General features: G+C 42.9%; 1 pseudogene; it reads right to left on the minus strand.

Moving 5' to 3' along the window:
- Positions 1-48,555: 48,555 nt before the first annotated feature.
- On the minus strand, positions 48,556-48,672 carry LOC131818994 (U6 spliceosomal RNA; annotated as a pseudogene).
- Between the last annotated feature and the right edge of the window lie 95,507 nt (positions 48,673-144,179).

The raw sequence follows: 144,179 nt of genomic DNA on the forward strand, positions 1-144,179 counted from the left end.
AGCAGGCACAGCCACAATTCTGCAGTAGCGTGCGTCGCCTAGGATGGTCCTCAATGCACACTACCATTTCCCAGTGTAGGCATTGCTTGGCCTTTTACTCTGGCACTCAGGCGAACTCGGCGACTAGGCCACTGCTTTCCCCACAGGAAAGGAGAGGTGACAGGATCCCTGCACACCGGCCGTACACCGAATAGGGAGCTTGGGGGACTGTCCCCACTCCTTCCCTTTAAACACCGTGCCTCCTCCTAGCTTCCACATCCTGGAGGAAGTCGGCATTGACTCCCCGTTATTTCAGGGAGCTGTTTCGGCGAGTTCAGCGTAGGCGCCTGGTAGCTACAGCATGCCTGCCCCAGGGCCAGGTGGCCAAGGAGCTTCTGTCTCGTTGCCCAACAGGCTCAGGACAGGCATGCTTTCTACCCAGACTCCTTCCTCAGAGTGGAGCACGCGCCTCTGCCCTAGTCGACCCTCATGTCTCCTTAGCAGCCAGGCTTCCATCTCTCCGCACAGGGAGCGGGTGACACTTGTCTTGCCACCGGCCTGCTGTTCGTGCCACGGCAGGCTATCCTGCTTCCCGAGAGTTTCCCGACCCCAAGGACAACGGCTCCTTCTCTTTTCCGGGGGCGGCGTGCTGCGCCTTCCCCACACTTGGCTTCTATCTCAGGCAGAGGGGATGTTAGGGCAAAGGGTATTTCGCTCCATGCGGGTATCTTCCACCGAGATGTGGAGACTAGCTCAGGCAAGCAGCAGCAGCATGCCCAAACCCAACTCTGATTTCCCATGGAATGCTGTGCTGTCCCAGGTGAGATACCCATGCAATGAGGCTTTCGCTGTATGCGGGTTTCTCCACCCGCGAGACTTGGCTCAGGCAAGCAGCAGCAGCCCGCAGAACATTTCTCAGCGAATGGTGTGCTTTCGCAGAGACTTTGGCTTTTAGCGAACAGCACTTCACTGCTGCAACCTCAGCAAGGCTTCAGTCGCGTCAGGGAAGAAGAGCTGCGGGAGAGCTTGTGCCTCTTTGGCCTTGCTTTCCCGGGCTCCATGTTCGCGTCCTGGGTTCACCGTCACGGGCCGAACTAAGCAGACACAGATACAACCCTATAGTGGCGTGCGTAGCCTAGGATGGCATTCTATGCACACTACCATCTCCCAGTGTAGGCATCGCTTGGCCTTTTACTCCGGCGCACAGGTGGACTCGCGGACTAGGCCAGTGCTTTCCCCACAGGAAAGGAGAGGTGACAGGATCCCTGCACACCGCCCATACACTGAATAGGAACTATGAGGGACTGTCCCCACTCCTCCCCTTAAACCCCGTCCCTCCTCCAAGCTTCCACATCCTACAGGAAGAAGGCATCTGACTCCCCGTTATTTCAGGAGCTGTTTCTGCGAGTTCAGGGTAGGCGCCTGGTGGCGAGCACATATCTGAACAACGGACAGGTGGCCAAGGAACTGCTATCTCTTTGGACCCAGAGGCTCAGGACAGGCATGCTTTCTGCCAAGACTCCTTCCTAAGAGAGGAGCACGCGCCCTGCCCACCTCATGCCCTCCTGTCTCCTTAGCAGCCAGGCTTCCGTCTCTCTGAACTGGGAGCCGGTGACACTAGTATTGCCACCTGTCGCTGTTCCTGTCAGGGCGGGCTCTCCTGCTTCGCAACCGTTTCCAGACCAGAAGGCCAACGGCTCCTGCTCTTCTCCATGTTCCACAGACATACTCCTGGGGAGTGCAGTGAAAGACGTGTCCCTTTCCTTAAGGCTCTTTCCACAGGCGCAACCGCGCTTCTCTCTCTGGCAGAGGGGATGCCCTGGCTAAGAGGATTTCGCTCCATATGGGTTTGTTACACCGTGCTGTGGGGACCAGCTCAGCCAAACAGGAGCTACCCACAGACCCAACTCTGATTTCCCAAAGAATGCTGTGCTTTCCCAGAGGGGATGCCCGAGCAAAGAAGCTTTCGCTCTATGCGGTTTTCTCCCATCCTGCGAGGAATACAAGGTAAGGCAAGCAGCCACAGCAGCCCACAGAACCGACTCTGATTTCCCAGCGACTCCTATGCTTTCGCATAGGTTTTCAGCTTGGCACAAACCGCACGTCACTGCTGCTTCCTCAGCAAGGCGTTGGTCATTCTCTCTGTCGCGTCAGGGAAAAAGAGCTGTGGGAGAGCTGGTGCCTCTTGGGCCTTGCTATCCCGGGCTCCATGTTCGGGTACTGGGTTCACCCTGCCAGGCTGAACGAAGCAGGCACAGCCTCAATTCTGCAGTAGCTTGCGTAGCCTAGGATGGCCCGCAATGCACACTACCATCTCCCAGTGTAGGCATCGCTTGGACTTTTACTCCGGCGCTCAGGCGGACTCGCGGACTAGGCCAGTGCTTTCCCCACAGGAAAGGAGAGGTGACAGGATCCTGCACATTGGCCGTACACTGAATAGGGAGCTTTGGGGGACTGTCCCCACTCCTTCCCCTTAAAACCCGCGCCACCTCCAACTTCCACATCCTGGAGGAAGTCGGCATCTGACTCCCCGTTATTTCGGGGAGCTGTTTCTGCGAGTTTAGGTTAGGCGCCTGGTGGCTAGAGCATGTATGCCCCAGGAACATGTGGCCAAGGAGCTGCTGTCTCCTTGGCCAACAGGCGGAGGAAAGGCATGCTTTCAACCCAGACTCCTTTCTTAGAGTGGAGTATTCCACTGCCATACTCATCCACTCCTGTCTACTTAGCAGCCAGGCTTCCGTCCTGTGCACTGGGAGCGGGTGACACTTGTATTACCACCAGCCGCTGTGCCTCTAAGGGACGGCTCTCCTGCTTCGCAACCGTTTCCAGACCAGAAGGCCAACGGCTCCTGCTCTTCTCCCCGGGCATCGTGCTGCACTTTCCACAGATATGCTCCTGGGGAGTGTAGTGTAAAACGTGTCCCTTTCCTCAAGGCTCTTTCCACAGGCGCAAGCGCGCTTCTCTCTCAGGCAGAGGGGATGCCCAGGCATAGAGGATTTCGCTCAATGCGGGTTTATTACACAGCTCAGGCAACAGGAGAATCCCTCCGACCCGACTCTGATTTCCCAAAGAATGCTGTGCTATCCCAGAGGGGATGCCAGGGCAAAGAGGCTTTCGCTCTATGCGGGATTCTCCCATCCTGCTACGAATACTAGGCTAAGGCAAGCAACAAAAGCAGCCACAGAACGGACTGATTTCCCAGCGACTGCAAAGTTTCACAGATGTTTACAGCTTGGCACGAACCGCACTTCACTGCTACTTCCTCAGATAGGCTTTGGGTGTTCACTCCGTCGCGGCAGGGATGAAGAGCCGCAGGAGAGCTGGTCTCTTGCGACTTGCTATCCCGGGCTCCATGTTCGCGTCCTGGGTTCACCCTGCCAGGCCCAATTAAGCAGACACATCCACAACGCTGCAGTAGCGTGCGTAGCCTAGGATGGCACTCTATGCACACTACCATCTCCCAGTGTAGGCATCGCTTGGACTTTTACTCTGGCGCTCAGGCGTACTCGCAGACTAGGCCAAGGCTTTCCCCACAGGAAAGGATAGGTGACAGGATCCCTGCACATGGCCCGTGCACTGAATAGGGTGCTTTGGGGGAGTGTCCCTACTCCTTCCCCTTAAACCCCGTGCCTCCTCCCAGCTTCCACATCCTGGAGGAAGAAGGCATCTGACTCCCATTATTTCAGGGAGCTGTTTCTGTGAGTTCAGCGTAGGCGCCTGGTGGCTAGAGCATGTCTACCCCAGGGACAGGTCGCCCAGGAACTGCTGTCTCCTTGCGCCCAGAGGCCCAGGACAGGCATGCTTTCTACCCATCCTCGTTCATAAGAGAGGAGCACGTGCCCTTAGCAGCCAGGGTCCGTCTCCTTAGCAGCCAGGCTTCCGTCTCTCTGCTCTGGGAGCCGGTGAAACTTGTATTGCCAACGGCCGCTGTGCCTTCCAGGCAGGCTCTCCTGCTTCTCAACCCTTTCCAGACCAGGAGGCCAACGGCTCCTGCTCTTCTCCCTGGGCAGCGTGCTGCACCTTCCACAGACATGCTCCTGGGGAGTGCAGTGAAAGACGCGTCTCTTTCCTTAAGGCTCTTTCCACAGGCACAAGCGCAATTCTCTCTCAGGCAGAGCGGATGCCCAGGCAAAGAGGATATCGCTACATTCGGGTTTGTTACACCGTGCTGTGGAGACCAGCACAGCGAAACAGGAGTGTCCCACAGACCCGACTCTGATTTCCCAAAGAATGCTGTGCTTTCCCAGAGGGGATGCCCGAGCAAAGAAGCTTTAGCTCTATGCGGGTTTCTCCCATCCTGCTACGAATACTAGGCTAAGGCAAGCAGCCACAGCAGCCCACAGAACCGACTCTGATTTCCCAGCGACTCCTATGCTTTCGCAGAGGTATACAGCTTGGCACGAACCGCACGTCACTGCTGCTTCTTCTGCAAGGCTTTGGTCATTCTGTCTGTCGTGGCAGGGAAGAAGAGCTGTGGGAGAGCTGGTGCCTCTTGGGCCTTGCTTTCCCGGGCTCCATGTTCGGGTCCTGGGTTCACCCTGCCAGGCTGAACGAAGCAGGCACAGCCACAATTCTGCAGTAGCGTGCGTAGCCTAGGATGGCCCGCAATGCACACTACCATCTCCCAGTGTAGGCATCGCTTGGACTTTTACTCCGGCGCTCAGGCGGACTCGCGGACTAGGCCAGTGCTTTCCCCACAGGAAAGGAGAGGTGACAGGATCCCTGCACACGGCCCGTACACTGTATAGGGAGCTATGAGGGACTGTCCCCACTCCTTCCCCTTAAACCCCGTCCTTCCTCCATGCTTCCACATCCTGGAGGAAGACGGCATCTTACTCCCCGTTATTTGAGGAGCTGTTTCTGCGAGTTCAGGGTAGGCGCCTGGTGGCTAGCACATATCTGAACAACGGACAGGTGGCCAAAGAACTGATATCTTTTGGACCCAGAGGCTCAGGACAGGCATGCTTTCTGCCAAGACTCCTTCCTAAGAGAGGAGCACGCGCCCTGCCCACCTCATGCCCTCCTGTCTCCTTAGCAGCCAGGCTTCCGTCTCTCTGAACTGGGAGCCGGTGACACTAGTATTGCCACCTGTCGCTGTTCCTGTCAGGGCGGGCTCTCCTGCTTCGCAACCGTTTCCAGACCAGAAGGCCAACGGCTCCTGCTCTTCTCCATGTTCCACAGACATACTCCTGTGGTGTGCAGTGAAAGACGTGTCCCTTTCCTTAAGGCTCTTTCCACAGGCGCAACCGCGCTTCTCTCTTTGGCAGAGGGGATGCCCTGGCTAAGAGGATTTCGCTCCATATGGGTTTGTTACACCGTGCGGTGGGGACCAGCTCAGCCAAACAGGAGCTACCCACAGACCCGACTCTGATTTCCCAAAGAATGCTGTGCTTTCCCAGAGGGGATGCCCGAGCAAAGAAGCTTTCGCTCTATGCGGTTTTCTCCCATCCTGCGAGGAATACAAGGTAAGGCAAGCAGCCACAGCAGCCCACAGAACCGACTCTGATTTCCCAGCGACTGCTATGCTTTCGCATAGGTTTTCAGCTTGGCACAAACCGCACTTCACTGCTGCTTCCTCAGCAAGGCATTGGTCATTCTGTCGCGTCAGGGAAAAAGAGCTGTGGGAGAGCTGGTGCCTCTTGGGCCTTGCTTTCCCGGGCTCCATGTTCGGGTCCTGGGTTCACCATGCCAGACAGAACTAAGCAGACACAGCCACAATTCTAAGTTGCGTGCATAGCCTAGGATGGCACTCAATGCACACTACCATCTCCCAGTGTAGGCATCGCTTGGCCTTTTACGCTGGCGCTCAGGCGGACTCGCGGACTAGCCCAGTGCTTTCCCCACAGGAAAGGAGAGGTGACAGGATCCCTGCACACGGCCCGTACACTGTATAGGGAGCTATGAGGGACTGTCCCCACTCCTTCCCCTTAAACCCCGTCCTTCCTCCATGCTTCCACATCCTGGGGAAGACGGCATCTTACTCCCCGTTATTTCAGGAGCTGTTTCTGCGAGTTCAGGGTAGGCGCCTGGTGGCTAGCACATATCTGAACAACGGACAGGTGGCCAAGGAACTGCTATCTCTTTGGACCCAGAGGCTCAGGACAGGCATGCTTTCTGCCAAGACTCCTTCCTAAGAGAGGAGCACGCGCCCTGCCCACCTCATGCCCTCCTGTCTCCTTAGCAGCCAGGCTTCCGTCTCTCTGAACTGGGAGCCGGTGACACTAGTATTGCCACCTGTCGCTGTTCCTGTCAGGGCGGGCTCTCCTGCTTCGCAACCGTTTCCAGACCAGAAGGCCAACGGCTCCTGCTCTTCTCCATGTTCCACAGACATACTCCTGGGGAGTGCAGTGAAAGACGTGTCCCTTTCCTTAAGGCTCTTTCCACAGGCGCAACCGCGCTTCTCTCTCTGGCAGAGGGGATGCCCTGGCTAAGAGGATTTCGCTCCATATGGGTTTGTTACACCGTGCTGTGGGGACCAGCTCAGCCAAACAGGAGCTACCCACAGACCCGACTCTGATTTCCCAAAGAATGCTGTGCTTTCCCAGAGGGGATGCCCGAGCAAAGAAGCTTTCGCTCTATGCGGTTTTCTCCCATCCTGCGAGGAATACAAGGTAAGGCAAGCAGCCACAGCAGCCCACAGAACCGATTCTGATTTCCCAGAGACTGTTGTGCTTTCGCATAGGTTTTCAGCTTGGCACAAACCGCACTTCACTGCTGCTTCCTCAGCAAGGCTTTGGTCATTCTCTCTGTCGCGTCAGGGAAAAAGAGCTGTGGGAGAGCTGGTGCCTCTTGGGCCTTGCTTTCCCGGGCTCCATGTTCGGGTCCTGGGTTCACCCTGCCAGACAGAACTAAGCAGACACAGCCACAATTCTAAGTTGCGTGCGTAGCCTAGGATGGCACTCTATGCACACTACCATCTCCCAGTGTAGGCATCGCTTGGCGTTTTACTCTGGCGCCAAGGCTGATTCTAAGACTTGGCCAGTGCTTTCCCCACAGGAAAGGAGAGGTGACAGGATCCTACACATCGGCCGTACACTGAATAGGGAGCTTTGGGGGACTGTCCCCACTCCTTCCCCTTAAAACCCGCGCCACCTCCAACTTCCACATCCTGGAGGAAGTCGGCATCTGACTCCCCGTTATTTCGGGGAGCTGTTTCTGCGAGTTTAGGTTAGGCGCCTGGTGGCTAGAGCATGTATGCCCCAGGGACATGTGGCCAAGGAGCTGCTGTCTCCTTGGCCAACAGGCGGAGGAAAGGCATGCTTTCAACCCAGACTCCTTTCTTAGAGTGGAGTATTCCACTGCCATACTCATCCACTCCTGTCTACTTAGCAGCCAGGCTTCCGTCCTGTGCACTGGGAGCGGGTGACACTTGTATTACCACCAGCCGCTGTGCCTCTAAGGGACGGCTCTCCTGCTTTGCAACCTTTTCCAGACCAGAAGGCCATCGGCTCCTGCTCTTCTCCCCGGGCATCGTGCTGCACTTTCCACAGATATGCTCCTGGGGAGTGTAGTGTAAAACGTGTCCCTTTCCTCAAGGCTCTTTCCACAGGCGCAAGCGCGCTTCTCTCTCAGGCAGAGGGGATGCCCAGGCATAGAGGATTTCGCTCAATGCGGGTTTATTACACAGCTCAGGCAACAGGAGAATCCCTCCGACCCGACTCTGATTTCCCAAAGAATGCTGTGCTATCCCAGAGGGGATGCCAGGGCAAAGAGGCTTTCGCTCTATGCGGGATTCTCCCATCCTGCTACGAATACTAGGCTAAGGCAAGCAACAAAAGCAGCCACAGAACGGACTGATTTCCCAGCGACTGCAAAGTTTCACAGATGTTTACAGCTTGGCACGAACCGCACTTCACTGCTACTTCCTCAGATAGGCTTTGGGTGTTCACTCCGTCGCGGCAGGGATGAAGAGCCGCAGGAGAGCTGGTCTCTTGCGACTTGCTATCCCGGGCTCCATGTTCGCGTCCTGGGTTCACCCTGCCAGGCCCAATTAAGCAGACACATCCACAACGCTGCAGTAGCGTGCGTTGCCTAGGATGGCACTCTATGCACACTACCATCTCCCAGTGTAGGCATCGCTTGGACTTTTACTCTGGCGCTCAGGCGTACTCGCAGACTAGGCCAAGGCTTTCCCCACAGGAAAGGATAGGTGACAGGATCCCTGCACATGGCCCGTGCACTGAATAGGGTGCTTTGGGGGAGTGTCCCTACTCCTTCCCCTTAAACCCCGTGCCTCCTCCCAGCTTCCACATCCTGGAGGAAGAAGGCATCTGACTCCCATTATTTCAGGGAGCTGTTTCTGTGAGTTCAGCGTAGGCGCCTGGTGGCTAGAGCATGTCTACCCCAGGGACAGGTCGCCCAGGAACTGCTGTCTCCTTGCGCCCAGAGGCCCAGGACAGGCATGCTTTCTACCCATCCTCGTTCATAAGAGAGGAGCACGTGCCCATAGCAGCCAGGGTCCGTCTCCTTAGCAGCCAGGCTTCCGTCTCTCTGCTCTGGGAGCCGGTGAAACTTGTATTGCCAACGGCCGCTGTGCCTTCCAGGCAGGCTCTCCTGCTTCTCAACCCTTTCCAGACCAGGAGGCCAACGGCTCCTGCTCTTCTCCCTGGGCAGCGTGCTGCACCTTCCACAGACATGCTCCTGGGGAGTGCAGTGAAAGACGCGTCTCTTTCCTTAAGGCTCTTTCCACAGGCACAAGCGCAATTCTCTCTCAGGCAGAGCGGATGCCCAGGCAAAGAGGATATCGCTACATTCGGGTTTGTTACACCGTGCTGTGGAGACCAGCACAGCGAAACAGGAGTGTCCCACAGACCCGACTCTGATTTCCCAAAGAATGCTGTGCTTTCCCAGAGGGGATGCCCGAGCAAAGAAGCTTTAGCTCTATGCGGGTTTCTCCCATCCTGCTACGAATACTAGGCTAAGGCAAGCTGCCACAGCAGCCCACAGAACCGACTCTGATTTCCCAGCGACTCCTATGCTTTCGCAGAGGTATACAGCTTGGCACGAACCGCACGTCACTGCTGCTTCTTCTGCAAGGCTTTGGTCATTCTGTCTGTCGTGGCAGGGAAGAAGAGCTGTGGGAGAGCTGGTGCCTCTTGGGCCTTGCTTTCCCGGGCTCCATGTTCGGGTCCTGGGTTCACCCTGCCAGGCTGAACGAAGCAGGCACAGCCACAATTCTGCAGTAGCGTGCGTAGCCTAGGATGGCCCGCAATGCACACTACCATCTCCCAGTGTAGGCATCGCTTGGACTTTTACTCCGGCGCTCAGGCGGACTCGCGGACTAGGCCAGTGCTTTCCCCACAGGAAAGGAGAGGTGACAGGATCCCTGCACACGGCCCGTACACTGTATAGGGAGCTATGAGGGACTGTCCCCACTCCTTCCCCTTAAACCCCGTCCTTCCTCCATGCTTCCACATCCTGGAGGAAGACGGCATCTTACTCCCCGTTATTTGAGGAGCTGTTTCTGCGAGTTCAGGGTAGGCGCCTGGTGGCTAGCACATATCTGAACAACGGACAGGTGGCCAAAGAACTGATATCTTTTGGACCCAGAGGCTCAGGACAGGCATGCTTTCTGCCAAGACTCCTTCCTAAGAGAGGAGCACGCGCCCTGCCCACCTCATGCCCTCCTGTCTCCTTAGCAGCCAGGCTTCCGTCTCTCTGAACTGGGAGCCGGTGACACTAGTATTGCCACCTGTCGCTGTTCCTGTCAGGGCGGGCTCTCCTGCTTCGCAACCGTTTCCAGACCAGAAGGCCAACGGCTCCTGCTCTTCTCCATGTTCCACAGACATACTCCTGTGGTGTGCAGTGAAAGACGTGTCCCTTTCCTTAAGGCTCTTTCCACAGGCGCAACCGCGCTTCTCTCTTTGGCAGAGGGGATGCCCTGGCTAAGAGGATTTCGCTCCATATGGGTTTGTTACACCGTGCTGTGGGGACCAGCTCAGCCAAACAGGAGCTACCCACAGACCCGACTCTGATTTCCCAAAGAATGCTGTGCTTTCCCAGAGGGGATGCCCGAGCAAAGAAGCTTTCGCTCTATGCGGTTTTCTCCCATCCTGCGAGGAATACAAGGTAAGGCAAGCAGCCACAGCAGCCCACAGAACCGACTCTGATTTCCCAGCGACTGCTATGCTTTCACATAGGTTTTCAGCTTGGCACAAACCGCACTTCACTGCTGCTTCCTCAGCAAGGCATTGGTCATTCTGTCGCGTCAGGGAAAAAGAGCTGTGGGAGAGCTGGTGCCTCTTGGGCCTTGCTTTCCCGGGCTCCATGTTCGGGTCCTGGGTTCACCATGCCAGACAGAACTAAGCAGACACAGCCACAATTCTAAGTTGCGTGCATAGCCTAGGATGGCACTCAATGCACACTACCATCTCCCAGTGTAGGCATCGCTTGGCCTTTTACGCTGGCGCTCAGGCGGACTCGCGGACTAGCCCAGTGCTTTCCCCACAGGAAAGGAGAGGTGACAGGATCCCTGCACACGGCCCGTACACTGTATAGGGAGCTATGAGGGACTGTCCCCACTCCTTCCCCTTAAACCCCGTCCTTCCTCCATGCTTCCACATCCTGGGGAAGACGGCATCTTACTCCCCGTTATTTCAGGAGCTGTTTCTGCGAGTTCAGGGTAGGCGCCTGGTGGCTAGCACATATCTGAACAACGGACAGGTGGCCAAGGAACTGCTATCTCTTTGGACCCAGAGGCTCAGGACAGGCATGCTTTCTGCCAAGACTCCTTCCTAAGAGAGGAGCACGCGCCCTGCCCACCTCATGCCCTCCTGTCTCCTTAGCAGCCAGGCTTCCGTCTCTCTGAACTGGGAGCCGGTGACACTAGTATTGCCACCTGTCGCTGTTCCTGTCAGGGCGGGCTCTCCTGCTTCGCAACCGTTTCCAGACCAGAAGGCCAACGGCTCCTGCTCTTCTCCATGTTCCACAGACATACTCCTGGGGAGTGCAGTGAAAGACGTGTCCCTTTCCTTAAGGCTCTTTCCACAGGCGCAACCGCGCTTCTCTCTCTGGCAGAGGGGATGCCCTGGCTAAGAGGATTTCGCTCCATATGGGTTTGTTACACCGTGCTGTGGGGACCAGCTCAGCCAAACAGGAGCTACCCACAGACCCGACTCTGATTTCCCAAAGAATGCTGTGCTTTCCCAGAGGGGATGCCCGAGCAAAGAAGCTTTCGCTCTATGCGGTTTTCTCCCATCCTGCGAGGAATACAAGGTAAGGCAAGCAGCCACAGCAGCCCACAGAACCGATTCTGATTTCCCAGAGACTGTTGTGCTTTCGCATAGGTTTTCAGCTTGGCACAAACCGCACTTCACTGCTGCTTCCTCAGCAAGGCTTTGGTCATTCTCTCTGTCGCGTCAGGGAAAAAGAGCTGTGGGAGAGCTGGTGCCTCTTGGGCCTTGCTTTCCCGGGCTCCATGTTCGCGTCCTGGGTTCACCCTGCCAGACAGAACTAAGCAGACACAGCCACAATTCTAAGTTGCGTGCGTAGCCTAGGATGGCACTCTATGCACACTACCATCTCCCAGTGTAGGCATCGCTTGGCGTTTTACTCTGGCGCCAAGGCTGATTCTAAGACTTGGCCAGTGCTTTCCCCACAGGAAAGGAGAGGTGACAGGATCCTACACATCGGCCGTACACTGAATAGGGAGCTTTGGGGGACTGTCCCCACTCCTTCCCCTTAAAACCCGCGCCACCTCCAACTTCCACATCCTGGAGGAAGTCGGCATCTGACTCCCCGTTATTTCGGGGAGCTGTTTCTGCGAGTTTAGGTTAGGCGCCTGGTGGCTAGAGCATGTATGCCCCAGGGACATGTGGCCAAGGAGCTGCTGTCTCCTTGGCCAACAGGCGGAGGAAAGGCATGCTTTCAACCCAGACTCCTTTCTTAGAGTGGAGTATTCCACTGCCATACTCATCCACTCCTGTCTACTTAGCAGCCAGGCTTCCGTCCTGTGCACTGGGAGCGGGTGACACTTGTATTACCACCAGCCGCTGTGCCTCTAAGGGACGGCTCTCCTGCTTTGCAACCTTTTCCAGACCAGAAGGCCATCGGCTCCTGCTCTTCTCCCCGGGCATCGTGCTGCACTTTCCACAGATATGCTCCTGGGGAGTGTAGTGTAAAACGTGTCCCTTTCCTCAAGGCTCTTTCCACAGGCGCAAGCGCGCTTCTCTCTCAGGCAGAGGGGATGCCCAGGCATAGAGGATTTCGCTCAATGCGGGTTTATTACACAGCTCAGGCAACAGGAGAATCCCTCCGACCCGACTCTGATTTCCCAAAGAATGCTGTGCTATCCCAGAGGGGATGCCAGGGCAAAGAGGCTTTCGCTCTATGCGGGATTCTCCCATCCTGCTACGAATACTAGGCTAAGGCAAGCAACAAAAGCAGCCACAGAACGGACTGATTTCCCAGCGACTGCAAAGTTTCACAGATGTTTACAGCTTGGCACGAACCGCACTTCACTGCTACTTCCTCAGATAGGCTTTGGGTGTTCACTCCGTCGCGGCAGGGATGAAGAGCCGCAGGAGAGCTGGTCTCTTGCGACTTGCTATCCCGGGCTCCATGTTCGCGTCCTGGGTTCACCCTGCCAGGCCCAATTAAGCAGACACATCCACAACGCTGCAGAAGCGTGCGTAGCCTAGGATGGCACTCTAGGCACACTACCATCTCCCAGTGTAGGCATCGCTTGGACTTTTACTCTGGCGCTCAGGCGTACTCGCAGACTAGGCCAAGGCTTTCCCCACAGGAAAGGATAGGTGACAGGATCCCTGCACATGGCCCGTGCACTGAATAGGGTGCTTTGGGGGAGTGTCCCTACTCCTTCCCCTTAAACCCCGTGCCTCCTCCCAGCTTCCACATCCTGGAGGAAGAAGGCATCTGACTCCCATTATTTCAGGGAGCTGTTTCTGTGAGTTCAGCGTAGGCGCCTGGTGGCTAGAGCATGTCTACCCCAGGGACAGGTCGCCCAGGAACTGCTGTCTCCTTGCGCCCAGAGGCCCAGGACAGGCATGCTTTCTACCCATCCTCGTTCATAAGAGAGGAGCACGTGCCCATAGCAGCCAGGGTCCGTCTCCTTAGCAGCCAGGCTTCCGTCTCTCTGCTCTGGGAGCCGGTGAAACTTGTATTGCCAACGGCCGCTGTGCCTTCCAGGCAGGCTGTCCTGCTTCTCAACCCTTTCCAGACCAGGAGGCCAACGGCTCCTGCTCTTCTCCCTGGGCAGCGTGCTGCACCTTCCACAGACATGCTCCTGGGGAGTGCAGTGAAAGACGCGTCTCTTTCCTTAAGGCTCTTTCCACAGGCACAAGCGCAATTCTCTCTCAGGCAGAGCGGATGCCCAGGCAAAGAGGATATCGCTACATTCGGGTTTGTTACACCGTGCTGTGGAGACCAGCACAGCGAAACAGGAGTGTCCCACAGACCCGACTCTGATTTCCCAAAGAATGCTGTGCTTTCCCAGAGGGGATGCCCGAGCAAAGAAGCTTTAGCTCTATGCGGGTTTCTCCCATCCTGCTACGAATACTAGGCTAAGGCAAGCTGCCACAGCAGCCCACAGAACCGACTCTGATTTCCCAGCGACTCCTATGCTTTCGCAGAGGTATACAGCTTGGCACGAACCGCACGTCACTGCTGCTTCTTCTGCAAGGCTTTGGTCATTCTGTCTGTCGTGGCAGGGAAGAAGAGCTGTGGGAGAGCTGGTGCCTCTTGGGCCTTGCTTTCCCGGGCTCCATGTTCGGGTCCTGGGTTCACCCTGCCAGGCTGAACGAAGCAGGCACAGCCACAATTCTGCAGTAGCGTGCGTAGCCTAGGATGGCCCGCAATGCACACTACCATCTCCCAGTGTAGGCATCGCTTGGACTTTTACTCCGGCGCTCAGGCGGACTCGCGGACTAGGCCAGTGCTTTCCCCACAGGAAAGGAGAGGTGACAGGATCCCTGCACACGGCCCGTACACTGTATAGGGAGCTATGAGGGACTGTCCCCACTCCTTCCCCTTAAACCCCGTCCTTCCTCCATGCTTCCACATCCTGGAGGAAGACGGCATCTTACTCCCCGTTATTTGAGGAGCTGTTTCTGCGAGTTCAGGGTAGGCGCCTGGTGGCTAGCACATATCTGAACAACGGACAGGTGGCCAAAGAACTGATATCTTTTGGACCCAGAGGCTCAGGACAGGCATGCTTTCTGCCAAGACTCCTTCCTAAGAGAGGAGCACGCGCCCTGCCCACCTCATGCCCTCCTGTCTCCTTAGCAGCCAGGCTTCCGTCTCTCTGAACTGGGAGCCGGTGACACTAGTATTGCCACCTGTCGCTGTTCCTGTCAGGGCGGGCTCTCCTGCTTCGCAACCGTTTCCAGACCAGAAGGCCAACGGCTCCTGCTCTTCTCCATGTTCCACAGACATACTCCTGTGGTGTGCAGTGAAAGACGTGTCCCTTTCCTTAAGGCTCTTTCCACAGGCGCAACCGCGCTTCTCTCTTTGGCAGAGGGGATGCCCTGGCTAAGAGGATTTCGCTCCATATGGGTTTGTTACACCGTGCGGTGGGGACCAGCTCAGCCAAACAGGAGCTACCCACAGACCCGACTCTGATTTCCCAAAGAATGCTGTGCTTTCCCAGAGGGGATGCCCGAGCAAAGAAGCTTTCGCTCTATGCGGTTTTCTCCCATCCTGCGAGGAATACAAGGTAAGGCAAGCAGCCACAGCAGCCCACAGAACCGACTCTGATTTCCCAGCGACTGCTATGCTTTCGCATAGGTTTTCAGCTTGGCACAAACCGCACTTCACTGCTGCTTCCTCAGCAAGGCATTGGTCATTCTGTCGCGTCAGGGAAAAAGAGCTGTGGGAGAGCTGGTGCCTCTTGGGCCTTGCTTTCCCGGGCTCCATGTTCGGGTCCTGGGTTCACCATGCCAGACAGAACTAAGCAGACACAGCCACAATTCTAAGTTGCGTGCATAGCCTAGGATGGCACTCAATGCACACTACCATCTCCCAGTGTAGGCATCGCTTGGCCTTTTACGCTGGCGCTCAGGCGGACTCGCGGACTAGCCCAGTGCTTTCCCCACAGGAAAGGAGAGGTGACAGGATCCCTGCACACGGCCCGTACACTGTATAGGGAGCTATGAGGGACTGTCCCCACTCCTTCCCCTTAAACCCCGTCCTTCCTCCATGCTTCCACATCCTGGGGAAGACGGCATCTTACTCCCCGTTATTTCAGGAGCTGTTTCTGCGAGTTCAGGGTAGGCGCCTGGTGGCTAGCACATATCTGAACAACGAACAGGTGACCAAGGAACTGCTATCTCTTTGGACCCAGAGGCTCAGGACAGGCATGCTTTCTGCCAAGACTCCTTCCTAAGAGAGGAGCACGCGCCCTGCCCACCTCATGCCCTCCTGTCTCCTTAGCAGCCAGGCTTCCGTCTCTCTGAACTGGGAGCCGGTGACACTAGTATTGCCACCTGTCGCTGTTCCTGTCAGGGCGGGCTCTCCTGCTTCGCAACCGTTTCCAGACCAGAAGGCCAACGGCTCCTGCTCTTCTCCATGTTCCACAGACATACTCCTGGGGAGTGCAGTGAAAGACGTGTCCCTTTCCTTAAGGCTCTTTCCACAGGCGCAACCGCGCTTCTCTCTCTGGCAGAGGGGATGCCCTGGCTAAGAGGATTTCGCTCCATATGGGTTTGTTACACCGTGCTGTGGGGACCAGCTCAGCCAAACAGGAGCTACCTACAGACCCGACTCTGATTTCCCAAAGAATGCTGTGCTTTCCCAGAGGGGATGCCCGAGCAAAGAAGCTTTCGCTCTATGCGGTTTTCTCCCATCCTGCGAGGAATACAAGGTAAGGCAAGCAGCCACAGCAGCCCACAGAACCGATTCTGATTTCCCAGAGACTGTTGTGCTTTCGCATAGGTTTTCAGCTTGGCACAAACCGCACTTCACTGCTGCTTCCTCAGCAAGGCTTTGGTCATTCTCTCTGTCGCGTCAGGGAAAAAGAGCTGTGGGAGAGCTGGTGCCTCTTGGGCCTTGCTTTCCCGGGCTCCATGTTCGGGTCCTGGGTTCACCCTGCCAGACAGAACTAAGCAGACACAGCCACAATTCTAAGTTGCGTGCGTAGCCTAGGATGGCACTCTATGCACACTACCATCTCCCAGTGTAGGCATCGCTTGGCGTTTTACTCTGGCGCCAAGGCTGATTCTAAGACTTGGCCAGTGCTTTCCCCACAGGAAAGGAGAGGTGACAGGATCCTACACATCGGCCGTACACTTAATAGGGAGTTTGGGGGACTGTCCCCACTCCTTCCCCTTAAAACCCGCGCCACCTCTAACTTCCACATCCTGGAGGAAGTCGGCATCTGACTCCCCGTTATTTCGGGGAGCTGTTTCTGCGAGTTTAGGTTAGGCGCCTGGTGGCTAGAGCATGTATGCCCCAGGGACATGTGGCCAAGGAGCTGCTGTCTCCTTGGCCAACAGGCGGAGGAAAGGCATGCTTTCAACCCAGACTCCTTTCTTAGAGTGGAGTATTCCACTGCCATACTCATCCACTCCTGTCTACTTAGCAGCCAGGCTTCCGTCCTGTGCACTGGGAGCGGGTGACACTTGTATTACCACCAGCCGCTGTGCCTCTAAGGGACGGCTCTCCTGCTTTGCAACCTTTTCCAGACCTGAAGGCCATCGGCTCCTGCTCTTCTCCCCGGGCATCGTGCTGCACTTTCCACAGATATGCTCCTGGGGAGTGTAGTGTAAAACGTGTCCCTTTCCTCAAGGCTCTTTCCACAGGCGCAAGCGCGCTTCTCTCTCAGGCAGAGGGGATGCCCAGGCATAGAGGATTTCGCTCAATGCGGGTTTATTACACAGCTCAGGCAACAGGAGAATCCCTCCGACCCGACTCTGATTTTCCAAAGAATGCTGTGCTATCCCAGAGGGGATGCCAGGGCAAAGAGGCTTTCGCTCTATGCGGGATTCTCCCATCCTGCTACGAATACTAGGCTAAGGCAAGCAACAAAAGCAGCCACAGAACGGACTGATTTCCCAGCGACTGCAAAGTTTCACAGATGTTTACAGCTTGGCACGAACCGCACTTCACTGCTACTTCCTCAGATAGGCTTTGGGTGTTCACTCCGTCGCGGCAGGGATGAAGAGCCGCAGGAGAGCTGGTCTCTTGCGACTTGCTATCCCGGGCTCCATGTTCGCGTCCTGGGTTCACCCTGCCAGGCCCAATTAAGCAGACACATCCACAACGCTGCAGTAGCGTGCGTAGCCTAGGATGGCACTCTATGCACACTACCATCTCCCAGTGTAGGCATCGCTTGGACTTTTACTCTGGCGCTCAGGCGTACTCGCAGACTAGGCCAAGGCTTTCCCCACAGGAAAGGATAGGTGACAGGATCCCTGCACATGGCCCGTGCACTGAATAGGGTGCTTTGGGGGAGTGTCCCTACTCCTTCCCCTTAAACCCCGTGCCTCCTCCCAGCTTCCACATCCTGGAGGAAGAAGGCATCTGACTCCCATTATTTCAGGGAGCTGTTTCTGTGAGTTCAGCGTAGGCGCCTGGTGGCTAGAGCATGTCTACCCCAGGGACAGGTCGCCCAGGAACTGCTGTCTCCTTGCGCCCAGAGGCCCAGGACAGGCATGCTTTCTACCCATCCTCGTTCATAAGAGAGGAGCACGTGCCCTTAGCAGCCAGGGTCCGTCTCCTTAGCAGCCAGGCTTCCGTCTCTCTGCTCTGGGAGCCGGTGAAACTTGTATTGCCAACGGCCGCTGTGCCTTCCAGGCAGGCTGTCCTGCTTCTCAACCCTTTCCAGACCAGGAGGCCAACGGCTCCTGCTCTTCTCCCTGGGCAGCGTGCTGCACCTTCCACAGACATGCTCCTGGGGAGTGCAGTGAAAGACGCGTCTCTTTCCTTAAGGCTCTTTCCACAGGCACAAGCGCAATTCTCTCTCAGGCAGAGCGGATGCCCAGGCAAAGAGGATATCGCTACATTCGGGTTTGTTACACCGTGCTGTGGAGACCAGCACAGCGAAACAGGAGTGTCCCACAGACCCGACTCTGATTTCCCAAAGAATGCTGTGCTTTCCCAGAGGGGATGCCCGAGCAAAGAAGCTTTAGCTCTATGCGGGTTTCTCCCATCCTGCTACGAATACTAGGCTAAGGCAAGCAGCCACAGCAGCCCACAGAACCGACTCTGATTTCCCAGCGACTCCTATGCTTTCGCAGAGGTATACAGCTTGGCACGAACCGCACGTCACTGCTGCTTCTTCTGCAAGGCTTTGGTCATTCTGTCTGTCGTGGCAGGGAAGAAGAGCTGTGGGAGAGCTGGTGCCTCTTGGGCCTTGCTTTCCCGGGCTCCATGTTCGGGTCCTGGGTTCACCCTGCCAGGCTGAACGAAGCAGGCACAGCCACAATTCTGCAGTAGCGTGCGTAGCCTAGGATGGCCCGCAATGCACACTACCATCTCCCAGTGTAGGCATCGCTTGGACTTTTACTCCGGCGCTCAGGCGGACTCGCGGACTAGGCCAGTGCTTTCCCCACAGGAAAGGAGAGGTGACAGGATCCCTGCACACGGCCCGTACACTGTATAGGGAGCTATGAGGGACTGTCCCCACTCCTTCCCCTTAAACCCCGTCCTTCCTCCATGCTTCCACATCCTGGAGGAAGACGGCATCTTACTCCCCGTTATTTGAGGAGCTGTTTCTGCGAGTTCAGGGTAGGCGCCTGGTGGCTAGCACATATCTGAACAACGGACAGGTGGCCAAAGAACTGATATCTTTTGGACCCAGAGGCTCAGGACAGGCATGCTTTCTGCCAAGACTCCTTCCTAAGAGAGGAGCACGCGCCCTGCCCACCTCATGCCCTCCTGTCTCCTTAGCAGCCAGGCTTCCGTCTCTCTGAACTGGGAGCCGGTGACACTAGTATTGCCACCTGTCGCTGTTCCTGTCAGGGCGGGCTCTCCTGCTTCGCAACCGTTTCCAGACCAGAAGGCCAACGGCTCCTGCTCTTCTCCATGTTCCACAGACATACTCCTGTGGTGTGCAGTGAAAGACGTGTCCCTTTCCTTAAGGCTCTTTCCACAGGCGCAACCGCGCTTCTCTCTTTGGCAGAGGGGATGCCCTGGCTAAGAGGATTTCGCTCCATATGGGTTTGTTACACCGTGCGGTGGGGACCAGCTCAGCCAAACAGGAGCTACCCACAGACCCGACTCTGATTTCCCAAAGAATGCTGTGCTTTCCCAGAGGGGATGCCCGAGCAAAGAAGCTTTCGCTCTATGCGGTTTTCTCCCATCCTGCGAGGAATACAAGGTAAGGCAAGCAGCCACAGCAGCCCACAGAACCGACTCTGATTTCCCAGCGACTGCTATGCTTTCGCATAGGTTTTCAGCTTGGCACAAACCGCACTTCACTGCTGCTTCCTCAGCAAGGCATTGGTCATTCTGTCGCGTCAGGGAAAAAGAGCTGTGGGAGAGCTGGTGCCTCTTGGGCCTTGCTTTCCCGGGCTCCATGTTCGGGTCCTGGGTTCACCATGCCAGACAGAACTACGCAGACACAGCCACAATTCTAAGTTGCGTGCATAGCCTAGGATGGCACTCAATGCACACTACCATCTCCCAGTGTAGGCATCGCTTGGCCTTTTACGCTGGCGCTCAGGCGGACTCGCGGACTAGCCCAGTGCTTTCCCCACAGGAAAGGAGAGGTGACAGGATCCCTGCACACGGCCCGTACACTGTATAGGGAGCTATGAGGGACTGTCCCCACTCCTTCCCCTTAAACCCCGTCCTTCCTCCATGCTTCCACATCCTGGGGAAGACGGCATCTTACTCCCCGTTATTTCAGGAGCTGTTTCTGCGAGTTCAGGGTAGGCGCCTGGTGGCTAGCACATATCTGAACAACGGACAGGTGGCCAAGGAACTGCTATCTCTTTGGACCCAGAGGCTCAGGACAGGCATGCTTTCTGCCAAGACTCCTTCCTAAGAGAGGAGCACGCGCCCTGCCCACCTCATGCCCTCCTGTCTCCTTAGCAGCCAGGCTTCCGTCTCTCTGAACTGGGAGCCGGTGACACTAGTATTGCCACCTGTCGCTGTTCCTGTCAGGGCGGGCTCTCCTGCTTCGCAACCGTTTCCAGACCAGAAGGCCAACGGCTCCTGCTCTTCTCCATGTTCCACAGACATACTCCTGGGGAGTGCAGTGAAAGACGTGTCCCTTTCCTTAAGGCTCTTTCCACAGGCGCAACCGCGCTTCTCTCTCTGGCAGAGGGGATGCCCTGGCTAAGAGGATTTCGCTCCATATGGGTTTGTTACACCGTGCGGTGGGGACCAGCTCAGCCAAACAGGAGCTACCCACAGACCCGACTCTGATTTCCCAAAGAATGCTGTGCTTTCCCAGAGGGGATGCCCGAGCAAAGAAGCTTTCGCTCTATGCGGTTTTCTCCCATCCTGCGAGGAATACAAGGTAAGGCAAGCAGCCACAGCAGCCCACAGAACCGATTCTGATTTCCCAGAGACTGTTGTGCTTTCGCATAGGTTTTCAGCTTGGCACAAACCGCTCTTCACTGCTGCTTCCTCAGCAAGGCTTTGGTCATTCTCTCTGTCGCGTCAGGGAAAAAGAGCTGTGGGAGAGCTGGTACCTCTTGGGCCTTGCTTTCCCGGGCTCCATGTTCGGGTCCTGGGTTCACCCTGCCAGACAGAACTAAGCAGACACAGCCACAATTCTAAGTTGCGTGCGTAGCCTAGGATGGCACTCTATGCACACTACCATCTCCCAGTGTAGGCATCGCTTGGCGTTTTACTCTGGCGCCAAGGCTGATTCTAAGACTTGGCCAGTGCTTTCCCCACAGGAAAGGAGAGGTGACAGGATCCGGCACATCGGCCGTACACTGAATAGGGAGCTTTGGGGGACTGTCCCCACTCCTTCCCCTTAAAACCCGCGCCACCTCCAACTTCCACATCCTGGAGGAAGTCGGCATCTGACTCCCCGTTATTTCGGGGAGCTGTTTCTGCGAGTTTAGGTTAGGCGCCTGGTGGCTAGAGCATGTATGCCCCAGGGACATGTGGCCAAGGAGCTGCTGTCTCCTTGGCCAACAGGCGGAGGAAAGGCATGCTTTCAACCCAGACTCCTTTCTTAGAGTGGAGTATTCCACTGCCATACTCATCCACTCCTGTCTACTTAGCAGCCAGGCTTCCGTCCTGTGCACTGGGAGCGGGTGACACTTGTATTACCACCAGCCGCTGTGCCTCTAAGGGACGGCTCTCCTGCTTTGCAACCTTTTCCAGACCAGAAGGCCATCGGCTCCTGCTCTTCTCCCCGGGCATCGTGCTGCACTTTCCACAGATATGCTCCTGGGGAGTGTAGTGTAAAACGTGTCCCTTTCCTTAAGGCTCTTTCCACAGGCGCAAGCGCGCTTCTCTCTCAGGCAGAGGGGATGCCCAGGCATAGAGGATTTCGCTCAATGCGGGTTTATTACACAGCTCAGGCAACAGGAGAATCCCTCCGACCCGACTCTGATTTCCCAAAGAATGCTGTGCTATCCCAGAGGGGATGCCAGGGCAAAGAGGCTTTCGCTCTATGCGGGATTCTCCCATCCTGCTACGAATACTAGGCTAAGGCAAGCAACAAAAGCAGCCACAGAACGGACTGATTTCCCAGCGACTGCAAAGTTTCACAGATGTTTACAGCTTGGCACGAACCGCACTTCACTGCTACTTCCTCAGATAGGCTTTGGGTGTTCACTCCGTCGCGGCAGGGATGAAGAGCCGCAGGAGAGCTGGTCTCTTGCGACTTGCTATCCCGGGCTCCATGTTCGCGTCCTGGGTTCACCCTGCCAGGCCCAATTAAGCAGACACATCCACAACGCTGCAGTAGCGTGCGTAGCCTAGGATGGCACTCTATGCACACTACCATCTCCCAGTGTAGGCATCGCTTGGACTTTTACTCTGGCGCTCAGGCGTACTCGCAGACTAGGCCAAGGCTTTCCCCACAGGAAAGGATAGGTGACAGGATCCCTGCACATGGCCCGTGCACTGAATAGGGTGCTTTGGGGGAGTGTCCCTACTCCTTCCCCTTAAACCCCGTGCCTCCTCCCAGCTTCCACATCCTGGAGGAAGAAGGCATCTGACTCCCATTATTTCAGGGAGCTGTTTCTGTGAGTTCAGCGTAGGCGCCTGGTGGCTAGAGCATGTCTACCCCAGGGACAGGTCGCCCAGGAACTGCTGTCTCCTTGCGCCCAGAGGCCCAGGACAGGCATGCTTTCTACCCATCCTCGTTCATAAGAGAGGAGCACGTGCCCTTAGCAGCCAGGGTCCGTCTCCTTAGCAGCCAGGCTTCCGTCTCTCTGCTCTGGGAGCCGGTGAAACTTGTATTGCCAACGGCCGCTGTGCCTTCCAGGCAGGCTCTCCTGCTTCTCAACCCTTTCCAGACCAGGAGGCCAACGGCTCCTGCTCTTCTCCCTGGGCAGCGTGCTGCACCTTCCACAGACATGCTCCTGGGGAGTGCAGTGAAAGACGCGTCTCTTTCCTTAAGGCTCTTTCCACAGGCACAAGCGCAATTCTCTCTCAGGCAGAGCGGATGCCCAGGCAAAGAGGATATCGCTACATTCGGGTTTGTTACACCGTGCTGTGGAGACCAGCACAGCGAAACAGGAGTGTCCCACAGACCCGACTCTGATTTCCCAAAGAATGCTGTGCTTTCCCAGAGGGGATGCCCGAGCAAAGAAGCTTTAGCTCTATGCGGGTTTCTCCCATCCTTCTACGAATACTAGGCTAAGGCAAGCTGCCACAGCAGCCCACAGAACCGACTCTGATTTCCCAGTGACTCCTATGCTTTCGCAGAGGTTTACAGCTTGGCACGAACCGCACGTCACTGCTGCTTCTTCGGCAAGGCTTTGGTCATTCTGTCTGTCGTGGCAGGGAAGAAGAGCTGTGGGAGAGCTGGTGCCTCTTGGGCCTTGCTTTCCCGGGCTCCATGTTCGGGTCCTGGGTTCATCCTGCCAGGCTGAACTAAGCAGGCACAGCCACAATTATGCAGCAGCGTGCGTCGCCTAGGATGGTCCTCAATGCACACTACCATTTCCCAGTGTAGGCATTGCTTGGCCTTTTACTCTGGCACTCAGGCGAACTCGGCGACTAGGCCACTGCTTTCCCCACAGGAAAGGAGAGGTGACAGGATCCCTGCACACCGGCCGTACACCGAATAGGGAGCTTGGGGGACTGTCCCCACTCCTTCCCTTTAAACACCGTGCCTCCTCCTAGCTTCCACATCCTGGAGGAAGTCGGCATTGACTCCCCGTTATTTCAGGGAGCTGTTTCGGCGAGTTCAGCGTAGGCGCCTGGTAGCTACAGCATGCCTGCCCCAGGGCCAGGTGGCCAAGTAGCTGTCTCGTTGCCCAACAGGCTCAGGACAGGCATGCTTTCTACCCAGACTCCTTCCTCAGAGTGGAGCACGCGCCTCTGCCCTAGTCGACCCTCATGTCTCCTTAGCAGCCAGGCTTCCATCTCTCCGCACAGGAGGCGGGTGACACTTGTCTTGCCACCGGCCTGCTGTTCGTGCCACGGCAGGCTATCCTGCTTCCCGAGAGTTTCCCGACCCCAAGGACAACGGCTCCTTCTCTTTTCCGGGGGCGGCGTGCTGCACCTTCCCCACACTTGGCTTCTATCTCAGGCAGAGGGGATGTTAGGGCAAAGGGTATTTCGCTCCATGCGGGTATCTTCCACCGAGATGTGGAGACTAGCTCAGGCAAGCAGCAGCAGCATCCCCAAACCCAACTCTGATTTCCCATGGAATGCTGTGCTGTCCCAGGTGAGATACCCAGGCAATGAGGCTTTCGCTGTATGCGGGTTTCTCCACCCGCGAGACTTGGCTCAGGCAAGCAGCAGCAGCCCGCAGAACATTTCTCAGCGAATGATGTGCTTTCGCAGAGACTTTGGCTTTTAGCGAACAGCACTTCACTGCAGCAACCTCAGCAAGGTTTCAGTCGCGTCAGGGAAGAAGAGCTGCGGGAGAGCTTGTGCCTCTTTGGCCTTGCTTTCCCGGGCTCCATGTTCGCGTCCTGGGTTCACCCTCACGAGCCGAACTAAGCAGACACAGATACAACCCTATAGTGGCGTGCGTAGCCTAGGATGGCATTCTATGCACACTACCCTCTCCCAGTGTAGGCATCGCTTGGCCTTTTACTCCGGCGCACAGGTGGACTCGCGGACTAGGCCAGTGCTTTCCCCACAGGAAAGGAGAGGTGACAGGATCCCTGCACACCGCCCATACACTGAATAGGAACTATGAGGGACTGTCCCCACTCCTCCCCTTAAACCCCGTCCCTCCTCCAAGCTTCCACATCCTGCAGGAAGAAGGCATCTGACTCCCCGTTATTTCAGGAGCTGTTTCTGCGAGTTCAGGGTAGGCGCCTGGTGGCGAGCACATATCTGAACAACGGACAGGTGGCCAAGGAACTGCTATCTCTTTGGACCCAGAGGCTCAGGACAGGCATGCTTTCTGCCAAGACTCCTTCCTAAGAGAGGAGCACGCGCCCTGCCCACCTCATGCCCTCCTGTCTCCTTAGCAGCCAGGCTTCCGTCTCACTGAACTTGGGAGCCGGTGACACTAGTATTGCCACCTGTCGCTGTTCCTGTCAGGGCGGGCTCTCCTGCTTCGCAACCGTTTCCAGACCAGAGGGCAACAGCTCCTGCTCTTCTCCATGTTCCTCAGACATACTCCTGCGGAGCACAGTGAGAGACGTGTCCCTTTCCTTAAGGCTCTTTCCACAGGCGCAAAGGCACTTCTCTCTCTGGCAGAGGGGATGCCTAGTCAAAGAGGTTTTTGCTCCATATGGGTTTGTTACACCGTGGTGTGGAGACCAGCTCAGCCAAACAGGAGCATCCCACAGACCCGACTCTGATTTCCCAAAGAATGCTGTGCTTTCCCAGAGGGGATGCCCGAGCAAAGAGGCTTTAGCTCTATGCGGGTTTCTCCCATCCTGCTACGAATACTAGGCTAAGGCAAGTTGCCACAGCAGCCCACAGAACCGACTCTGATTTCCCAGCGACTCCTCTGCTTTCGCAGAGGTTTACAGCTTGGCACGAACCGCACGTCACTGCTGCTTCTTCGGCAAGGCTTTGGTCATTCTGTCTGTCGTGGCAGGGAAGAAGAGCTGTGGGAGAGCTGGTGACTCTTGGGCCTTGCTTTCCCAGGCTCCATGTTCGGGTCCTGGGTTCACCATGCCAGACAGAACTAAGCAGACACAGCCACAATTCTAAGTTGCGTGCATAGCCTAGGATGGCACTCAATGCACACTACCATCTCCCAGTGTAGGCATCGCTTGGCCTTTTACGCTGGCGCTCAGGCGGACTCGCGGACTAGCCCAGTGCTTTCCCCACAGGAAAGGAGAGGTGACAGGATCCCTGCACACCGGCCGTACACTGAATAGGGAGCTTTGGGGGACTGTCCCCGCTCCATCCCCTTAAACCCCGTGACTCCTCCAAGCTTCCACATCCTGGAGGAAGTCGGCATCTGACTCCCCGTTATTTCGGGGAGCTGTTTCTGCGAGTTCAGCGTAGGCGCCTGGTGGCTTGAGCATGTCTGCCCCAGGGACAGGTTGCCAAGGAGCTGCTGTCTCTTTGGCCAACAGGCTGAGGAAAGGCATGCTTTCAACCCAGACTCCTTTCTTAGAGTGGAGTATTCCACTGCCAAACTCATCCAATCCTGTCTACTTAGCAGCCAGGCTTCCGTCCTGTGCACTGGGAGCGGGTGACACTTGTATTACCACCAGCCGCTGTGCCTCTAAGGGACGGCTCTCCTGCTTCGCAACCGTTTCCAGACCAGAAGGCCAACGGCTCCTGCTCTTCTCCCCGGGCATCGTGCTGCACTTTCCACAGATATGCTCCTGGGGAGTGTAGTGTAAAACGTGTCCCTTTCCTTAAGGCTCTTTCCACAGGCGCAAGCGCGCTTCTCTCTCAGGCAGAGGGGATGCCCAGGCATAGAGGATTTCGCTCAATGCGGGTTTATTACACAGCTCAGGCAACAGGAGAATCCCTCCGACCCGACTCTGATTTCCCAAAGAATGCTGTGCTATCCCAGAGGGGATGCCAGGGCAAAGAGGCTTTCGCTCTATGCGGGATTCTCCCATCCTGCTACGAATACTAGGCTAAGGCAAGCAACAAAAGCAGCCACAGAACGGACTGATTTCCCAGCGACTGCAAAGTTTCACAGATGTTTACAGCTTGGCACGAACCGCACTTCACTGCTACTTCCTCAGATAGGCTTTGGGTGTTCACTCCGTCGCGGCAGGGATGAAGAGCCGCAGGAGAGCTGGTCTCTTGCGACTTGCTATCCCGGGCTCCATGTTCGCGTCCTGGGTTCACCCTGCCAGGCCCAATTAAGCAGACACATCCACAACGCTGCAGTAGCGTGCGTAGCCTAGGATGGCACTCTATGCACACTACCATCTCCCAGTGTAGGCATCGCTTGGACTTTTACTCTGGCGCTCAGGCGTACTCGCAGACTAGGCCAAGGCTTTCCCCACAGGAAAGGATAGGTGACAGGATCCCTGCACATGGCCCGTGCACTGAATAGGGTGCTTTGGGGGAGTGTCCCTACTCCTTCCCCTTAAACCCCGTGCCTCCTCCCAGCTTCCACATCCTGGAGGAAGAAGGCATCTGACTCCCATTATTTCAGGGAGCTGTTTCTGTGAGTTCAGCGTAGGCGCCTGGTGGCTAGAGCATGTCTACCCCAGGGACAGGTCGCCCAGGAACTGCTGTCTCCTTGCGCCCAGAGGCCCAGGACAGGCATGCTTTCTACCCATCCTCGTTCATAAGAGAGGAGCACGTGCCCTTAGCAGCCAGGGTCCGTCTCCTTAGCAGCCAGGCTTCCGTCTCTCTGCTCTGGGAGCCGGTGAAACTTGTATTGCCAACGGCCGCTGTGCCTTCCAGGCAGGCTCTCCTGCTTCTCAACCCTTTCCAGACCAGGAGGCCAACGGCTCCTGCTCTTCTCCCTGGGCAGCGTGCTGCACCTTCCACAGACATGCTCCTGGGGAGTGCAGTGAAAGACGCGTCTCTTTCCTTAAGGCTCTTTCCACAGGCACAAGCGCAATTCTCTCTCAGGCAGAGCGGATGCCCAGGCAAAGAGGATATCGCTACATTCGGGTTTGTTACACCGTGCTGTGGAGACCAGCACAGCGAAACAGGAGTGTCCCACAGACCCGACTCTGATTTCCCAAAGAATGCTGTGCTTTCCCAGAGGGGATGCCCGAGCAAAGAAGCTTTAGCTCTATGCGGGTTTCTCCCATCCTGCTACGAATACTAGGCTAAGGCAAGCTGCCACAGCAGCCCACAGAACCGACTCTGATTTCCCAGCGACTCCTATGCTTTCGCAGAGGTTTACAGCTTGGCACGAACCGCACGTCACTGCTGCTTCTTCTGCAAGGCTTTGGTCATTCTGTCTGTCGTGGCAGGGAAGAAGAGCTGTGGGAGAGCTGGTGCCTCTTGGGCCTTGCTTTCCCGGGCTCCATGTTCGGGTCCTGGGTTCACCCTGCCAGGCTGAACGAAGCAGGCACAGCCACAATTCTGCAGTAGCGTGCGTAGCCTAGGATGGCCCGCAATGCACACTACCATCTCCCAGTGTAGGCATCGCTTGGACTTTTACTCCGGCACTCAGGCGGACTCGCGGACTAGGCCAGTGCTTTCCCCACAGGAAAGGAGAGGTGACAGGATCCCTGCACACGGCCCGTACACTGTATAGGGAGCTATGAGGGACTGTCCCCACTCCTTCCCCTTAAACCCCGTCCTTCCTCCATGCTTCCACATCCTGGAGGAAGATGGCATCTTACTCCCCGTTATTTGAGGAGCTGTTTCTGCGAGTTCAGGGTAGGCGCCTGGTGGCTAGCACATATCTGAACAACGGACAGGTGGCCAAGGAACTGCTATCTCTTTGGACCCAGAGGCTCAGGACAGGCATGCTTTCTGCCAAGACTCCTTCCTAAGGGAGGAGCACGCGCCCTACCCACCTCAAGCCCTCCTGTCTCCTTAGCAGCCAGGCTTCCGTCTCACTGAACTTGGGAGCCGGTGACACTAGTATTGCCACCTGTCGCTGTTCCTGTCAGGGCGGGCTCTCCTGCTTCGCAACCGTTTCCAGACCAGAAGGCCAACAGCTCCTGCTCTTCTCCATGTTCCTCAGACATACTCCTGGGGAGCGCAGTGAGAAACGTGTCCCTTTCCTTAAGGCTCTTTCCACAGGCGCAAAGGCGCTTCTCTCTCTGGCAGAGGGGATGCCTAGTCAAAGAGGATTTTGCTCCATATGGGTTTGTTACACCGTGCTGTGGAGACCAGCTCAGCCAAACAGGAGCATCCCACAGACCCGACTCTGATTTCCCAAAGAATGCTGTGCTTTCCCAGAGGGGATGCCCGAGCAAAGAAGCTTTAGCTCTATGCGGGTTTCTCCCATCCTGCTATGAATACTAAGCTAAGGCAAGCTGCCACAGCAGCCCACAGAACCGACTCTGATTTCCCTGCGACTCCTATGCTTTCGCAGAGGTTTACAGCTTGGCACGAACCGCACGTCACTGCTGCTTCTTCGGCAAGGCTTTGGTCATTCTGTCTGTCGTGGCAGGGAAGAAGAGCTGTGGGAGAGCTGGTGCCTCTTGGACCTTGCTTTCCCGGGCTCCATGTTCGGGTCCTGGGTTCATCCTGCCAGGCTGAACGAAGCAGGCACACCCACAATTCTGCAGTAGCGTGCGTCGCCTAGGATGGTCCTCAATGCACACTACCATTTCCCAGTGTAGGCATTGCTTGGCCTTTTACTCTGGCACTCAGGCGAACTCGGCGACTAGGCCACTGCTTTCCCCACAGGAAAGGAGAGGTGACAGGATCCCTGCACACCGGCCGTACACCGAATAGGGAGCTTGGGGGACTGTCCCCACTCCTTCCCTTTAAACACCGTGCCTCCTCCTAGCTTCCACATCCTGGAGGAAGTCGGCATTGACTCCCCGTTATTTCAGGGAGCTGTGTCGGCGAGTTCAGCGTAGGCGCCTGGTAGCTACAGCATGCCTGCCCCAGGGCCAGGTGGCCAAGGAGCTTCTGTCTCGTTGCCCAACAGGCTCAGGACAGGCATGCTTTCTACCCAGACTCCTTCCTCAGAGTGGAGCACGCGCCTCTGCCCTAGTCGACCCTCATGTCTCCTTAGCAGCCAGGCTTCCATCTCTCCGCACAGGGAGCGGGTGACACTTGTCTTGCCACCGGCCTGCTGTTCGTGCCACTGCAGCTATCCTGCTTCCCGAGAGTTTCCCGACCCCAAGGACAACGGCTCCTTCTCTTTTCCGGGGGCGGCGTGCTGCGCCTTCCCCACACTTGGCTTCTATCTCAGGCAGAGGGGATGTTAGGGCAAAGGGTATTTCGCTCCATGCGGGTATCTTCCACCGAGATGTGGAGACTAGCTCAGGCAAGCAGCAGCAGCATCCCCAAACCCAACTCTGATTTCCCATGGAATGCTGTGCTGTCCCAGGTGAGATACCCAGGCAATGAGGCTTTCGCTGTATGCGGGTTTCTCCACCCGCGAGACTTGGCTCAGGCAAGCAGCAGCAGCCCGCAGAACATTTCTCAGCGAATGATGTGCTTTCGCAGAGACTTTGGCTTTTAGCGAACAGCACTTCACTGCTGCAACCTCAGCAAGGCTTCAGTCGCGTCAGGGAAGAAGAGCTGCGGGAGAGCTTGTGCCTCTTTGGCCTTGCTTTCCCGGGCTCCATGTTCGCGTCCTGGGTTCACCCTCACGGGCCGAACTAAGCAGACACAGATACAACCCTATAGTGGCGTGCGTAGCCTAGGATGGCATTCTATGCACACTACCATCTCCCAGTGTAGGCATCGCTTGGCCTTTTACTCCGGCGCACAGGTGGACTCGCGAACGAGGCCAGTGCTTTCCCCACAGGAAAGGAGAGGTGACAGGATCCCTGCACACCGCCCATACACTGAATAGGAACTATGAGGGACTGTCCCCACTCCTCCCCTTAAACCCCGTCCCTCCTCCAAGCTTCCACATCCTGCAGGAAGAAGGCATCTGACTCCCCGTTATTTCAGGAGCTGTTTCTGCGAGTTCAGGGTAGGCGCCTGGTGGCGAGCACATATCTGAACAACGGACAGGTGGCCAAGGAACTGCTATCTCTTTGGACCCAGAGGCTCAGGACAGGCATGCTTTCTGCCAAGACTCCTTCCTAAGAGAGGAGCACGCGCCCTGCCCACCTCATGCCCTCCTGTCTCCTTAGCAGCCAGGCTTCCGTCTCTCTGAACTGGGAGCCGGTGACACTAGTATTGCGACCTGTCGCTGTTCCTGTCAGGGCGGGCTCTCCTGCTTCGCAACCGTTTCCAGACCAGAAGGCCAACGGCTCCTGCTCTTCTCCATGTTCCACAGACATCCTCCTGGGGAGTGCAGTGAAAGACGTGTCCCTTTCCATAAGGCTCTTTCCACAGGCGCAACCGCGCTTCTCTCTCTGGCAGAGGGGATGCCTAGTCAAAGAGGATTTTGCTCCATATGGGTTTGTTACACCGTGCTGTGGAGACCAGCTCAGCCAAACAGGAGCATCCCACAGACCCGACTCTGATTTCCCAAAGAATGCTGTGCTTTCCCAGAGGGGATGCCCGAGCAAAGAAGCTTTAGCTCTATGCGGGTTTCTCCCATCCTGCTATGAATACTAGGCTAAGGCAAGCTGCCACAGCAGCCCACAGAACCGACTCTGATTTCCCTGCGACTCCTATGCTTTCGCAGAGGTTTACAGCTTGGCACGAACCGCACGTCACTGCTGCTTCTTCTGCAAGGCTTTGGTCTTTCTGTCTGTCGTGGCAGGGAAGAAGAGCTGTGGGAGAGCTGGTGCCTCTTGGGCCTTGCTTTCCCGGGCTCCATGTTCGGGTCCTGGGTTCATCCTGCCAGGCTGAACGAAGCAGGCACAGCCACAATTCTGCAGTAGCGTGCGTCGCCTAGGATGGTCCTCAATGCACACTACCATTTCCCAGTGTAGGCATTGCTTGGCCTTTTACTCTGGCACTCAGGCGAACTCGGCGACTAGGCCACTGCTTTCCCCACAGGAAAGGAGAGGTGACAGGATCCCTGCACACCGGCCGTACACCGAATAGGGAGCTTGGGGGACTGTCCCCACTCCTTCCCTTTAAACACCGTGCCTCCTCCTAGCTTCCACATCCTGGAGGAAGTCGGCATTGACTCCCCGTTATTTCAGGGAGCTGTGTCGGCGAGTTCAGCGTAGGCGCCTGGTAGCTACAGCATGCCTGCCCCAGGGCCAGGTGGCCAAGGAGCTTCTGTCTCGTTGCCCAACAGGCTCAGGACAGGCATGCTTTCTACCCAGACTCCTTCCTCAGAGTGGAGCACGCGCCTCTGCCCTAGTCGACCCTCATGTCTCCTTAGCAGCCAGGCTTCCATCTCTCCGCACAGGGAGCGGGTGACACTTGTCTTGCCACCGGCCTGCTGTTCGTGCCACTGCAGCTATCCTGCTTCCCGAGAGTTTCCCGACCCCAAGGACAACGGCTCCTTCTCTTTTCCGGGGGCGGCGTGCTGCGCCTTCCCCACACTTGGCTTCTATCTCAGGCAGAGGGGATGTTAGGGCAAAGGGTATTTCGCTCCATGCGGGTATCTTCCACCGAGATGTGGAGACTAGCTCAGGCAAGCAGCAGCAGCATCCCCAAACCCAACTCTGATTTCCCATGGAATGCTGTGCTGTCCCAGGTGAGATACCCAGGCAATGAGGCTTTCGCTGTATGCGGGTTTCTCCACCCGCGAGACTTGGCTCAGGCAAGCAGCAGCAGCCCGCAGAACATTTCTCAGCGAATGATGTGCTTTCGCAGAGACTTTGGCTTTTAGCGAACAGCACTTCACTGCTGCAACCTCAGCAAGGCTTCAGTCGCGTCAGGGAAGAAGAGCTGCGGGAGAGCTTGTGCCTCTTTGGCCTTGCTTTCCCGGGCTCCATGTTCGCGTCCTGGGTTCACCCTCACGGGCCGAACTAAGCAGACACAGATACAACCCTATAGTGGCGTGCGTAGCCTAGGATGGCATTCTATGCACACTACCATCTCCCAGTGTAGGCATCGCTTGGCCTTTTACTCCGGCGCACAGGTGGACTCGCGAACGAGGCCAGTGCTTTCCCCACAGGAAAGGAGAGGTGACAGGATCCCTGCACACCGCCCATACACTGAATAGGAACTATGAGGGACTGTCCCCACTCCTCCCCTTAAACCCCGTCCCTCCTCCAAGCTTCCACATCCTGCAGGAAGAAGGCATCTGACTCCCCGTTATTTCAGGAGCTGTTTCTGCGAGTTCAGGGTAGGCGCCTGGTGGCGAGCACATATCTGAACAACGGACAGGTGGCCAAGGAACTGCTATCTCTTTGGACCCAGAGGCTCAGGACAGGCATGCTTTCTGCCAAGACTCCTTCCTAAGAGAGGAGCACGCGCCCTGCCCACCTCATGCCCTCCTGTCTCCTTAGCAGCCAGGCTTCCGTCTCTCTGAACTGGGAGCCGGTGACACTAGTATTGCGACCTGTCGCTGTTCCTGTCAGGGCGGGCTTTCCTGCTTCGCAACCGTTTCCAGACCAGAAGGCCAACGGCTCCTGCTCTTCTCCATGTTCCACAGACATCCTCCTGGGGAGTGCAGTGAAAGACGTGTCCCTTTCCATAAGGCTCTTTCCACAGGCGCAACCGCGCTTCTCTCTCTGGCAGAGGGGATGCCCTGGCTAAGAGGATTTCGCTCCATATGGGTTTGTTACACCGTGCGGTGGGGACCAGCTCAGCCAAACAGGAGCTACCCACAGACCCGACTCTGATTTCCCAAAGAATGCTGTGCTTTCCCAGAGGGGATGCCCGAGCAAAGAAGCTTTCGCTCTATGCGGTTTTCTCCCATCCTGCGAGGAATACAAGGTAAGGCAAGCAGCCACAGCAGCCCACAGAAGCGACTCTGATTTCCCAGCGACTGCTATGCTTTTGCATAGGTTTTCAGCTTGGCACAAACCGCACTTCACTGCTGCTTCTTCAGAAAGGCGTTGGTCATTCTCTCTGTCGCGTCAGGGAAAAAGAGCTGTGGGAGAGCTGGTGCCTCTTGGGCCTTGCTTTCCTGGGCTCCATGTTCGGGTCCTGGGTTCACCATGCCAGACAGAACTAAGCAGACACAGCCACAATTCTAAGTTGCGTGCGTAGCCTAGGATGGCACTCAATGCACACTACCATCTCCCAGTGTAGGCATCGCTTGGCCTTTCACGCTGGCTCTCAGGCGGACTCGCGGACTATCCCAGTGCTTTCCCCACAGGAAAGGAGAGGTGACAGGATGCCTGCACACGGCCCGTGCACTGTATAGGGAGCTATGAGGGACTGTCCCCTCTCCTTCCCCTTAAACCCCGTCCTTCCTCCATGCTTCCACATCCTGGGGAAGACGGCATCTTACTCCCCGTTATTTCAGGAGCTGTTTCTGCGAGTTCAGGGTAGGCGCCTGGTGGCTAGCACATATCTGAACAACGGACAGGGGGCCAAGGAACTGCTATCTCTTTGGACCCAGAGGCTCAGGACAGGCATGCTTTCTGCCAAGACTCCTTCCTAAGAGCGGAGCACGCGCCCTGCCCACCTCATGCCCTCCTGTCTCCTTAGCAGCCAGGCTTCCGTCTCTCTGAACTGGGAGCCGGTGACACTAGTATTGCCACCTGTCGCTGTTCCTGTCAGGGCGGGCTCTCCTGCTTCGCAACCGTTTCCAGACCAGAAGGCCAACGGCTCCTGCTCTTCTCCATGTTCCACAGACATAGTCCTGGGGAGTGCAGTGAAAGACGTGTCCCTTTCCTTAAGGCTCTTTCCACAGGCGCAACCGCGCTTCTCTCTCTGGCAGAGGGGATGCCCTGGCTAAGAGGATTTCGCTCCATATGGGTTTGTTACACCGTGCGGTGGGGACCAGCTCAGCCAAACAGGAGCTACCCACAGACCCGACTCTGATTTCCCAAAGAATGCTGTGCTTTCCCAGAGGGGAAGCCCGAGCAAAGAAGCTTTCGCTCTAGGCGGTTTTCTCCCATCCTGCGAGGAATACAAGGTAAGGCAAGCAGCCACAGCAGCCCACAGAACCGATTCTGATTTCCCAGCGACTGCTATGCTTTCGTTTAGGTTTTCAGCTTGGCACAAACCGCACTTCACTGCTGCTTCCTCAGCAAGGCTTTGGTCATTCTCTCTGTCGCGTCAGGGAAAAAGAGCTGTGGGAGAGCTGGTGCCTCTTGGGCCTTGCTTTCCCGGGCTCCATGTTCGGTCCTGGGTTCACCCTGCCAGACAGAACTAAGCAGACACAGCGACAATTCTAAGTTGCGTGCGTAGCCTAGGATGGCACTCTATGCACACTACCATCTCCCAGTGTAGGCATCGCTTGGCGTTTTACTCTGGCGCCAAGGCTGATTCTAAGACTTGGCCAGTGCTTTCCCCACAGGAAAGGAGAGGTGACAGGATCCTGCACATCGGCCGTACACTGAATAGGGAGCTTTGGGGGACTGTCCCCACTCCTTCCCCTTAAAACCCGCGCCTCCTCCAACTTCCACATCCTGGAGGAAGTCGGCATCTGACTCCCCGTTATTTCGGGGAGCTGTTTCTGCGAGTTTAGGTTAGGCGCCTGGTGGCTAGAGCATGTATGCCCCAGGGACATGTGGCCAAGGAGCTGCTGTCTCCTTGGCCAACTGGCTAAGGACAGGCATGCTTTCTACCCAGACTCCTTCCTAAGAGTGGAGCACACGGCCTGCCATACTCATCCCCTGCTGTCTCATTAACAGCCAGGATTCTGTCTCTCTGCACTGGCAGCGGGTGACACTTGTATTACCACCAGCCGTTGTGCCTGTCAGGGCGGGCTCTCCTGCTTCACAACCGTTTCCAAACCAGAAGGCCAACGGCTCCTGCTCTTCTCCCCGGGCAGCCTGCTGCACCTTCCATAGATATGCTCCTGGGGAGGGCAGTGAAAAACGTCTCCCTGTCCTTAAGGCTCTTTCCACAGGCGCAAGGGCGCTTTTCTCTCTTGCAGACGGTATGCCTAGGCACAGAGGATTTCGCTCCATATGGATTTGTTACACCATGCTGTGGATACCAGCTTAGCCAAACAGGAGCATGCCACAGACCCGACTCTGATTTCCCAAAGAATGCTGTGCTTTCTCAGAGGGGTTGCCCGAGCAAAGAAGCTTTTGCTCTATGCGGTTTTCTCCCATCCTTCTACGAATACTAGGCTAATGCAAGCAGCCACAGCAGCCCACAGAACCGACTCTGATTTCCCAGCGACTGCTATGCTTTCGCTGTTTTCAGCTTGGCTCGAGCCGCATTTCACTGCTGCTTCTTCAGCAAGGCTTTAGTTATTCGCTCTGTTGTGTCAGGGAAGAAGAGTGTGGGAGAGCTGGTGCCTCTTGGGCCTTGCTTTCCCGGGCTCCATGTTCGGGTCCTGGTTTCACACTGCTAGGTCGAACAAAGCTGGCACAGCCACAATTCTGCAGTAGCGTGCGTAGGCTAGGATGACACTCTATGCACACTACAATCTCCCAGTGTAGGCATCGCTGGGTCTTTGACTCTGGCGCTCAGGCGGATTCTCGGACTAGGCCAGTGCTTTCCCCACAGGAAAGGAGAGGTGACAGGTTCCCTGCACACCGGCCGTACACTGAATAGGGAGCTTTGGGGGACTGTCCCCACTCCTTCCCCTTAAAACCCGTGCCACCTCCAAGCTTCCACATCCTGGAGGAAGTCGGCATCTAACTCCCTGTTATTTCAGGGAGCTGTTTCTGCGAGTTCAGCATAGGTGCCTGGTGGCTAGAGCATGTATGCCCCAGGGACAGGTGGCCTAGGAGCTGCTGTCTCCTGTGCCCACAGGCTCAGGACAGGCATGCTTTCTACCCAGACTCTAATCTAAGAGTGGAGCACGCGCCCTGCCATACTCATCCCCTCCTGTCTCCTTAGCAGCCAGGCTTCTCTCTCTCTGCACTGGCAGCGGGTGACACTTGTATTACCACCGGCAGCTGTGCTTGTCAGGACGAGTTCTCCTGCTTCGCAACCGTTTCCAAACCAGAAGGCCAACGGCTCCTGCTCTTCTCCCAGGGCAGCGTGCTGCACCTTCCACAGATATGCTCCTGGGGTGCACAGTGAAAAACGTGTCCCTTTCCTTAAGGCTCTTTCCACAGGCGCAAGCGCGCTTCTCTCTCAGGCAGAGTGGATGCCAGGGAATAGAGGTTTCGCTCTATGCGGGATTCTCCCATAGTGCTGTGAATACTAGGCTAAGGCAAGGAACAAAAGCAGCCCAAAGAACCGACTCTGATTTCCCAGCAACTGCCATGCTTTCGCAGAGGTTTTCAGCTTGGCAGGAACCGCACTTCGCTGCTGCTTCCTCAGAAAGTCTTTGGGTGTACACTCTGTCGCGGCAGGAAAGAAGAGCCGCGGGAGAGCTGTTGTCTCTTGGGACTTGCTTTCCCGGGCTCCAAGTTCACGCCCGGGGTTCACCTTTCTATGCTGAACTACGCAGACACAGTCACATTCCTGCAGCAGTGTGCGTGTCCTAGCATGGCACTCTATGCCTATTACCATCTCCTGGGGTTACGTAAGGCTTTCCCTTTTGCTCTTGCACTCAGGCAGACTCGGGGTCTAGGCCAGTGCCTTCACCACAGGAGAGAGGAGGCGACAGGATCCCTGCACCCGGCCCGTGTACTGGGATGGGGAACTGTGGGGCACTGTCTCCACTCCTTCCCCGGCACACCCCCTGCCACCCACATCGGTGCCACACTTGGTGGAATACGGCATCCGACTGCCCATTTCTCCATGGGGTTGTTTCTGCGAGTTCCGGGTATGGCACCTAGTGGCAAGCCCAAGTCTGCCGTTGGGATAGGTGGCCGAGGTGATGCTGCCCCCTTGGGACCAGAGGCACAGGACAGGCCTGTCTTCTGTCCAGACTACTTCCTCAGAGTGGAGCACGCGCCTCTGCCCTAGTCGTCCCCTCATGTCTCCTTAGCATCCATGATTCCATCTCTCCGCACAGGGAGCGGGTGACACTTGTGTTGCCACCGGCCTGCTGTTAGTGCCACGGCAGGCTATCCTGCTTCCCGAGAGTTTCCCGACCCCAAGGACAACGGCTCCTTCTCTTCTCCGGGGGCGGCGTGCAGCGCCTTCCCCACACTAGGCTTCTGTCTCAGGCAGAGGGGATGTTAAAGCAAAGGGTATTTCGCTCCATGCGGGTATCTTCCACCGGGATGCGGAGACTAGCTCAGGCAAGCAGCAGCAGCAACCCCAAACCCACTCTGATTTCGCATGGAATGCTGTGCTTTCCCAGGGGAGATGCCCAGGCAATGAGGCTTTCGCTTTTTCGGGTTTCTCCCACCGCGAGACTGGGCTCAGGCAAGCAGCAGCATCCCGCAGAACATTTCTCAGCGAATGATGTGCTTTCACAGAGACTTTGGCTTTTAGGGAACAGCACTTCACTGCTGCATACTCAGCAAGAATTCTGTCGCGTCAGGGAAGAAGAGCTGCGGGAGAGCTGGTGCCTCTTGTGCCTTGCTTTCCCGGGCTCCATGTTCGCGTCCTGGGTTCACCCTGACGGTCCGAACTAAGCAGACACAGCTACAACCCTATAGTAGCGTGCGTAGCCTAGGATGGCACTCTATGCACACTACCATCTCCCAGTGTAGGCATCGCTTGGCGTTTTACTCCGGCGCTCAGGCGGACTCGTGGACTAGGACAGTGCTTTCCCCACAGGAAAGGAGAGGTGACAGGATCCCTGCACACCGCCCGTACACTGAATAGGGAGCTATTAGGGACTGTCCCCACTTCTTCCCCTTAAAACCCGTCCCTCCTCCAAATTTCCACATCCTGCAGGAAGAAGGCATCTGACTCCCCGTTATTTCAGGAGCTCTTTCTGCGAGTTCAGTGTAGGCGCCTGGTGGCTAGCATATATCTGACCCACGGACAGGTGGCCAAGGAGCTGCTATCTCTTTGGATTCAGAGGCTCAGGACAGGCAAACTTTCTGCCCAGACTCCTTCCTAAGAGAGGAGCACGCGCCCGGCCCACCTCATGCCCTCCTGTCTCCTTAGCAGCCAAGCTTCCGTCTCTCTGAACTGGGAGCCGGTGACACTTGTATTGCCACCGGCCGCTGTGTCTGTCAGGGCGGGCTCCCCTGCTTCGCAACCGTTTCCAGACCAGAAGGCCAATGGCTCCTGCTCTTCTCCCTGCTCCACAAACATGTTCCTGGTGAGTGCAGTGAAAGACGTGTCCCTTTCCTTAAGGCTCTTTCCACAGGCGCAGGGGCGCTTCTCTCTCAGGCAGAGGGGATGCCTAGGTAAAGAGAATTTCGCTCCATATGGGTTTATTACACCGTGCGGTGGAGACCAGCTCAGCCAAACAGGAGCATCCCACAGACCCGACTCTGATTTCCCAAAGAATGCTGTGCTTTCCCAGAGGGGATGCCTGAGCAAAGAAGCTTTCGCTCTATGCGGTTTTCCCCATCCTGATACAAATAGTAGGCTAAGGCAAGCAACAAAAGAAGCCCACAGAACCGACTCTGATTTCCCAGCGACTGGTATGCTTTTGCAGATGTTTTCAGCTTGGCACAAACCGCACTTCACTGCAGCTTCTTCAGCAAGGCTTTGGTCATTCTCTCTGGCGCTTCAGGGAAGAAGAGCTGTGGGAGACCTGGTGCCTCTTGGGCCTTGCTTTCCCGGGCTCCATGTGCGGGTCCTGGGTTCACCCTGCCAGCCAGAACTAAGCAAACACAGCCACAATTCTAAGTTGCGTGCGTAGCCTAGGATGGCACTCTATGCACACTACCATCTCCCTGTGTAGGCATCGCTTGGCCTTTTACTCTGGGGCTCAGGCGGATTCTCGGACTAGGCCAGTGCTTTCCCCACAGGAAAGGAGTGGTGACAGGATCCCTGCACACCGGCCGTACACTGAATAGGGAGCTTTGGGGGACTGTCCCCACTCCTTCCCCTTAAATCCCGTGCCACCTCCAAATTCCACATCCTGGAGGAAGTCGGCATCTGACTCCCCGTTATTTCAGGGAGCTGTTTCTGCGAGTTCAGCGTAGGCGCCTGGTGGCTAGAGCATGTATGCCCCAGGGACAGGTGGCCAAGGAGCTGCTGTCTCTTTGGCCAACTGGCTGAGGACAGGCATGCTTTCTACCCAGACTCCTTCCTACGAGTGGAGCTCACAGCCTACCATACTCATCCCCTGCTGTCTCGTTAGCACCAGGATTCTGTCTCTCTGCACTGGCAGGGGGTGACACTTGTATTACCACCAGCCGTTGTGCCTGTCAGGGCGGGCTCTCCTGCTTCACAACCGTTTCCAAACCAGAAGGCCAACGGCTCCTGCTCTTCTCCCCGGGCAGCCTGCTGCACCTTCCATAGAAATGCTCCTGGGGAGCCCAGTGAAAAACGTGTCCCTTTCCTTTAGGTGCTTTCCACAGGCGCAAGCGCGCTTCTCTCTCAGGCCGAGGGGATGCCCAGGCATAGAGGATTTCGCTCCATGCGGGTTTACTACACAGTGCTGAGGAACCCAGCTCAGGCTACAGGAGAATCCTTCAGACCCGAATCTGATTTCCCAAAGAATGCTGTGCTTATCAACAGGGGATGCGAGGGCAAAGAGGCTATCGCTCTATGCGGGATTCTCCCATAGTGCTGGGAATAATAGGCTAAGGTAAGCAACAAAAGCAGCCCACAGAACCGACTCTGATTTCCCAGCGACTGCTATGCTTTCGCAGAGGTTTTCAGCTTGGCACGAACCGCACTTCGCTACTGCTTCCTCAGAAAGGCTGTGTGTGTTCACTCTGTCGTGGCAGGGAAGAAGAGCCGAAGGAGCGCTGGTGACTCTTGGGACTAGCATTCCGGGGTCCAAGTTCACTCCCGGGGTTCACCTTGCTATGCCGAACTAAGCAGACACAGTCACATCCCTGCAGCAGCGTGCGTGTCCTAGCATGGAACTCTATGCCTATTACCATCTCCTAGGATACATAAGGCTTTACTTTTTGCTCTTGCGCTCAGGCAGACTCGGGGTCTAGGCCAGTGCCTTCACCACAGGAGAGAGGAGGCGACAGGATCCCTGCACACGGCCCGTGTACTGGGATGGGGAACTGTGGGGGACTGTCTCCACTCTTTCCCCGGCACACCCCCTGCCACCCACATCGCTGCCACATCTAGGTGGAAGACGGCATCTGACTGCCCGTTTCTCCATGGGGTTGTTTCTGCGAGTTCCGGGTATGGCACCTGGTGGCAAGCCCAAGTCTGCCCTTGGGACAGGTGGCCGAGGAGATGCTGTCCCCTTGGGACCAGAGGCACAGGACAAGCCTGCCTTCTGCCCAGACTCATTCCTCAGAGTGGAGCCCGCGCCTCTGCTCTAGTCATCCCCTCATGTCTCCTTAGCAGCCAGGCTTCCATCTCTCCACACAGAGAGCGGGTGACACTTGTCTTGCCACCGGCCTGCTGTTCGTGCCATGACAGGCTTTCCTGCTGCCCGAGCGTTTTCTGACCCCAAGGCCAATGGCTCCTTCTCATCTCCGGGGGCGGCGTGCTGCACCTTTCCCACACTTGGCTTCTCTCTCAGGCAGAGGGGATGTTAGGGCAAAGGGTATTTCGGTCCATGCGGGTATCTTCCACTGAGATGTGGAGACTAGCTCAGGCAAGCAGCAGCAGCATCCCCAAAACCAACTCTGATTACCCATGGAATGGTGTGCTATCCCAGGGGAGATGCTAAGGCAATGAGGCTTTCGCTGTATGCGTGTTTCTCCCACCGCGAGACTGGGCTCAGGCAAGCAACAGCAGCCCGCAGAACATTTCTCAGCGAATGATGTGCTTTCACAGAGACTTTGGCTTTTAGCGAAGAGCACTTCACTGCTGCATCCTCAGCAAGGCTTCAGTCGCGTCAGGGAAGAAGCGCTGCGGGAGAGCGTGTGCCTCTTGGTCCTTGCTTTCCCGGGCTCCATTTTCGGGTCCTGGGTTCACCCTGCCAGGCCGAACTAAGCAGACACAGCTACAACCCTACAGTAGCGTGCGTAGCCTAGGATGGCACTCAATACACACTACCATCTCCCAGTGTAGGCATCGCTTGGCCTTTTACTCTGGCGCTCAGTCGGACTCGCGGACTAGGCCAGTGCCTTCCCCACAGGAAAGGAGAGGTGACAGGATCCCGGCACACTGCCTGTACACTGAATAGAGAGATTTGGGGGACTGTCCACTCTCCTTCCTTTTAAACCCCGTCCCTCCTCCAAGCTTCCACATCCTGGAAGAAGACGGCATCTGACTCCCCCTTATTTCAGGAGCTGTTTCTGCGAGTTCAGGGTAGGCGCCTGGTGGCTAGCGCATGTCTGTCCCAGGGACAGGTGTCCAAGGAGCTGCTATCTCTTAGGACCCAGAGGCTCAGGACAGGCATGCTTTCTGCCCAGACTCCTTCCTAAGAGAGGAGCACGCACCCTGCCCACCTCATGCCCTCCTATCTCCTTAGCAGCCAGGCTTCCGTCTCTCTGAACTGGGAGCCAGTGACACTTGTATTGCCACCGTCCGCTGTGCCTGTCAGGGTGGGCTTTCCTGCTTCGCAACCATTTCCAGACAAGAAGGCCAACGGCTCCTGCTCTTCTCCCTGGGAATCGTGCTGCACCTTCCACAGATATGCTCCTGGGGAGCGCAGTGAAAAACGTGTCCCTTTCCTTAAGGCTCTTTCCACAGGCGCAAGCGCGCTTCTCTCTCAGGCAGAGGGGATTCCCAGGCATAGAGGATTTCGCTCCATGCGGGTTCATTACACAGTGCTGAGGAGACCAGCTCAGGCAACAGGAGAATCCCTCAGACCCGACTCTGATTTCCCAAAGAATGCTGTGCTTTCCCAGAGGGGATGCCAGGGCAAAGAGGCTTTCCCTCTATGCGGGATTCTCCCATAGTGCTGCGAATACTAGGCTAAGGCAAGCAACAAAAGCAGCCCACAGAACCGACTCTGATTTCCCAGCTACAGCTATGGTTTCGCAGAGGATTTCAGCTTTGCAGGAACCGCACTTCGCTGCTGCTTCCTCAGAAAGGCTTTGGGTGTTCACTCTGATGCGGCAGGGAAGAAGAGCCGCGGGAGAGCTGGTGTCTCTTGGGACTTGCTTTCGCGGGCTCCAAGTTCACGCCCGGGGTTCACCATGCTATGCCGAACTAAGCAGACACAGTCACAACCCTGCAGCAGCGTGCGTGGCCTAGCACGGCAGTCTATGCCTATTACCATCACCTGGGGTATGTAAGGCTTTCCCTTTTGCTCTGGCGCTCAGGCAGACTCGGGGTCTAGGCCAATGCCTTCACCACAGGAGAGAGAGGGGACAGGATCCCTGCACCCGGCCCATGTACTGGGATGGGGAACTGTGGGGGACTGTCTCCACTCTTTCCCCGGCACACCCCCTGCCACCCACATCGCTGCCACATCTTGGTGGAATCCGTCATCTGAATGCCCATTTCTCCATGGGGTTGTTTCTGCGAGTTCCGGGTATGGCACCTGGTGGCAAGCCCAAGTCTGCCCTTGGGACAGGTGGCCAAGGACATGCTGTCTCCTTGGGATGTGAGGTACAGGACAGGCCTGCCTTCTGCCCAGACTCATTCCTCAGAGTGGAGCACGCGCCTCTTCCCTAATAGTCCCCTCATGTCTCCTTAGCATCCAGGCTTCCATCTCTCCGCACTGGGAGGGGGTGACACTTGTGTTGCCCCGGCCTGCTGTTCGTGCCACGGCAGGCTATCCTGCTTCCTGAGCCTTTCCCGACCCCAAGGCAGACAGCTCCTTCTCTTCTCCGGGGGCCGCGTGCAGCGCCTTACCCACACTTGGCTTCTCTCTCAGGCAGAGGGGATATTAGGGCAAAGGTTATTTCGCTCCATGCGGGTATCTTCCACCGAGATGTGCAGACTAGCTCAGGCAAGCAGGAGCATCATCCCCAAACCCAACTCTGATTTCCCATGGAATGCTGTGCTTTCCCAGGGGAGATGCCCAGGCAATGAGGCTTTCGCTGTATGCGTGTTTCTCCCACCACGAGACTGGGCTCAGGCAAGCAGCAGTAGCCCGCAGAACATTTCTCAGCGAATGATGTGCTTCGCAGAGGCTTTGGCTTTTAGCGAACAGCACTTCGCTGCTGCATTCTCAACAAGGCTTCAGTCGCATCAGGGAAGAAGAGCTGCGGGAGAGCTGGTGCCCCTTGGGCCTTGCCTCCCCGGGCTCCATGTCGCGTCCTGGGTTCACCCTGCCAGGCCGAACTAAGCAGACACAGCTACAGCCCTATAGTAGCGTGCGTAGCCTAGGATGGCACTCTATGCACACTACCATCTCCCAGTGTAGGCATCGCTTGGCCTTATACTCCGGCGCTCAGGCGGACTCGCGGACTAGGCCAGTGCTTTCCCCACAGAAAAGTTGAGGTGACAGGATCTCTGCACAACCCCGTACACTGAATAGGGAGCTAAGAGGTACTGTCCCCACACCTTCCCCTTAAACCCCGTCCTTCCTCCAAGCTTCCACATCCTGGCGGAAGACGGCATCTGACTCCCCCTTATTTCAGGAGCTGTTTCTGCGAGTTCAGGGTAGGCACCTGGTGGCTAGCGTATGTCTGCCCCAGGGACAGGTGGCCAAGGAGCTCCTATCTCTTTGGACCCAGAGGCTCAAGACAGGCATGCTTTCTGCCCAGACTCCTTCCTAAGAGAGGAGCACGTGCCCTGCCCACCTCATGCCCTCCTGTCTCCTTTGCAGCCAGGCTTCCGTCTCTCTGAACTGGGAGCCGGTGACACTTGTATTGCCACCGTCCGCTGTGCCTGTTAGGGCGGGCTCTCCTGCTTCGCAACCATTTCCAGACCAGAAGGCCAACGACTCCTGCTCTTCTCCCTGTTCCACAGACATGCTCCTGGGGAGCGCATTGAAAGACGTGTACCTTTCCTTAAGGCTCTTTCCACAGGTGCAAGCGCGCTTCTCTCTCAGTTAGAGGGGATGCCTAGGCAAAGAGGATTTCGCTCCATATGGGTTTGTTACACCGTGCTGCGGAGACCAGCTCAGGCAACAGGAGCATCCCTCAGACTGGACTCCGATTTCCCAAAGAATGCTGTGCTTTCCAGAGGGGATGCCAGGGCAAAGAGGCTTTCGCTCTATGCGCGTTTCTCCCATAGTGCTGCGAATACTAGGCTAAGGCAAGCAACAAAAGCAGCCCAAAGAACCGACTAAGATTTCCCAGTGACTCTATGCTTTCACAGAGATTTTCAGCTTGTTCCGAACCGCACTTCGCTGCTGCTTCCTCAGCAAGTCCATGGTTGTTTGCTCTGTCGCATCAAGGAAGAAGAGGTGCGGGAGCGTCGGTGTCTCTTGTGGCTCGCTTTCCAGGGCTCCATGTTGGCGCCGTGGGTTCTCCCTTCCAGGTCGAACTAAGCAGACACAGTCACAACCCTGCAGCAGCGTGTGTGGCCTAAGATGGCACTCTATGCACACTACAATCTCCCGGTGTAGGCAACGCTTGGCCTTTGGAACTGGACCTCAGGCGGACTCGCGGACAAGGTCAGTGCTTTCCCCACAGGAAAGGAGATGTGACAGGATCCCTGAACACCGCCCGTTCACTGGAATGGGGAGCTTTGGGGATTGTCTCCACTCCTTCTCCCTTAAATCCCCTGCCACCAAAAACGCTGTCAAATGTTGGAGGAATATGGCATGTGACTGCCCGTTTCTCGAGGGAGCTGTTTTTGCGAGTTCCGGGTATGGCACCTGGTAGCTAGCCCGTCTGCCCTACGGACAGGTGGTCAAGGAGATGCTCCCCTTGGGACCTGAGGCACAGGACAGGCCTGCCTTCTGCCCAGACTCCTTCCTCATCGTGGAGCACGCGTCCCTACCCTAATCGTCCCCTCATGTCTCCTTAGGAACCAGGCTTTGTCTCTCCGCACAGAGGGCGGGTGACACTTGTCTTGCCACCGGCCTACTGTTCCTGCCATGGCAGGCTACCCTGATTCCCGTCCTTTTCCCGACCACAAGGCCAACGGCTCCTTCTCTTCTCTGGGGGAGGCATGCTGCGCCATCCCCAGACTTTCTCCTGGGGAGTGTAGTGACAGATGTGTGCAACCACGCTTCTCTCTCAGATCTCAAATACACAACGTAACCCTACACCTAAAGGAGTTGGAGAAAGAACAACAAAGAAAGCCTAAACCCAGCAGGAGAAGAGGAATAATAAAGATCAGAGCAGAAATCAATGAAATAGAAACAAACAAACAAACAAAAACCACAAAAAACCACCACCAACAAAAAAACCATAGAAAAAATCAACGAAATTAGGATCTGGTTCTTTGAAAGAATTAATAAGATTGATAAACCCCTTTACAGACTTATCAAAAAGAAAAGAGAAAGAACCCAAATAAATAAAATCATGAATGAAAGAGGAGAGATCACAACCAACACCAAAGAAATACAAACAATTATAAGAACATACTATGAGCAACTCTACGCCAACAAATTCAACAATCTGGAAGAAATGGATACATTCCTAGAGACATATAAACTACCACAACTGAACCAGGAAGAAATAGAAAACCTGAACAGACCCATAACCAGTATGGAGATTGAAACAGTCATCAAAAATCTCCAAACAAACAAAAGCCCCGGGCCAGATGGCTTCCCAGGGGAATTCTACCAAACATTTAAAGAAGAATTAATTCCTATTCTCATGATACTGTTCCAAAAAAATAGAAATGGAAGGAAAACTCCCAAACTGTTTTTTTTTTTTCCTGAGGCCAGCATCACCTTGATCCCAAAACCAGACAAGGTTCCCATCAAAATTGTGAACTACAGACCAATATCCTTGATGAACACAGATGCGAAAATTCTCACCAAAATACTAGCCAATAGGATTCAACAGTACATTAAAACGATTATTCACCACGACCAACTGGGATTTATTCCAGGGCTACAAGGTTGGTTCAACATCTGCAAATCAATCAAATTGATACAACACATCAATAAAACATATGATACTCTCCATAGATGCTGAAAAAGCATTTGGCAAAGTGCAGTATCCCTTCCTGATTAAAACTCTTCAAAGTGTAGGGATAGAGGGCACATATTATCAATATTATCAAAGCCATCTGTGAAAAACTCACTGCAAATATCATTCTCAATGGAGAAAAACTGAATACTTTTCCGCTGAGGTCAGGAACACGGCAGGGATGTCCGTTATCACCACTGCTATTCAACATCGTACTAGAAGTCCTAGCCTCAGCAATCAGAAAGCAAAAAGAAATTAAAGGCATCCAAATTTTGCCAAATTGGCAGAAGAGAAGTCAAACTATCCCTGTTTGCAGATGATATGATAATGTATGTGGAAAACTTAAAGGACTCCACTCCAAATCTGCTATAACTTGTATAGAAATTCTGTAAAGTGTCAGGAAATAAATCAATGAACAGAAATTGGTTGCATTTTTTTATACCAACAAGACTGAAAAAATAGAAATTAAGGAGTGAATCCCATTTACAATTGCACCCAAAATCCTACAATACCTAGGAATAAACCTAACAAAGAATCTATACTCAGAAAACTCTAAAGTACTCATAAAAGAAATTGAAAAAGACACAAAGAAATGGAAAAATGTTCCATGCTCCTGTATTGGAAGAACAAATATTGTGAAAATGTCTATGCTACCTAAAGCAATCTACACATTTAATGCAACCCCTATCAAAATCCCATCCATTTTTTTCAAAGAAATGGGACAAATCATCCTAAAATTTATATGGAACCAGAAAATACCTCGAATAGCCAGAGAAATATTGAAAAAGAAAGCCAATGTTGTTGGCATCACAATTCCAGACTTCAAGCTCTATTACAAAGTTGTCATCATCAAGATAGTAGGGAACTGTCCCCAAAACAGACATAGATCAATGGAACAGAATAGAGAGCCCAGAAATACACCCTCAACTCTATGGTCAACTAATCTTCAACAAAGCAGGAAGGAATGTCCTATGGAAAAAAGACAGCCTCTTCAACAAATGGTGCTGGGAAAATTGAACAGCCACATGCAGAAAAATGAAATTGGACCATTTCCTTATACCATACATGAAAATAGACTGGAAATGGATGAAGAAGCATAATGTGAGAAAGGAATCCATCAAAATCCTTGAGGAGAGAACAGGTAGCAACCTCTTTGACCTCAGCAGCAGCAACTTCTTCCTAGGAACATCGCCAAAGGCAAGGGAAGCAAGAGCAAGAATGAACTATTGGGATTTCATCAGATCAAAAAGCTTTTGCACAGCAAAGGAAACAGTTAACAAAGCCAAAAGATGACTGTCAGAAGTTATCTGGGAGAAGATATTTGCAAATGACATACCAGATAAAGGGCCAGTATCTATCCAAAATCTATAAAGACCTTATCAAACTCAACACCCTAAGAACAAATAATCGAATGAAGAAATGGGCAGAGGACATGAACAGACATTTCTGCAAAGAATACATCCAAATGGCCAACAGATACATGAAAAAATGCTCCACATCACTCGGCATCAGGGAAATACAAATCAAAACCAGAATGAGATACCACCTCACACCTTTCAGAATGGCTAAAATGAACAAGTCAGTCAATGACAGATGCTGGTGAGCATGTGGAGAAAGGGCAACCCTCCTACACTGTACGTGGGAATGCAAGCTGGTGCAACCACTCTGGAAAACAGCGTGGAGGTGCCTCAAAAAGCTGAAAAGAGAACTACCCTATGACCCAGTGATTGTAGTACTGGATATGTACCCTAAAGATACAAACGTGGCATTCTGAAGGGGCACATGCACCCAAATGTTTATAGCAGCAATGTCCACAATAGTTAAACTATGGAAAGAACCTAAATGTCCTTCAACAGATGAATCAATAAATAAGATGTGGTATATATGTTCAATGGGGTACTATGCAGCCATCAAAAGAAATGAAATCCTGCTATTTGTGATGACATGGATGGAACTAGAGGGTATTATGCTTGGCGAAATAAATCAATCTGAGAAAGACAACTATCATATGATCTCCCTGATATGATGAAGTGGAGATGCAACATAGGCGGTTTCGGGCGTACGAAAAGAAAAATAAAAGAAGATGGGATTGGGAGGGAGACAAACCATAAAAGACTGAATCTCACAAAACAGACTGAGGGTTGCTGGGGGGAGGTGTGTTGGGAGACGATGGTGGGGGTATGGACATTGAGGAGGGCAGGTGCTATGGTGAGTGATGGTGAGTGCTGTGAAATGTGTAAACCTGGTGATTCACAGACCTGTGCCCCTAGGGATAAAAACACATTATATGTTTATAAAAATTTTTAAAAATAATTTTAAAAATCCATTAAAGAAAAAACACATATTGAAAGCCTAGAGCTAATCTCATATTCAATCAAAAAAGTTTGAAAGTTTTCCCCTTAAAGATCAGAAAAAACACAAGTGTGTCCACTTTCACTACTCTCATTTGACATAGTACTGGATGTCCTAGCCAGAGAAACAAGGAACACAAATAAATAAAAGACTCCAAAAGAAAAAAAGGAAGAAGTAAAATTTTCTTTTTTTTGGATAACATGAACTTACATGTAAAAAAATCCTAAAAAATTCACAAAAAATTTTGAATAAACAAATTTAATAAAGCTTCCAAATACAAGATCAATATATAAAAGACAAGAATTTTGTTTTGTTTCGTTTTTTAAATAGTTTTTCATGTCATCCTTGCTCAGTGATCACGCTAATCTTCTCTGCATCATTCCAATTTTAGTATATGTGCTGCCAAAGTAAGCACAAGACAGGAGCATTTTAACACTCTAATGATGAACTATCTGAAGAAATAAAGAGAACAATCTAATTCACAATAGCATCAAAACTAATAAAATACTTAGGAAAAGATTTAACTAAGAAGATGAAAGATCTGTACCACATAAACTATGACATTAATAAAGAAATTGAAGGAGACATAAATGGAAAGATAGCTCATATTTATGAATGGTAAGAATTAACATTGTTAAAATGTCCATACTACCAAAAAACATCTGTAAATTCAATTCCTATCAAAAATCCAATGTTAGGGGCGCCTGGGTGGCTCAGTGGGTTAAGCCTCTGCCTTCGGCTCAGGTCATGATCCCAGGGTCCTGGGATCGAGCCCTGCATCAGGCTCTCAGCTCAGCAGGAAGCTGCTACCTCTTCTCTCTCTGCCTGCCTCTCTGCCTGCTTGTCATCTCTCTCTGTGAAATAACTAAATAAATAATCTTTTAAAAAAATCCAATATTTTTTTTTTACAGAAGTAAGTAAAGAATCCTAAAATTTATATGAGACCATAAAAGACAACAAATAATTAAAGCAGTTCTGAGAAAGAATGAAGAAGCAAAATTACACTTCTTTATTTGAAACTATACTACAAAGCCCTCATGCTCAAAACAATAAAGTATACTGGCATAAAAACAGACCAATAAACAAGTAGAACGGAATTGAGAATCCAGAAATAAATCCTTTCATACAGTCACCTAATATTTGACAGGGGCCAACATATATAATGGGTAAAGATAGTCTGTTCAATAAATGATATTTAAAACTGAATAGTCACATAAACCAGAATGAAACTGGAACCTTATATCACTCATAAATATTAACTTGATATAGATTAAAGACTTAAATGTGATGCATGAAACTAAATTTCCTAAAGGAAAACATAGGAAAAATTCTCCTTGACATTGGTCTTGCCAATAGTTTTTTGGATACCAGGCCAAAAACACAAGCAAAAGAAGCAAAAATAAATAAATGGTATTACATCAAAGTAAAGTTTCTGCATTGCCAAAAAAAAAAGGGGGAATGAAAACACAATCCACAGAATGGAAGAAAATACTTACAAATCTTATATCTGAAAAGAGGTTAATAACCAACAGATACAAATAGAAAAAAATATATAATTAAAAAATAGCAAAAAGATCTCAATAGACTTTTTTTTCAAAAAAGTTATATAAATGACCAACAGGAGCATTAAAAAGTGCTCAACGTAAAAACTCAGGGCAAAGTCATTATGTTGTTGTTGTTGTTTACCTCTGAAAAACACAACAAGATATTACTACCTATTAGTTTATATATTACTTAAAAATTAAAACTAACAAATTTTGGTAAATATTGGGGAAAATGGGGAACTTATGCACTGTGATAGGGATATAAATTTGTATGGAAAACAGTATGGAGATTATTCATATTATTAAAAGTAAAATTACCATATGATTCAGTAATCCCACCTCTAGGTATATATCTAAAGGAAACGAAGTCACTATTCGAAGACATATCTGCACTCTTATGTTCATTATAAAATTGTTAACTCTAAGCAAGAGATGGAAATAACTTCAGTATCCATTAATGGATGAATGAATAAAATAAGTATGGTAAATATATACTATGGAATACTACTTAACCATGAAAAATTAAGAAATACTGCCATTTACAACAGCATGGATGGATCTTGAAGGTATTATACTAAGGGAAATATTTCAAAGATTTTATATATATATTTTTAATTTATGTATTATGATATCCCTTACATACAGAATCTGAAGAAAAAGCAAACTAATGGAAACTTAGAGTTGAGTTGACAAGAGGTGAACCTGGGGTGGAATAAGGTGGTCAAAGGGTACAAACTTGCAACTATAATATGAAAAAGTTCTGGGGATCTAATGTACAGCATGATGATCATAGTTAATAATATATACATACATTTTTATTGTGCTTCCCTTTATTAAACTTTGCATATATCACATTCTTACAAGTTGAAAGTTTATAGCAATCTTGTATAAAAGAGGTCTGCTGCCACCATTTTTCTAACAACATTTGTTCATTTTGTGTCTCTCTGTCACATGTTTGTAATTTCTTGCAATATTTAAAGTTTTTTCATTATTATTGTATTTGTTATGGTTATCTGTGATCAGTAATTATGACCCACTGAAAACTCAGAACTAGTTTACTTAAGGTATATACATTGTTTTTCCTTAAAGACATAATGCTTTTGAACAGTACAGTATAGTGTTTATTTTTTATATGCACTGGGAAACATAATTTTTTATTTGCACTGGGAAGCCAAAAAAAATAATTTGACTTAGTTTATTGAGATAATCACTTTATTGAGGCGATCTGGAACAAAACCCACAAGACCTCTGAAGTTTATCTCTACTGTACTACATACATAAAAGTCGCTAAGAGAGTAGATCTTAAAATTCCTTACCATGCATGCATAAAAAACAGTGGCAACTATATGAGATAGTAGATGTATTAACATTTTTATGTAGATTATATTGCAATACAGATGTATGCCAATTTATCAAATTGTACAAAATTTACACTATGTTAAAAGTTTGCAATGTTATAAGAAACCATTTCTTATATTTACAAATTATAATGTGTCGATTATTTTTCAATAAAGCTGGAAAAAACTTTTTGTAGAATTAATCTATTTTTCAAAAAAGGAAGTAAGGAAGTAGAAACTGCAACTAACTCTGAAATAATAGAATATAAAATCCATTTTAGTTATATACACTGTGACAAAATCTATTACTTAGTTTACAATGAAGGAGTACTTATGAAGCATGAAGGATGGTCTATAAATAAGGCTGAAAGAGCTCAGTTTTAAGGTTTAAATTTAAAATCTTCTTTTGAAATAATAAACTCACCACCCATTTTTCCAAACATAAATGTCTTAACTGCATGAATTTATTTCATACAACTCTATAATCTAGTTTCATAAGAAAGCAGCATGCAAATCTTGATAAGACAGACTTGCTTAGGTTTCTTTATGTTCAACAGTAAAGGATACTTCCCTAAAAAGAAGAAAAATCAGCATATTTATTATGATAATTATTATTCATAATGAGATTCATATTGAATTAGGGAATATATATCCTCAGAGGGGGTAAAGTAAAATAAAATTTATTTTGGTAAATGTGTCTATGAATAGTCAATACAATGCCTCAATATAAATGAATATTATCATTTTGAACAATTTAATTACTATTATTAGAATTATTAAAAGTATAAAAATAGCTATCATTTTAGCATGGAATATGAGACTCTCATGCTCCATGCTTCATTACATCCACACAACAACTCTGTATAATAAGTATTATCATCACCATTTCATGGGTGAAACAACTGAGGCTAACACATTTAGATAACTGGTTTATGATTACATGGCTGATAAAGATGCATCACACTAATTTAGGCTTTATGATTTCAGAATTGTACTCTTTCCACTGCACATTCTATTACTCTGTAAATACTTGGCTTGTTTTCATTTAGTTCTTTAATTTTATTCATGTGGTGATGGCTTAAAGCTTCATTTAAAGGAAGCTTAAAAAATTCATTTAACCAAAAGCTCCCAAGAATTAAAAATGTCATGGATCTAATGTAGACATGGATATCATTAGTTAATGGGTAACTATATATTTTCCACTCTAGTGAGATAACAATCAGAGTATTTTTCTAAGTTTTAGTCTCTGAGTGTTCAAAAGGACTTTGTTAAAATAGAAATATTTAGACAAAAGTGATCAAAAGTCTGGATCAGGTCACCTTAAGATAAATACTAGGAAAATGAGGAAACAAATGGAGATTTGAACACTGAGCTATGATATAATGAATGGTTTAAAGTATTTAGTAGAGCATAGAAAAGCCCTTTAAAGCCTGGTCTTAGCCTAGCATTGCAGCTTCTGGGATATCTGTCTATCATCTACCTATCTATCTATCTATCTAGATATAAATTTGAAAACTTTTTTAACTAAAAGATTTTGAGAAATAGAACATAATTAGCACCATAGAAGATCTGTTTATGATAACAACCTAGCCCCTCCTCCCAGTTTGTTAATATTCACTCTTATTTAATGTAACATTGTGCAAATTACCACTACTGATCTGCCGTTATGAATGAAATAACTATAATCATCTGTTTGCATATCCTGGTGAAAATATTCATTTAGTTCCATGTTGTATTTCTAGGAATGGACCAATTTTTTTTTTAATTTTTAAGTTTTCTAAATATTGTCCAACTTACCTCATATGTTTTTATTATGTGCACTGTCATTCCTTCACATTCTTGCAAGTCATTTTCACTGTTGCCCAATATGGTAAGTGTGTAATAGTATGTCATTCTAGGTTTTAATTTATTTTTAATTTAATTCCAGATTAATAATAAAGATAAACAGTTTTTATATATGAGTGGCTATTTGGATTACCCTTTCTGTAAAGTACATGCTCAAATCTTTTGATATCTTAACGTGTCATACTGACTTCTTTAATAGTAGATTTTCTGAATGAACTTTTAGCTGTGTAGGTCTTCTCTATTTTATTTTGAACTTGTTTTCATTTCAAAATCTTTATATTTATTTTCATAATCTGCTTTTATTTTGCTTTGTTTATTATCTATCTATCTATCTATCTATTTGCATTCAAGAGAGAGCGAGCAAGTGAAAGCGCAGGGAGGGATAGAAAAAGAAGGGAAAAGAATCTTAAGCAGGCTCCAGGCTCAGCACAGAGCCCAACTCTGGGCTCTATTTCACAACCCTGACATCATGACCTGAGAAAAAAATGAAAGAAATAAAATAAAATTAAGGTTAAAAAAAAAAGGAAAAAGAATTGGAGGTTTAATTAAGTGAGCCACCCAGGCACCCCTGTGGTATCTTAAATTAGCTGTCATATCTTTAAAGTTCTAGAGTATCCATTTAATTCATTTATAAAATCTTTCTCAATATCATTTTTAGTTTCAGTTTTTTGTTCAATTTGCTTCCCCTCTCATTTCTTTGAGCAGAGTAATCAAGCCATTATACAATCTTTATTGATCATTTTAATATAATACTTAATCCCATTTTGTCTATCAAATCTTCTTAATGGTTTTTCTTTGTGTGCTTTGTTACATTTTGCTATGTTCAAGACATTATATTTGAAACTCTTATTGAGTAGGGATAATTAAGAGCTATAATAATGGTATGGTCCTCCTTGGCAGGATTTTCTCTTATATCTGAGACTCTACAAGACAATCATATTCCAAATTCAGTGATTGACTTTCTCAGTTTACACAGAAGGCAAGATAGACTATAGTCTTATTTCTGCTTCTCCTTGTGCTTTGGGGGTCTCAACTTAAATTTGGGTTGTACCAAAGTCCTCAAATTTGATTGCTGCTGGATTTTGAATTTTGTTTCTCTAGTATCAAGTGTCTATTAAAAACACAGCTCAGTGTGTTTTAGCAGTTTCAAATGCTCTCATAGCTAAAATGGCTTCAGGCATATATCTCTAGACTCTCATTGTGTTTCGTATTTTGGCCCAGTAATCCCTCACTTATTTTTATAATCATTCTGATATTTTTAACTTTAAAAGCTATTTTGTCTGTATTTTTAAGTTGTCTTAAGTAGGAGTTTTTAGATCACCATTACTAGAAGCAACAACAAATATACATGAAAATATCTGCAGTAGTTTTATCACATCTTTATGGCTTTGAACTTCCATAAGTCGAGGCATCCTTCTCTAATCACTTAGGCAAACTCCAATTTACCCTTTAAAACAACACAAGAATTGCTTCATTTAAGAACATGTTCAGGGATGACTCTTCCCCACTGTTCTTACCAACATTCCCACACACTCTTGGCTACCCACACCTTGTTTATGAACTTTCATTAGGTATATCAGCGTCACCAGAATTTTGCTCTATTGTATTTTTGTCCTTTAGAGCTTTAATTAAATATTAATTCCATAGAAAGTCTGTCCCTTTTCTTTCAAACCTGGGTTAGTTATTTCTTCTCATTCTTTGTCAGAAGTTACTTTATTAGAGAAACTTACAGCTGTATTGTGACTTTGGAGCCTTTACAGTTTTTTGACTGGAAAAATCACCCATCCCTGAGATTTTTACGCCGCTTCCTAGCTGATATTATTCAGAAATCTGTTCAAAACAGACTTTTTCAGGAAGGCCCTTTCGGACCACTCAGTTACAAAACCTCTTCTCAATCACTGCTCTTTTTAAAATGTGCTCATTTAGTTCAAATATGCATCACTATTAAAGAAAAACAAGTACGATTTTTTTCTTTTTAAAGTTGGCTTAGCTATTATCTATCTCTCCCATTAAAATGATTCCTCTGGGCTGGGGTTTTGTGGTGCTCATCATAGGCCAGGCACTCAATAAATTGTCTCTGAATGATTGAATTGTTTGACTCCCTTGCTAGATTCTCAACTTCATGAGGCCAAGGATTGTTCTATTCAGTCCTTCTTTATCCTCAATGTCTTGTATATTGCAGTCACTTAAGTGACTAAAAGGGAAAATCACAGAAAGAAAGAGTTAAAACTACAGAAAAACCCCGTAGGTTCAATAACACAAAGCTTTCTAAAATTATTTGGCCCAAGAATTGAATACTGGCTGCACTTTGATTTTTTTAAAATGGTATTGAATTTTATTTAAATGGAAATACTTGAATGGTAGAATAATAAAAAAAAATTGTAAAAGCAACTTGCTCCTTAAAGTAAGAATTATATAGGGCATCTCTTCTAGAAGCAAAATTTTCAAATGTCAAACATCTGAAAGCATAGAAGGAGAAGTAAGAGTGTGAATTGTACTTCAATGCTCTTTTCTTTATATTCAGCAAACAGCTTCATTCACACCTTTCAAATTTTTTCAACTCTTTTGACAAAGCCTTCAGAGGAGTTACTGCTGATGACAACCATCACAGCCTGACAGGAGAAATTTGATAAAGAAAAATAATAGCATGTTTTTCCCAAATTGTTAAGGATATGGTGAAGCTCTGTCGGATTCAAAGGAGGAATGTGCAATTCCATGCTATATATAATAACAACTTATTTTAATAGTGGCTTTGCAATTTTTCAGATATATCCATTTACTGAAACCACTATGAAATAAACAAAAACAAACAAATTAACAGGGGTTCGAGACAGGAATTATCTAATCTAAAAATAGCACATGTTCACAGAATACACAACGCATATCCCAAGTACTACTATGGGTTTCAAGTAATAGTCAAAACAATAGTAAACATGATTCAGACCCTACCAGTGAAATCATAAATGGGACCTTAACTGTAAATCCTTATCTTTAGATCAAAGCAGGTAATTGGGTGCTGAAGATATATTATAGATCTAATATCTTATAGAACTCCTCTGAAATGAGTCATTTATTCCATCACTTTTCCTGCACAGCTGCTGACCCATGTTTTGGTTCCTGGAAATAGCTGCTACCCTGTCATACTTCTTAAAAGCACATATATTGATAACTCTACTCATTCCTCCATTCCTCTGTGACTGTCACTGTGTTAAAATGTGGAGTCAGCTGACTCACTTGTGGTGGTAATAAAGTAGATGAGTTTGCAAAGTATTTTGTTATTTCTAAAAATGCAAAAACCAAATTACATTGAAATCATAAGGGGTGTTTCAGGGAGAGCTGTAGGATGTGGTTTCTTGTGTAATCCACAGAGATTAGCTCCAACACATATTTAAACTCTCCTCTAGGAGCAACCTTAGTGGTAAAACAAGAAGATAAACAGATGTATACACACCCTGGCACAAAATTATCACTTATGTTTGGCTTCCTATTCTCCTCGTGTTACTTATTTATCTGAACTTCTCTCTGAAATCAGGGAACACAGAATCTCAATCAGTTGACATTTTTCTACTGAATTATCCAATAGTCTGATCATATCCCTAAGATTTTTTAAAATTATTTCACTCATAATCCCAAATCTGCTTTGCTTCCTCATCTTAGTACACTGTAATTTGATTTCAAAATGAGGACAGTTGTCAGTAATGCCACATTCATTAATCTATTTTACAATTCCATGTACTTAGAACTATGAAAATATGTTAATAACATCCATTCCAATAAGCCACCCTAAATTTATTATCATGAAACAAGACCTCAAGAAAAAGAATTCAAAATCATCCATGTATTTGCAATTTATTTCAATAAAACCTTTATCAATAGACTTCCCTGTGCACATGGTGGTCAAATTGCTGGTGAAAACCAGCCAGATCTGTTACAAGCTTTCTCATGGCTTCTAGGTAACCCAAGTGAGCCTTTATTGATACTGGGAAGGGATAAAGCAGGAAGGGATAAACAGTGATGTAATAATTGGCTAGATAAAAGTAATGACTCTCATTACAAAGTGAGTATTTTAAAGCAAAAGAGCCTGTTGGGAATATTGTTTTATAAAATAGTGGTTTTTTTTTTAAAAACCTTTAAAAATTCAATTAGTTAGCATATAGTGTACCATTAGTTTCAAATGTAGATTTCAGTTATTCATCCATAGCATATAATAGCTAATGCTCAGTACTTACTGTTATAGCTTCTTGAAAGCAGAATTTTAACCCACTGAGCCACCCAGGTGCCCTAAAAAAGCAGAATTTTAGATCATATTTTCTGATTACTTCCATGTAGTACAACACTTTCCTGCTAGCAACCTTCAAATCATACTGTTTGTTAGAGGAATTTCTTTAATAATAAATAAATAGGAATTTATTTAAATTTATAAATATATAAAATAAATAGGAATTTATTTAAATTTATTTAAATATTGCACACTGTTTCATTGTTCATAAATAAGGTGATGATATTATAGACATTAGTTGGTAGCACTGATATATCACTTTGTTTTTATTTCTCAGTGCATTCTCTTTGCACAAAATAGATATATATTTTAAAAGAATCTGAATCTGTGGCAAACTTTTAAAAAACCTTATATAGTAAAGTTTATCATTTTAAGTAATCTCAATTATCTTCCTCAACTGTGATAGTATATCCTTCTATCTAGGCCAGATATTGTATGAGGGATTTGAAGAGACATACTTTTCTAAATTTCACTTTTCTCATTTGCAAAATGCTGATCATGATCCTACAATAAAATACACTTACAATTTTTTGATGAAAATTTATTTATTTATTTTAAGATTTTATTTATTTATCAGAGAGAGTGGGCGAGAGAGCAAGCACAGGCAGACAGAATGGCAGGCAGAGGCAGAGGGAGAAGCAGGCTCCCGGCCGAGCAAGGAGCCCAATGTGGGACTCGATCCCAGGACGCTGGGATCATGACCTGAGCCAAAGGCAGCTGCTTAACCAACTGAGCCACCCAGGCGTCCCTTTTGATGAAAATTTAATCTGTATAAACAATATATTTGCTGTAATGCGTGGTTCATGAAAAACATCTTATTTAATTATAAGCAACAACAGTATTAGAAATTAAGTAAATTTGTCTATAATATTTAAAGTTTTAACACATAATTCCAGTACTTTGCCTTATTTTCTCAAATCCCTTTACCACTTTCACTGACAGAGTCAAATGTACTTTTTCTACTAGTAGCCAGCTCTTTGTCTTTTGTCAGAAAGTTGCCCTTGTGAATTATTTATAATAGAGATATTAGCAATAATAATAATAATAAATAGCAATGAAAATGTTAAAAAAGGTTTTCTTAACTAATTAGGGTTCTTAGACATCAATTAGAGGAACCACCTCTGGAAAGCAAATTAATCTGCAAGACATTCCCAGAATTAACAAGTCAGTCAGATACAGGGTTGTCCGTAGACTGAAAGGTGAAGCAAAAGGACTAGGTTTGGAAAATAGGTAAAGACAGTGAAAAAAATGATCAAATTTTTGGTCAAAATAAATTCTTAGGTGTCCTTTCAATGGAGTCCTGGGCATTATGTAGCAGAAACTCTGGAGATTATCTCAATCCATTGGAGTCACCCCGTTTATTAGCTTGCTATTGACAAAGTTATTTACAAACTGTAGAGCAAGAGGTTATAATGTAGAAAACTGATGGTAATGCACAAGATTCTTGTTAACAATAATGCAAGTTAGTGATTTTTCATTAGAAAACATAAATGCTATATCCCAAATTATGGGCGCAGAGCACTTCTGCTGCACAACTCTGCTTATATCCCAAATAACCATGTGAACTAGTTTTAATATCTGCTTCTCTTATTAATTTTTGAATAAAAATTCTTGACCCAAGTATTTTATAATTGTGTGATAATCATGCATTTAATTTCTTGGAGAACAAAACACACTTTAGCATAACTATGTTCTTTCACAGAACCAGCCTTGATAACACACTTCTATATGTTAGAAATGATGTAATAAATGTAGAATATTGGGCACTCGTTTGGTATTCTTTGCCATGTTCTGCACTATCTAAAAAGAGATCAGTGAACTTGGACTGGAGTTAGTAGACATGGAAGAAAATAAAATATTACAGAGAAGAATACTCTGTGGTCCACAACCTAAACGGGCTGGGATTCCCATCATTTGGATCCCTGTAGCTTTACAAAAGTCAATTAAATTTTTGTGTCTCCTATTAAAGGTGATTCCCCAGTACTTTTTCAAACATCTCTTGTAAAGTATTGTTTCCAGAAAGAAAGGGATTTTGCACATGTATCTGCCTTTGTCTCTGGTCATGATCTCAGTCAGGATCCTGGGATCGAGCTCCATATCGAGCTTCCTGCTCATTAGGGAGTATACTTCACAATCTCTCTCTGCAGCTACCTCCCCCTGCCCCACTCATGCTCTCTCTCTAAAATAAATAAATACAATCTTTAATTATTTAATTAAAAATAAGATAAATAAAATAAAAAAAAAGTCTGGTCTTACTGCCCCACTTAGCTCCTTTTTTTTTTTTTGAGTTGTATTTAAAGCAGCATGAGAGAAGATGAGGCTTTTTTTTTTTTTTAAAGGAAATAATTGAGTTTCGTTAGGATTTAAGATCTTGTCTGCTAGACAAAAACGTAGGCTTTGTTAACATGTGAAAATTAATAAAAGAGAATAAGATAGAATTCTAATAATTTTTGTAGAAATTAAAAATTTCCTCCAACCCAATTACATACAGACCCATTAAGTAAATTCATTCCAATGTCCCAAACCAACCTTTTCTAATAGCAATTCATCTGTGTAAACAGGGTCAACCCAAGGAATAAATAAATATTATTATTTTTTTCCTGTCTCTTCCACAGTCACATCTGGGTATATTGGTAGCAAGCCAATTATCTATCTTATAAGACATGATATCATAAGGAAGCGTATTCTGTACATTTGGAACAACTGAAAATCATTGTAATTTTATCTTGGTGCAGTAACTTGAGATGGCACAGTGTGGGTTATGAATATATATATATATATATATATATATTTTTTTTACTGGGAAGAAGAGATTATAGAGATATTGGTTATCCAAGAGAGATTGACAGGTGTTGAGAGTTGCCAGGTCAATATCCATCTAATTTTTCCTTTAATATCAGAAAGCACTGAGGGATTGACAACAAGGAAACTTAAAACAAAATCAAATATTTTATTGTCTCTTTTCTAGTGATATTGTAACCATATGCAAAGTATCAGTCGTACAATCTATCATGCTCTTTTACCTCTGTCTTTCTGCCAGAAATGTGGGCTTAATAGTGAGAACTCCAACAGCAATTTTTGCAACTGTGAATAAAAAGCCATGAAAACCTCTAAGATAGTTCACTTGACTTTCTTAAGACTCTGAACCAACACCAGAAAACACTCTCTGTAGTCTTCTTGTTAAATGAAAAATTATGGTTAAACCACTTTTGAAAGTCTACTACATACAGCAAAATGTAAATCTTAATTGAAATATGTCCTCTCAGCTGTGCTTAAGCAACTGAGTCCTGAGCTTTTCAGGTTTTCAGTCTGAAAGAGTACACCTCTGGTGCTCTGAAAGGGAAGAGAAAGGACACCCTGTTCTCCATATAAATTAAAGAAGAGAAATCTGTGCATTTAAGTGGGCCATAAAAAATTTACCAAGCAATTATCTCCTAACTCCTTCCTATCCAAATTACCTGATATGCTCTCCCTACTCCTTTATTCCACGTTACTGCCTTTTCCAGGATTCTGTCTCACATCACAACATGTCTTCTGTTATTTCCTTCTTGCAAGCTAGTTTTGTTTTCTCCATCTAAAAAAAATCAACAATCATTGTGTATTTCAATTCCCACTTCCCTCAAATGCATTGATTCTTCTTATCTATTACTCTTTTCTCATACTCAGTGTCTTTGTCTTTATGGGGTTTGTACTTTGCTTTTCCCCATCCTTTACTGCAATTATATAATCAAATCTAATAACTTCTTAGAGAAAGTTAAAAATTCCTGCATAGCCACACGTGAACACAAAGTCACTGATATTTAGCAAACCTATAAGATAGTCAGACATCCATTCAATTTCTTTTTTTTTTAAGATTTTATTTATTTATTTGACAGAGAGAGATGACAAGCAGGCAGAGAGGCAGGCAGAGAGAGAGGAGGAAGCAGGCTCCCTGCTGAGCAGAGAGCCCGATTTGGGGCTCAGTCCCAGGACTCTGGGATCATGACCTGAGCCAAAGACAGTGGCTTAACCCACCGAGCCACCCAGACGTCCCTCCATTCAATTTCTTAACTGAGTCTCAAATGCATCCTGAGTTCTAACCTAAACCTAAGTTCTACTTATTACACGTTGTTATATGACCAAATTCTTTCAGTTCAGTATTTTGTAACATTTAAATATTAATCAATTGATGCTTTGTCTGTGTATTTCTATGAAAATTATTGGAATACTGTAGATTTATTGTTATATTTATAGATTTATAATCAAAGTTTCATCAGTTGAAGTTTTTCGAAATTTCAGATATAATGATTAACCTAAAATTATTCTGCCTCAAATCCCTCTGATATCAAGGCCCAACACCTGATTATAGCCAAACCTGTGGTGGATAGTTCCATGGGAAATTGCAGTTACTTAACACTGATAGCATCTCATGTTCTCTCTCTCATTTTAGAATGTCTCCAACACAACCCAAAAGTGTAGGAGGAGAGTTAATGTCCTCTGAGGACAGCTCTCAGTGAAGTGGAAATAAGAACCATAGATAAAATTGTCAGTTTTCAATTCTTCATGAGGACAACGTAAAGAAGTTTCTCAGGACCTTTCAGTAAAAGCAAGACGTCATTTTCTTTCAACAACAATTATATCAACAATGTACCTCTTTGACAAAGTTGCTTCTTCACTGTATCACTTTCCCATTCTTTTCTACCTTAGATAATCTCCCAGATAAACTAACAGTACTCAAATCCTTTGTCCTACTCTTTGCTCTCAGGATAAATGGAGCCAAAAGACTTAGATTAATATCAAGTTCTGAATGAGATCTTAGAGCTATTTCTGTCCAGATTTTCATAAACATAAGGACCTTTGAATTATCAGGCTATAAAGTTCTAAATGGAGGGGGCAAAAGCAAAAAGTAGAAAGTTTTATGTTTGATTTTTAATCATGATTAATTGACTTTATTGATTACTAAAAATACTAACATTATAAAAGTGTGGATCTTTGTAAAACAATGTCATAATGTAAGAAATAGGTTGCATAGTCCTTTGGAGAATATTAAACCAAGTGTTCAGGTGCCATCTAATTTCTTGTTTAATCCAGAACTTTGGTGTGCATTATCTTGAGGAATAGGATTTTGAAGTCCAGACAGACTAACAGAAAACTGACCCAAATGTGTGTGCATATATTTCTGCTTTTGTTGTAAAAATCAAAGTGTGATTGCTGGTTTAAAATGGTAAAACTAATAATGTTCATGGACTCTACTATAAATTTTCTAATTGTATGGGAAGAATCCAATAAACATAGAATTAATTGATTTGCAAATCCTCAAAGATCTACAGGATCAGTAGTGGTATGTTTTGATTCAACAGCATCATAATGCAGCATTTTATATATGTGGCTACCGGATATTTTCATGAATGTTTGCTAGCTAGTCAGCCAATACAGAGAAATATTAGGTAGGGTAATTACTCACAGTTGTATTTAATAAAATGAGAGAAAATTATCAAATGACACTAATAATAATAATCCTATAGCAGGCTAAATAATTCAATGATAATTACAAGAATTAATCTAGCTTTCTTACCTGTTTGTGACTCTTCTCTCCTCTATCCTAATGGGAGTAGCAGATTGTCTGCAATGAATTGTGAAAACCCAGCAGTGACTTTGGCAATGAAGGCCTCCCATCAATTCTGATAGGTTAAAATGATTCTGGTTGGCCTTGAGCAAATGTGTCAATTATTTTTTCTGTGTGTGTCATAAAAGAAAGAAGCAATAGTAAATTCTTGCTGTTATTCCATGGAGCCAATAAAATCATACTGCCAACAAGAGGCTGTTGACACTGTAAGTGTAGTTAACTGTCTTGAAATACTAGGCCCCGAAATAAAATTCCAATATTTCACATAACCTCTTTTTTTTAAAGAAAAAAACAAAACAAAACAAAACAAAACAAAACAAAACAACTATACTGCTTACATTTATGGCCCTGCTGTTGTGCAACTATTTTTGAACATGTCTACTGTAAGTGTATATATATATTTTTTTTCTGTGCAATAAAGTCATTTAGAGATAAATTTGGATTGCAAATTATTTTGGGGGAGGCATGGTATTTGTGGCTAGTCTTACAAGTAAAAAGGACTAAAAGAAAGAAGAAAAACATTTTTTATTACAGCTTATTTACATCTGTCCAAAGTACTTATTTACTATAGTACTGACTAATGTATAATACTGTACACAAAGTAAGAAGTTAAATGAGTTATAATTCAGTTGAAGCATAGCTGGCCATTTTAAAACTTACCACTGAATCTTTCTGGTATGAAAAGTGATATCTGGCAATCTGGTCCAGTTCATTACATCAGGTCATTTGTATGTTCTTATTACCATTTTGATAGCATAGCACATTTTATAACCCAGACATTTTACAATGGAACTAGGTTGCATGTATTTTCAAAAGTATAGACATACATGAAGCTATGAGGTCAAAAGTGATGAATGTCCGTAGTACCATATAGACTCAACAAATAAAAGTGTCAAAGGCTTTGAGTGAGATTTATGAATATTGTGTAAGATTAGGCCAACATGTGGTTTTGATATAAATCATCTGTTCTTAAATTAGAATTACAATCGTTGAGTACAGTGTTGAAAATGGCAGATAGATTTTAGCTATCGTTGCTCACTAGGGAAAATGGAAAAATGTTTAGTTTGGTCAGATTTTCACTTAACTTCTGAAAAATCTTACGTTTGAGAGAACCCTTCTGAAATAAGAATCCTTAAAGACATAATCTCTTTGGCACAAGTTTTCAAGAAACTTGTTTGATGTTGTAGACAATTATATGGCACACGTACTGTTCTAGATGTTTCATGCCAACAATATGTAAGCCATACCAAGGCTACATAAACATATAGAGATGTTCCTCAGCTTACAAGGGGGCTATGTACAGAGAAACACATAAAAAATTGAAAATGCATTTAATACCCCTAAACTATCAAATATCATAGCTTACTTTAAGCTTATTTAAACATACTCAGAACACTTACATTTGCCTGCATTTGGGCAAAATCACCTTAAGCAAAGCCTATTTTATAACAAAGTATCAAATATCACATGCAATTTATTAAATATTACACTAAAAAAAAGAAGAATGGTTATATATAAAATGGTTGTAAGAATATCAGTTGTTCACCCCTGTAATCTTCTAGCTGACTGGTTGCTGTGGCTCACTGCCCCTGCCCAGCATCACAAGACGGCACCATACCACATGTCACTGGCCCTTTTTATAAAGACCCAAATTCAAAATTCAAAGTACAGTTTCTACTGAATCACTTTCACTTTCACATCATTGCCAAATATATCGTAAGTTGAATCATTGTAAATCAGGAGCCATCTGATTTGAATGTTAAATCACAGTCACCCATATACACACAAAAAAAGGCCTTCATGTAGGGCCATCTATGTATCTCTAAACAACATAGCATGACATATCAACGGCAAAAAATGGATGTGAAGGGGACAATTGCTTTGCGTCAGTACTCTGAGCAGTAACATACATGGCCTTACTCACCTAGCAGAACTCCAGAGCTAGCTGATGGCAAGGAATTTTACAAATGTTTGCTGAACAGCTTAGGCACTATTATTTTTAACTTAGTGTGCATATCTGTTTTCTAAAGATATGTTAATTTATTTTATTGACTTATTACAAAACCAAATTATTTCCTCTTATTTAAGTGGCAGGTAAATAGAATTCTTTTTAATTTAAATCAAATGGCTTTTTAGGGAAAATATACTAAAAATTCTGAAACTTGTATTGCTTATGAATCTTTTATTGGAATCCTTATCAAGTTATATTTTTCAAGTTTTTCCTAAATAATCTTCAATGAATTGAAAATATTTTTTGGATTTTATTCAAGGCTATTAACACACAATTTCACTTTGTTAAATATAGTGCTAAACATTCAACCAAAACGTTGTCTTTTATTTTCCAACACCACATCCTCCATCTACTGACTGGATTCTCTCCCCAACTAGCACATATATACCATTATCTATCTTTAGGATAAGTAAGGGTCATCTTTTGTCTTTATTCTATTCCTTGTATGCTTCTGAACTTGTTGAATTTTAATATAGTCACACCATAAGCATCACATATTTGATTCCCCTTTCAATAGTAAACAGTGCACAACCAGAGCATACCTTCAAAGCTATCAATAGACTTACTCTGATATATTATATTTGTATTTTTGTAAATTAAAATAATTAAATTATAGAACAAGAGTTTCAGGTGGTAGGTGTTGTAAGTTTTACCCAAACTGACTTTTGTCAAACTCGTTTTTGTCATCATATATGTCAAGTAGTGTTCTCAGGTTTATTTTTAGAATATCCTTGTATAATGAATATTTAACACTGATATCTAGTATAAAAATCTTGCAATTTATTTTAGAAACATTAAGATATTGAAAATCAATCTATTTCTTTAATTCATTAAAGACATTTTTGGCTTCTTTCCAGTACTTTCTTACTGGTTAAAGAATGAATTTGAAGTAGTCTGAATTTCATTATTATATGGCACTTTCCCTTTGATGAATACAAAGACGATATTCTATATTAGCTATCTGAGAAGAATTCATTTTTTTAAGTTTATTTATTTGTAAGAGAGAGAGTGAGAGAGAGCACAAGCAGGGGGAGCAGCAGGGTGAGGGAGAAGCAAACTCCCGGCTAAGCAGGGAATCTGTTGCAGAACTGAGTCCCAGGACCTGAGCTAAAGGCTCAGGCGTTTAACTGACTGAGCCACCCAGGTGTCCCAATCTGAGAAGAGTTCTGTATGTTATTCCTATTCACATGAAGTTTAAAGTCTAGGTAATTAACTTAATATTTTAGTGGCTATTACATAGATAGCACTATGTTCCAGGCAGAGAGTAAGAAAGAAATATTAAATCAACCATATTCTATGCATTCTAAATGAAAATAATTAATCAATCATAATAAATCCTTCTATTTATGGAATATCAACTTATAAGCTTTCCTCCATATGAACAATGCCAAATACCAGAATAAAGGGTCATCTAATACAAATAAAGGATAGAATTAAAGAATTCTGGTAAGCCATTTAATTTTGAAAAATGGTGCTATATTGTTGCTGAGTTGTGGTTTTCAGTTACATAATATCTGATAAGTGTAGAAGTAACATGAGTGTTACGTGAGATGAGAAATGGTATATAATTAAGATATTTTTAAAGGTACAGATAAATACAAATTTGTAAACATAGCATTATGGAGGAATAAAAATAAATGATAGCTACACACTCTAAAGTGAATAAATCTTGGAAAGTTAATACAGAAGAAAAATAAGGACAGTGCAAAAAGTATGGTACATTTTTATGAAGTTCAAACAAATTCTGTGAAACCTTAGATGGACTTAAAGATACTATTATGTATCAAATATTGTAAAAATTAAGCAAGGAAGTAGCAAACATGAAATAACCAAAGCATACAAACTTGGGTAGATACAATAGGTGTGATCATGTTCTACTTCACAAAGAGATGAGTTAATAGATAAATAAAAGTAACTAGACTTTTTAGAAGTTAATAAAACTTTGCCTGTTACTTCTTAGCAATATAAAATATATGGTTTTCTAACAAAAATGCTTATCTTAAAAATATTTAAAAATAAATTTCAGGGTACTCATAAGGTTATATTTACTTTTCGACTGAAGGAAAAGCTGGTTGTTGTAGTTGTAGTTGTTTGATTGTTTTAGTCTCCTCCTAGTTTTTATTATTATAATGTGGAATGAGGAATGTTAAATTGAAAAGTGAATTATTTTATAGACAAAAATCATTACTTGATTCACCTCCTGGTACAGCAGATGGAACTCCTGAAAATATGCCCTTTTGCCTTATGGAAGAGTAACAGTTATGCTTACTTCTGAAACATACTTGGTGGTGGCCCTAAATAGTGACACCATAGTAAACATTTTGAATATTTGCAATTAATTTTTATAGTCATAGGGCTCCAAAAGGAACTGCTGGTATCTTCACAGGTATTTCAATAAAGCTAAAAGTTGCCTGACTGTTTAAAAATATTAACAAGGCACAAAACATGGCAGAAGTAGTCCTCAGATATTATTTTTTTCCATATGCTCCTGATTCCAGACATGAAAGTTATTTTTTAAAATTTTTGTTATTAAAAATTTTATTTATTCATTTCACAGAGATCACAAGTAGGCAGAGTCAGGCAGAGAGAGAGGAGGAATCAGGCTCCCTGTTGAGCTGAGAGCCCGATGTGGGACTTGATACAAGGATCCTGGGATCATGACCTGAGCCGAAGGCAGAGGCTTTAAACCACTGAGCCACCCTGCGCCTGCATGACAAGTTATTTTTGATAGATATATATACAATGTATTTTCCAGTTATAAGAAAAATGGTTCTGCTATTTTTAACCTTTTAAAAAAATTACATAATTTTTTTAAATTAAAATTTTATTTTTTAATGTTTTACTTTTCTTTTCTTTTTTTTAAAGATTTTATTTATTTATTTGAAAGACAGAGATCACAAGTAAACAGAGAGGCAGGAAGAGAGAGAGAGAGAGAGGGAAGCAGGCTTTCTGCGGAGCAGGGAGCCCAATTCAGGGCTCGATCCCAGGACCCTGAGATCATGACCCGAGCCAAAGGCAGCAGCCCAAACCACTTAGCCACTCAGGCGCCCCAATGTTTTACTTTTCAATATACTACTTAGAATATAAAACCTATTCCAGTTGGTAAGAAGTTTACCGTTTAAAAAATGGTAATTTTCTCATTGTGTCTTCCCCTCTCATTGCTTTATTTTGAATAAAAAATTTCACAATAAACATAACTGATGCTTTCCTTTTGATAGTCCCTCTGTTGGTTATATTGTATATGAGCTATGACAATAAGTTTTACAAAATTTATTCATGTTTGTTGATATGTTTTATCATAACTAATTTTTCCTCCCTTATCTAGATTCCCCAGCTTTCAGACAGGTGGACACTTCAATAAACCATACCCAAGGGATGTATCAAGTACTTCTTAGACATCTCTCAGATCCTTGAGGTCTCATTTTGTTTAATATTAACAAAATTATTTTAAAGTTTATATGGAGAGGCAAAGACTCACAATATTCAACATAGTGTTGAAGGAGAACAAAGACTGAGGACTGACTTCAAAGTTTACCATAACGATAGGGCGCCTGGGTGGCTCAGTGGGTTAAGCCTCTACCTTCGGCTCAGGTCATGATCCCAGGGGCCTGGGATCGGGTTCGCATAGGGCTCTCTGCTCAGCAGAGAGCCTGCTTCTCCTCATCTCTCTCTCTGTCTGTCTCTCTGCCTATTTGTGATCTCTCTCTCTGTCAAATAAATAAATAAAATCTTTTTAAAAAAGTATACCATAACGATAATTGTAAGCAAGATATTGTAATACCACAGAAAGACTAGATTAAAGGAGCAGAATATATATTATCAATTATATTTTATATTTAATATAAAAGCAAAAGCAATACAAGAGAGCAAAATACAATCTTTTAAACAAATGGTTCTGGAGTAATGGTGAAGCTAAATGTAAAAATATAAAATAAAAATAAAATAAAATAATAAAATAAAAAAAATAAAAAAAAATAAATCCAGGCTGATATAATACACTCTTCACAAAAATTAACTCAGATTGGATTATAGATCTAAACATGAAACATGTAGAAGGTTATATGGAAGAAAATTTAAATGACCTTGGTTTTGGAAACAACTTTAACTACAAAAGCACAAGCACGAATTTAAAAATGTCTACTCTGTGAAACAATGCCAAGAGAATGAAAAGGCAAAGCACAGACTATGAGAAAAAATTTGCAAAATACACATCTGGCAAAGGACTGTTAATCAAAAATACACAAAGACCCCTTAAAACTCAATAATGGGGGAAAAACCGATTAAAAATGAGCCAAAGACCTTAGCAGATACCTCACAAAAGAAAATATTACAGATGGCAAATAAGCATATAAAAAGATGCTTCACATCATATGTCATCAGGAAAATGCAAATTTAAACAAAAAAAGACACCAGTACATACCCAGAATCCAGAACACTGACAACAGAACACGAAATGTTGGTGAGGATGTGGAGCAACAGGAATGTTCTTCCATGTCTATTGAGAATAAATAATGGAAAACAACTTGGCAGTTTCTTACTAAACTAAACATATTCTTGCCAGATGATTCAGCAGTAGAAGTTCTTGGTATTTGTCCAAAGAAGATGAAATCTATACCCACAAAGATGTCTATAGCAGTTTTATTCATAACTGACAAAAGCTTGGAAGCAACCAAGATATCCTTCCATAGGTGAAAGGTCAAATAAAGTGTAGTACATGCAAACAATGGAATATTATTTAATGCTAGAGAAATGAATTTCCACACCATGAAAAGATATGGATATAAATATTTAATAAATATATGATTTTAGGCTTCTACCAGTCTATCAATAGTATTAGTATATTTTAACAGTGAATGCTCAGCATTCATGAATTTACCTAATAAAATATTTTGGGTTCAATATTTTAAATACTTCAACCTCTATGATTATATACTAATAATTTTGAATTGGGGTAAATAAACCTTAATTTTTTGTAACTTGTTTCTTATTGCAAAAGAGCTCAATGAAATTTTAGAAAATAAAAATTTACAAAAAAAAGTTTACTTTACTATTGCCAAATAATTTAAAACTTTACCATATATTCAAATACATATATTTTTCTAAATTGATTTATATGCTACTAAAACCAAAAACTTTTAGTTATATTAGATTTCATATCATGCAATCAATGCCAGAAAGCCATCTGGCGATGACTTGTCTTAAATAGTTAAGATGGGTGTTATTACAATGCAAGATGGAAACAAAGATAGTATAACAATTGAGTGTTACATAACTTTTCTGTTTCGATCAAGTTACTAATCTACAAAAGGCTTTTATCGGTGACAGACTTGGGAATTTAACAAAACTTTTAAACTAGCATGTGCGACTCATTCCTAGAAAACATCACAATCAATAACACTTTATTTAGATTAAATCATGACTATTTCTGCATTTGAATAAAAAAGGTAGCAACCCCAATAAGTTTATTGAACAGGAAAAGTTGAAATGCTATAATGCTCCTAAGGAATTAAATGATCCAGTCATGAATTACAAAAAAAGGATATAAATTACCAAAGTGTTTGTATAATTGGAATGTACAACTGCCCATTATCGTTCAATAGTGTCGGCTTGTACAAGAACTCTATAAAAGAACTCCACTTCTAAACCGTGGAAAATATGTTCCCTTTCCCCCTATATACAACTATTAAGCCATTCATTTAGCTTTTAAAATATCCACTTAATACAGGCTTTTTACTCATTTGAACAGGCAGCAGGGCTCTATTCTTATTGCTTACATCTGAAGAATAGACGTCTAGCGTAAGAGGTAAAGCCCATAAAGGACCACAATAATAACAACAAAATACAGTTTAGTGAGCCCTTACAATCTGCCAGCTACCTTTCTGAGAATACTTCAATTAATAAAACATATAAAATACCTGACCACAAAGAGCTTACATTCTTTTGAAATATAATAGTGAAATAAACCAATAATAGAGGGGCACCTTTGTGGCTCAGTCCATTGAGTGACTGCCTTTGGCTTGGGTCATGATCTCAGCGTCCTGGGATGTAACTACCCAGCAGGCTTTCTAGGCAGTGGGGTGTTTTCTTCTCCCTCTGCGCCCCCTCCCAATTCTCTCTCTCTCTGTCTCCAATAAGAAAATAAACCAGTAATAGAATAATGATTGATGGTTGATGGTGATAAGTGTTACAAAGAAATACAAGAAAGGTAAAAGCCATTGGAGAATGCTGGGAGGAAAGTTAATTTTATTTTGTGTTGGGTGGTTATATCTCATTTATGAGATGTTATTTGCACAAAGACCCAGGAAGTGAAGGAGGGTGTTATACATATATTAAAGGAAAAGATTGCTCTAGGCAGAGCAAGTAAGTATATAGACTTTGTGTGAGCAGCTGGTCTGTTACTTTTGAGGAAAAGCAAGGAGGCCAATGAGGAGTTCATAGTGGTGGAGAGAGGAAGAACGTATTGATGCGTGACCTTCTAGTACATTTAAACGCCATCAGTTTTTATTTAATATGAAAGGGGAAGATACCAAAAGACTTTCAACAGCAGAATAAAATCATCTGACTTGATTTTTAGGTCAAGTTGCTGTACCTAAATAAATTTGCAGGGAGAAAGGAGTGCAGTATGTGTGGAAGTGGGGTTATCAATCAAGTCAATAATTCAGGAACATATGATGGTGTTTTTAGCATGCTGGGTGGTAATAGAAGTGGTGAGGTATGGTTTTTATTTTGTATATATTTTGATGGTGAATATTCTGGTGAACAGGATGGAGTATGTGCAGGACAGACAATATCAACATTTATTTTGCCTACACAAACAGAAGGGTGGAGTCTTCATTCCCTGATATGGAGAGAGCTCTGAGTTCAAATATTCTTTCTGATTAAATGGCATAGTGATGATGAGGATTTAGTCAGACAGTGAAAGAGAGCAGTAAGCATAGTGTTAAGCGGTAAAACGTTATAATACATTTGAACATCAAAAAACGTTGTGTTGGATTATCTGTTTATGTGAGTAAGTAAATAAATAAAGCTTCCTGGGGTTCTGATAGAGGTAAAGAAGACTACTATATGATCCAAAGGGGCACGTGCACCAAATGTTTATAGCAGCAATGTCCACAATAGCCAAACTATGGAAAGAACCTAGATGTCCATCAACAAATGAATGGTATATATATATATATATATATATATATATATATATATATATATATATGATGGAATACTACGCAGCCATCAAAAGAAATGAAATCTTGCCATTTGCGATGACATGGATGGAACTAGAGGGTATTATGCTTAGCAAAATAAGTCAACCAGAGAAAGACACTATCATATGATCTCCCTGATATGAGGAAATGGAGGTGCAATATGGGGGACAGGAAAAGAGTAAATGAAACAAGATGGGATCGGGAGGGAGACAAACCATAAGAGACTGTTAATCTCACAAAATAAACTGAGAGTTACTGGGGGGTGGGGAGGGTAGGGAGAGGGTGGTGGGGTTATGAACATTGGGGAGGGTATGTGCTTTGGTGAGTGCTGTGAAGTGTGTAAACATGGCGATTCACAGACCTGTACCCCTGGGGCTAATAATACATTATATGTTAATTTAAAAAAACGTAGAAGACTACTATAAATCAAATGCTATGGTTTTCAGCAAAGAGTGTGTAATCAGGCATATTTTATTAAAGTAACCAAGTAAAATGATGGTCGAAAATTGGAATAACAGAAAACATAAAAATCAGAGATTTTAAAAAGAGATATGGGACAGTGTAGAGAATATAGTCAATATTATAATAGTGTTATATGGTGACAGATGGTGGCTATATTTGTAGTGATCATAGAATAATGTATGGCGATATTGAAAACCTGAAACCAATGTAACACTGAATATCAACTATACTCAAGTAAAAGAATAGTAAAAATAAAACATTTTAATTTAAAAAGATAAAAAGAGGTACAAGAATTTGAAAAGTGAATTTCAAAAAGAGTAAAGATGAGGCTAAGACATACTCTGAACCTTGAGGAAAACACCATTTTGAAAATTCTTCCCATTTTGAGAAAACTCCAATGAATCAATACCATAAAAGAACCCATTTCAACTGAGAGATGTAATGAATGCTCAAGAAATAATTTTATGACAGGATAATTCTTCCCTATGAAACAGCATACAGAAACCAGGGGAAACACCTGGAAGCAAAATAAACTGTACTGAAAATAAGAATTAGGAAAAAGATAAATGATGAAAGATAAGAAAATTAGACCTGCAACAGAGACCTAGTGAAGAGAATTTTTAGCTTGTGGTTTAATGTTTTTGAGGATAATCTAGAGTTCATAACTGCCTTGAGGCATGCTGGTTGTAGGCAGTTTAGGCAGACCCCTAAGACAGGCCTACTTTGGGCAGGTGTTGTTGGAGGAGGCCATTGGGCTAGACAAAGACAAATCCAACCATTTGACTAAAGTGTCTGTGAAGATGTTGAAGTCAGATGCAACAGAGAAAGACCTGTCAAACCTAATCTCAGAAATGGAGATGATGAAGATGATTGGACAGCACAAGGACACCATCAACCTGCTGGGTCCGGCACACAGGATGGTCCTTCGTACACTGTCATGGAATATGCCTCCAGGGACAACATACAGGATTACCTGCAGGCCCAGAGGCCTCCTGACCTGGAGTACTGTTACAATATCAGCCACAGTGCAGCAGAGCAACTCTCCTCCAAGGACCTGGTATCCTGTGCCTATCAGGTAGCCTGAGGCATGGAGTACCTTGCCTCCAAGAAGTGCATACACCAAGACCTGGCCACCAGGGAATTGCAGGTGACAAAGGACAACATGATGAAGATCTCAGACTTCAGCCTTGCCAGAGATATCACCACATCAGTTACTATAAAAAGACAACCAACAGTGGACTGCCTGTGAAGTGGATGGTCCCTAAGGCCATGTTTGACCAGATCTACATCCACCAGAGTGACTTCTGGTCTTTTGGGGTGATCCTGTGCAAAATCTTCACTCTGGAAGCCTCCCATATCCTGGAGTGCCTGTGGAGGTGGTTTTCAAGCTGCTGAAGGAGTCATTTGATGGATAAGCCAATAAGTGCACCAGAGAGTTATACACAATAATGAGGGGTGGCTGGCATGTGGTACCTTCAAGCTGGTGGTAGGAGACCTGGATCATACTGTGGCCTTAACCACCAACCAGGAGTACCGGGAACTGTCCTTGGCCCTGGAACAATACTGTCTATGCTTTCCCAACACCCAAAGCTCCACCTGCTCCTCAGAGAATTCCACCTTCTCTCATGTGCCGTTGCCCAGGGAAGCCTATCAGCCCTGACACCCAGCCCAGCTTGCCAATGGTGGACTCAAATGACTAGTATCCCCAATACTCCTGTCCAGATTCCGTCATAAGCTGTAACCCTTACCCCCCACCCTCCCTGCAAGACTCACTGCCTTCTCCTTTGTCCCTTTCCTACTGGCAGGAGCCAGATGCCTACCTGAGGTCTTCACCCCTTGAAGTTTACCTCTCTTCCCCTTCCTCTTCCTCCTCCTTACAACCTGCTCATGAAAGAAAGGCACAGAGAGGCAGGTACTTGCACGTGGCTACTTCCTTCCCTCCCATATGTTGGACCAAGACCCCTCCCTGGCATCTGGTACTGACTGGACGTCGAGGGAGTGGGAGATGAGGCATGCCAGTGAAAGGTGTGGGAGCTTTCCTGTTTTGGTTTTGTCTGCTTAGCATAACATGTAAGACTGAGTTCTGGTGGCAGGGACCTAGTCCTTGGGGCTATAGCACTAGTGAGGGGAGGTCAACTGCTCTGCGCCTTGGCTAAGAGCAACCCCTGCTCAGAGATATGGTGCCAAGGGCTTATTAATTTTGATACTTATTTGCTTTGCTGACCAAATACCTGGTATCAAAAGATGGGAAGGCAAAGACTGGAAGCAGTGTTGTGACCATGGGGTCCAGCCCCAAACTATGAAGAAAACACAAAGTGTATAAATCTGAGTAAGAATATATTTACACACCTTTTTAAATAGGTTGTTATCAAAGATTTAATCAATGGGTAATATGCTCCTCGTGGCTGGGAAGCATCAGTTGCCATATATTAAAACAAAGAAAAGAGGTGTCTGGGTGGCTTCCTCCATAAGTGTCCCTTCTTTTCAGGTCATTATCTCAGGGTCCTGGGATGGAGCCCCACATCAGGCTCTCTGCTCAGTGGGAAACCTGCTTCTCCTTTTCCCTCTGCCCTGCTTATAGTTCCTCTTCCTGTCTCTCTGTCTGTCAAATAAATAAAATATTTTTAAAAAAGAAAGAAACAAAATGTTTTTAAAAGGTCTTTTTTTTTTTTTAATTTTCTAGGAGTGCCTGGGTGACTCAGTTGTTTAAGCAGATGTTTGCCTTTGGCTGAGGTCATGATTCCAGTGTACAGGGATCCAGCCCTGCATGGGACTACTTACACCCCAAGGAGCTTGCTTCTTCCTCTCCCTTTGCATGTGATAACCCCCGCTTGTGTGCTAACTCTCTCTCTTTCTCTCTCTCTCTCTCTCTCTCTCTCTCTCTCGCTGTCAATAAACAAAATAAAATCTTTTACTAAATAAATAAATAAAATTCTAAACCTACTTTCAATTTAGGTCCCTTAACAAAAATTTGTACTGATTCATTAAAAAAAAAAAAAAAGAATAGATAATTTAGAAAAATGCTTCCAGAGCTAAAAAGCTGTTTATTTTTTTCAGGATTAAATATAGAAGTGATTTATAAAGTAAAGGAAAAAATATGCTATATTAACTCTAATCACACTATAACTTTGGTGGTTATATCAAGATAATGAAAAATGATTTTAAAGCAAATTTCATGGGCGCCTGGGTGGCTCAGTGGGTTAAGCCGCTTCCTTCGGCTCAGGTCATGATCTCAGGGTCCTGGGATCGAGTCCCATATCGGGCTCTCTGCTCAGCAGGGAGCCTGCTTCCTCCTCTCTCTGCGTGCCTCTCTGCTTACTTGTAATTTCTCTCTGTCAAATAAATAAATAAAATCTTTAAAAAAAATAAAGCAAATTTCATTATCAGACATAAAGATCAAGTCAAAATTACAGAAGAGTAAACGGATGAATTCATCAGGGAGTATAATAATTCTTGACTTTTAATACTTAATAACAGATTTGGGGATATATAGGGAAAAACTAAGAACAAAAATCATAACTTCTACCTTAGAAGAGAAATGGAAAAAAATTGCAACACCTTTATTTTAAGATTATATAGACAAATGGTCATCAAATTGGTAAGATATGTAGGACTTGAACAAAATTATCAACTAACTAGATATGCTTGATATTACAGAACACTCCCAACAGCTGCAAACTACATATATCTTAAGCCATGATTTTCTTTGCAAAGGTCAACATTGATAATGTTCTATTCATACCTCCGTGTACCAGGAAAGAAGTAGCATATTTCTTGAAAGACACAGCTATCAAAGCTCCATTGAGAAACCGTAAAGATGGAGAAGGGATTTGCAAATTATATATCTGATAATGGACATCTACTCTGATTATTAAAAAATGAATAAAAATAAAAAACCTTACTAATAACCAAACAGAGTATCCAATTTTACATGTGAGGAAAATTATTGAAGAGACATGTCACCAAAAGGATATAAGCACATGACAAATTTCTCAACATTTATATATTAAAGAAATACAAATTAAAATCATGAGACATGCTTACATATCTATTAGAATGGCTAAATTTATAAAGGCTAATTGTACTTCGTCTGAGCTAGATTGAGAAGCAACAAAAAAACCAAACTGTTGTTGACATATATCATGATACCACCACTTTGGAAAATAGTTTGAAATTTTTTTTAAATGCAAAATATGTTGCAGTTACACAAATAGCCATTTTAATTCTAGGCATTTAACCAAGAGATTTCTATTCAACATCAAGATGAACTATTTACAATTGGAGATTCTCAAAGTAATCATGCTGAGAAAAGAAAAGCCAGGCAATGAATAGTATATACTGTGTGATTCCATGACTATAAAAAAATCTAGAAAATACAAATTTATATATAGTCACAGTCATCAAATATATTGGTGTGATTTTAGTGCCTTCTTCTGTTGCCCATAGATTCCTACACTTGGATCTCCGAGCATTTGTTACACCATCTGAAAATATGAACTCTTTTTCTGTATTCTGTCTTACAAGAAAAAGAATCCTTGAAATTTTATGGACATTTGAACTCTCAGTTATTAGCAGAAATTCTATCACACAGTAAGTTTCCAAATATAAAAGCCAGAGTTTTACAATGACTTCTAAGCTTTTACATGATCTAGCCACTCATTTAACCTCTGTGACCTCTTTCCCTGCTACTCTTCAGTCCCTCACAGTGGCCTCCTTGCTATTCTTCAGATATGCCAGGCACGATCCAACCTTATGGCCTTCAAGATAGCCAATTCCTTTGTCTGGAGTGACCTTATTGCTGATAGTTCTGGGCAAATTCATCACCTTTCCATACCTTTGTTCAATTGTCAGTTTCATTGTAACTACCCTGATCTTCCTATTAAAATTCTTAACTCCCTATCCCTGCCTAGCAACCTTGATTTTTCTCACCCTGATCTAATTTTTCGTTTTTCCCCTTTGTACTCATCATTTTTGAATACACTATGCAATTTCTGTTAAGGTTTATAGCTTTCAATTGTCTCACCCTTTAAAATAAATGTTCTACAAAGCCAAGTATTTCATTTACCAGTATAGTCTGAAGTTTTATCTGCCATATAATAGGTTCATTAAACAATTGGTAAATTTCAGAAAAAATTAATGTTGAGAGTATACTGAATTTCATAAGTCATTTCAATATTTTTTTCCAAAAAATAATCTACGTAAAACATACCTTAAATTTACTTTCAAAATATCTTATAGCATATAATGGACAATATACATAAGCCTTAAAGAAACAATCATATAAATAACCATTTTATACCTACTTAAAAATTGCATAGTACCATACTTTTAGATCCTCTCTGAATGCTCTAAAATAACCCTTCAAAGGAAATACATTTTTAAAAATAACAGATTTTTTGGCAAATAATTTAATAAAATAAAAGTTTCATTCATCTATGTAGATCATAATAAATGTTTTTAATAAGCATGAAATTATAACTCTGAAGTGTGCTAAAATGAAACCACCTGCTAAGGGTGAGAGAACAAAAATAAACATCATTTTTCCAAATAAGAGGAATTTATTACCTTTGATTCAAAGCATGTGGATTTGTTCAAACTGGCAATAAAGGAATATGGAAACACAAACCATAGAATGTCATATTTTAGATTTCTAAAAGACTTCAAAGTGAAGAGTATACATTTTATAAATGCTACATAATGCTACATAATGACAAGATGACAGGGTGTGACAAATAGCATTTTAAAAGCTCTACTCCTAATGGAACGGAAGGTGTCATTTCCCTATAATTTTATATATGTCATTAATTTACTATATCTGGATATAACATATTACCAAACAGATGTTCATCAAAGACTAAATCATTTTTAATGGAACATAATATTTTGAACCTACATCTATCAATCATTTTTTCGATCTAACATTTATAGTCTCGCTAAACAATTTATCAGTTGTCGACAAAATTAAAAAAAATAGGATAAAAAGTCGTGTTTGGAAAAGTAGATTTTCTTTGAAATTTGCATTTAAATGAAAATATTTGCTGATATTTTTAAAACTTTAAATGTAATTTTATATATATCTGACCTATCAGATGATATAAAATTTTTGGAGAAAATATGACATATTTTTTGATCTTGGTTGAAGGTATTTATAAAAAGCAACTGTTTGTGTTATTTGTATTGTGATATCTTAGTTAATAAACATGAATAACTAGTATAAAATATGTTTTTTTTTAATTTTATTTTTTACTTGACAGAGATCACAGGAATGCAGAGAGGCAGGCAGAGAGAGAGGAATGGAAGCAGGCTCCCTGCTGAGAAGAGAGCCCACTGTGGGACTCAATCCCAGGAACCTGAATTCATAACCTGAGCCGAAGGCAGAGATTTTAACTCACTGAGCCACACAGGCGCTCTAAAATATGTTCTTTTTTTCTATAGAATTATAGTTCTTGCCAAAATATGGAAGTAGCTGGAACTGAATGCCTCCTTCAAAGTCAGCTCTGGAGAAATTATGCAAGTGTAATATAGAAATATTTTGAATATGAACCAAAAACAAAGAAATGATGATAAATTCCTTAAAAAGACTGAAAGTTGCTCTTGACGGGTATGTTTCAAGCTCTATTCCTGGTTTGAGGACAGTTTTTAACAGGCCTGTCACTGTAGAAATCAGCTGGATGTTTAGAAGCGATCAGAACTGTGCAAAAACCTTGAAGGGTTAAAGACTTGAAAATTCTTTAGAGAGATCAGCTCCCTAAGGCATTATTAATCCACACATTTTCCTCCAAACAATTAAGACTGATGGATGAGGGGCACCTGAGGGGCTCTCTCATCACGTGGGTGGTGGCTTGAGCCTCTGCCTTCATCTCAAGTCATGATCTCTGGGTCCTGGGATCCAGCCCCACATCGGGCTCTGCTCAAAAGGAAGCCTGCTTCCCTCCCTGCATGCCTGCCTCTCTGCTTACTTGTAATCTCTCTCTCTCTCTCTCTCTGTCCAATAAATAAATAAAATTTTTTTAAAAAGGCTGATGGATGATAAATTATGAAAACTGCTCCCTCCAAATGATGCTTCTTTATAAGGATTTAAGAATTTAAAATTGTAAGAATTTAAAATTAAAACTTGATCGTAGGATTTATCTTATAGTATAACATCAAGTGAAGGCAGTTATTATTAGATCTGAAGTATTTGTGATTCTGAGTTCATGGCCTCATTAGTAAATTTATTTTTAAATTCTCCCATGGAGTGGTGATTGGCCCTCAGTCTTTCATTCATGTACATCGTTGGGTCAAATGAGATGTGTGTGCCCAGAACTATATATAATCTTCTTTGTATTTCACTGGAGATGGCATTTCTGAGTTTTGTTCAATTTAATTTGGACAGATGTTTTAATAGTCACTTCTAGAGTTGGCCCTGGAGAATATCTTCCATTTTTTTTTTCTCTGCCCGATTCTCTGAAAAACCCTGACTAATTCACATTATCGCAGTGATATCACAATTCAAGTTTTTCCAAACACTATAGCTGCAAAATAGAAGGAAGCTACTCAGAATGTAATGCTATTGTGAATGATTGAGAAAGAAAACATTATTATAATTAAGCTACCAGGTTTCAATGTATTTTATTGTTGCTTAGAAAATCCTAGCATACCCAGACTTTACAGAGATTTGATGATCCTAAGAGGACCTGAACTCATGGAACAAAATAACTATGCACATAAAAAGTACAATTACATACCTAAAAAAGATGATGTGGTTAACTTTATACGGCAATCCAAGAGTTATTGGAACAGGAATTTAAAAAATAGCTTAGGGGCGCCTAGGTGACCCAGTGGATTAAGACACTGCCTTCAGCTCAGGTCATGATCTCAGGGTCCTGGGATAAAATCCTGCATCAGGCTCTCTGCTCAGCAGGGAGTCTGCTTCTCTCTCTCTCTCTCTCTCACTCTCTCTCTCTCTGCCTGCCCTCCGTCTACTTGTGATCTCTCTCTGTCAAATAAATAAATAAATAAATAAATAAAATCTTAAAAAAAGAGAATGACTGTACTTTTAAAAAATAGCTTAAAAGGGGCAACTGGGTGGCTCAGTGGGTTGAAAAGACATGTAGACGAGTGGATTAGAGTAGAGTGCCCAGATATGGACCATCAACTCTATGGTCAAAAAATCTTTGACAAAGCAGAGAAAATTACACAGTGGAAAAAAGACAGCCTCTTCAATCAATGGTGCTGGAAAAATTGGACAGCTATGTATGGAAGAATGACACTCAACCATTCTCTTATACCATACACAAAGATAAATTCGAAATGGACAAACGACCTCAACGTGAGGCAGGAATCTATCAAAATTCCAGAGGAGAACATAGGCAGTAACCTCTGGGACACTGGCCACAGCAAATTCTTTCAAGACATGTCCCCAAAGACAAAGGAAACAAAAGCAAAAATGAACTTTTGGGACTTCATCAAGATCAAAAGTTTCTGCACAGTAAAGGAAACCATCAACAAAATGAAGAGACAAACCACGGAATGGGAGAAGATTTCCACAAATGACATTACAGATAAAGGGCTGATATCCATGATCTATAAAGAACTCCTCAAACTCAACACACACAAAACAGATAATCATGTCAAAAAATGGGCAGAAGACATGAACAGACACTTCTCCAAAGAAGACATACAAATGGCAAACAGATGCATGAGAAAATGTTCATCATCATTAGCCATCAGGGAGATTCAAATCAAAAGCACATTGGGATACCACCTTACACAGTTAGAATGGCCAAATATAACAAGGCAATAAACAACAAGTGTTGGAGAGGATGTGGAGAATGGGGAACCGTCTTACACTATTGGTGAGAATGCCAGTTGGTGCAGCTACTTTGGGATACAGTGTGGAGACTCCTTAAGAAATTAAAATTAGAGCTACCCTATGACCCTGCAATTGCACTACTGAGTATTTACCCCTAAGATACAGATGCAGTGAAAAGAAGGGACATCTGTACCCTAATGTTTATAGCAGCAACGGCCACAGTCATTAAACTTTGGAAAGAACCAAGATGACCTTCAATGGATGAACGGATAAAGAAGATATGATCCATTTTTACAATGGAGTATTATGCTTCCTTCTGAAAGGAAGGATACCCAACTTTTGTATCAACATGGATGGTACTGGAGGAGATAATCCTGAGTGGAATAATTCAAGCAGATATTGTCAATTTTCATATGGTTTCACTTAATTGTGGAGCATAAAGAATAACACAGAAGACACTGGGTGATCAAGAGGAGAAGTGAGTGGGGGGGAATTGAAGGGGGAGACAAACCATGAGAGACTCTGAGAAACAAACTGAGAGTTTTGAGGGGAGGGGGCAGAGGGTTGGGTAAGCCTGTTAATGGGAGTTATGGAGGGCACATATTGCATGGAGCACTGGGTGTGGTGCATAAATAGTGAATTTTGGAACCCTGAAAAAAATAAAATAAAAATGACAACAACTCCTTTTCCCAAAATGTGGCAGGAGTCCCCCAAATGATTGGAAGCAGCCTCCATTAGAGATCAATCCACTGCATGTTGAAGGTGCTCCCACTTCAAAAAGACCAAGAAATATCCAATCCCAAAACAAAGTAAGGGCCAGCTCCACCTCATGGAATACCACCTGCTCTCCCGCAGATAGTGTGATGTTGCTTTAATAAACCTGCCTTCTGCTTTCACTTGGGCATTGATATCTAATTCTCACGTGCCAACAATAAAAACAATGACGGTTTACCGTTACAATTCATAGAAAAGGAGGTACAGGGAAATTGAATGAAAGGGAATAACAAAGTAGGTTCATAAGTCAATCTTCCTTATAAAAAAATTAACCTGAAAGTGCGTTTCTGCCACCTCTCTCATGTTTGATCTGATAAAGAATGACCAAGATACATGAATTATAGTTCGGGATTTTGAAAAGCATAATAGCTTTATACCAACACTTGAGCTTTTATTTATTTATTTATTTATTTATTTATTGCTAACAAGATAGGTCGATTTGATATGCGGTTCTTGACAACCAACCTCAGAAGAAATTCCATTTTCATGAGAAGTCAGAAAGAACCACAAATCAAACCTCAAAACAGATTCAAAGAGAAAATACTCTTAAAAAAATTTCCCTTCCTGGGGCACCCGAGTGGCTCAGTGAGTTTGGCTCACTGGGCCTTTGCGTTCGGCTCAGGTCATGATCCTAGGGTCCTGGGATTGAGCCCCATGTCTGGCTCTCTGCTCAGCAGGGAGCCTGCTTCCACTTCTCTCTCTGCCTGCTCTATGCCTACTTGTGATCTCTGTCTGTCAAATAACTAAATAAAATCTTAAAAAAAAAATTCCCTTGGGCACCTGGGTGGCAGAGTGAGTTAAAGCCTCTGCCTTCGGCTCAGGTCATGATTCCAGGGTCCTGGGATCGAGCCCCACATAAGGCTCACTCCTCAGCAGGGAGCCTGTTTCTTCCTCTCTCTCTGCCTGCGTCTCTTCCTACTTGTGATCTCTATCAAATAAATAAATAAAATCTTTAAAATAAATAAAATTTCCCTTCCTATCAGAAGCAGACCAAACCACTAACAAATTCCCCAGAAAGCTTCATCTAAAAGGTTGTACTTTCTTCAGACATCCAGCAGGACCTTCTTCTCTGGGCCTGGTATTTCTTCAATTGCCTATTCCAGAGAATAAGACACTAAACTACTGAGCGCCAAGGGCCTCAGAACCACGAAAGAGATGATGAGGGGCACAAAGCACGCCTCTGGTCACCAAGAGGGTATGTAAACGTTTGCTGCTTTTCTGCATTTTTCTAAGCTGAGTTTTTAGCTGGTGGCTGCTCCTTTAGGATAAATTGTTGATACCGTATAGTAAAAGCTATTATATGATCTTTTACAAACCATTTCCTATCTCTGCAATCTCATGTGCCAAGACAGACACGGTTTATGTAAAACCCTGAAGAGAGTGCTATTGCATTTAAATTGCCAGTAACCTTCATGTAATAGATTTATGATTGATGATAGATTTAGTTAAAAGATAACTGTTTTAAATATTTATTCTCAGTAAACGATTTCAAACTATGCTCATTTAAGTAAGTTGGTGCATAATCCCATTTCTATTAAAACAGTGCAAGGGCCAATGCCGCGCTTCCGAGAGAACCCCAAGCTCTTTTTCTAGAATGGCCATATGCGTATGTATCAGGCGTCCTCTTTTCACTCCCTTTGTGGAGCACCTACCATGGAGGTCATGTAATAACCAATAACCAAAAAACAAACAAAAAACCCAAACATCCAGGTCGAAGTGATTCGCGCGCGCCATCATGCAATGGCGGACCCTGCCTGGAGACTAGGAGACTGCTCAAACAGATCCCGGGCAGGCATCTCAGCCCAGGCCTGTGCTGGGGAAGCTGGTTCCCGGCTTTGTGCACAATCAGGAAGCCAGCGAAGTGACCCGAGAGTGCAGCCGGGTTTAGGGCTGATGATCTTTTCGCAGCCAGGCAGCACGTGGACACCCACTTGGGGAGCCAGGCTAGGAGGCTGCCCAGCGCTGGCGCTGGCCACACTCGCAGGCCCCCGGGGCTTTGCCGGCGCCCGTGCCCCGGGCCCGCACCTCAGGATGGAGGGGGAGGGGGACGGGGGCGGAGGCGGCCCAGAGAAGGGGCTTTATAATTGCGGAAGCGGGAAGTGAGCTCGAGGAGGACGCGGCGGAGAGTCTGAGAGGAGGTGGAGGGGCTGGCGGAGGAGGGGCGCGCAGCGCCATGGTGCTGTGCTGCAGCCCAGTCGGGACTCAGGACCCCCTGCCTCGCGGCCCCTGTACTCCCGAGCTCCAGCCCAGCCCCTGAGGCCGCACTGTCCGGCTCCCGTTTCCCGCTGCCCCGCCCCACCCTATGGCTTCTCCGGAGGACCCTCTGCGAGCAGGTAAAGTGACAACGCGCCGCCCTCACCTGGAGCAGAAAGCGCGGGCCGCGAGATCGCGGGGGTGTCGGGACCCAGCCTCCCGCGACCCCCGGGGCAGCGGGACCACCCCAGAGGACATGCTGCACCTGGGATCCCACGGGGTCGGGCCGGGGACGGAGCCATGCGAGGTGCCCCCCGCCAGCGAGCGCAATAGCCCCCATCGTTTGGCACCCCCACGTGCGGGTGACGAGGACCCCCTTCCCTCATCCCGTGGCGTGGCCCCGCCACTTTTGTTCTGGACTTGGGATCCCAGGTGGAAACTAGTCCCTCAGACCTCCCTGGCAGCAAGGAGCACAGGGAGGGATTCTCGGTTTTTCAGCCCGCCTTGGCTCTTCCTCTCTCCACATTCACATGCCTTCTCGCGTCCCTTTCCTCACCTCATTGTCACTTTTATTAAATGGTTTTGTTCTGCATGTTGACCCGCAGAGCGGTTTCATGAATGAATATACAGGAAACTGAGTCGGAGCCCACCTGTGAGAGCCCACCTGTGGAGGCCTTTCATTAGAATGGTCTCTGGTTCTAGCCTCAGTTCAGAATACTGCGTGTACCTGAGGACCGAGTCCAGATGTTTCTTTCATCTCTGACTTGAATTTGAAATCCTAACGTCACTATGACCTGGGAAGCCGAGGTCCACAGCATCTTCATCTGAAATTCCACTAGAGCTCCCATTTACCTAGTGCCCAGCCTGAGTCTGTTTTCCACTACTGTCAGGGTTCTAGAAGTTCATGCACTGCCCACCACTGACAGTAGGGGCATCTTTCTGTCCAGATTTTCCCTTTACATAAGGAGGTCAGTTACAGGAGATTAGGGCCCACTCTAACGACCTCACTGTAATGTGATTGCATATGTAAGGACTCTAGTTCCAAATAAGCTCACGTTCTGTGGTACCAGAGATAAGGACAGCAGCAAGGTTTCTGGGGGAAATGCAGGTCAGCTCTTAACAGTCCACTCTCTGGCTCCCCAAATTCGTGTCCTTCCCATGTGCAAAATACCTTCACCCAATGCCCTCCAAAGCACTAATCATCCCAGAATCAACTCAAAATCTGAAATCTCATCTGTCCGCCTCCACTCAAAGACCTAGATCTCACCCAGACCACGGGACCTGAGGACTGCATCCAGAAGCCACCATCTCCTGGTGAAGCTGCCCATCAGGTCCTGACATCACCCTCATTCGTCCCAGCAGCCGAGGGCCTACAGTTCCCAGAGACAGTTTCTCAGAGGAAGTTTGAAGACCACCTCAGAGGACGTTCTTTGGGAGTGAATGACGAGGGAAGGGGGTCGGAGCCTCCTGCCATTCCCAGGGCACCCAGAACCCAGAGAGTGAGGCCTTGAGTGCTTTCTAGTGACAGATTCAAGGCAATTCTTTGACTTTGGGACTTCAGAGTTAACTTAGTTTTCATTTGTGATTATTATTTTTGTGGGGGGGGGCATAGCTTTTCTTTTGACCTTTGGCTGTTTTCACTCCCGGTTCTGAAGAAGCCCCTAAATCCTAACCCTGTTAGGGACTCCGAAAGCTCTCAGAGCAGCAGTACTGGGGGACAGTGTGGACACATGGTTTGGTTTCTCCTCTGGCCTGATTCTGCGGCAGCCCCGCTCTGTCCTCCTCAGACTTCAGAGCAATAGCTGAATAAGTGGAGAAAGGACCAGGGGATCAGGAAGGTGGCCACCGAAGAGTGACTTTTCTGGAGGGTGGCTGAGCTAGTGAGTGAGAGTGTTAGTCCAGCTCTGCCTGTAGTCTGGATGGAGCTGAACAGGGGCCAGGGAAGGGGAGGAGGAGCAGAGAGCGGGGACAAAGGGACCAAAGAGGAGATTCAGATGAAGGGAAGTAAATGGGAGGAGAGAAAAAACTCTAGAAGACAGGCATGTAAGAAAGAAAAGGGATGAAGTGGGCATCGGGAAAGGGCACCACCAGGGAAGGAGAGAGGGGAAGGGAAGAGGGAGGGAGGGAGGAAAGGGTAAAGGAAGAAGGGAGGAGTCAGCACGCCAGGGCTCCCCCTGCATCTGAACAAGAGGTGGCTGGTCCAGCTTGTCAAACAGGGTGCTCACTCTTTGGTCCCAGTTTCTGCTCCCAGTGCTACTGGGCTTTGCAAGGAAGGCATCCTGTCCCCTGGGACCCACTGGAGCCCACTGGAGCCCACTGGAGCCCACAGGAGGGTGGGAGAGGTAAGATGCCACCTGGTACTGTCCTGAGCTGCTCCCAGCTGCTAGCCTCACCACATGGTGCAAGAGGGACCCCAGAACAAAGGACACAGGCCCGCGTGTCTGCCAGTGTCCCTGGGCACTTAGCTCATTGCAGTGAACCACACCGCCTCCTCAACCCAGGCTTTCAAAGCCTGCTTCTTCGTTCCTGGCTTTCATGTCTGTACGAACATGAGCCAGATCTAACTCATCTCCGACAGACAATTCTGACTCACCCCATGTCAGATTTTTATTAGTGGCTGTGATAGAGCAAGATAGCAATGCTCCAACAAACGGACTATTTCCTCCCACGTGACCTCAACAGTCTTATACATTTTCTTAGCGAAAAAAACTTGTCTCCTTCCATTAAGCTCATAACGTGGTCTAATAGTATACATGTGCCTTCGTTAGATGCGAAGCGATACAGAGGTCCTTTTTTTTTTTTTTATTTTACAAGGTAAAGTCAGTGAACACATCTAACTTGATGAATACGTCTCTAAAATGTCAATCCAGGCAAAGCTTTTTCTGCCTACAGTTTGGAGCCTACGTGTTGACATTTTTAAAACACTTTCAGTCCCTCAGTGAGGCTTTTAGAAGCTAGCCAGGGCTTACTACGTGCCAGGCACCGTGTCAGGTGTTGGAGCTAAACAGACGAAGAGCTTGGAGGCAGGCTGGGAGGGACATCCGTGACACAACCACAGCTAAAAACGGAGGCCAGTGCTAGAAAAGAGAGCAGGCTGCATGGAGAGTGTGTACCATGGGGTTTATGAACTCACAAATAAGTGGGAGTAACTGGAGTGAGGAGACGGGGGAGAGGAAGAGGGTCTTCCCATCAATGGGAATCACCTGTGCTTGGAGGCAGGCACCTTGAGGGGTCTCCACAGGAAGAAGGAGGCAGCGTAGTTGAAGGGCAGAAAGTCAGGGCAGAACAGGCATCAGTCAGTTGGAAGGGTAGGAAGAGATGGATGGGAGGATTATGGATGCCTTTGGAGGACTGAGAATTTGTTAGAAGATCAGTGCAGATTTCTATGGAGACAAAGGCCAGGAACTGATAGGTCTTTGAAAGGTCACTCTGGCTGCCTTTTGGCAAAGGGGTTGGTAAAAGGCACGTGCAGGTGTGAACACACCAGGTGGGAGGTGAGTGCAGGAAATCAGGTGAGGGAGCATGGGAACTTGGTCCGGGGGTATGTAAGGGAAAATAGCCTTTAACGAGTTCCACAAATTGGCACCAGCTGTAGCTTCATTACAGCGCTGGAAGGGGTAGGTGGGTGTGTCCTGGAGGTTACAGAGATTACATGAGAAAGGGAAGTCTTTTTAGATCTTTTTTCCAACTAGAGGAACTCTCACCTTATTGATAGAATTCCAGAGTGGGAATGGATGGACATGAGGACATCTTTGAAATGTCTGAATATGTATTCGACATCTTTGCAAGTGACGAGGAGACCTTGACCTTAGGAGGCCTCGGCCTTCTTTGTAGCCAAGAAGATTTCACCTACAGATTTGGGTTCTCCCTTTTAAAGTTAAGAAGACAGTCCTTCCAAAGGACACCTCCTATCATTTTACCCTCTCATCATACCACACTTGCTGGGATCTCCAAGACCCTCTGTTCCAGGTTGTGATTATCCACTTTGGCCGGGCTGGTCTCGCCAAGAACACCACCACAGGAAATCTAGAGCCTGTAGTGCTATTAATAACATCATCTAAGACTGTCTTTGCTGCCCTCATGGCCTCTTCCCACCATGACTCATTGAAGCTTTTTACATGTTGTATCCATTAAGCTATAGTTCCCAAAGCTCATATTCTCTAGTGCCATTAATTTTTAGGGGACCAGGGAAACCTTAAACTTGTCCCCCTTAATTGGATCCCTGTGTCCCCACAATCTCTTTGAATGACTTTCACCATGATCCTTGAATGAGCTCTGAGACCACTGCTGGTACCTAACACTTCTTGGCACCTTGTCTGTTAGTTCTTGGAAGAGGAGGTGGCTATGGAGGTGAGTGGGGATGGGAGTGGGAGGATTTCTCCCTTCACTTCCTTTTTTGTTTTTTCAAATAATGGGTTTTGAGGGGGAGGGAAAGGTTAACCAGACAATTTATTTTCCATCTCCCATTGATAAAATGTTTACCACTCCCCATTGGAAGAATTTAGATCTTTCTTTAGAATCTCCAGGAAAATCTCCCAAACCCAGCCCACCACCATGTGGATTCAGCCATCTTCTGATTCACCTCCAGATTGTCTCCTCCTAACTGCTCAAGCCACAGGTTAAGGGCGAAATGTTCAATGCCCAAGCAATTAAGTGGGGAACACGTTTATCTAAGCAATTGCATGCAGCTCTGTATCTGCATACAGGGGGTCTCTCCCAAGCCTTTCCAACCTCAGCAAAACAAGAAAAAGCCCCAGCGACCTGGGGGTATATATCATTCATTCATTCCTGTGTTCAACACTCATGGCGGATCCCCACCGAGACAGTGGGAGAGCAAGGACGGGAGCAATCCTGGAAGCTGAAGTCTGAGGAGGATTTCAAATTCAAGTCAGGGATGAAAGAAACATCTGGACTCGGTCCTCAGGTACACGCAGTATTCTGAACTGAGGCTAGAACCAGAGACCATTCTAATGAAAGGCCTCCACAGGTGGGCTCTCACAGGTGGGCTCCGACTTAGTTTCCTGTATATTCATTCATGAAATCGCTCTGCAGGTCAACATGCAGAACAAAACCATTTAATAAAAGTGACAATGAGGAGAGGAAAGGACACAAGAAGGCATGTGAATGTGGAGAGAGGAAGAGCCAGGGTGGAAAAACCGAGAATCCCTCCCTGCGCTCCTTGCTGCCAGGGAGGTCTGAGGGACTAGTTTCCACCTGGGATCCCAAGTCCAGAACAAAAGCGGTGGGGCCATGGCGGGAGACGAGGGAAGGGGGACCTTGGCACGTAGGCATGGGGGTGCCGAACAATGGGGGCTAGCGCGCCCACTGGCGGGGGGAACCTCAGGCGGCGCCATCCCTGGCCCGACCCCGTGCGGACCCTGGTGCAGCGTGGCATTGGGGTGGTCCTGCTGCCCCGGGGGTCGTGGGAGGCTGGGTCCCCACACCCTCGCGGGCTCGCGGCCTGCGCTTTCTGCTCGAGGTGAGGGCCTGGCGTGGTTTCAATTTACCTGTCCGCAGAGGGTCGTCTGGAGAAGCCTTGGGGCTGGGAGGGGCAGCGCAGACTCCAGGGCTGGGCTGGAGCGGAGGAGCGCATGGGCGGCGAGTCCTGTGGGTCCTCCAGTCCCGACTGGGCCGCAGCACAGCACTGGGGCGCTGCACGCCCCTCATCCGCCAGCCCCTCGACCTCCTCCCAGACTCTCCGCCATGTCCTCTGCGAGCTCTCTTCCCGCTTTGGCAATTAGCAAAGCCCCTTCTCCGGGCTGCCCCCGCCCCCGCCCCCCTCCTTCCTGAAGCGGAGGCCGGGGCCTGGGCACCGGGTGAAGCCCTGGGGGCCTGCGAGCGTGGCCAGCGCCGGCGCTCAGAGGCCTCCTAGCCTTGCTCCCCGAGCGGGTGTCCGGGTGCAGCCTGTTTGGAAAAAGATCATCAGCCCTAAACCCGGCTGCACTCTCAGGTCACTTCGCTGGCTTCTGATTGCGCCAGAGGCCCGAAACCAACGTCCCCAGCACAGGCCTGGGCTGAGATGCCTGCCTTCTATTTGAGCAGTCTCCTGGTCTCCAGGCAGGGTCTGCCTTTGCATGATGGCAGGCGTGAATAACTTCGACCTGGATGTTTGGGTTTTTTGTTTGTTTTTTGGTCATTGGTTATTACATGACCTCCATGGTAGGTGCTCCACAAAGGGAGTGAAAAGAGGACGCCTGATACATACGCATATGGCCATTCTAGAAAAAGAGCTTGGGGTTCTCGCGGAAGCGCGGCATTGGTCCTTGCACTATGGTTTAATAGAAAAGGGATTATGCACCAACTTACTTAAATGAGCATAGTTTGAAATCGTTTACTGAGAATAAATATTTAAAACAGGTATATTTTAACTAAATCTATCATCAATCATAAATCTATTGCACGAAGGTTACAGGCAATTTAAATGCAATAGCACTCTCTTCAGGGTTTTAAATAATGCGTGTCTGTCTTGGCACATGAGAATGCAAAGATAAGAAATGGTTTGTAAAAGATCATATAATGGCTTTTACTATACGGTATCAGCAATTTATCCTAAAGGAGCGGCCTCCAGCTAAAAATTCAGCTTTGAAAAATGCAGAAAAGCAGCAAACGTTTACGCACCCTCTTGGTGACCAGAGGCGTGCTTTGTGCCCCTCATCATCTCTTTCGTGGTTCTGAGGCCCTTGGCGCTCAGTAGTTTAGTGTCTTATTCTCTGGAATAGGCCATTGAAGAAATACCAGGCCCAGAGAAGAAGGTCCTGCTGGGTGTCTGAAGAAAGTACAACCTTTTAGATGAAGCTTTCTGGGGAATTTGTTATTGGTTTTTTCTACTTCTGATAGGAAGGGAAATTTTTGTTAAGTTTTATTTAAATTAATGCAATCTGAGATAAAATGTTAATATTCCTGGGGGTATGGACATTGTATACAAATGAACCCAGCTAAGTGGGCTCCTGGACAGGGTCTGATCTATTTATAAAAGTAGCTGGAGCTAAGTGGTTTGTTCCAGAAGAAGATAACGCCTTCCCTCCTTTGCATTTGCCTTCTACAGCCTAAGTGGGAGTTAATACGTTCACTTGTCTCCTTAAATTTTGTCCAGAGTGTGTTAAAGCAGTCATAGGGGACCTGGCTGGTTTTGCTGTCTGCCTTCTCAAAACAACGCCCCAGTTTTCTCCTGGAGAATCAACGTTCTTGCTTTCGGGCCATGCACTTAGGCAGCGGCAACTTCACACTGGCTCCTGACACTAGCAGTGGCATGTCACCCACTAATGGCCTTTGAGAACATCACTGAGTGAGCCGCGAGTTCAGTAGATGCACGAGACCTTTGCTGGATCACTGAGGAGGTGGGTCTCTGAATAACTAGCCCGAGATCCACTTGTGTGTGGTGGAACAAACGAGCAGTGATGTGTTGGCCAGAGTGCCCATCCTAGAGAGCCCTGAATGCCAGACAAAAGCATTTGAGACTATTTTTTTAGGCAACAGGAAGCTAGTTTTGAAAAGCAGCACATGAAAATGTGTGTTTTTGGAAGATTAGTCTGGCAGCTGTGTGTACGATAGGGTGGAGGGAGGAGAGAACGCAATCCCTGAGTGCATTTAATCTTTATGATGCAGTGTAATTTATTATGAAGTTGAATTTGCATCCTTATCCAAACATAAGGGAAACTCCTGTCCAAAACTGTAAATGTTTTTTGGTTGCCTTTTTTTTTTAAAGATTGTATTTATTTACATGACACAGAGAGAGATCACAAGCAGGCAGAGAGGCAGGCAGAAAGAGAGAGAGAGATGCAGGCTCCCGGCTGAGCCTAGAGAATGATGCAAGGCTCGATCCCAGGACCCTGAAATCATGACCTGAGCCAAAGGCAGAGGCTTAACCCACTGAGCCACCCCGGTGCCCCTGGTTGCTTTTTTAAGCATTCCTTGTCTCACATGAAGTGATTACAAATTTGCAGATGTGCATTAAAATGATGTATTCCAAAATATTAACAGAGGAATTAAAAAACTTATTAAGTAAAATATTATCATTTCTGTTCATTTGAAGCCTATCTGACAAGGGACATAGCATTCTGGTGCATATATGTAAACATGAATAGTTATTTTTTAAAAAAAATCTTTAATTATTTATTTGACAGAGATCACAAGTAGGCATAGACAGGCAGAAAGTGGGAGGGGGGAAAAAGGTTCCCCGCTGAGCAGAGAACCTGATGTGGGGCTTGATCCCAGGACCCTGAGATCATGACCTGAGCTAAAGGCAGAGGCGTAACACGCTGAGCCACCCAGGTGCCCCTAAACATGAATAATTCTTTTTTTTTTAAGATTTTATTTATTCCTCTGACAGAGACAGATCAGAAGTAGGCAGAGAGGAAGGCAGAGAGAGGAGGAAGCAGGGTCCCTGCCAAGCAGAGAGCCAAATGCAGGACTCGATCCCAGGACCCTGAGATCATGTCCTGAGCTAAAGGCAGAGGCTTAACCCGCTGAGCCACCCAGGTGCCTCTAAACATTAATAATTCTTAAAGGTTCCTCTACTCACTTATATGGAAGCCCTTTTCCAAACAGAAGATTAAATCTCTCTTGGCTACTCCTATCAGCTTATTCTGAATTATTTTCAATCCAGAAGCATGAACTAGAAAACCACAGTTTTTACACAGTGTTTGGTTTTCCACCAAGAGAATCACATAATTTGTGGTGATTCAGTGTGGTGTGTTGCTAAAAGCATTTCCAATGCTGTGGATACAAGAGGGTAGTGCAGAGAGGTAAGGAAACAGGAGAAAAGGTATGGCTCTCTAATAAGCACTTTATTCTAGAATTTTCCTCCAGCCTTGGGAGCTGATCACTCACAAGTGTGTGCTGGTGCCTTGATCTCATGGACCACAGTGCTCAGCATCTTCCAGCTGCTTTTTTAGTGAATACATATGTAACAATTGATTTCTTGCCCCGGACTTTGAGAGAAAAATCTGTTCAGAGGGATGGACACTCTGAACCAACACCAGAAAACACTCTCTGTAGTCTTCTTGTTAAATGAAAAAATATGGTTAAACCACTTTTGACAGTCTACTACATACAGCAAAATGTAAATCTTAATTGAAATATGTCCTCTCAGCTGTGCTTAAGCAACTGAGTCCTGAGCTTTTCAGGTTTTCAGTCTGAAAGAGTACACCTCTGGTGCTCTGAAAGGGAAGAGAAAGGACACCCTGTTCTCCATATAAATTAAAGAAGAGAAATCTGTGCATTTAAGTGGGCCATATAAAATTTATCAAGCAATTACCTCCTAACTCCTTCCTATCCAAATTACCTGATATGCTCTCCCTAGTCCTTTATTCCACGTTACTGCCTTTTCCAGGATTCTGTCTCACATCACAACATGTCTTCTGTTATTTCCTTCTTGCAAGCTACTTTTGTTTTCTCCATCTATAAAAATCAACAATCATTGTGTATTTCAATTCCCATTTTCCTCAAATGCATTGATTCTTCTTATCTATTACTCTTTTCTCATACTCAGTGTCTTTGTCTTTATGGGGTTTGTACTTTGCTTTTCCCCATCCTTTACTGCCATTATATAAACAAATCTAATAACTTCTTAGAGAAAGTTAAAAATTCCTGCATAGCCACACGTGAACACAAAGTCACTGATTTTTAGCAAACCTATAAGATAGTCAGACATTCATTCAATTACTTTTTTTTAAGATTTTATTTATTTATTTGACAGAGAGAGTTGACAAGCAGGCAGAGAGGCGGGCAGAAGGAGAGGAGGAAGCAGGCTCCCTGCTGAGCAGAGAGCCCGATTTGGGCTCCGTCCCAGGATCCTGGGATCATAACCTGAGCCAAAGACAGTGGCTTAACCCATTGAGCCACCCAGGCATCCCTCCATTCAATTTCTTAACTGAGTCTCAAATGCATCCTGAGTTCTAACCTAAACCTAAGTTCTACTTATTACACGTTGTTATATGACCAAATTCTTTCAGTTCAGTATTTTGTAACATTTAAATATTAATCAATTGATGCTTTGTCTGTGTATTTCTATGAAAATTATTTGAATACTGTAGATTTATTGTTATATTTATAGATTTATAATCAACGTTTCATCAGTTGAAGTTTTTGGAAATTTCAGATATAATGCTTAACCTAAAATGATACTGCCTCAAATCCCTCTGATATCAAGGCCCAACACCTGATTATAGCCAAACCTGTGGTGGATAGTTCCATGGGAAATTGCAGTTACTTAACACTGATAGCATCTCATGTTCTCTCTCTCATTTTAGAATGTATCGAACACAACCCAAAAGTGTAGGAGGAGAGTTAATGTCCTCTGAGGACAGCTCTCAGTGAAGTGGAAATAAGAACCATAGATAAAATTGTCAGTTTTCTGGTCTTCATGAGGACAACTTAAAGAAGTTTCTCAGGACCTTTCAGTAAAAGCAAGCCTTCATTTTCTATCCACAACAATTATATCAACAATGTACCTCTTTGACAAAGTTGCTTCTTCACTGTCTCACTTTCCCATTCTTTTCTACCTTGGATAATCTCCCAGATAAACTAATAGTACTCAAATCCTTTGTCCTACTCTCTGCTCTCAGGATAAATGGAGCCAAAAGACTTAGATTAATATCAAGTTCTGAATGAGATCTTAGAGCTATTTCTGTCCAGATTTTCATAAACATAGGGACCTTTGAATTATCAGGCTATAAATAAGTTCTAAATAAAGGGGGCAAAAGCAAAAAGTCGAAATTTTTATGTTTGATTTTTAATCATGATTAATTGACTATTGATTATTAAATGTACTAACATTATAAAAGTATGGATCTTTGTAAAACAATGTCACAATGTAAGATATAAGTTGCATAGTCCTTTGGAGAATATTAAACCAAATGTTCCGGTGCCATCTAATTTCTTGTTTAATCCAGAACTTTGGTGTGCATTATCTTGAGGAATAGGATTTGGAAGTCCAGACAGACTAACAGAAAACTGATCCAAATGTGTGTGTTTATATTTCTGCTTTTGTTGTAAAAATCAAAGTGTGATTGCTGGCTTAAAATGGTAAAACTAATAGTGTTCATGGACTCTATTATAAATTTTCTAATTGTATGGGAAGAATCCAATAAACATAGAATTAATTGATTTGCAAATCCTCAAAGAGCTACAGGATCAGGTAGTGGTATTTTCTGATTCAACAGCATCATAATGCTACATTTTATATGTGTGGCTACCGGATATTTTCATCAATGTTTGCTAGCTAGTCAGCCAATACAGAGAAATATTAGGTAGGGTAATTACTCACAGTTGTGTTTAATAAAATGAGAGAAAATTATCAAATGACACTAATAATAATAATCCTATAGCAGGCTAAATAATTCAATGATAATTACAAGTATTAATCTAGCTTTCTTCCCTGATTATGACTCTTCTCTCCTTTATCATAATGGGAGTAGCAGATTGTCTGCAATGAATTGTGAAAACCCAGCAGTGACTTTGGCAGTGAAGGCCTCCCATCAATTTTGATAGGTTAAAATGATTCTGGTTGGCCTTGAGCAAATGTGTCAATTTTTTTTTCTGTGTGTGTCATAAAAGAAAGAAGCAATAGTAAATTCTTGCTGTTATTCCATGGAGCCAATAAAATCATACTGCCAACAAGAGGCTGTTGACAATGTAAGTGTAGTTAACTGTCTTGAAATACTAGGCCTCGAAACAAAATTCCAGGATTTCACATAACCTTTTTTTTTTTTTAAAGAAAAAAACAAAACAAAACAAAACAACTATACTGCTTACATTTAGGGCCCTGCTGTTGTGTAACTATTTTTGAACATGTCTACTGTAAGTGTATATATATATATGTTTTTTCTGTGCAATAAATTCATTTAGAGATAAATTTGGATTGCAAATTATTTTGGGAGAAGCATGGTATTTGTGGCTAGTCTTACAAGTAAAAAGGACTAAAAGAAAGAAGAAAAACATTTTTTATTACAGCATATTTACATCTGTCCAAAGTACTTATTTACTATAATACTGACTAATGTATAATACTGGACACAAAGAAAGAAGTTAAATGAGTTATATTTCAGTTGAAGTATAGCTGGCCATTTTAAAACTTACCACAGAATCTTTCTGGTATGAAATGTGATATCTGGCAATCTGGTCCAGTTCATTACATCAGGTCATTTGTATGTTCTTATTACCATTTTGATAGAATAGCTCATTTTATAACCCAGACATTTTACAATGGAACTATGATGCATGTATTTTCAAAAGTATAGACATACATGAAGCTATGAGGTCAAAAAAGATGAATGTCCGTAGTACCGTATAGACTCAACAAATAAAAGTGTCCAAGGCTATGAGTGAGATTTATGAATATTGTGTAAGTTTAGACCAACATGTGGTTTTGATATAAATAATCTGTTCTTAAATTAAAATTACAGTCGTTGAGTACAGTGTTGAAAATGGCAGATAGATTTTAGCTATCCTTGCTCACTAGGGAAAATGGAAAAATGTTTAGTTTGGTCAGATTTTCACTTAACTTCTGAAAAATCTTACGTTTGAGAGAACCCTTCTGAAATAAGAATCCTTAAAGACATAACCCCTTTGGCACAAGTTTTCAAGAAACTTGTTTGATGTTGTAGACAATCATATGGCACATGTACTGTTCTAGATGTTTCATGCCAATAATATGTAAGCCATACTAAGGCTACATATACATATAAAGATGTTCCTCAGCTTACAACGGGGCTATGTACAGAGACACACATAAAAAATTGAAAATGCATTTAATACCCCTAAACTATCAAATACCATAGCCTACCTTAAGCTTATTTAAACATACTCAGAACACTTACATTTGCCTGCATTTGAGCAAAATCATCTTAAGCAAAGCCTATTTTATAACAAAGTATCAAATATCACATGCAATTTATTAAATATTACACTAAAAAAAGAAGAATGGTTATATATAGAATGGTTGTAAGAATATCAGGTGTTCACCCCTGTAATCTTCTAGCTGACTGGGAGCTGTGGCTCACTGCCCCTGCCCAGCATCGCAAGATGGCACCATACCACATGTCACTGGCCCTTTTTATAAAGACCCAAATTCAAAACTCAAAGTACAATTTCTACTGAATCACTTTCACTTTCACATCATTGCCAAATATATCGTAAGTTGAATCATTGTAAATCAGGAGCCATCTCATTTGAAAGTTAAATCACAGTCACCCGTATACACAGAAAAAATGGCCTTCATGTAGGGCCATCTATGTATCTCTAAACAACATAGCATGACATATCAACGGCAAAAAATGGATGTGAAGGGGACGATTGCTTTGCGTCAGTACTCTGAGCAGTAACATACATGGCCTTACTCACCTAGCAGAACTCCAGAGCTAGCTGTTGGCAAGGAATTTTGCAAATGTTTGCTCCACAGCTTAAGCACTATTATTTTTAAATTAGTGTGCATATCTGTTTTCTCAAGATATGTTAATTTATTTTATTGACTTATTACAAAACCAAATAATTTCCTCTTATTTAAGTGGCAGGTAAATAGAATTCTTTTTAATTTAAATCAAATGGTATTTTAGGGAAAATATACTAAAAATTCTGAAACTTGTATTGCTTAGGAATCTTTTATTGGAATCCTTATCAAGTTGTCTTTTTCAAGTTTTTCCTAAATAATCTTCAATGAATTGAAAATATTTTTTGGATTTTATTCAAGGCTATTAACACACAATTTCACTTTGTTAAATATAGTGCTAAACGTTCAACCAAAACGTTGTGTCTTTTTTTTTTCCACTACCACATCCTCCATCTACTGACTGGATTCTCTCCCCAACTAGCACATATATACCATTGTCTATCTTTAGGATAAGTAAGGGTCAACTTTTGTCTTTATTCTATTCCTCGTATGCTTCTGAACTGGTTGAATTTTAATATAGTCACACCATAAGCATCACATATTTGATTCCCCTTTCAATAGTAAACAGTGCACAACCAGAGCATACCTTCAAAGCTATCAATAGACTTACTCTGATATATTATTTTTGTATTTTTGTAAATTAAAATAATTAAATTATAGAACAAGAGTTTCAGGTGGTAGGTGTTGTAAGTTTTACCCAAACTGACTTTTGTCAAACTCGTTTTTGTCATCATATATGTCAAGTAGTTTTCTCAGGTTTATATTTAGAATATCCTTGTATAATGAACATTTACACTGATATCTAGTATAAAAATCTTGCAATTTATTTTAGAAACATTAAGATATTGAAAATCAATCTATTTCTTTAATTCATTAAAGACATTTTTGGCTTGTTTCCAGTATTTTCTTACTGGTTAAAAAATGAATTTGAAGTAGTCTGAATTTCATTATTATATGGCACTTTCCCTTTGATGAATACAAAGACGATATTCTATATTAGCTATCTGGGAAGAATTAATTTTTTAATTTTATTTATTTGTAAGAGAGAGAGTGAGAGAGAGCACAAGCAGGGGGAGCAGCAGGGTGAGGGAGAAGCAAACTCCCAGCTAAGCAGGGAATCTGTTGCAGAACTGAGTCCCAGGACCCTAAGATCATGACCTGATCTAAAGGCTCAGGATTTTAACTGACTGAGCCACCCAGGTGTCCCAATCTGAGAAGCGTTCTGTATGTTATTCCTATTCATATGAAGTTTAAAGTCTAGTTAATTAACAATATTTTAGTGGCTATTACATAGATAGCACTATGTTCCAGGCAGAGAGTAAGAAAGAAATATTAAATCAACCATATTCTATGCATTCTAAATGAAAATAATTAATCAATCATAATAAATCCTTCTATTTATGGAATATCAACTTATAAGCTTTCCTCCATATGAACAATGTCAAATACCAGAATAAAGGGTCATCTATTACAAATAAAGGATAGAATTAAAGAATTCTGGTAAGCCATTTAATTTTGAAAAATGGTGCTATATTGTTGCTGAGTTCTGGTTTTCAGTTACATAATATCTGATAAGTGTAGAAGTAACGTGAGTGTTACGTGAGATGAGAAATGGTTTATAATTAAGATATTTTTAAAAGTACAGATAAGTACAAATTTGTAAACATAGCATTATGGAGGAATAAAAATAAATGATAGCTACACACTCTAAAGTGAATAAATCTTGGAAAGTTTATAGAGAAGTAAAACAAGGACAGTGCGAAAGTATGGTACATTTTTATGAAGTTCAAACAAATTTTGTGAAACCATAGATGGACTTAAAGATACTATTATGTATCAAATATTGTAAAAATTAAGCAAGGAAATAGCAAACATAAAATAACCAAAGCATACAAACTTGGGTAGATACAATAGGTGTGATCATGTTCTACTTCATCAAGAGATGAGTTAATAGATAAATAGAAGTAACTAGACTTTTTAGAAGTTAATAAAACTTTGCCTGTTATTTCTTAGTAATATAAAATATATGGTTTTCTAACAAAAACGCTTATGTTAAAAATATTTAAAAATAAATTTCAGGGTACTCATAAGGTTCTATTTACTTTTCCACTGAAGGAAAAGCTGGTTGTTGTAGTTGTAGTGGCTTGTTTGTTTTAGTCTCCTCCTAATTTTTATTATTATAATGTGGAATGACGAATGTTAGATTGAAAAGTGAATTATTTTATAGACAAAAATCATTACTTGATTCACCTCCTGGTACAGCAGATGGAACTCCTGAAAACATGCCCTTTTGCCTTACAGTTATGCTTACTTCTGAAACATGCGTGGTGGTGGCCCTAAATAGTGACACCATAGTAAGCATTTTGAATATTTGCAATTAATTTTTATAGTCATAGGGCTCCAAAAGGCACTGCTGGTATCATAGCAGGTATTTCAATAATGCTAAAAGTTGCCTGACTGTTTAAAAATATTAACAAGGCAAAAAACATGGCAGAAATATTGTCCTCAGATATTATTTTTTTCCATATGCTCCTGATTCCAGACATGACAAGTTATTTTTTTTTAATTTTTTTATAAGAGATTTTATTTATTTATTTGACAGAGATCACAAGTAGGCAGGGTCAGGCAGAGAGAGAGGAGGAAGCACGCTCCCTGCTGAGCTGAGAGCCTGATATGGGACTGGATCCAAGGATCCTGGGATCATACCTGAGCCGAAGGCAGAGGCTTTAACCCATTGAGCCACCCAGGCGCCCCCATGACAAGTTATTTTTTTTTAAAGATTTTATTTATTTATTTGACAGAGAGAGATTACAAGGAGGCAGAGAGGCAGGCAGAGAAAGAGAGGAGGTATCAGGCTCCCCGATGAGCAGAGAGCCCGATGTGGGGCTCCATCCCAGGACCCTGAGATCATGACCTGAGCTGAAGGCAGCGGCTTAACCCACTGAGCCACCCAGGCACCCGACAAGTTATTTTTGATAGATATATATACAATGTATTTTCCAGTTATCAGAAAAATGGTTCTGCTATTTTTAAGGTTTTTAAAAAATTACATATTTTTTTAAATTAAAATTTTATTTTTTAATGTTTTACTTTTCTTTTCTTTTTTTTAAAGATTTTATTTATTTATTTGACAGACAGAGATCACAAGTAGGCAGAGAGGCAGGCAGAGAGATAGAGAGAGAGAGAAGCAGGCTTCCTGCGGAGCAGAGAGCCCGATGCAGGGCTTGATCCCAGGACCATAAGATCATGACCCGAGCCAAAGGCAGCAGCCCAAACCACTGAGCCACCCAGGCGCGCCAATGTTTTACTTTTCAATATACTACTTAGAATATAAAACCTATTCCATTTTGTAAGAAGTTTACCATTTAAAAAATGGTAATTTTCTCATTTTGTCTTCCCCTCTCATTGCTTTATTTTGAATAAAAAATTTCACAATAAACATAACTGATGCTTTCCTTTTGATGGTCCCTCTGTTGGTCATATTGTATATGAGCCAAGAAAATTAGTTTTACAAAATTTATTGATGTTTGTTGATATGTTTTATCATAACTAATTTTTCCTCCCTTATCTAGATTCCCCAGCTTTCAGACAGGTGGAAAATTCAATAAACCATACCCAAGGGATGTATGAAGTACTTCTTAGACATTCTCTCAGATCCTTGAGGACTCATTTTGCCTAGGGATTTGCAATAGGTTCTGCCAGAGGCACCACTGTGACAACTGATGTCCATGGTCTATCTCCTTCTAAGTTCAAGAGATCACTGGTTTCCAAGTTTATCTATACAATTAATGCACTCCAGCAAGTTCTTTTTTTTTTTTTTTTACTATTAACAAACTTATTTTAAAGTTTATATGGAGAGGCAAAGACTCACAATATTCAACATAGTGTTGAAAAAGAACAAAGACTGAGGACTGACTTCAAAGATTACCATAACGATGGGGTGCCTGGGTGGCTCAGTGGGTTAAGCCTCTGCCTTTGGCTCAGGTCATGATCCCAGGGGCCTGGGATCGAGCCCCGAATTGGGCTCTCTGCTCAGCAGGGAGCCTGCTTCTCCTCATCTCTCTCTCTGTCTGTCTCTCTGCCTATTTGTGATCTCTCTCTCTATCAAATAAATAAATAAAATCTTAAAAAATATACCATAACGATAATTGTAAGCAAGATACTGTAATACCACAGAAAGACTAGATTAAAGGAACGGAATATATATTATCAATTGTATTTTATATTTAATATAAAAGCAAAAGCAATACAAGAGAGCAAAATACAATCTTTTAAACAAATGGTTCTGGAGTAATGGTGAAGCTAAATGTAAAAATATAATATAAAATAAAATAATAAAATAAATCCAGGCAGATATACACACTTCACAAAAATTAACTCAGATTGGATTATAAACCTAAACATGAAAAATGTAGAAGGTAATATAGAAGAAAATTTAAATGACCTTGGTTTTGGAAATAACTTTAGCTACAAAAGCACAAGCACTGAATTTAAAAATGTCTACTCTGTGAAACACAATGCCAAGAGAATGAAAAGGCAAAGCACAGACTATGAGAAAAAATTTGCAAAATACACATCTGGCAAAGGATTGTTAATCAAAACTACACAAAGACCCCTTAAAACTCAACAATGGGGGAAATCCTGATTAAAAATGAGCCAAAGACCTTAGCAGATACCTCACAAAAGAAAATATTACAGATGGCAAATAAGCATATAAAAAGATGCTTCACATCATATGTCATCAGGAAAATGCAAATTAAAACAAAAAAGAGACACCAGTACATACCCAGAATCCAGAACACTGACAACAGAACACGAAATGTTGGTGAGGATGTGGAGCAACAGGAATGTTCTTCCATGTCTATTGAGAATAAAGAATGGAAAACAACTTGGCAGTTTCTTACTAAACTAAACATATTCTTGCCAGATGATTCAGCAGTAGAAGTTCTTGGTATTTATCCAAAGAAAATGAAATCTATACCCACAAAGATGTCTATAGCAGTTTTATTCATAACTGACAAAAGCTTGGAAGCAACCAAGATATCCTTCCATAGGTGAAAGGTCAAATAAAGTGTAGTACATGCAAACAATGGAATATTATTTAATGCTAGAGAAATGAATTACCACGCCATGAAAAGATATGGATATAAATATTTAATAAATATTTGATTTTAGGCTTCTACCAGTCTATCAATAGTATTAGTATATTTTAACAGTGAATGCTCAGCATTCACGAATTTACCTAATAAAATGTTTTGGGTTCAATATTTTAAATACTTCAACCTCTATGATTATATTCCTAATAATTTTGAATTGGGGTAAATAAACCTTAATTTTTTGTAACTTGTTTCTTATTGCAAAAGAGCTCAATGAAATTTTAGAAAATAAAAATTTACAAAAAAAAGTTTAGTTTACTATTGCCAAATAATTTAAAACTTTACCTTATATTCAAATACCTGTGATGTCCATCTGGTCCAGTGTGTCGTTTAAGGCCTTTAAATACATATATTTTTCTAAATTGATTTATATGCTACTAAAACCGAAAACTTTTAGTTATATTTGATTTCATATCATGCAATCAATGCCAGAAAGCCATCTGGCGATGACTTGTCTTAAAAAGAGTTAAGATGGGTGTTATTACAATGCAAGATGGAAACAAAGATAGTATAACAATTGAGTGTTACATAACTTTTCTGTTTTGATCAAGTTACTAATCTACAAAAGGCTTTTATCGGTGACAGACTTGGGAATTTAACAAAACTTTTAAACTAGCATGTGCGACTCATTCCTAGAAAACAACACAATCAATAACACTTTATTTAGATTAGATAATGACTATTTCTCCATTTGAATAAAAAAGGTAGCAACCCCAATAAGTTTATTAAACAGGAAAAGTTGAAATGCTATAATGCTCCTAAGGAATTAAATGATCCAGTCATGAATTACAAAAAAAGGATATAAATTACCAAAGTGTTTGTATAATTTGAATGTACAACTGCCCATTATAGTTCAATAGTGTAGGCTTGTACAAGAACTCTATAAAAGAACTCCACTTCTAAACAGTGGAAAATATGTTCCCTTTCCCCCTATATACAACTATTAAGCCATTCATTTAGCTTTTAAAATATCCACTTAATACAGGCTTTTTACTCATTTGAACAGGCAGCAGGGCTCTATTCTTATTGCTTACATCTGAAGGATAGACGTCTAGCGTAAGAGGTAAAGTGCATAAAGGACCACAATAATAACAACAAAATACAGTTTAGTGAGCCCTTAAAATCTGCCAGCTACCTTTCTGAGAATACTTCAATTAATAAAACATATAAAATACCTGACCACAAAGAGCTTACATTCTTTTGAAATACAATAGTGAAATAAGCCAATAATAGAGGGGCACCTCGGTGGCTCAGTCCATTGAGTGACTGCCTTTGGCTTGGGTCATGATCTCAGGGTCCTGGGATGTAACTCCCTAGCAGGCTTTCTAGGCAGTGGGGTGTTTTCTTCTTCCTCTGCACCCCCTCCCAATTCTCTCTCTCTCTGTCTCCAATAACAAAATAAACCAGTAATAGAATAATGATTGATGGGTGATGGTGATAAGTGTTACAAAGAAATACAAGAAAGGTAAAAGCCATTGGAGAATGCTGGGAGGAAAGTTAATTTTATTTTGTGTTGGGTGGTTATATCTCATTTATGAGATGTTATTTGCACAAAGACCCAGGAAGTGAAGGAGGGTGTTATGCACATATTAAAGGAAAAGATTTCTCTAGGCAGAGCAAGTAAGTATATAGACTTTGTGTTAACAGCTGGTCTGTTACTTTTGAGGAAAAGCAAGGAGGCCAATGAGGAGTTCATAGTGGTGGAGAGAGGTAAGAACGTATTGATGCGTGACCTTCTAGTACATTGAAACGCCTTCAGTTTTTATTTAATATAAAAGGGGAAGATACCAAAAGACTTTCGACAGCAGAATAAAATCATCTGACTTGATTTTTAGGTCAAGTTGCTGTACCTAAATAAATCTACAAGGAGAAAGGAGTGCAGTATGTGTGGAAGTGGGGTTATCAATCAAGTCAATAATTCAGGAACATATGATGGTGTTTTTAGCATGCTGGGTGGTAATAGAAGTGGTGAGGTATGGTTTTTATTTTGTATATATTTTGATGGTGAATATTCTGGTGAACAGGATGGAGTATGTGCAGGACAGACAATATCAACATTTATTTTACTGCACAAACAGAAGGGTGGAGTCTTCATTCCCTGATATGGAGAGAACTCTGAGTTCAAATGTTCTTCCTGATTAAATGGCATAGTTATGATGAGGATTTAGTCAGACAGTGAAAGAGAGCAGTAAGCATAGTGTTAAGCGGTAAGACATTATAATACATTTGAACATCAAAAAACGTTGTGTTGGATCATCTGTTTATGTGAGTAAGTAAATAAATAAAGCTTCCTGGGGTTCTGATAGAGGTAAAGAAGACTACTATATGATAAAAAGGGGCACGTGCACCAAATGTTTGTAGTAGCAATATCCACAATAGCCAAACTATGCAAAGAACCTAGATGTCCATCAACAAATGAAATATATATATATATATATATATATATATATATATATATATATATATGATGGAATACTATGCAGCCATCAAAAGAAATGAAATCTTGCCATTTGCGATGACATGGATGGAAATAGAGGGTATTATGCTTAGCAAAATAAATCAACCAGAGAAAGACACTATCATATGACCTCCCTGATATGAGGACATGGAGGTGCAATATGGGGGACAGGAAAAGAGTAAATGAAACAAGATGGGATCGGGAGGGAGACAAACCATAACAGACTCTGAATCTCACAAAACAAACTGAGAGTTGGGGGGGGGGTGGTGAGGGTAGGGAGAGGGTGGTGGGGTTATGAACATTGGGGAGGGTATGTGCTTTGGGGAGTGCTGTGAAGTGTGTAAACCTGGCGATTCACAGACCTGTACCCCTGGGGCTAATAATACATTATATGATAATTTAAAAAAAGAGGAAGAAGAAGACTACTATAAATAAAATGCTATGGTTTTCAGCAAAGAGTGTGTAATCAGGCATATTTTATTAAAGTAACCAAGTAAAATGATGGTCGAAAATTGGAATAACAGAAAACATAAAAATCAGAGATTTTAAAAAGAGATATGGGACAGTGTAGAAAATATAGTGAATGATATTATAATAGTGTTATATGGTGACAGATGGTGGCTATATTTGTAGTGATCATCGAATAATGTATGGAGATATTGAAAACCTGAAACCAATGTAACACTGAATATCAACTATACTCAAATAAAAGAATAGTAAAAATAAAACATTTTAATTTAAAACGATAAAAAGAGGGACAAGAATTTGAAAAGTGAATTTCTAAAAGCTTAAAGATGAGGCTAAGACATACTCTGAACCTTGAGGAAAACACCATTTGGAAAATTCTTCCCATTTTGAGAAAACTCAAATGAATCAATACCATAAAAGAACCCATTTTAACTGAGAGATGTAATGAATGCTCAAGAAATAATTATATGACAGGATAACTCTTCCCTATGAAACAGCATACAGAAAACAGGGGAAACACCTGGAAGCAAAATAAACTATACTGAAAATAAGAATTAGGAAAAAGATAAATGATGAAGGATAAGAAAATTAGACCTGCGACAGAGACCTAGTGAAGAGAATTTTTAGCTTGTGGTTTAATGTTTTTGAGGATAATCTAGAGTTCATAACTGCCTTGAGACAGGCTGGTTATAAGCAGTTTAGGCAGACCCCTAAGACAGGCCTACTTTGGGCAGGTGGTGTTGGAGGAGGCCATTGGGCTGGACAAAGACAAATCCAACCATTTGACTAAAGTGTCTGTGAAGATGTTGAAGTCAGATGCAACAGAGGAAGACCTGTCAAACCTAATCTCAGAAATGGAGATGATGAAGATGATTGGACAGCACAAGGACACCATCAACCTGCTGGGTTCTGCACACAGGACGGTTCTTCGTACACTCTCATGGAACATGCCTCCAAGGACAACATACAGGAGTACCTGCAGGCCGAGAGGCCTCCTGACCTGGAGTACTGTTACAATATCAGCCACAGTGCAGCAGAGCAACTCTCCTCCAAGGACCTGGTATCCTGTGCCTATCAGGTAGCCTGAGGCATGGAGTACCTTGCCTCCAAGAAATGCATACACCAAGACCTGGCCACCAGGGAAGTGCTGGTGACAAAGGACAACATGATGAAGATCTCAGACTTCAGCCTTGCCAGAGATATCACCACATCAGTTACTATAAAAAGACAACCAACAGTGGACTGCCTGTGAAGTGGATGGTCCCTAAGCCCATGTTTGACCAGATCTACATCCACCAGAGTGACTTCTGGTCTTTTGGGGTGATCCTGTGCAAAATCTTCACTCTGGAAGCCTCCCATATCCTGGAGTGCCTGTGGAGGTGGTTTTCAAGCTGCTGAAGGAGTCATTTGATGGATAAGCCAATAAGTGCACCAGAGAGTTATACACAATAATGAGGGGTGGCTGGCATGTGGTACCTTCAAGCTGCTGGTAGAAGACCTGGATCATACTGTGGCCTTGACCTCCAACCAGGAGTACCCGGACCTGTCCTTGGCCCTGGAACAATACTGTCTATGCTTTCCCAACACCCAAAGCTCCACCTGCTCCTTAGAGAAGAATTCAACCTTCTCTGATGTCCCGTTGCCCAGGGAGGCCTATCTGCCCTGACACCCAGCCCAGCTTGCAAATGGTGGACTCAAATGACTAGTATCCCTATTACTCCTGTCCAGATTCCGTCATAAGCTGTAACCCTTACCCCCCACCCTCCCTGCAAGACTCACTGCCTTCTCCTTTGTCCCTTTCCTACTGGAAGGAGCCAGCTGCCTACCTTATGCCTTCACCCCTTGAAGTTCACCTCTCTTCCCCTTCCTCTTCCTCCTCCTTACAACCTGCTCATGAAAGAAAGGCACAGAGAGGCAGGTACTTGCTCGTGGCTACTTCCTTCCCTCCTATATGTTGGACCAAGACCCCTCCCTGGCATCTGGTACTGCCTGGACGTCGATGGAGTGGGAGATGAGGCCTGCCAGTGAAAGGTGTGGGAGCTTTCCTGTTTTGGTTTTGTCTGCTTAGCATAACATGTAAGACTGAGTTCTGGTGGCAGGGACCTAGTCCTTGGGGCTATAGCACTAGCGAGGGGAGGTCAACTGCTCTGGGCCTTGGCTAAGAGAAACCCCTGCACCAGAGATAAGGTGCCAAGGGCTTATTACTTTTGATACTAATTTGCTTTGCTGACCAAATACCTGGTATCCAAAGATGGGAAGGCAAAGACTGGAAGCAGTGTTGTGACCATGGGGTCCAGCCCCAAACTATGAAGAAAACACAAAGTGTATAAATCTGAGTAAGTATATATTTACACACCTTTTTAAATAGGTTGTTATCAAAGATTTAATCAATGGGTAATATGGTCCTCATGGCTGGGAAGCATCAGTTGCCATATATGAAGAACAAAGAAAAGAGGTGTCTGGGTGGCTTCCTCCATAAGTGTCCCTTCTTTTCAGGTCATGATCCCAGGGTCCTGGGATGGAGCCCCACATCAGGCTCTCTGCTCAGTGGCAAAACTGCTTCTCCTTTTCCATCTGCCCTGCTTATATTTCCTCTTCCTCTCTCTCTGTCTGTCAAATAAATAAAATATTAAAAAAGAAAGAAAGAAACAAAATGTTTTTGAAAGGTCTTTTTTTTTTTTTTAATTTTCTAGGGGTGCCTGGATGAGTCAGTTGTTTAAGCAGATGTTTGCCTTTGGCTGAGGTCATGATTCCAGTGTACAGGTATCCAGCCCTGCATGGGACTACTTGCACCCCAAGGAGCTTGCTTCTTCCTCTCCCTTTGCACGTGATTCTCCCCACTTGTGCACTTCCTCTCTCTCTCTCTCTCTCTCAATCTTGCTGTCAAGAAACAAAATAAAATCTTTTACTAAATAAATAAATTTCTAAACCTACTTTCGGTTTAGGTCCCTTAACAAAAATTGCTACTCCTTCATTTAAAAAAAAAAAAAAAGATAATTTAGAAATATCCTTCCATAACTAAAAAGCTGTTTTGTTCCTTGTCATGATTAAATATAGAAGTGCTTTAAAAACTAAAGGAAAAAATATGCTATATTAACACTAATCACACTATAACTTTGGTGGTTATATCAAGATAATGAAAAGTGATTTTAAAGCAAATTTCATTATCAGACATAAAGATCAAGTCAAAATTACAGAAGAGTAAAAGGATGAATTCATCAGGGAGTATAATAATTCTTGACTTTTAATACTTAATAACAGATTTGGGGATATATAGGGAAAAACTAAGAACAAAAATCATAACTTCTACCTTAGAAGAGAAATGGAAAAAAATTGCAACACCTTTATTTTAAGATTATATAGACAAATGGTCATCAAATTGGTAAGATATGTAAGACTTGAACAAAATTATCAACTAACTAGATATGCTTGATATTACAGAACACTCCCAACAACCGCTGACTACATATATCTTAAGCCATGATTTTCTTTGCAAAGGTCAACATTGATAATGTTCTATTCATACCTCCGTGTACCAGGAAAGAAGTAGCATATTTCTTGAAAGACACAGCTATCAAAGCTCCATTGAGAAACCGTAAAGATGGAGAAGGGATTTGTAAATTATATATCTGATAATGGACATCTACTCTGATTATTAAAAAATGAATAAAAATAAAAAACCTTACCAATAACCAAACAGAGTATCCAATTTTTCATGTGAAGAAAATTATTGAAGAGACATGTCACCAAAAGGATATGGATGGCTTATAAGCACATGACAATTTTCTCAATATTTAGACATTAAAGAAATACAAATTAAAATCATAATGAGACATGCTTACATATCTATTAGAATGGCTAAAATTATAAAGGCTAATTGTACTTCGTCTGAGCTAGATTGAGAAGAAACAAAAAATCTAAACTGTTGTTGGCATATATCATGATACCACCACTTTGGAAAATAGTTTGAAAATATTTTTAAATGCAAAATATGTTGCAGTTACACAAATAGCCATTTTACTTCTAGGCATTTAACCTAGAGAAACAAACCCTATGTTCATACAAGGACTTGTTTATGAATTACATAGCAGCTTTATTTTTAAGAATTGAAAACAGTGGAAATGTTCATCAATGTCCACCAATAGAGCAAAGACAAATTATGATCTATTCATTAAAGAGATTACTATTCAACATCAAAATGAACTATTTACAATTGGAGATTCTCAAAGTAATGGTGCTGAGAAAAGAAATGCCAGGCAATGAATAGTATATACTGTGTGACTCCATGACTATAAAAAAATCTAGAAAATACAAATTTATATATAGTCACAGTCATCAAATATCTTGGTGTGATTTTAGTGCCTTCTTCTGTTGCCCATAGATTCCTACACTTGGATCTCTGAGCATTTGTTACACCATGTGAAAATATGAACTCTTTTTCTTTATTCTGTCTTACTAGAATAAGAATCCTTGAAATTTTATGGACATTTGAACTCTCAGTTATTAGCAGAAATTCTATCACACAGTAAGTTTCCAAATATAAAAGCCAGAGTTTTACAATGACTTCTAAACTTTTACATGATCTCGCCACTCATTTAACCTCTGTGACCTTTTTCCCTGCTACTCTTCAGTCACTCACAGTGGCCTTCTTGCTATTCCTCAGATATGCCAGACACGATCTAACCTTATGGCCTTCAAGATAGCCAATTCCTTTGTCTGGAGTGACCTTATTGCTGATAGTTCTGGGCAAATTCATCACCTTTCCATACCTTTGTTCAATTGTCAGCTTCATTGTAACTACCCTGATCTTCCTATTAAAATTTTTAACTCCCCATCCCCTGCCTAGCAACCTTGATTTTTCTCACCCTGATCTAATTTTTTAAATGCTACATAATGCTACATAATGACAAGATGACAGGTTGTGACAAATAGCATTTTAAAAGCTCTACTCATAATGGAACAGACGGTGTCATTTCCCTATAATTTTATATATGTCATTAATTTACTATATCTGGATACAACATATTACCAAACAGATGTTCATCAAAGACTAAATTATTTTTAATGGAACATAATAATTTGAACGTACATCTATTATTCATTTTTTCGATCTAACATTTATAGTCTTGCTAAACAATTTATCAGTTGTAGACAAAATTTAAAAAAATAGGATAAAAAGTGTGTGGAAAAGTAGATTTTCTTTGAAATTTGCATTTAAATGAAAATATTTGCTGATATTTTAAAAACTTTTAATGTAATTTTATATATATCTGACCTATCAGATGATATAAAATTTTTGGAGAAAATATGACATATTTTTTTGATCTTGGTTGAAGGTATTAATAAAGAGCAACTGTTTGTATTATTTGTATTGTGATATCTTAGTTAATAAACATAAATAACTCGTATAAAATATGTTTTTTTAATTTTATTCATTTACTTGACAGAGATCACAGGAAGGCAGAGAGGCAGGCAGAGAGAGAGGAATGGAAGCAGGCTCCCTGCTGAGAAGAGAGCCCTCATTGGGACTCAATCCCAGGAACCTGGAATCATAACCTGAGCCAAAGGCAGAGATTTTAACCCACTGAGCCACCCAGGCGCTCTAAAATGTGTTTTTTTTTTAATATAGAATTATAGTTCTTGCGCAAATATGGAAGTAGCTGGAACTGAATGCCTCCTTCAAAGTCAGCTCTGGAGAAATTATGCAAGTGTAATATAGAACTATTTCGGATATGAACCAAAAACAAAGAAATGATGATAAATTCCTTAAAAGACTCAAAGTTGCTCTTGACTGGTATGTTTCATGCTCTATTCCTGGTTTGAGGACAGGTTTTAACAGGCCTGTCACTGTAGAAATCAGCTGGATGTTTAGAGGCTATCAGAACTGTGCAAAAACCTTGAAGGAGTAAAGACTTGAAAATTCTTTAGAGAGATTAGCTCCCTAAGGCATTATTCATCCACACATTTTCCTCCAAACAATTAAGACTGATGGATGAGGGGCATCTGAGGGGCTCTCTCATCACGTGGGTGGTGGGTTAAGCCTCTGCCTTCATCTCAAGTCATGGTCTCTGGGTCCTGGGATCCAGCCCCACATCGGGCTCTGCACAAAAGGAAGCCTGCTTCCCTTCCCGCTTGCCTGCCTCTCTGCTTATTTGTAATCTCTCTCTCTCTCTCTCTGTGTCCAATAAATAAATAAAATCTTAAAAAAGGCTGATGGATGATAAATTATGAAAACCGCTCCCTACAAATGATGCTTCTTCATAAGGATTTAAGAATTTAAAATAGTAAGAATTTAAAATTGAAACTTGATCGTAGGATTTATCTTATAGAATAACATCAAGTGAAGGCAGTTATTATTAGTTCTAAAGTATTTGTGATTCTGAATTCTTGGCCTCATTAGTAAATTTGTTTTTAAATTCTCCCATGGAGTGGTGATTGCCCTTCAGTCTTTCATTGATGTACATCATTGGGTCAAATGAGATGTGTGTGCCCAGAAGTATATATAGTCTTCTTTGTATTTCACTGGAGATGGCATTTCTGAGTTTTGTTTAATTGAATTTGGACAGATGTTTTAATAGTCACTTCTAGAGTTGGCCCTGGAGAATATCTTCCTTTTTTTTTTTTTTCTCTTCCCGATTCTCTGAAAAACCCTGACTAATTCACATTATCACAGTGATATCACAATTCAAGTTTTTCCAAACACTATAGCTGCAAAATAGAAGGAAGCTACTCAGAATGTAATGCTATTGTGAATGATTGAGAAAGAAAACATTATTATAATTAAGCTACCAGGTTTCAATGTATTTTATTGTTGCTTAGAAAATCCTAGCATACCCAGACTTTACAGAGATTTGATGATCCTAAGAGGAGCTGAACTCATGGACCAAAATAGCTATGCACATAAAAAGTACAATTACTTACATAAAAACGATGATGTGGTTAACTTTATATGGCAATCCAAGTGTTATTGGAACAGGAATTTAAAAAATAGCTTAGGGGCGCCTAGGTGGCTCAGTGGATTAAGCCACTGCCTTCAGCTCAAGTCATTATCTCAGGGTCCTGGGATCAAATCCTGCATCAGGCTCTCTGCTCAGCAGGGAGTCTGCTTCTCTCTCTCTCTCTCTGCCTGCCCTCCGTCTACTTGTGATCTCTCTCTGCCAAATAAATAAATAAATAAAATCTTAAAAAAAAAAGAATGACTGTACTTTTAAAAAATAGCTTAAAAGGGGCACCTGGGTGGCTCAGTGGGTTAAGCCGCTGCCTTCGGTTCAAGTCATGATCTCAGGGTCCTGGGATCAAGCCCCACATCAGGCTTTCTGCTCAGCAGGTAGCCTGCTTCCCTTCCTCTCTCTCTGCCCGCCTCTCTGCCTACTTGTGATTTCTCAATGTCAAATATATAAATAAAATATTTTTAAAAATAGCTTAAAAGTATATGATAAAATAATGATATACATATACAAAGAAAAGAAAGATACTATACTGTGAATATAAATTAAGTGAAAATTGTTGAAATAAAGAATACAATAAATGGAGACTAAGATGAATATAGCTGTAAAATGAATAAGTGAGTTGGGAAAAACAAACAAACAAACAAACAAATTAATGACTTCTGCCCAAATGCAGCAGAAGAGAAAAAAAATAAAGAAAATATTTAAATAAGTACTGAGATAAATTTTGGAGAATTAAAGAAAGATAAAAGATACCAGACTTAAAATGATGCCAAATATCAGAAATCAGAAACAAAACCAAACAAAAACCACACTCACAAAAAACCACTCATATAGGGCGCCTGGGTGACTCAGTGGGTTAAGCCGCTGCATTCGGCTCAGGTCATGATCTCAGGGTCCTGGGATCGTGTCCCGCATGGGGCTCTCTGTTTGGCGGGGAGCCTGCTTCCTCCTCTCTCTCTCTCTGCCTGCCTCTCCAACTACTTGTGATTTCTCTCTGTCAAATAAATAAATAAAATCTCTAAAAAAAATCCACTCATATATTTTATGGTGAGTTTTAAGAATATCAAAAACAGAGAAGAGCATAAATGATGCCCAAGAGAAGAACAGATCACCTAAAATGTACAAGAATAATACTGACAGCAGAATTCTCAATAGTAATAGCATATAAAGGAGACAGCTGGGTGTTTGTATAGATGGAAAAGATATTTGAAACTAGATATTATACATCAAGGCAAATTATTGATTAAATTTGAGAGCACAGTAAAAATACAATGAAGCATGTTAGGTCTTAGAACATTTATCACACAGAGACACACATTTTAGAAAACTTCCTTGGACGACAGCTCAATTTAGATAGAGAAAACAGAATTATGTACTCAAAGGCACATTTTGAAGGAAGGATTGAATATAGTCTGCACTGCAAATATTCTTTAATCGTATGTTCTGAATTTCCTAAATTTAAGAAGTATTTGTTCAAATATTTATCTTTAAATAAACCCTAGGAGACTTTTTCTTGGATTCTGGAAAATCAGTCCATTTGGATACAAATCTTTTTGTCACTGATGGAAATTTTGATACCCCTTAACTGTGGAATGCCTAATGTATTGTTACAGCAATTGTGATTTGCCAATACATGGGTGATGTGTGTGTGTTGTGTGTGTTTATTTTTATTTTTGATGGTTTTACTCTTCTATGAGATTTTTAAGTAGACATAATTTTAATAAATTATGATTTGTTGAAATTTATCTGAGGTTATATATAATAAAATGAAATTTGTGTGAACTGAAGAAGTGCGTCTCCATTTTTTTTTTTTAAGAGTAGACTGGTCTGTAAAAATTGTCCAAAGAAGTACATTATATTCATTATTAAATTTGATAATATACAATAAAGTATTCATGGTCATATGGAACCATATCAAATTCTACTATTAATTCATATTAATAATTACCATAAGAGGAAAAAGGGATATTTTTCAAAATGAAAATTAGTGTATTTTTTAAAATATGATATAGTGTTATTCACTGAACAGAGGGAACAAATGTCAAAGTTTAACACAGTTTACAGAATGTTTTAACATAAATTGAAATTTAAATCTGACCAAATTTCACAGTTTTAAGTAAAATGATAGCACTTTAAATCCTTGAAAAGTGGTAAGTGACCCAAAACATTGCTTAGAAAAACAAATTTAACACTACACTAGCCTGTGATGGTTACGTTATGGTACAACTTGCCATTGTGTATCATCAAATGGTATATTTTTTTCTTTTGGTCTTGTCATTATATTTTATTTTAGCCATTCTGATAAGTGTGTAGTGATATTTCAGCGTCATTTTAATTGCATTTCCTTGATGTCTAATTATGTCAAATTATATTATTTTGATGTTTAATGTTCTGAGCTTTCTCAGTTCAAGACCATGAAGCCACGTAGGAAAAATACAGTTGCAGATGCACTCATAGACCAACTCTTATTTAGAAATAAGAACAAACATTACTACCCATTCCAACAAAAAATAGATTTGTTATGCAGTAGGGATTTTATAAATTACCTGACACAACTTATATAGTAAGATGAAATGGGACAGGCGGCTTCTTGCAGCTATATACAACATCATTTTAATTTCAATTTTCAGTATAATTTTCCAAGGTATACACAGAATATATATTTAATGTAAATTGTGAACATTTTAAACTCTGTATATGGAAATTAATCAATTTTAAGTTTATAACAATCAAAATTAACGGAAGTTTAATTTAAATTAGTTAGCTTTCTCTGCATTGCAAGACAGAATAATCAAGAATTGGTAAGAAAAAAATAATCTCTGTAAAATTACCAGGGGTGCATTATAAAGTGTTCGGTAACCGATCAAACTCACAATTTGGATTGAATGGCAAGTGATTTTTAAAATCTGGAACTCATTGTCAATTTTTTTTTTCTTCATTGTGTCTTAATAAATTACTGTGTTCATTTGCATGGAAGTGAAGAAAAATGCATGACATTTCATCTCAACACTAACACTTTTAACTGGCAACTCTGAATGTACTTTACAGCAGTGTAACAAAGTAAAGATCAATGATGTTTCATGAAATATTTGTTATAATTCTCAAGGAGATAGGGAGTTTGTGCAAAAATGCAAATCACTTTGCGACTAAACACATTGTTTATTTCAGCTAATTTTAAGAAAATATGCTAAGACTCTCTCAAAAAAGGAAGCAATGATTTAGGTTTTCCTTCAAACTCCTTACCTAATCCTGAACCAACAGCACATAGTTCAAAGAGCAACTAATTTGAGCAGCTCCAATTTACACGTTTCCTAACAATGCTTAATTTAGTGGAATTTCTGTCCAATTATGTTAATTTGATGTAGTGAAAGACAAACATTCAAAAAGATCATCCTTAATTTATATAGATTGCCAAACTCTGCATTTTCTGAATGACGCCCAGGAAAGTATTTTCAAAAACAAACAAACAAACAAACAATGCCGGAACCACTATTAGGTCATCTCTAGGCAGAAAGTGACTCAGAGCCTACATTACTCTCTCCCTGAAAGTATACTGTAGGCACTGAAACTACTACCCTGAGTCTGTGCTATCAAATTCCTTAAGTTAGAAAGTTTTAAAAACCAGTCTGTGTGGGAGTATTTCATTTACAGATAGAGACTTGGTTGTTTATACATTTTCATACTTGATTTTTAGGGTGTAATAACTATGTTTTAAAATTCATGGTGGTTTTGAATACTGTTGGATAATTATGCTAAAATGGTATATCCATTCCTCCTAGGAAACAGAAATTATAGAAAGGTAGCGTTATTCAGATCTGACATCTTTGAGTCATTGCAGTTTCAGTATAAATGCAATAGGAAAAGTGACATTCATGTTTATGATATTTTCTATAAATAAATTAGAATGTACTGGAGGCCTGATATAAAGTGGGATGACTAAACTTCAGTAAGATCTTGTTTTCAATTCAAAATAAATTTTAAATTGAATTATGCACCTCTAAGTTCAGAGACAATAAACATTAACCAACACAATTAATAAGTTCTATTTCTTGAAATTTCGGGAACATTGATAGTCTCACCTACTGGATGAACAACAGCTAAAATTTTTGGTCATGGATTCTTGCTAAAATATCACTTTCCCAAAGAAAATTAATGTTATGAATTTTCACTGATTGTTATTGATCATGAAGAATATAACAACCACGATAAAAAGAGTAGGAAAAACATGATATCTCATCTGTAAGGGCATGTGGAAAGTAGGAAATGTTAATAAAAATAACTACAATTATTTCCCAAGTTAACATAATATAACAGAACAAAAATATTTCATAACAATATTTTCTAGGCTCATTCTGATGACTCTTTTCTACATTCAAATTTAAAGGTTGAGGCATGTGATATATATTACACAAAAACCATCCCAAGGAATTCGTTTAAAAATAAAAACTCTTAATAAAGGACAAATCCAAAGGAATCTCTTTCCTAATTTAATTAACAAATTATAAATCGACTTACCTATTTCATCACAGTGTATCAGGCACCAATAATATTTTTTAATCGTTATACCTGATGCAATAGTTACCATCTTTCAGACATACTGATCACGAACAAGCAAATAAACAAGAGCACTGTAGCTTAAGATCTACCTGCATAAATATAGGACTACTTCAGACAATCTCTTCACCACAACATAGCAATGAATAGAAATCATACATGCTCTGTAATGGACATACAGATGAGATAGAAGGGGATGGGTGTTAATATATGCAGAATCTTTATTAATTACATTGTAAAACATAATATGGAAAAACAGAATACAATTTTATAAATACCCAGGTCACCATCATTGTTTTATTTTTATATGTGTAGATAAGGAGTTTAGTAAACAATCCATGACTATTCAACTTCTTATATTTTGAAAATTTTAGCAACAGTAACAAACCTAGCAACTAGAAAATTGTATCTATCTGCAAAATACAGCTTTGCCAGCATGGTAGAGGAAAAGCAAAACAAAATAAGTAAGAAAAGTTTAACATTTCACAAGAGTTTTACTTTTATATTTTTATTTATTATTTTTTATTTTTCACTTATTATTTACTTCTATTTTCTACTTTATTTTAATGAAAATGCCATGACCATAACATAAGAGCAGAATTAAACCAACATGAGAAATTGTTTTTTCATAAGTTATAATAAACTAGCTTGGTGATTAATTCAAAAATTATATTACAAACTTCAGTGTTCTTGCAGTAAGTATCACTTCATAAACAAATGAGTCAGGAGTCATAAACTAAAGATGATTCTAAATGTTATTTAGAGAGACATTCTGTTCTTAATACATTTCAAATATTCTACACAAGGCAAAGTGGATCCAAGTAATCTGTAGGCAAAATAGGATTTTAGAAAGGTATATATTTCCAACAGTATTTATAAAATATTACCTTTATGTAAGGCATCATCCTGGACTTTGTGGAAAACATACAAAGGAGTAAGAAGTGGCCCTTCAAGAAACACATACAATATCACGGTTTAACATGAAGCAGCATGTCTTCTCTAAGTAAAAAAAACATTGTACCAACTGACTTTACTGAAACTTTATATTTATTGCTCTCGTTTTAGGTCATATTGTCCTTCTGCATGCAGGCTGCTATAACGGACATGATATAGACTGAATAGCTTATAAAGAACAGGAATTTATTTCTCACAGTTCTAGAACTGAGAAGTTCAAGATTAAGGAATGGGCAGATCCAGGGAGAGCCCACTTCCTCATAGATGGCTATCTTCTCACTGTAAATGTACATGATGAATGAAGCAAGAGAACTCTCTGGGGTCTCCTTTAAAAGGACTGTAATCCCACTTATGACCTAATCACCTCCCAAAGGCCCCTATGTTTTAATACTATCACTTCCAGAGTTAGATTTCATAATATGATTTTGGGAGACATAAACATTCACACCATAGTATATATAAACAAAAAAAGACACAGAAACAACAAACAACAAAAATTATTTTAACTACCTATTATTTTCAACTACATAAAATTTTAATTTGTTTCTATATAATATTAAATAACTCATTTGAGTGATTCACTTATATCCAATGCATCTGAGTGCAATTAAATTTGCTTACCCAACATATCCAGCAGCATATTCCTTCAGAATATCTCATTCCCCACCTGACAGGATTTACCACAATTAGAAGACAGGGGATAGAGGATAGATAGATAGATGTATACATAAACACACTTGTACATACACATATGCATATTTTTTCCTGTTAATGATACTCATGCAAATAAAATTTAAGCTCAAGGAAACCTGTCTTGTGTGTTACTTAATATCCAGTTTTTAGTCAACATCCAAAAACAAATAATCCAATAAAAACATGGATAGAAGACATGAACAAGTGTTTCCCCAAAGAACACATTCAAATGTTCAGTAGATACATGGAAAGATGTCCATCATCATGTATCATCAGGAAATTGCAAAGCAAAACTAGAAAGAGATACCACCTCACACCTGTCAGAATGGCTAAAATCAACACTACAAGAAACAAAAGGTGTTGGAGAGGATCTGAAAAAGTAACACTTGTGGAGGCTGCCTGGGTGGCTCAGTGGGTTAAGCCTCTGCCTTCCGCTCAGGTCATGATCTCAGGGTCCTGGGATCAAGTCCCACATCGGGCTCTCTTCCAGGCATGGAGCGTGCTCCCTCCTCTCTCTCTCTACTTGTGATCTCTCTCTGTCAAATGAATAAAATCTTTAAAAAAAAAGAAAAAGAAAGAAAAAGTAACAATTGTGAACGGTTGGTGGTGATGCAAACTGATACAGCCATATTGGAAAACAGTATGGAATTTCCATAAAATTTAAAAATAGAAGTCCTTTGTGATCCAACAATCCTGTTGGTGTGTATTTACCCAATGAATATAAGAAAACTTATTCAAAGGGATGCTAGCACCCCTATGTTTATAGCAGCATTATTTATAAAGCTAAGATATGGAAAGAGCCCAAGTATCCATCAATTGATGAATGAATAAAGAATAAGTGGTATGTATATACAATGGAATATTATTCAGCCATAAAAAAGACTGAAATCTTGCCATTTGCAATAACATGGATGGAACTAGACAGTATAATGCTAAAAGTGAAATAAGTCAGTCAGAGAAAGACAAATACCTTTACTCATATATGGAATAAAAGAAACAAAACAAACAAGCAAAGGGGGAAATAATAAGACATAGAAAGAGAAACAAAGCAAGAAACAGACATTTCATTACGGAGAAAAAACTGATGGTTACTTGAGAGGATCTGAAAGGAGTGATGGATTAAATAAGTGATGGGGTTAATTAGGGCACTTGTCATGATGAGCACTGAGTGTTATATGTTATATTGAACACATGAAACTAATACAACCATATAGGTTAACTAACTGGATTTCAAATGAAAACTTTTTTAACATCCCAGTTTTTAGCTCACATTCTGGCTTACAAAAGGGATTTAGTCAGGAATTTGGAGATTAGTTAATGAACAAATAAAGGGGTGAACAGGCAGTTGTTAGATAAAATTACTATCCTTTCTGGCATGATGTTATACCTTTTATCTAGAATTATTTTTAGCACTTTGGACTCTTCCTATTTTATTTTGAGTCATTAAACAAAAATTTCCTCAAAGGACCTTAGACTCCATCCAATTTGAGCAACAGTGTGAGAGAGGAAATGGTTTCCAGGAGGGAAAAAAAAAAAAAAGATGAAACTACTTTTGTTTACTAGTGAATGCATAGTTCTTCCACAGAAGAAGCTCTAAATGGTCATGGCTCCAGCTTTATATGTGTTCAGTCATATGTTCAGAAGTAGGTAACACTATCAAAAAATATAAAGCATCTGAGATTATTTTCCCTTATTTGAAAGCTGGTGTATGAGTCTGCCGTGGTTTCTTGGGTGTTGATAGAAGATGCAGACTCATGGTTCAGAAATAATATAGTTTATTATTCACAGCAATAGAGGTAGTCAGAATATTAACAGTTTTATGTGTGTGTGTGTGTGTGTGTGTGTGTGTGTGTGTGTGTGTAGGGCTGGGAGTTATATATCAGTTCTGAGTTATATATCAGTTATATATCAGTTCCCACAAGAAGAATCAAAACAGAGGCAGATAATATTTGCAAACACAACAGGTTAAGTTAAAAAAAAGATACTATTTCTGTCTTCCAAGTCTATTCAATACAGCCATCTTCAAAGGATAGTCTAGAACAAATAATAAATGCAGAAATGTAAGCAACCAATTGAAAAGTGTCTCCCAAGAAACACACTTTGAGAGTCTTCATTTGACAAAAATACTATAGGATATTACATGGATCAGGTGCATTGAATACTGGAAGGTTAAAATTACAAGGGACCAAATATTTTTAAGCAGTTCTTGCATCCAGTAGAGTTCAAATAGGTTTTATAAGATTGAGGAAAGAAGCCATCAAAACCTGGGCCCAGGGGCGCCTGGGTGGCTCAGTGGGTTAAGCCTCTGCCTTCGGCTCAGGCCATGATCTCAGGGTCCTGGGAGCGAGCTCCACATCAGGCTCTCTGTTCAGCAGGGAGCCTGCTTCCCCCTCTCTCTCTGCCTCTCTGCCTACTTGTGGTCTCTGTCTGTCAAATAAATAAATAAATAAAATCTTAAAACAAAACAAAACAAAAAAAACCTGGGCCCAATTTTCCCAAAAGTATGATTCTGATTCTAGTCTCTATGATGTTATTCCTTGAAGACAATGTCTCTAATTGAGTTGAATTAGTTTACTAAAGAGCATACCCCCATTTGTTGTAGGCGATGAACAATATGCAAGAGGCTAAATGCCACATGGAAGCCACCTGGTCTTCAGTGGAATATAGAATCAGTTCCTTTGGGATGAATTTGTTCCACATTTGACTTCCCACTTAAGGGAGAATAAGAGTACCTTCTAATAGATTTTAAATAGGAAATGACAACGGAAGCCAATGCAAGATTATAAAATGGGAAATTTCATTTAGATAAGCAATAATTTCAAAGTCATCTTAATATTACAGACTCTTCACATAATCATAATTTTATTTTGGTATTATATGGTAATTTCAAATATAGTAAATATAAAGAATTTAACTCTGTAATTATAGCGAGTCTGGTCATAGTTTTATGGCAACAAAACTTCAATTTAGAAGTATGGTCTACCAATTATTAATACATTTGGAAATGGTGTGTCATCTTCACTCCACTTGTCTCACTAAAACAGTGAGCCAAAAAAGTAGGTCCAAGCTATTTACTATGGTCAAAATGGGTTGCTTTTGCACTTGGTAAAGAAGCAGTCATATTTTGGAAGAAGAAACTGAGGCTATTAATATTTTCAACTTATTTTCAGAAAAGGAAAGAAAGGATAATCTAAGCTAAAGCCAAAATCTTACACAAGGTGGCAGGAGAATGATCTTTTCCCAGATAAAGGGTTTTTCAACTTAGCCATGTTAGGAGGAATAAGAGATGAGACATTGTGGACTTGACTAAGGTTTGTACACTGTTCAAAAAGTTTTCAAGATAATGTGTATTATTTTTCTTCTTTTAGTTGAGACAAAACAAACAAACAAACAAACAAAAAACCACTAATGAGCTTACTCTTAAAAGGAGGTAAACAAGAAACTAGCAAAGATTGAGTGTTAGGTATTGTCCCCCTCCTTTTTTTTTTTAAATTACGTTATGTTGGTTACCATACAATACATCATTAGTTTTTAAAGTAGTATTCCATGATTCATTGTTTGTGTAAAACACCCAGTGCCCCATGCAATATGTGCCCTCCTTAATACCCATCACCAGGCTCACCCACCCATCCCCACATCCTTCTCATCTTTAAAACACTCAGTTTGTTTCTTGGAGTCCATAGTTTTTCATGTTTCATTTCCCCCTCCAATTCTCCCACTTCATTTTTCCTTTCCTTCTCCTAATGTCCTCCATGCTATTCCTTAGGTTCCACAAATAAGTGAAACCATATGATGATTGACTTTCTCTGCTTGACTTATTTCACTTAGCATAATCTCCTCCAGTCCCATCCATGTTGATGCAAAAGTTGGGTATTCATCCTTTCTGATGGCTGAGTGATATTCCATTGTATCCATAGATCGCATCTTCTTTATCCGTTTGTCTGTTGAAGGGGATCTTGGCTCTTTCAACAGAATGGCTATTGTGGACATTGCTGCTACGAACACTGGGGTGCATATGGCCCTTCTTTCCAGTAAAATAGAGCTAGCCTATGACCCAGCGATTGCACTACCGAGTATTGACCTCAAAGATACAGATGTAGTGAAAAGAATTAGGTATTGTTAAAGCACAAATGCAGGGGATAGAAGTTATGGTACAGAAGAGGGAAGGGCAACCATATGGCAGAGTAGAATAAAGTAGCTCAGGAAGAGATTAGTCATATCCAGATATTGTAAGGCATGTGGGGTTGGCAGGGAGAGCATGAGAAATCATGAGAGCAGAGAGAGAAAATGGACCAGGCAGGAGAGGTTTATAACATTTTAACATCTAAGGTAAGCATATGCAAAGCAGAATAGGGAAAGAAATAAAAGTTTTTATAAGACTCAATACATAAGGAATAACGTGGAGGACACTGGGAGATGGAGAGAAGTGTGCTGGGGGAAATCGGAGGGAGAGACAAACCATGAGACACTGTGGACTCTGAGAAACAAACTGAGGGTTTTGAAGAGGAGGGTGGCAGGTGGTTGGGTGAGCCCAGTGGTGGGTATTAAGGAGAGAATTTATTGCATGAAGCAATGGGTGTGGTGCATAAACAATGAATTTTGGATCACTGAAAATAAATTAAAAGAAAAAAAAAAGACTGACTACATACATGGACCTCAGTGTAACACAGATATGGAACTGACTGTAATACCAGCCACTTCCCACCGACACACACAGACTATGATAATAATAATAAATAATAATGCAATTAAGAAAATTGCCTGCCAAATAATTTTTCCTCTTTTTTATTTTTATGATTATTATTTTTATTTTATTTTTAAAGTTTTTTTTTTTTAAGATTTTATTTATTTATTTGACAGAGAGAAATCACAAGTAGGCAGAGAGGCAGGCAGAGAGAGAGAGAGAGGAGGAAGCAGGTTCCCTGCCGAGCAGAGAGCCCGATGCGGGACTCGATCCCAGGACCCTGAGATCATGACCTGAGCCGAAGGCAGCGGCCTAACCACTGAGCCACCCAGGCGCCCCTATTTTTAAAGTTTTTATTTAAATTCCAGTTAGTTAAAATAAGGTTAATATTAGTTTCAGGTATACAATATAGTGATCAACACTGCCATACAATGGCTTAAATAAAAAAATGAAAAAATATTTTTTAAAGATTTTATTTTTAAAAACCTCTACACCCAAGGTGGATTTCAAATGTACAACCCCAAGATCAAGAGTTACATGTTTTACTGACTGATCCAGCCAGGCACCCCAACAAATAAACATTTTATAAAATTGTTGAGTTTGTGGGAGTCTCATTTGCTCAGTCAGTTAAGTGTCTGCCTTTGGCTCAGATCATGATCTCAAGAGTCCTGGGATTGAGCCCCGTATTGCTCATGCTCTCTCTCTCTCTCTCTCTCTGGCTTTTGCTCTCAAATAAATAAATACAATATTTAAAAAAATTGTTGAGTTTGTTTAACTAGTTTTAAACTAGTAGACAGAGATGAAGATAAAGTATGATGTCATGGCAGGGAAAAATACAACTTAAACGTTTTAAAAATAAAATGTGCAATGCAAGTTACATCACTTCTTTATCACCACACTCGGACTTTCCCTACTGAGTAATGTAAGGACCTATTTTATATTTTTATATTTTAGCAAGAGGCTTTCATTGAGGTTAACCCTTAAACTGTCCTTGCTCCCCTTCCCCCAGGGGATTCACTTAAAAACAAATCCTGGAAATAAGCTCCAGGTAACAAAGCACATATACAAGTGTGGGTCAGGCCAGGTGGAGACATCAATCTGTGGGGGGAAGTGGGGGTGGCGGTGTTCGCATTTTGTCTCCCTAGATACTAAGGAGTATGCCCCACTCCTCCACCCTTTGGGAACCTTTTTGGCACCAATCCTAATCAAGGTGTAATAGGCTGGGTCAAATGTCTATACTAGGGTAAATTGAACCTCAATTGGTCACCTAGCCTCACTGTGGAGTTTCCTGTGTGTGTTAAAATCTCATTGGTCACCTGTGCGTGGCCAGGCCTGACTGCATGGCCTTTGCCCTTAACAGCTAGACTGTGAAACAGAGAAGGGTTGCCTTCTCTCGTAAGAGGTGTGGCCCCGAATGTTCGGTTAGATTCTTGATGCTTGGCATGAAATAAAGCTTTGCTTGACCTTCGCTTTACATCAGTCTCACTCCTATAATCATAGACCCATTATTGGGGCATAACAGTATTAATCTTATAGTTATAAGTCCACAATGCATCCATCATCCATCCTACCCCTTAACATTCCCCTTTGGACAGACCCATGATCTAGAACAAGCCTTATTTTATAGTGCCTTGTAGGAGATTTTTGCTGCTGCCTAAAGTGCCTACTTTCCTCTCACCATTACCACGGAAATTGGGTCCACTGAAACAAAGGGGTAGTGTAAGAATTTAACAACTTCCATAAATCTCTTTAAAAAATAAAGTATAAGATAGTGATACCTTTTTTTCTGCCACATCACCAATTCTTGCAAGAATAGGGTCATATAAGAGAATTTACAACACATGCTAGCATTATCCTACTGGACCCAGATCATTTGTATGTTTCTCTGTCTCTGAGAAATGTAGTTATTTACATGACTGAAACCTACAAATTGTTTGATATGACTACTAATATCACCTACATTATTTTAAAGCCTGTTTAAGGCTTCTGAAATACATAGGTTTTGTAAACACTTATTAAGCATCTTGTATATATCAAACACTTTAAAAATCTCTGCTTTAAAAAAAAACAAAACAAAAAAGCTCTACCTCAATGTAACTTTGAGTCTGAAAAAGATACAGGCAATATACAAGGCAACAGATAGAATAATTACATATTTGATTATATACTCCGAGGATGTCACATTAAATTGATATGAAAATGATGAGAAGGATCTGAATTTCTTGTCAAAATTTTTGCCTTAAATAGAAATTGATATTTAGGGAAAGGTGTTACTGAAAGAAGTCCTGTGTCAACCAAAAATGTTAAACCATGATCTGACTAAATTTTCCAGTTGTGATCATTGCTTTGTTTAGCTGTCTTATATTAAGACTGAATTTAGTAATTTAGTCTCAGATTTCAGTCTTTTTTTTAAGATTTTATTTATTTATTAGAGAGAGAGAGAGTGGGCGGGGAGGGGCAGAGGGAGAGGAAGAACCAGACTCCTCGTTGAGCAGGCAGCTGATGCAGGACTGGATCCTAGTACCCTGGCATCATGACCTAAGCTGAAGGAAGACACTTAACCAACTGAGCCACCCAGGCACTCTAGACTGTAAACTTCTTAAAGGTAAAAAGTTTATTCTAGTAGTTCCACAGACATTTCTAACATCCATAAGAAAGCATGTACTGATGTAAAATGCCAGCAAATCAAATTATTTAAAAAGTAAATAAAGAAAGAAAAGATATATCTGGATAAAGAGAAAAACAGAAAATCTAATAATACATTGAATTATTAGAGCAAAGAGTGGAGGAAGAGAAAATAAATATGAAATAGAGATTTCCACTAAAAGAAAAAAGTTGAATAAGGCAGGAGATTTAGAAAATTATTATGACAGACTTGAGAAAAAAATAAAATAGGAATTTTTAGAAAATAGCAATGAATGAAAAGGTAAATTGTTCCTACCTCTATAATATTAGCTGTTTGTTGTTGTTGTTGTTGCTAATTTACCTATTTAAGCTAATAAACAAAGAAAGGTTTCATTTAGGGATAAGGTATATATATATATATATATATATATATATATATATATATATATATATATAATTTCCATTTAGTGATAAGGTGTGTGTATATATATATATATATATATATATATATATAAATTTTAATTGTTAGAAAATGTGTCACAGAAAGTGTTTAAACTTTAAGATACAGAAGCAACATATAATGAACTACATTGTTTGAACATCTAATTTTTAAATGCTGTTAGAGGAAACTTGGTGGAAATGTCCTTATGTGGTTGTGTTTCTGGAGCTAAGTATATTTATTAATAAGGAATAGTTTAAAATTGTGAAATGACCAGGAGTGGACAATTTTCCTAATCCTATCAGCTCTTTGCAGCTCTTTTATTAGGCCCCTTTAGGAATATCAGCTTTATTTATCTAATTAAATTTTATATTAACGTGCTTTTGACTTTTGCCCTTTCTCTTCCTTCTGTTCTTTTTTTTCCCCTAAATTACATGTTTCTGTTTAACAGCTACTATCAATTCTTTGATATGAATTCTCAACATCAATTTACTAACTCCAGAGATGAAGCAGCATCAATATTTAGAAGCTAAGAATACAAAGCCTTGGGCATCTGGATGGCTCAGTCAGTTAAGCATCTGCCTTCGACTCAGGTGGTGATCCCAGGGTCGTGGGATGGAACCCCAGGTTGATCTTTCTGCTCAGCTGGGAGCCTACTTCTCCCTCTCCCTCTGCCTGCAGCTCCCTTTGCTTGCGTTCTCCCTCTCTTTGTCAACTAAATAAAATAAAATAAAATAATGTAAATAATACATTTATTTATTTATTAAAATGCAATTATTACACAATACATAATGTATTGCATAATTATAATAATGATTAAATAATTTACTAAATATTTATATTAAATATATCAATTTAATTAAATAAATATTTTTTATAATTTAAAATATTTCAAATTTAGAGTATTAAATATTAAATCATTAATTTAATAAATAAATATCTAAACATAATAAAATAAAATAATTTATTTATTAAAATGAATAAAATAACGTTAAGTCATTATCTGAGCATGTATTTTTAAATAGTCTAAAATAAACCATCTAATAAAGTCTAAATACATTGAGTTCAGATATTTATACAAGTTAACCCAGACACTCAACCCACAGACAGTGTCAAACCATTTGTTTTTATCTACTACTCAAAATACGATTGTAATGTATTTATTTATAACTTGGACATAGCAAGAAAACTTGGAGGAAAAGGAGACATTTGCTTTTAATACTTGAAAATTATTTTGTTGATTTAAAAAAAATAAAAACCTTAACACAGGAACATTTCTTCTTAAATAACACTGTGAAGTTTCTGAGTCACATTCTATTAAAAATGATGATAAAATGGCCTCAGTTACTCATTTAAATTATCAGCTGAATGGGTAACAAATGAAGTAGAGAGCTTTTTAATTATTTATGAATGTATTGCTTGTGGATGGAGTGCCACATAGAGTTACTTCTCTTTTTGACTTTGTTTTGTGAGCAGCAGTGGAATCCATGAATGAGATTAAACATAAGGACATTCACAGAAATTCTTAATGAACTTCTGGGGAAGGGCAGTAAGTGCAAGGAAAAACTGCAGCAAGACTAATTACAAATTTCAAGTGGTCATCGCTTAATTATAGAAGCTTTTAAGTTCAAGTAATATATCTTTTTTATGAGCCTATCATATTGTATTAATTACCACAAACTGCACTCTTGAACACTTATCTTTTCACATATTTCTTATTCTTAGTACTTAAAATTACCCTTATGATTGATAAGTAAATTTATTTTACTGACAATGCATTTATTTACATAAATAAATAATGCTGTTTATATATATAAAAACAATTGAATATGTGTATGTGTTCAATGAATTTTTTTTTTCAAATTAACATCTTAATTCTACCACATTGGTTACAAATAGATATAGACTTTATAGATTCATCAAATATTTTATTCTCAAATTTATATCTCCTTTGTGAAGTAAATGAAACTGTATATATTAAATATAATCCTATCACATGTAACAGTTACTAGTGCATCCCAGGACATACATAGGTCAGGTCCTACTCAAGGCATCACGGATAACTGGATTTAACTTTCTATCCTCGGAGTCTTCTGTATATTTCTGTGGCTTTTATACTACAATCAGGAGGAAGAATTCTTTTGCTAAAAGCTTCCAAATCACTATGTGAGTAGATTATTTGTAGACCAGTGATATAATATTATAGTTTACTATGTAAAGCATGATAAAATAAAATGCTACTTCCATATTTAATTTGTTCAGTAAAGCATTCATTTAGTTAACAAGCATTCATTTTCTTTTTTTTTTAAAGATTTTATTTATTTATTTGACAGACAGAGATCACAAGTAGACAGAGAGGCAGGCAGAGAGAAAGGAAGGGAAGCAGAGTCCCTGCTGAGCAGAGAGCCTGATGTGGGGCTCTATCCCAGGACTCTGGGATCATGACCTGAGCAGAAGGTAGAGGCTTTAACGCACTGAGACACCCAAGAGCCCCAAGCATTCATTTTCTTTATACAGAAGAGATAGAACAGTAAATAATCTAGAAATACAGTAAATAATCTAGAAACCTTGATCATTTTGTTTTGACAATTTTAGAACTTAAAATTAGCTAAAGTTCAAGTGCAAGTTATATTTGTATCATAGGAGGAAAAGTTAATTAAAAGTTTGTTTATTACCATAGTTTAACACTTCAACAAATTTTAACGAGTCAAAAATTAATGAATATATGAAGTATACAATAAAAACAATAATCTTGAGTGTATGTGACTCACTGTAGGTATTGATAGGCTAGAAGTCAAAGGATAAGTATCTATAGGGTTTGTTCAGTTCCATGCTCATCAGATTAATAGGCTTTCTCATATTGCTTTCTTCACCACATTAATTTGTCTAATGAATTTTTCAAGAGTTAAAGCCAGTGATAAGTTCATGTCTGGAGAGAAGGTACAGAATCTAAGATAGTTCAGCAGTGCTTATTATTTAAGAGAAAGACAGCATGGGAGGTGAGGGGTGGAAGGAAAGGGATAAGAAGAGAGAATCTTAAGCAACCTCCTTGCCCAGCACAGAGCCTATAGGGGCTTCATCTCATCGCCCTGAGATAACAACCTGAGCTGAAATCAAGAGTCAGATGCTTATCTAATTGAGTCACCCAAGTGCACCATTTTTTCCCCTGTATCTTTATTTTCATCTCTTTCTGTAACTGAGTTTCCCTTCAAAATCAGGACTTGCATACACAGCCTAAATAATTATTTTGGGATTTGATCACGTGGAAGAGGAGAGAATGAGAAGAGCTAAGTGGTCCAGGAGAAACATATATGAGTTCAGACTGAGTGGATTATGATTGTAGACAACTGAGCATCAATCCTAATGCACAGAATACATCTCAGAATTATTTTCCTGAAACAAGAAAGAATCTGTTTAACCCACTGGCTTCTGCATCCTATCCACAGTGGTTAAAATTCATCCCAGAAGTAATTAATGTCCCTGACTTTACTATTACTGGGCATGAGAGAGGAGCTGAGTGGGCTTGGTCAGTGTCCCACCTAGTGAAAGGCAGAGCAGATTCAGGCAAAAAAAAATTATTAGTTCTTTCCAAATTAGATTTAATAGGGTTCTATTTTTCACTTATGAATTCATTTTATATTTTATATTTTATTGATTTTTCTAAGCTTTGGCCAATATTCACTGCATTTTTGAATAGCTTTTATCTATTATTGTAAATCATTTTTCTGCTACATTTGTTTAGTCATGGTTATCCATTTCTTCTTCCAAGTTTTTCAGATATGTGATATCATTTTCCAAATAAATTATTTAAAATGTTTACTTTTTATACTAAACTTCTATGAAAAACATTGATATATGTATTATGGCATATTGTTCCCCCTTTAACTTATTTTTAAAAATGTGAATGTGCCTTGGCACATTCATATTGTTTCTTTTTATGTTTATGTAGATTCTTCATAATTTTCCCAAGTTCATTGGCTTATGGTTTATATTTTTTTAATAATTTTCCTACTGCCAATTAATAGATTTTTTTTCCATTACATTGTCTAAGTTGCTATTGCCATTATAAGTAAAAAGCACCTGGAAATCTATATCCCTGTCCATTTTCCTCAAATCACTCATTATTTTCAGGATCTAGTTGGATTTTCTTACGGGTTCCAGGTGGACAAGCTTTTGAACTGGTGCTAATTATTATTTCTGTTTCTGGCTTCCTGCATTTACCAGCTTCAGGGATCATTTTTAACAATTATGATGAAATGAGGCATCATATTCTTATTCTCATATTCATTAATAATGATATTAGTATAACATCCTACAAGATAATAATAGATACATGTAAAATAATTTCATTGACCAAAAAAGTGGTGGAAAATGTAAATAAAACACAGTGGCAACCAACTAGTCATTTCAAGTTGAGCTATTTTTTCCCCCTTTATCTCCACATTCCTACAAAGTATTTTAAGGTGTTTTATATGCACATACATAGAGATCATCATGGAGCCTAAATCTAATAATTCCTTGTCAGTTTTAAATATTTTAAGTATTGTTCATTCCTATGTCAGTTGTCTATTAACTTTTTCTCCACACTGTACTTAATTGCAAGGAAATATTTAATTTTAATATAAATTAATTAATCACTTTAATAAATATGTTTACCTTATGGATTAATCTTTGATGCTTATTTCTTAATTTTTTTAACTTTTAAAATTTTATTTAGAGAGAGAGAGAGAGAGAACAAGCGCAAGCAGGGGAAGCTGCAGAGGGAGAGGGAAAAGAAGAAGCAGGTTCCCCACCAAGCAGGGAGTCAAGCTCAGTCTCAGGGCCTTGGGATCATGATCTGAGGTGAAGGCAGAGGCTTAGCTGACTGAGCCACTGAGTCTAATTGTTATCTTTGATATTTAAGGAAATACTTTATCATCTCTAATTGATCCCCTATGTCACAAATACAGTTTTCTCTATGGTGCTATTAATTTTATTGTCTTAAAATTAGACTCTTTTTCTAGAAGCATTTTTAATCAGTCTCTTAGGTCTATAATTTAGTTTTTATACATTTCATTTAGTATTTTATTTTATCTTCATCATCTCTGAGTATTCCTGACCAGTACTCATTGGTCAAATCTTTTTTATTAATCTATTCCAAAAATTTGTTTGTTTCTATAACATTTTGTTATTACTGCTGTCATTCTTAGGTTTTGCCTTTATAGTCTTTTTGTTTTGTTTTGTTGTTTTATGCTTCGGTGTTTTTGTTGTATTGTTTTGTTTTTCTTTTGAATTAATACAATTAAACGTTTAGATTTCCTTAATACCTTTAATTATTGTCACTTGTTTTCACGATTGATATTACCATAGTACAGTAATTCTAAATATTTCTGAATTAGCTGTATTATTTCTTTTTAGGTATCAAGTTAACTTCCAGTTACATGGACTTAATATTTTGGTCATTATATTCTAGTTTTATTGCCTTATCATTGGAAAATATAGCCTGATACTTAACTCTAGGGAATGATGTGGGAGAGCTAGGTTCTTGTCTCTTGGAGTCAAAGAAGGAATCTCGTGGGCAATGGAGAGTGAGTAAGTGACAGAAGTTTATCAAGTGAATATATAGAAAAAGCTCTCACAACTAAGAGAGGTCCCCACACAGTTAACAATGAGTGCCTTCAGGGTTTATTTTTTATAAAAAGGTAACCAGGCAACTTTAATCCTTTTAACATCTCTATCAATAACTCCTTCAGTGGCTTACTTCCTTTTTCGGGTCTGATTATTCTTTTTTGGTTACAGGTGATTATCATAGAGACACCCACCCCACATGACCCACCCCATACACCTAGGGCAGGGTGGTCCTCCATCCCACATGCCTAGATCAGGGTGCTCTTCCCTGGGGTAGGGTGGTCCAATTTATCTCTTTACTCTGGTTTTCCCACACCACATTTTGGGGATTTCTGAGAGCCTGTTCACAAAGTTCCCTATGGATCTCTTCCTCCATAGGATCTCTTCCTCCATAGGATCTCTTCCTCCACCTGTCCGTTACTCATTTTGAGAGTTGATATTACCAAAGTACTGTAATTCTAAAAATTTCTGAATTAGCTGTACTATTTCTTTGTAGGTATGAAGTTAACTTCCAATTATATGAATTTAATACTTTGGTCATTGCTTTCTAATTTTATTGCCTTATTCTTGGAAAATATAGCCTGATATTTAACTCTCGCAATTTATTGGCATATACTTCTGGCCTAAATAATGGCCTGTTTGTGTAAATGTTCAACTTATGCTTATATACTTACTGAAGACTATTGTTTTGGGGTCAGGATGGCTACATTTATTAATAGATCAGGACTATTAGATTCTCTAAATTTTGATGTCTCTTAGTTTAATCTAATTAAATTATCAGTTAATGAAAGAAGTTAAATTTTTTATGTACTACTGCATCTAAACTTATCAAAGTCTTTTGCTATAATTAGACAAGTATGTCATCCTGTTTTTATACCAAGTCTTACATTAAAATAAATCATACTATCTGAAATATTATTTCTTTATTATTATTATTATTATTATTATTTTAAAGATTGTATTTATTGGGGTACCTGAGTGGCTCAGTCAGTTAAGTGTCTAACTATAACTCAGGTGATAATACCCGGGTCCGGGGATAGAGCCCCACAGGGGGTTCCCTGCTCAGTGGGATGCTTCTCCCTCTCCCTCTGTTATTCCCCCTGCTGTGTGCATGTTTTTCTTTTCTCAATCTCTCTCAAATAAATAAGTAAAATTTAAAGATTATCTCTCTCAAATAAATAAGTCAAATTTCTTTTCTCAATGGAGGGAGAAGCAGACTTTCCACTGAGCAGGGAGCCTGATGCAGGGCTCAATACCAGGACCCTGGGATCATGACCTGAGCTGAAGGCAGACACTTGAACCGACTAAGTCACCCAGGCACACCAGTTGTTTATTTATTTATTTATTTTTATTATGCATATGTTTTACCTCTCTTTTCTTCAAGTCTTTTTTTCGATCTTTTTACTTTTTTCATAAAACTGAATTATTTCAAGATGACTTGGTCATCCTCTTTTCCCCCACCCCATAGGTCATAGAGTACATTTTAATTGTTAAAATAATATTAGTATTTAAGTGCTGCCTACACAAATTAAGGCAATTATCTGTGGTCTGTATTCCTGAAAATATTTTTTTATTATGCCTTCCTATTCCAATGACATTTTATAAGGATCTAAAAGTTTACATTTGTGATTATTTTTTTCAAGATAATAAAGCTATTACTTCATTCTTTTTTATATCTGATGCTATTTAAAAATTTTCTGTCAGTCTGATTCTTGTTTCTTTATTAATGAATTCTTTTTTCCTCTCTAACAATATGATTTTTTTTTGTCTTTGGTATGTATGCCCTAGTGTGGGATTCATAGAGTCAACTATAGTTATGAATATTTTCTTTCTTTTCCTGTATGTAAGTTTTAATCCAGTGTCTTGACTATTTTATGCTTGAGAAATAGATGTACATTAATATTCAAATATTTCTTTCCTTTTTTCTTCTTTCATTTAAAAAAAAGTCATTTATTTTATTTTATTTAAAAAATACTTATTTATTTATTTATTTGGAGTAGAGAGAGAGAGAGAGAGGTGTCATGAAGAGTGGCTGATTATATACTTTCAATTTGGGAGGAGGTTAGGGATAGCACAAGCCTCCAAGGTATTTTATAAACAAGGTTTCCAGGACCTTGAGGGGGCTAGCTATTGTTAGGGAAAGGTCATTTATTACTATTTAGTAAAAACTTAGGGAAGAGACTCTTCTGATGTGTATCAGTGGGTATATGCTTGGGAGATGATTGCCAATGTATATCTTGAGGGCAGGGGTGGGAAGTAGAGATAAATAAGTTTCCAAAGTAATTTTTACATGTGAAAGTAGATTTTCAGTATCCTGGGGGGTGGACTAAGAATGCTTTTTGCCCTGAGTGGACGTGTCCACATTGAAGCAGCTGAGTCCCCAGAGGAACATCAAGGACTTGTCAACAGGCTATGAGTAGTAAGGAAATCTAATTTTTTCTCTAGCTTTTGTTCCACACACATCACCTACATCTTACACCTCTTTTATATTGATAATTTTAATGCTTTGCTGGTATCCAGATGACTATATCCTTAAGTGACTTCTTATCTCTATTGAATCCATTACGTATTCTATCCATTGTATTCTTAATTCAACTAGATTACATATATTTAATCTATTAGTACCACTAGGTTCTTATTCTTGTTTTTATTTCAAACTCTTTCCTTATTTCCTTATATTATTTATTGGGTATATTTTAAATCCCTGATATACTCACTTATTATATATAAGCTGTCAACCTTATTCTTATTTTGAGGTAGCTATATCGTTTTGGGTTTTAGGACATCATACCAACAATGCCAAATAATTTTCAGACAACAGCAGGATCTCCAAGAATTCAACTAAATTCTGACACTATCTACCTGAACATAGCGTAAGATTTCATCAGTTACGGGATCAGTCCTCCAAGACTATCTCCAACCCCACCTCAGATGCCAGTCTCACTGTAGGCCCCAGGTTATTACCTGTGCTTGTGACTGAGCAACTACAGGTTGGAGGTCCCAGGGGCCTACTTCTTACGTTCTTTTAATTTGCTACAGGGACTCACAAAACTCAGAAAAATACTTAATTTATGTTTGCCAGCTTATTAAAAGATATACTAGAAGATTTAAATCAATAGATAGATAAAGAAGTGCACAGGGCAAGGTATGGAGAATGGGCACAGAGCTTCTATTACCTTCTGTAAGACTGCCACTCTTCCTGCCTTTTCATACATTTAACAAACTAAAAGCTTTCTGAACCCAGTCCTTTCAGGTTTTCTGTGGAGGCTTCATGACATAGTCATGACTGACTAAATCATTGTCATTTGCTGATCTAATCTCCAGCTCCTCTTCCCTCCCCAGATAATGCTGAATTGGGGGGAAGGGGAGGCATGTTGGGCAAAAAGTTATGAAGGCTTTCACCAAGTGGTTGGTCCTTCAGGCAAACAGCCCTTGCCTTGAGTGAGGTCTGAAGGTCACTTCATTAACATAACAAAACACACCTCTCTCACCCTTATCACAGGAAAGTCCAAGAGTTTTAGGAGCTGTGAGTCAGTAGCCATGGTTGAAAACCAAATATTCAGATGGCCAAAATATATTTCTTGTAAACCACTATATTACACTACATGCTTAAGTATTTAATTATATGATCTTTTAAACTAATATTTTTCTAAGAGTATAAATTGTTCTGTCAGTAATCTGGATTGGGGAGTGATGTATTTCCAAATTTCTGTCGTTTTACTCCAGGAAGTCAAAGAGAAACAACAGGAGAGCCCCTTAGGGCAGGAAGTTCAAAGTAACAATGTTGACTACTACTCCCTTTTCTTGATTTTTTTTAAACAAGCAAATCATCTGTTCAGAGTTGCAGTTTAAAGACAAGAACATGCAGAATTGGGAGAAAAAAATAGTTAAATTTGGAGACTTGCAGAGGTAGAATCAGAGTAGTGAAAGCCATTACAGTAACTGAACTAACTGAGGTCTGTCTTTGGTGAATCCCAGAAACAGGTGGCGTTGTCAAACAAAGGAATCTTTGTTTACAACATACAAGGAGATCACAGGGAATAAGTTCCAAAGCCTTGACTGTTTTAACAGGAGAGAGATTTTTATTTAATATTTAAGATGAATACTCAGAAGGGAGAGTTTTATTATCCCGTGTATGGTTGGTCATAGGTTGTGGATGCATGCACATCCACATATGTATTTGTGCAATATGTATTGCATGTTCACCTGAATGAAGCTTGTATTCCACCGAGGGCAGAAACTTCAACGTTAGAATAAAGCAGAGGTAAATGTTGGACAAGGGAAAGGGACTCTGCAGGCTTCAAGAGCAGATATAAACTAGATGGGGTCTTGGGCTCATTTTCTGGACAAAGGAATGCAAGGCCTTGATTACTTTTGAAATAGCACTAGGAGTTTTACCACTGATTTATTGTCTCAATAGCTTAGGCTATTTCCTGGTCTGGTGGTGACTGTTAGTTTTCCCATTGCCTTGTTCCCTCAAAATCCTTAACTAGTGAGGTTTTTGCATTTCTTTGTAAGAACCTCCCAGGAAGTTTTGGAAGAAGTGTGCTTGGGCAAGTACACAGGTGGGGTATAGATCATTGAAAATAGCTGGGGACAAAAAATGACTTTTCTTATGTCAGGAAAACTATATCTCATCTTTAATTTTCTGGGAACCTCTCACTCTTTCTGCTGATGTTACCAGCAGGCATCTGAGATATTACTGATTGTTCTCTTGAGCCTAAGGAAAAGAAAATGTAGAAAGCAAAAGACAAAACTTTAAAATCTATCCTGCAACTTATCAATTCACTGCAGCCACCTCTCTGTCTTTCCCTTTCTCTTTTTCTCTCTTTCTCTCTCACATACGCACAGCACACGCAAATCAACTTAAAACAATTTTTTAATTTTCCCTATTCCATTTTAATATACTTGAGGCATGATCATTTTCTTAGTAAATACAAGAAAAAAAATCTAGGATTCCATCATTCTGTGTGATTAAAGTATTGAGGAATTTACTTCCAATAGCACTTATAAAAACACATTTTATTTAAGTAATATTATATAATCAGGTGCCTGCATTTTTCTTATTCTCCAACTACTGTTATTTGGCAATTAATATTTTGTCAATCAATATTCCCCTATATCTGAATGTGTGGGCAGTGAGAGATGAGTTGGAGGCAAGGATGGTGAAAAATGGGTTACACATTAGAAGACTGAGGGCACAACCTCCCGACTTTGTGACTTCTGAGACCCTGGGCCTAACAAACCAGGAGACACTGGTACTGAAAATGTTCTCTCCTCTTCTACCTCTACCCCAGAGTAACCCCTAGATCTATCATAATGCATTTGCATTGCCATCCCCATGGAAAAGAGTTGCCATGATGGTTCCAGAACAAACCTTTTAAGGTAAAAAACAACTCTTCCCACGAGGCTCCCTCAAAAAAATCGAAAACTCCAGAATAAACCAGCTCTCTTTACACCTTAAAGACCAGGAGAATCAACAACAAATTAAGCCAAACCCACATGCAAGAAGGGAAAGAATCAAGATTAAAGCAGAGATCAATGAGATAGAACCTAGAGATATAGTAGAACACATCAATGAAACTAGAGGCTGAATTTTGAAAGAATCAATAAGATTGATAAACTACTGGCCAAACTAATCCAAAGGAAAAGAGAGAATACCCAAATTAATAAAATTATGAATGAAAAGGGAAAGATCATGACTAATAGCAAGGAAATAGAAACAATAATCAGAAATTATTATCAACAGTTGTAACAGTTATATGACAATAAGTAGGCAACCTAGACAAAATAGATGCATTCCTAGGAACCTATAAACTTCCAAAACTGAATCAGGTAGAAATTGACAACCTGAATAGACCAATATCTAGTTAGGAGATCGAAGCAGTCATCAAAGACCTCCCAAAAAACAAGAGCCCAGGACCTGGTGAATTCCCTGGAGAATTCTACTAAACGTTCAAAGAAGAAATAACACCTATTCTTCTGAAGCTGCTTCCAAAAATAGAAACAGAAGGCCAAACCAGGCAAAGACACCCTCCCAAAGGAGAATTTCAGACCAATACCCCTGATGAATATGGATGCCAAGATTCTCAACAAGATCCTAGCTAATAGGATACAACAGTACACTAAAAAGATTATCCACCATGACCAGGTGGGAATTATCCATGGGATACAAGGGTAGTTCAACATTCACAAATCAGTAAATGTGATAGAACAAATCAATAAAAGAAGAGAGAATAACCACATGGTCCTCTCAATTGATGCAGAAAAAGCATTTGGCAAGATACAGCATCCACTCCTGATTAAAACACTTCAAAGTACAGGGATACAGGGAACATTCCTCAACTTCATAAAATCTATCTATGAAAAACCCACAGTGAATATCATCCTCAAACGGGAAAAGCTGACAGCCTACCAACTGAAATCAGGAACACGACAAGGATGTCCACTCTAAACCCTGTTATTCAACACAGTACTAAAAGTCCTAGAAACTACAATCAGACAACACAAAGAAATAAAAGGTATTCAAATTGGCAAAAAATAAGTCAAACTCTCTCTCTTTGCAGATGACATGATACTTTATATAGAAAACCCAAAAGACTCCACCCCCCAGCTACTAGAAGTCATAACAGTAATTCAGTAATGTGGCAGGATACATAATTAATGTACAGAAATCAGTTGATTTCCATAGAAAGGGAAATTAGAGAATTGATTCCATTTCCTATAGCACCAAAAACCATAAAATACCTTGGAACAAACGTAACCAAAGAGGTAAATGTACTTGAGGAACTACAGAATACTCATGAAAGAAACTGAAGAAGACACAAAAAGAATGAAGATCATTCCACATGCATGGATTGGAAGAATAAACATTGTGAAAATGTCTATACTTCCTAGAGCCATCTACACTTTCAGTGCTATTCTGATCAAAATTCCACTGGAACTTTTCAAAGAGCTGGAACAAACAACAACAAACAATTCCAAACAATTTGTATGGAACCAGAAGAGACCCTGAAATGCTAAGGGAATGTTGAAAAAGAAAAAGCAAAACTGGGTGCTTCATGTTGCCTAATTTCAAGCTTTACTACAAAGCTGTGTTCACCAAGACAGCATGACACTGGCATAAAAACAGACATGCAGACCAGTGGAACAGAGTAGAGTGCCCAGATATGGACCATCAACACTATGGTCAAAAAATCTTTGACAAAGCAGAGAAAATTACACAGTGGAAAAAAGACAGCCTCTTCAATCAATGGTGCTGGAAAAATTGGACAGCTATGTATGGAAGAATGACACTCAACCATTCTCTTATACCATACATAAAGATAAATTCGAAATGGACAAAAGACCTCAACGTGAGGCAGGAATCTATCAAAATCCTAGAGGAGAACATAGGCAGTAACCTCTTGGACACTGGCCACAGCAAATTCTTTCAAGACATGTCCCCAAAGACAAAGGAAACAAAAGCAAAAATGAACTTTTGGGACTTCACCAAGATCAAAAGTTTCTGCACAGCAAAGGAAACAGTCAACAAAATGAAGAGACAACCCACTGAATGGGAGAAGATTTTCACAACGGACATTACAGATAAAGGGCTGATATCCAAGATCTATAAAGAACTCCTCAAACTCAACACACACAAAACAGAAAATCATGTCAAAAAATGGGCAGAAGACATGAACAGACACTTCTCCAAAGAAGACATACAAATGGCTAACAGATGCATGAGAAAATGTTCATCATCATTAGCCATCAGGGAGATTCAAATCAAAAGCACATTGGGATACCACCTTACACAGTTAGAATGGCCAAAATTAACAAGGCAATAAACAACAAGTGTTGGAGAGGATGTGGAGAATGGGGAACCGTCTTACACTATTGGTGAGAATGCCAGTTGGTGCAGCTACTTTGGGATACAGTGTGGAGACTCCTTAAGAAATTAAAATTAGAGCTACCCTATGACCCTGCAATTGCACTACTGAGTATTTACCCCTAAGATACAGATGCAGTGAAAAGAAGGGACATCTGTACCCTAATGTTTATAGCAGCAACGGCCACAGTCATTAAACTTTGGAAAGAACCAAGATGACCTTCAATGGATGAACGGATAAAGAAGATATGATCCATTTTTACAATGGAGTATTATGCTTCCTTCTGAAAGGAAGGATACCCAACTTTTGTATCAACATGGATGGTACTGGAGGAGATAATCCTGAGTGGAATAATTCAAGCAGATATTGTCAATTTTCATATGGTTTCACTTAATTGTGGAGCATAAAGTATAACACAGAAGACACTGGGTGATCAAGAGGAGAAGTGAGTGGGGGGGAATTGGAGGGGGAGACAAACCATGAGAGACTCTGAGAAACAAACTGAGAGTTTTGAGGGGAAGGGGCAGAGGGTTGGGTAAGCCTGTTAATGGGAGTTATGGAGGGCACATATTGCATGGAGCACAGGGTGTGGTGCATAAACAGTGAATTTTGGAACCCTGAAAAAAATAAAATAAAAATGACAACAACAACTCCTCTTCCCAACCTGTGGTAGGAGTCCCCCAAATGATTGGAAGCAGCCTCCATTAGAGATCAATCCACTGCATGTTGAGGGTCCTCCCACTTCAAAAAGACCAAGAAATATCCAATCCCAAAACAAAGTAAGGGCCAGCTCCACCTCATGGAATACCACCTGCTCTCCCTTAGAGAGTGTGCTGTTGCTTTAATAAACCTGCCTTTTGCTTTCACTTTGGGCATTGATCTCTAATTCTCACGTGCCAACAATAAAAATAATGATGGTTTACCATTACAATGCATAGAAAAGGAGGTACAGGGAAATTGAATGAAAGGGAATAATAAAGTAGGTTCATTAGTCAATCTTCCTTGTAAAAAAATTAACCTGAAAGTGCGTTTCTGCCACCTCTCTCCTGTTTGATATGATAAAGAATGACCACGATACATGAATTATAGTTCGGGGTTTTGAAAAGCATAATAGCTTTATACCAACACTTGAGCTTTTATTATTTATTTATTTATTGCTAACAAGATAGCTCGATTTGATATGCGGTTCCTGACAACCAACCTCAGAAGTAATTCCATCTTCATGAGAAGTCAGAAAGAACCACAAACCAAACCTCAAAATAGATTCAAAGAGAAAATACTCTTAAAAAAATTTCCCTTCCTGGGGCACCCAAGTGGCTCAGTGAGTTTGGCTCACTGGGCCTTTGCGTTCGGCTCAGGTCATGATCCTAGGGTCCTGGGATTGAGCCCCATGTCTGGCTCTCTGCTCAGCAGGGAGCCTGCTTCCACTTCTCTCTCTGCCTGCTCTATGCCTACTTGTGATCTCTGTCTGTCAAATAAATAAAACCTTTAAAAAAATTATCCCTTGGGCACCTGGATGACAGAGTGAGTTAAAGCCTCTGCCTTCGGCTCAGGTTATGATTCCAGGGTCCTGGGATCGAGCCCCACATCAGGCTCACTCCTCAGCAGGGAGCCACTTTCTTCCTCTCTCTCTGCCTGCCTCTCTTCCTACTTGTGATCTCTATCAAATAAATAAATAAAATCTTTAAAAAAAAATTTCCCTTCCTATCAGAAGCAGACCAAACCACTAACAAATTCCCCGGAAAGCTTCATCTAAAAGGTTGTACTTTCTTCAGACACCCAGCAGGACCTTCTTCTCTGGGCCTGGTATTTCTTCAATGGCCTATTCCAGAGAATAAGACACTAAACTACTGAGCGCCAAGGGCCTCAGAACCACGAAAGAGATGATGAAGGGCACAAAGCATACCTCTGGTCACCAAGAGTGTATGTAAACGTTTGCTGCTTTTCTGCATTTTTCAAAGCTGAGTTTTTAGCTGGAGGCCACTCCTTTAGGATAAATTGCTGATACCGTATAGTAAAAGCCATTATATGATCTTTTACAAACCATTTCCTATCTTTGCATTCTCATGTGCCAAGACAGACACGGATTATTTAAAACCCTGAAGAGAGTGCTATTGCATTTAAATTGCCTGTAACCTTCGTGCAATAGATTTATGATTGATGATAGATTTAGTTAAAATATACCTGTTTTAAATATTTATTCTCAGTAAACGATTTCAAACTATGCTCATTTAAGTAAGTTTGTGCGTAATCCCTTTTCTATTAAACCATAGTGCAAGGACCAATGCCGCGCTTCCGAGAGAACCCCAAGCTCTTTTTCTAGAATGGCCATATGCGTATGTATCAGGCGTCCTCTTTTCACTCCCTTTGTGGAGCACCTACCATGGAGGTCATGTAATAACCAATAACCAAAAAACAAACAAAAAACCCAAACATCCAGGTCGAAGTGATTTGCGCGTGCCATCATGCAATGGCGGACCCTGCCTGGAGACTAGGAGACTGCTCAAACAGATCGCGGGCAGGCATCTCAGCCCAGGCCTGTGCTGGGGAAGCTGGTTCCCGGCTTTGGGCACAATCAAGAAGTCAGCGAAGTGACCGGAGAGTGCAGCCGGGGTTTAGGGCTGATGATCTTTTTGCAGCCAGGCATCGCGCAGACACCTGCTCGGGGAGCCAGGCTAGGAGGCTGCTGAGCGCCGGTGCTGGCCACACTCGAAGGCCCCCAGGGCTTCACCCCGTGCCCAGGCCAGGGCCTCCGCCTCAGGAAGGAGGAGGGCGGGGGGGGGGGTCGCCCAGAGAAGGGGCTTTGTTAATTCCGGAAGCGGGAAGTGAGCTCGCAGGGGATGCGGCAGAGAGTCTGAGAGGAGGTGGAGGGGCTGGCGGAAGAGGAGCGCGCAGCCCCCGGGTGCTGTGCTGTGGCCCAGTCAGGACTGCAGGACCCTCCCGGACTCGGCGCCCCAGCACTCCCACACTCCAGCCCAGCCCCTGAGGCCGCGCTGTCCTGCTCCTGTGGCCCGCTGCCCCGCCCCGCCCAGCCCCGCCCCATGGCTTCTCTGGACTACCCTCTGCAAGCAGGTAAAGTGACACCACGCCGCGCCCTCACCTGGAGCAGAAAGCGCAGGCTGCGAGCTTGCGGGGGTCTGGGGACCCAGCCTCCCGCGACCCCCGGGGCACCGGGACCACCCCAGAAGCCGCGAGACACCGGGGGCTCCCATGGGGTCAGGCAGGGGATGGAGCCAAGCGAGGTGCCCCCCGCCAGCGAGCGCAATAGCCCCCATCGTTTGGCACCCCCACACGCGGGTGCCGAGGGCCCCCTTCTCTCATCCCGTGGCGTGGCCCCGCCACTTTTGTTCTGGACTTGAAATCCCAGGTGGAAACTAGTCCCTCAGACCTCCCTGGCAGCAAGGAGCACAGGGAGGGATTATCGGTTTTTCCACCCTGGCTCTTCCTCTCTCCACATTCACATGCCTTCTGGCGTCCCTTTCCTCTCCTCATTGTCACTTTTATTAAATGGTTTTGTTCTGCATGTTGACCCGCAGAGCGGTTTCATGAATGAATATACAGGAAACTGAGTCGGAGCCCACCTGTGAGAGCCCACCTGTGGAGGCCTTTCATTAGAATGGTCTCTGGTTCTAGCCTCAGTTCAGAATACTGTGTGTACCTGAGGACCGAGTCCAGATGTTTCTTTCATCTCTGACTTGAATTTGAAATCCTAACGTCACAATGACCTGGGAAGCCGAGGTCCACAGCATCTTCATCTGAAATTCCACTAGAGCTCCCAATTACCTAGTGCCCAGCCTGAGTCTGTTTTCCACTACTGTCAGGGTTCTAGAAGTTCATGCACTGCCCACCACTGACAGTAGGGGCATCTCTCTGTCCAGATTTTCCCTTTATATAAGGAGGTCAGTTACAGGAGATTAGGGCCCACTCTAAGGATCTCACTGTAATGTGATTGCATCTGTAAGGACTCTAGTTCCAAATAAGGTCACGTTCTGTGGTACCAGAGATAAGGACAGCAGCAAGGTTTCTGGGG

This window comes from Mustela lutreola, chromosome 16 (genome assembly GCF_030435805.1).
Source record: "Mustela lutreola isolate mMusLut2 chromosome 16, mMusLut2.pri, whole genome shotgun sequence".
Lineage (NCBI taxonomy): Eukaryota > Metazoa > Chordata > Mammalia > Carnivora > Mustelidae > Mustela > Mustela lutreola.